This window comes from Oncorhynchus masou, chromosome 31 (genome assembly GCF_036934945.1).
Source record: "Oncorhynchus masou masou isolate Uvic2021 chromosome 31, UVic_Omas_1.1, whole genome shotgun sequence".
NCBI lineage: Eukaryota > Metazoa > Chordata > Actinopteri > Salmoniformes > Salmonidae > Oncorhynchus > Oncorhynchus masou.
The window spans coordinates 90,004,208-90,126,103 of NC_088242.1; the positions used below are offsets into that span (position 1 = coordinate 90,004,208).

At 43.5% G+C, this 121,896-nt stretch overlaps 5 protein-coding genes across 11 annotated transcripts; 3 read left to right on the forward strand and 2 right to left on the reverse strand.

Moving 5' to 3' along the window:
* Window positions 1-9,860: 9,860 nt before the first annotated feature.
* On the reverse strand, window positions 9,861-62,070 carry tnni3k (TNNI3 interacting kinase). Its single transcript, XM_064953037.1, has 25 exons — window positions 61,954-62,070; window positions 61,257-61,365; window positions 60,782-60,867; window positions 56,290-56,387; window positions 54,172-54,282; window positions 53,905-54,003; window positions 49,062-49,200; window positions 48,582-48,726; window positions 47,840-47,944; window positions 47,661-47,755; window positions 47,037-47,186; window positions 38,796-38,882; window positions 38,147-38,203; window positions 26,730-26,822; window positions 26,573-26,630; window positions 26,231-26,425; window positions 19,509-19,613; window positions 19,238-19,290; window positions 14,659-14,711; window positions 14,127-14,259; window positions 13,899-14,008; window positions 12,040-12,099; window positions 11,719-11,885; window positions 10,700-10,779; window positions 9,861-10,524 (listed from the first exon to the last, which is right to left on the reverse strand). The coding sequence occupies exons 1-25, from the start codon at window positions 61,991-61,993 to the stop codon at window positions 10,448-10,450; spliced, it is 2,505 nt and encodes an 834-aa protein (XP_064809109.1). The 5' UTR covers window positions 61,994-62,070; the 3' UTR covers window positions 9,861-10,447.
* Window positions 42,321-46,609, forward strand: LOC135524865 (integumentary mucin C.1-like). Its single transcript, XM_064952721.1, has 2 exons — window positions 42,321-43,263; window positions 46,530-46,609. Exons 1-2 carry the CDS (start codon window positions 42,321-42,323, stop codon window positions 46,607-46,609), a joined length of 1,023 nt encoding a protein of 340 aa, XP_064808793.1.
* Window positions 62,071-64,229: 2,159 nt separating the features above from the next.
* lrriq3 (leucine rich repeats and IQ motif containing 3) lies at window positions 64,230-70,397 on the forward strand. Its single transcript, XM_064952816.1, has 7 exons — window positions 64,230-64,508; window positions 64,882-65,205; window positions 65,317-65,447; window positions 65,964-66,102; window positions 66,708-66,843; window positions 67,038-67,767; window positions 69,934-70,397. Exons 1-7 carry the CDS (start codon window positions 64,230-64,232, stop codon window positions 70,103-70,105), a joined length of 1,911 nt encoding a protein of 636 aa, XP_064808888.1. The 3' UTR covers window positions 70,106-70,397.
* A 3,161-nt stretch (window positions 70,398-73,558) lies between these two features.
* On the reverse strand, window positions 73,559-86,038 carry acot11b (acyl-CoA thioesterase 11b). Of its 2 annotated transcripts, none has more exons than XM_064952512.1 (16): window positions 85,906-86,038; window positions 84,534-84,727; window positions 84,222-84,291; window positions 84,003-84,063; window positions 83,561-83,662; window positions 83,297-83,432; window positions 79,136-79,289; window positions 77,975-78,094; window positions 77,579-77,717; window positions 77,290-77,345; window positions 76,949-77,015; window positions 76,691-76,774; window positions 76,184-76,317; window positions 75,877-76,008; window positions 75,497-75,623; window positions 73,559-73,815 (listed from the first exon to the last, which is right to left on the reverse strand). In XM_064952512.1, exons 2-16 carry the CDS (start codon window positions 84,721-84,723, stop codon window positions 73,657-73,659), a joined length of 1,731 nt encoding a protein of 576 aa, XP_064808584.1. In that variant the 5' UTR covers window positions 84,724-84,727; window positions 85,906-86,038; the 3' UTR covers window positions 73,559-73,656. The 2 variants fall into 2 exon arrangements, with proteins under 2 accessions (XP_064808584.1, XP_064808582.1); XM_064952510.1 differs by having other exon boundaries at window positions 83,561-83,707.
* A 5,123-nt stretch (window positions 86,039-91,161) lies between these two features.
* On the forward strand, window positions 91,162-116,785 carry LOC135524734 (single-stranded DNA-binding protein 3-like). 6 transcript variants are annotated; one of them, XM_064952513.1, is made up of 17 exons: window positions 91,162-91,345; window positions 92,279-92,351; window positions 92,509-92,570; window positions 92,813-92,897; window positions 101,418-101,507; window positions 108,284-108,358; window positions 109,252-109,314; window positions 109,457-109,594; window positions 110,297-110,364; window positions 110,454-110,502; window positions 112,689-112,724; window positions 112,877-112,931; window positions 113,116-113,180; window positions 113,839-113,917; window positions 114,494-114,522; window positions 114,812-114,913; window positions 115,411-116,785. In XM_064952513.1, the coding sequence occupies exons 1-17, from the start codon at window positions 91,290-91,292 to the stop codon at window positions 115,441-115,443; spliced, it is 1,158 nt and encodes a 385-aa protein (XP_064808585.1). In that variant the 5' UTR covers window positions 91,162-91,289; the 3' UTR covers window positions 115,444-116,785. The 6 variants fall into 6 exon arrangements, with proteins under 6 accessions (XP_064808585.1, XP_064808586.1, XP_064808587.1 ...); XM_064952514.1 differs by having other exon boundaries at window positions 115,414-116,785; XM_064952515.1 differs by lacking the exon at window positions 108,284-108,358.
* Window positions 116,786-121,896: the final 5,111 nt, after the last annotated feature.

Sequence of the window (121,896 nt, forward strand, 5' to 3'; positions counted from 1 at the left end):
CATGATTTGTGAGTCGGGACATCATGGATAAGAGAAACAACAAGGATTGGCACCAAATTAGTCTCCTAAAATCCCATAATTTGCTACTTTCACATAGACTCAACCGTTGATTTCTTTCAACCTTTGGGGCTGCAACAACTCATTTGCTTAATTTAAATTAGGCTAAATTGGGGTGATTTCCAATTGAAACAACGACCTTGGCGTGAACTTTTCTCCTTGCTGTGAATGGGCCCTCGTTGAGGCTCAAGGGGGCCTGGTGTTAGCTGGGGGCCGATGAGAGATTCAGTTGAAATCACAGCGGTGAAAGTAGCATTGGCAAGAGGGCCCTGATTGCATCGGGACAGCATGCTAGTGGAAAAGTGTCCTTATCAGCCAGTAATGGCCCACTTGACAATCACACAGGCACAAAATTGCTATATTTAACACTGATTGCAAAGACTGGTTGCACCCCCATACCCAAACTGCATGACTCCTCTAGATCTCCCTGCAACCACTCCTCCCCAAGCTTAAACGCAAGCCGCCCCCCCTTCTAATAACCCCACATCTATTTGCAAGCTAATTGTTATTTTAAGACTTTTAAGACTTTGTTTAATTCCAGGGAAATGTTGTCCTTGATTACAGTGTTTAATATGGGCATTGGAGTTATTCATACACATACTATACAGTTGAAGTCGGAAGTTTACATAGACTTAGGTTGGAGTCATTAAAACTTGTTTTTCAACCACTCCACAAGTCATTTTTCCAACAATTGTTTACAAACAGATAATTTCACTTATAATTCACTGAATCACAATTTTAGTGGGTCAGACGTTTACATATGCTAAGTTGACTGTGCCTTTAAACAGAAAATTATGTCATGGCTTTAGTTTCTGATGGGCTAATTGACATCATTTGAGTCAATTGGAGGTGTACCTGTGGATGTATTTCAAGGCCTATCTTCAAACTCAGTGGCTCTTTGCTTGACATCAAGGGAAAATCAAAAGAAATCAGCCAAAACCCCAGAAAAAGAATTGTAGACCACAAGTCTGGTTCATCCTTGGGAGCAATTTCCGAACGCCTGAAGGTACCATGTTCATCTGTACAAACAATAGTACGCAAGTATAAACACCATGAGACCACGAAGCCATCATACTGCTAAGGAAGGAGACAGGTTCGGTCTCCTAGAGATTAATGTACTTTGGTGCGAGAAGTGCAAATCAATCCCAGAACAACAGCAAAGGATCTTGTGAAGATGCTGGAGGAAACAGGTACAAAAGTATCTATATCCACAGTAAAACGAGTCCTATATCGAAATAACCTGAAAGGCAGCTCAGCAAGGAAGAAGGCACTGCTCCAAAACCACCATAAAGTCAGACCACGGTTTGCAAATGCACATGGGAACAAAAATCATACTTTTTAAGAAATGTCCTCTGGTCTGATGAAACATATATAGAACTGTTTGGCCATAATGACCATCGTTATGTTTGGAGGAAAAGGGGGAGGCTTGCAAGCTGAAGAACACCATCCCAACTGTGAAGCACGGGGGTGGCAGCATGTTGTGAGGGTGCTTTGCGGCAAGAGGGACTGGTGCACTTCACAAAATAGATGGCATCACAAGAAAGGAAATGATGTGGATATATTGAAGAAACTGAGTGTTTACATTTCTCCCGCCCCACCCCTCAGCTTTTCACTGAAACAGGGAGTTCACTTTGTTATGATTTCAAAAGCTGATTGTCACTTTACCTGACAGCATTTGCGCACATACCACTGAAAATTGTTTACTTTTTGATCATCCTCTTGACCAACATTTCATGATATACATTAATAATTTTGGTAGGCTATAATTTTACAGTACTTTTTCTCAGCCATGATTTCGAGATTTACATTTGAGTCATTTAGCAGACATTCTTATCAAGATCAACTTACATGAGAAATTAGAATTAAGTGCTTCGCTCATGTGCACATTGATAGATTTTTCACCTATTTTTCTTTCACCTAATCAGCTCAGGGATTTGAACCAGTGACGTTTTGTTACTGGCCCAATGCTCTTAACCACTAGGCTACCTGCCACCCACAGTCATTAACTATTTAAACTTTGTTATAATTACGAGATTTGGCACTTACTAAATCACTACTCATCTGTGTTCTCAAAAAGAACGTCAGTTGAAATCATTTGATATCGAACGTGTATATTTCAATGTCCTTGAGATGTAAGTAAATGAAAATTAATCAAATTATAAGCACAATTATGAGCAAATATGGTATTAGAATACTAAGAATATAATACATGTGCCTTGTGTATCTAATACAAGATTATGGGTTGTGAGGGTGAGGAGATGCTGAACTTAGAAGCCATGCTCATGCTCTTCACCTCTGGACAGACTGGGAAAACTATTCTTCCCAGGGAATTTCTAACACAAAATGGCGCCGAAGGAGATGGCCGCCGTTTTATGATCTCCTAACCAATTGTGCTATTATGTGTTTGTTTTTTTGCGATATTTGTAAATTAATTTGTACATAATGTTTCTGCAACCGTATCTTACGGCAGAAAAGAGCTTCTAGATATCAGGACCGCTGTCACGGTTGTCATAAGAACTGGACCAAGGCGCAGCGTACGTAAAATTCCACATCTTTATTATAAAGTTAAACTTAAGCAAAACAAAACAATAAACGAAAGAAATGTGACTACGTGGTGCACATGCACAAGCACAAAATAATATCCCTCAAACACAGGTGGGAAAAATAGCTACGTAAATATGATCCCCAATTAGAGACAATGATTACCAGCTGTCTCTATTTGGGAATCATACAAAACACCAACATAGAAAAATAAACTAGAACACAACATAAAAATAATAAACTAGAAAAACCCCTAGTCACGCCCTGACCTGCTACACCATAGAGAAACAATGGCTCCCCCCCCCCCTCCCCCCAGAAGGTGCGGACTCCAACCGCAAAACCTGAAACCGAATGGGGATTTAATGCAGGGAAACTTAAATCAGTTCTACGAAATCTCTATCAACATGTTAAATGTGCCAAAAAAAAATTCAAGCAAGAAGCACCAGTGACTCGGTCAATAAGAAAATGGTCAGATGAAGCAGATGCTAAACTACAGGACTGTTTTGCCATCACAGACCGGAACATATTCCAGGAATCTTCCGATGACATTGAGGAATGCACCACATCAGTCACTGGCTTTATCAATAAGTGCATTGAGGACGTCGTCCCACAGTGACTGTACGTACATACCCCAACCAGAAGCCATGGATTACAGGCAACATTCGCACTGAGCTAAAGGGTAGAGCTGCCGCTTTCAAGGTGTGGGACTCTAACCCGGAAGCTTACAAGAAATCCCGCTATGCTCTGCGACGAACCATCAAACAGGCAAAGCGTCAATACAGGGCTAAGATTGAATCATACTACACCGGCTCCGAAGCTCGTCGGATGTGGCAGGGCTTGCAAACTATTACAGACTACAAAGGGAAGCACAGCCGCGAGCAGCCCAGTGACACGAGCCTACCAGATGAGATAAATCACTTCTATGCTAGCTTTGAGGCAAGCAACACTGAGGCATGCATGAGAGCATCAGCTGTTCCGGACGACTGTGTGATCACGCTCTCCATAGCCGACATGAGCAAGACCTTTAAACAGGCCAACATTCACAAGGCTGCGGGGCCAGATGGATTACCAGGACATGTGCTCTGGGCATGTGCTGACGAACTGGCAGGTGTCTTCACTGACATTTTCAAAATTTAGTCTGTAATACCAACATGCTTTAACCTCTTGATGCTATGGGGCGCTATTTCATTTTTGGATAAAAAGACGTGCCCATTTTAAGCGCAATATTTTGTCACAAAAAGATGCTCGACTATGCATATAATTGATAGCTTTGGAAAGACAACACTCTGACGTTTCCAGAACTGCAAAGATATTCTCTGTGGGTGCCATAGAACGGGAGCTACAGGCAAAACCAAGATGAAACGGCATCCAGGAAACCAGCAGGATTTTTGAGGCTCCGTTTTCCATTGTCTCCTTATATGGCTGTGAATGCGAGAGGAATGAGCCTGCCCTTTCTGTCGTTTCCCCAAGGTGTCTGCAGCATTGTGACGTATTTGTAGGCATATCATTGGAAGATTGACCATAAGAGACTACATTTTCCAGGTGTCCGCCCGGTGTCCTCCGTCGAAATTGGTGCGTCTTTTTCAGCTGCTGGTATTTTTCCATGCGATTCTGAGGGGAAAGCAGACTTCCACGAACTGCATATCAATGAAGAGATATGTGAAAAAACACCTTGAGGATTGATTCCAAACAACGTTTGCCATGTTTCGGTCAATATTATGGAGTTAATTCGGAAAAAGTTTGACGTTTTGGTGACTGAATTTTCGGTTCGTTTCGGTAGCCAAATGTGATGTACAAAACGGAGCGATTTCTCCTACACAAAGATTCTTTCAGGAAAAACTGAACATTTGCTATGTATCTGAGTCTCCTCATTGAAAACATCCGAAGCTCTTCAAAGGCAAATGATTTTATTTATTTGGTTATCTGGTTTTTGTGAAAATGTTGCGTGCTAAATGCTACTCAAAATGCTAAGCTAGCTTAGCATACTCTTACACAAATTAGTGATTTGCTATGGTTCAAAAGCATATTTTGAAAATCTGAGATGACAGTGTTGTTAAGAAAAGGCTAAGCTTGAGAGCAGGTGCATTATTTTCATTTTATTTGTGATTTTCAGAAATCGTTAACGTTGCGTTATGCTAATGAGCCTGAGGCTTTATTCACGATCCCGGATCCGGGGTGGGGAGTATCAAGAGTTAAGCAGACCACCATAGTCCCTGTGCCCAAGAACACAAAGGAAACGTGCCTAAATAACTACAGACCCATAGCACTCACGTCCATAGCCATGAAGTGCTTTGAAAGGCTGGTAATGGCTCACATCAACACCATTATCCCAGAAACCCTAGACCCACTCCAATTCACATACCGCCCAAACAGATCCACAGATGATGCAATCTCTATTGCCCTCCACACTGCCCTTTCCCACCTGGACAAAAGGAACACATGTGAGAATGCTATTCATTGACTACAGCTCAGCGTTCAACACCATAGTACCCTTAAAGCTCATCACTAAGCTAAGGAACCTGGGACTAAACACCTTCCTCTGCCACTGTATCCTGGACTTCCTGACGGGCCGCCCCTGATGACACAACAGTGGTAGGCCTGATCACCGACAACGAAGAGACAGCCTATAGGGAGGTCAGAGACCTGGCCGGGTGTTTCCAGAATGACAACCTATCCTTCAACGTAATCAAGACTAAGGAGATGATTGTGGACTACAGGAAAAGGAACACCGAGCACATCCCCATTCTCATTGACGGGGCTGTAGTGGAGCAGGTTGAGAGCTTGAAATTCCTTGGTCTCCACATCACCAACAAACTAGAATGGTCCAAACACACCAGTCGTGAAGAGGGCACGACAAAGCCTATTCCCCCTCAGGAAACTAAAAAGATTTGGCATGGGTCCTGAGATCCTCAAAAGGTTCTACAGCTGCAACATTGAGAGCATCCTGACCAGTTGCATCACTGCCTGGTACGGCAATTGCTCGGCCTCCGACCGCAAGGCACTTCAGAGGGTAGTGCATATGGCCCAGTACATCACATGGGTCAAAACTGCCTGCCATCCAGGACCTCTACACCAGGCGGTGTCAAAGGAAGGCCATGAAAATTATCAAAGACCCCAGCCACCCTAGTCATAGACTGTTCTTTCTACTACCGCATGGCAAGCGGTACCGGAGTCGAGGACAAACAGGCTTCTCAACAGTTTTTACCCCCAAGCCATAAGGCTCCTGAACAGGTAACCAAATGGTTACCCAGACTATTTGCATTGTGTCCCCCCCCCAACCCTTCTTTTACGCTGCTGCTACTCTCTGTTTATCTTATATGCATAGTCACTTTAACTATACATTCATGTACATAATAAATCAATTGGCCTGACAAACCAGTGCTCCCGCACATTGGCTAACCGGGCCATCTGCATTGTGTCCCACCACCCTCCAACCCCTCCTTTTACTCTACTGCTACTCTCTGTCCATCATATAGGCATAGTCACTTTACCCATACCCAAATGTCTTTTTACTGTTTTATTTCTTTACTCACACACACACACACACACACACACACACACACACACACACACACACACACACACACACACACACACACACACATACTTTTCCCCCCCGCACTATCGGTTAGATTTGACTTTACACCAACCAATTTGTTTCCATGAGGCCCCCCCACACTGGCCAATTTGTTTCCATGAGGCCCCCCCAAACTGGCCAATTGTTTTGTTGCCCACTGGGCTAAGGATGGAACAGCCCATCTGACATGCAGACTAATCTTTCAATGGCCCTTTGAGTCGGATGATGACTGAACCAAAGACAGGTGAAAAGGAAATGGAGGAGGAGAAGGAAACATTGTCTCCACTGGAAGGAAGAAGAGAGGAGGAAACAGCAGCTGAGGGAAAGGTCTTGGAACAAAGAAAAGATCCAGGAGCTAAGCCTAAAGCAACAGAAAAGGCTTCATCCTCAACCACCAGCCGCACCAGAAGAACCAGGCAAGCACCTTGTTATCTTAAGGATTATGTGGTCGAGTTTCCCACACCAAAGGGCAAGCCCACCAGAGCTCAAAGTGGGGATGGATCAACTATACGTTTCAGCCATCAACCATGGACAGTAATCTTCAATATGCAACTCGGAATTGGATAAGGATTGGTGTCTGTCTTCACTTGTAGCCTGTGGGAAAGACCTGATCATGTGATAGAGAGCAATGTGAGTGAGAGGCAGTTCGGATTGCGCAGCACTCAGGGAGAATGGCACAATGCACCACTCTGGGCCGAAAAAGGCATGCATCTTTTTACGGTGCATTACGGCCACAAAGGGGATGGTGCCGAGAACTTCTAGGCATTATCAAGTGCTTGTCAAATTGTGAATGAGAGACTATCGGAGTGTGTACAGCCAGTGCAAAAAAAAAACAAAGCAGAGCTCATGCCTTTCAAGCAACTTTTTTCAATTCATCATTAGAGTCTCATCATGCAGCCTTACACTATGTTTTGATTTTTAATACATTGTATGGTCCAACATTTGTAGAACAACTGAAGTTAAATTAATGTCTGTAAATTAAGTATATAGGAGTACCTATTTCTTTGTTAACCGCTCAACACAGAATAGCCGCATGTGCACACTCCCTCAAATCATTTGGAGAAAATATTTATATTTTATTCAGCTTTGTTCAATTGTATTCTTCATACTATTAAATAATATAAAATAATGCCACAGAATTCTAAGCAAATCTTATCTGCAAAATGAACTTGTGTAGCCCATGGCCATTTGGCAAACCACATCTGACCTAACATAAGGACAACTCAGAGTATGCTATTCTGTTCTTCTGAAATAGACATTTTCTTCATATCATGCTCTTTGAGAATGATCTAAAATAAATAATTGATTTATTGTGATGGTGTAGGCTATATTACATGGATTTATTCAACCTCTTAAATTGTAGATATTCCAAACGTCTGCATCAGTGGCTTGTAGCCTATGTGTGGAAGCCAGTAGATGAACCTTTTTGGGATAGGGGGCAACATTTTCACTTTGGAATGAATAGCGTGCCCAGAGTGAACTGCCTCATACTCTGTCCCAGATCCTAATATATGCATATTAGTAGTAGTATTGGATAGAAAATACCCTGAAGTTTCTAAAACTGTTTGAATGATGTCTGTGGGTATATCAGAACTCAAATGCCAGGCAAAAACCAGAGAAAAAAATCCAAACAGGAAGTGGGAAATCTGAGGTGTGTAATTTTTGAACTCACCCCTATCGAATACACAGTGGGATATGGGTTATTCTGCACTTCCTAAGGCTTCCACTAGATGTCAACCGTCTTTAGAACGTTGTTTCAGGCTGCTCCTGTGAAGGGGGGCCGGATGGGAGCTGTTTGACTAAGGCGTCTGCCTACAGCCTCGTTCTCAGTCACGCGCGTTCACATGAGAGGTAGCTCTCGTTCCATTGCTTTTCTACAGACAATGGAATTCTCTGGTTGGAACATTATTGAACTTTTATGATAAAAACATCCTAAAGATTGATTCTATACTTATTTTGACAAGTTTCTTCGACCTGTAATATAACTTTTTGAACGTTTCGTCCGAATGGACCAGATCGCGCTTTTGGATTTGTTTACCAAACCCCCTAACAAAAGAAGCGATTGGACAAAACAAGCATTTATTGTGGAACTGCGATTCCTGGGAGTGCATTCTGATGAAGATCATCAAAGTTAAGTGAACATTTATAATGCTACTTATGAATAATGTTGACTACCCAACATGGCGGATATTTCTCTGGCTGGTTTGGGCTCTGAGCTCCGTTCTCAGATTATGCTATTTCCGTAAAGTTTTTTGGAAATCTGACACAGCGGTTGCATTCAGGAGAAGTGTATCCAAAATTCCATGTATAATCGTTGTATTTTCATCAACATTTATTATGAGTATTTCTGTGAATTCATGTGGCACTCTGCAATATCACTGCATGTTTTGGAACTACTGAACGTAACACGCCAATGTAAAATAAGATCTTTGGATATAAATATGAACTTTACCGAACAAAACATACATGTATTGTGTAACATAAAGTCATATGAGTGTCATCTGATGAAGATCATCAAAGGTTAGTGATTCATTTTATCTCTATTTGTGCTTTTTGTGACTCCTCTCTATGGCTGGAAAAATGGCTGGGTTTTTCTGTGAGTTGGTGGTGACCTAGCATAATCGTCTGTGGAGCTTTCGCTGTAAAGCATTTTTGAAATCAGACACTGTGGCTGGATTAACGAGAATTCTCTTATCTTTAAAATGGTGCCAAATACTTGTATGTTTGAGAATTTTATTTATGAGATTTCTGTTGATTTAACCAGTGCTAGACAGGTTATTTAACTTATTTCACTGTATCACAATTCCAGTGGGTCAGAAGTTCACATACACATGGCTTCAATTAGAGGTGTAACTGTGGAGGTATATCAAGGCCTACCTTCAAACTCAGTGCCTCTTTGCTTGACATCATGGGAAAATCTAAAGAAATCAGCCAAGACCTCAAAGACCTCAGGATCTCGTCACAGTATCTGTGCATTCAAATTGCCATCTATAAAATGCAATTGTGTTTGTTGACCATAGCTTATGCCTGCCCATACCATAACCTCACAGCCACCATGGGGCACTCTGTTCACAACGTTCAGCAAACCGCTTATCCACATGACGCCATACACGTGGTCTGCAGTTTTGAGGTTGGTTTGACGTACTGTCAAATTCTCTAAAAACGCCATTGGCTTATGGTAGAGAAATGAACATTAAATTCTCTGGAAACTGCTCTGGTGTACAAACCTGCAGTCAGCCTGCCAATTGAACACTCCCTCAAAACTTGAGACATCTGTGGCATTGTGTTGTGTGACAAAACTGCACATTTTAGAGTGGCCTTTTATTGTCCCCAGCACAAGGTGCACCTGTGTAATGATCATGTTGTTTAACCTATTGAGTGTAGGGGGCAGTATTTTGATGTTTGGATGAAAAACGTACCCAAATGAAACTGCCTATTTCTCAGACCCAGGATCTAGAATATGCATATAATTGAAATGGACTTTGAAATATAATCTCCCGATGCATTTGAAAACAGTATATGCCACACATAGAACATACAGCAAATGGCTACATATCTACACATATCTACACATTAGATGAATGAGCTTTACCAATCGTTTCCCAATTAAAAAGCCATTGCTTCTAGTACTTGAATGGGCTGGCAGATTTTGTATATAATTGATGAATGCGTGGTTTTTGTACAGAAGTTTAATAAACCTTTTTTTAGTATGGTTGTAACATAAAGTCATTTTGGGCAAAATATCAATTGGGTTTCCTGTGTAAATGCAGCCTAATACCTCTACTTCTAAATATTCTTGTATAATTTATTTATTCATATGCCATTCATTATGAATCCTGTATTTAGTTTTGTTTGGTTAGGATTCATCTTGTTTATCACTGTAAAATCCTATAGAATGAAACTCAATGATTTCTCTATTTTATTGAAAATAAAAAGCACAAATTTCCTAAGCATTCTGACGCTTGAAGATGTTTTTAAGAATAGACTATACAGGTGGTATAATATGAAACATTTTCGAAACCCCCAAAATGCCTCGTATCCAAAAAATACTTACCAGATATAAAAACCACACAAATCTATTCAAACAGTTCAACACCATAAACACAGAAAGTAGTAAATAGCTTTAGGAAATACACATAACGATATATATATATAGCTTATACTCAAGACTCGATCAACCAATATGTCTATGTGATAAACTCAGAAATAAGGCTGTGGCTTCATGAACTACAGTAATAGTGCATAGTAGAGCTGGAAGACTTCCCATCTATGTTAGTTGTCTTCAAAGCTGCCGTTGCTGCTGCAGTTGGAGTGGAAGCGCATGGTGCTCATAGGGTCTGACACATACCCTGAAGGAGGTAGGACACAGAGGTCAGGGGTTAGGGATGATCCACAGCCAGGTCCTTTCCCAACACACACCAACACCAACACATTCTACCCAACTGGCTGTACTCCATTTCAAATGATGAAGTTCTATAATACCGGTATAGGATTGATGAGTATCTTCATTAATATGCTTTTTACCATTTCGGTCAATAGGTGGAAACTGCATATTCCTCCTCAGTTCATCCAGAGACGGACCTTGGGAATCTCGTCGTCCCTCGCTGAAAATAGATCATACATGAGCTGTTATAAGGCTGAATATAGTGATTATGTTTACATAATCAACCTCTACGACATAATATGACAATCTGCATCAAGTGGTTACTGACACATTTTGTACAATGATCTCTTTAAAATAATGAAAGATTGAGGAGGCAGAGTTAGACGAGGCAGGTGTAAACACATCTCTGATGAATCTAGCATGACCCCCTGTGTAACAGCACAGGACCCCATAACCACACTCTCTCACTTCTACATCTAATATAAACAAAACGGATGAAACATTTCATTAACTTCCAGTCTGCCAGGACATTTCTAACAGGCAGAGACTTCAGCAGTAGAACACACACAAATCTAACTTCAGTTACTATGTCCCTGGACACCGAATTCCTACTAGTACTGGGCTTTACACTTAACTTGGTTATGCTTAACAATCCAGTATATAGGCCATAGAGACAGAGACGGAGACAAAGGTCAGCATGCCCTAATAGAAAAGAGAAACATTTGAAACTTCTTCAGTGAAACTCTCTAACCCACTCTCTCTGTATTGTGGTCATCTGTATGTGGAGAAGAATATATGATATACTAGCCTGGTCCCAGATAGGTGTGTGCTGTGTAGCCAACTTGAAAATAAAAGAGAGCCGCACACTCTGGGGGCTCAGAAGCAAAAATGTAATATCCAACGTTTCGCCAGCCAAGCTGTCTGTCTGTCTGTCTGTCTGTCTGTCTGTCTGTCTGTCTGTGTGTTGACTCGTTGGATATTACATTTTTGCTTTTGAGCCCCCAGAGTGTGCGGCTCTCTTTTATTTTCAAGTTTTCTATTCCGCTAGCTAGCACCTCACCTATGTAGGTGTGCGTTTCTTTTTCTTCTCGATTGCTGTGTAGCCAACACCTATGGTCATTATCAACGCCAGACAACGACCAGGCTAGTGAAGCCCTACCTCTGAGTCCAGACTGCGTAGGCACGGGCGTTGAGGGCGTACTCCAGTTCAAAGCGGGAACGGAGGGCGGCCACGTGACTTCGACCAGGACTGCCCCTCGCCAGGCTGTCAGACGAGCCAGAGGGGGACAGGGACCCACTGCTGTTACTGGAGGCTGGGGACATCAACTGTGGATCACACACATACATGTATGACATTATCATCAACAAGTGTCACATGGACAGACGAGAGCTAGGAATCGGTGAACTTTCTGAAAATGTAAGCAGCATATGTTTATTCCCACTCTGGTGTAGATTCACATACTATAGAAAAACACCATACCTCCACATTGCATAGGCATTCCTCTAGTGTGGCCAGCACCTCAGAGAACTCAGGTCTATCCTGATTCGGAGGAGATAAAATAGGATTATTTAACCTGTAAACTCTCTTCACAGAAAAAATACACACACACACACACACACACACACACATACAGCTGTGCTTTCTCAGTCTGCCTGTCTGTGTAGTTATGCGGATCTACCCACACATGAATCGAAGGTGAACTCTACTTGAAAAGCAGGCTTTCCATCTCCTTCTTCACTGTAAGACAACAAACACAGAGCCAGATCCTACTTCACTGTAAGACAACAAACACAGAGCCAGATCCTACTTCACTGTAAGACAACAAACACAGAGCCAGATCCTACTTCACTGTAAGACAACAAACACAGAACCAGATCCTACTTCACTGTAAGACAACAAACACAGAGCCAGATCCTACTTCACTGTAAGACAACAAACACAGAGCCAGATCCTACTTCACTGTAAGACACCCCGGTAATGGCTGAAATGGGCTCAATGAAATACAGTAGATTGTCTTTCCATTAAATCTATAAGAACGATAAAGCTTTGTCTGGAATTTATTTTGATGCGTGATCATTTTTTGTGGAATTGGAAAATGTAATAATTTATACAGTTGCAATATATACAAATTAGTTCCGCTGAACTTAAAACAATTTACGAAAATCAACACTTGGATTACAGTGATATTATGTCTGATCTCGCAAACAATTAAATGTTTGTTCTGATGGGTGTAATATAGAGATGATTTTTAATCCAAGGGTATCCTGCTATTGACACTCTCGCTGAATTATGCAAGAGAAAGTGAAAACAACAGTAATTAATGAGGCAGTATAGACAGCACAGCTGAGGGCAGGTAGGGTAGACATAGAAAGTCTTTGGCAGGTTGCAGCCCTGTTCCATCCCTTTGTTATTTTTTAAATGTTATTGTATTATTATTATTTTACCCCCTTTTTCTCCCCAATTTCGTAATATCCAATTGATAGTTACTGTCATGTCTCATCGCTACAACTTCCGTACGTGCTCAGGAGAGACGAAGGTCGAGAGACATGCGTCCTCCCGAAACACAACCCAACCAAGCCGCACTGCTTCTTAACACAGCGCGCATCCAACCCGGAAGCCAGCCGCACCAATGTGTCGGAGGAAACACTGTACACCTCGTGACCTGGTCAGCGTGCACTGTGCCCGGCCCACCACAGGAGTCGCTAGTGTGCAATGAGACAAGGATATCCCTACTGGCCAAACCCTCCCTAACCCAGACGATGCTAGGCCAATTGTGCATCGCCCCATGGACCTCCCGGTCACGGCCGGCTGCGACAGAGCCTGGGCTCGAACCCAGAGTCTCTGGTGTCTTTATGCTAATTTATTAGTACCTAGCACTTAGCTCACATGAGCGTAGCATACTTAGCACATGAACTTAGCTCACATGAACTTAGCATATGTAGCATTTAGCTCACATGAGCGTAGCATACTTAGCACATGAATTTAGTTCACATGAACTTAACTCACATGAACTTAGTTCATATGCATTTACATTTAAGTAATTTAGCAGACGCTCTTATCCAGAGCAACTTACAAATTGGTGAATTCACCTTCTGACATCCAGTGGAACAGCCACTTTACAATAGTGCATCTAAATAATTTAAGGGGGGGGGGGGGGGTGAGAAGGATTACTTTATCCTATCCTAGGTATTCCTTGAAGAGGTGGGGTTTCAGGTGTCTCCAGAAGGTGGTGATTGACTCCGCTGTCCTGGCATCGTGATGGAATTTAGCTCACATAAATGTAGTGGTCTTTACGCTCTACGGAATCAAGGGACTATCGATTGTAGAAGGACACTGACCTCTGGACAGACATTCCAGCCCCTCATTAGCATGGCAGAGATGGGTTTGGGTATGGAGTAGCCAATAGGAGGCCGGATGTGATGGTAGGCCATGTCTGCAGCTGCTGCAGCTTGATGAGGACAGGGAGAATCCAACATATATAACATGCTTGAAACAATCCAATACTGACTCATTGATTCACATTCTCCCAAACCAGATTGGTGTGTTTTTATTCATGCAGAGGTTACCAGGTTTCAGGTGGGCAAAGGGGATCTCTCCAGTGAGCAGCTCCCACAGACACAGGGCATAGCTGAACATGTCGGCCTTGACAGTATAGCGTGTACACTGGGTGAATATCTCTGGGGCCATCCAGCGCAGGTTCTGTACACCAAAACAAGAGTCAAATTAGCAACGTAAAACACTCTGGCTACCATGGACAAATGGTTCCTCAGCGAAGGCTTCACTCCAGGGAGCACTCGCACTCACTCACTAGCACGAACACACATTTAATGAACCTTGTGGGGACACACAATTTATAACCATTCAAAATCCTATTTTCCATTATCCTAACCTTAATCCCAAACCTAACTTTAACCCTAAACTCCAAACCCTAAACCTAATGCTATTCCTACCTTAACCCTAAACCTACTAGAAATAGCATTTGACCTTGTGGGACAGATATTTGTTTGTTTACTATTCTTGTGGGGACTTCTGGTCCCCACAAGTATAGTTACACACACACACACACGCACACATTTATGGTATGGAAGTTGGACTAACCCCTGGCTGCTTGGTCATATTGTCCACAACCTCGGATAACAGAAATCTGGATTCTAAAGAGAAAAAAAGGGGTTCAAGATTCTAATAATGAGGTTAGTGAGGCAGCTATTTTTATTTCAATATCAAGTCACTTCTGTGTAACAATTTAGTACCTGACTGTAAGAGTTTCCCATAAAAAATATCTCAAGCAAGCATTTTGTTAGGACTGTCTTGGAGCGGTCTGAGTCGGGAGGGGGAGGGATATGTAATCTGATAAATAGCTGTTATTGGGCCTTCATGACAAATTCACTATAGGAAATGGCTACTTTACCAACTGTAATCTGTCTTCATTATATTGTATGTTTATACCCTACCAGTCAAAAGTTTGGACATCTACTCATTCCAGGGTTTTTCTTGATTTTTACTATTTTCTACATTGTATAATAATAGCAATGACATCAACATGATGAAATAACACATATGGAATCATGTAGTAACCAAAAAAGTGTTAAACAAATGTAACGGTTTTCTGTAGGCGAAGGAGAGTCGGACCAAAATGCAGCGTGTAGATTGCGATCCATGTTTAATGAAAAAACGTAAAACACGAATCAATACAAATACTACAAAACAAAAAGAACATAACGAAAACCGAAACAGCCTATACTAGTGTAAACTAACATAGAGACAGGAACAAGGACACTAAGGACAATCACCCACGAAACACACAAAGAATATGGCTGCCTAAATATGGTTCCCAATCAGAGACAACGATAATCACCTGACTCTGATTAAGAACCGCCTCAGGCAGCCATAGACTAACGCTAGACATCCCACAAAACCCCAAGACAAAAACACACCACAATAACCCATGTCACACCCTGGCCTGACCAAATAAATGAAGAATAAACATATAATATATTTCGACCAGGGCGTGACAACAAATCAAAATATTTTTATATTTGAGATTCTTTAAAGAGGCCAGCTTTGCACAGCTTATGACAAGTGCTATAATGTGTTATGATAGCTTTGCACACTCTTGGCGTGTGCCTTGTTAAAAGTTGATTTGAGGAATTTCTTTCCATCTTAACTCGTTTGAGCCATCAGTTGTGTTGTGACAAGGTAGGGCTGGTGTACAGAAGATAGCCCTATTTGGTAAAACCCCAAGTGACATTATGGCAAGAACAGCTGAAATAAGCAAAGATAATTATTACTTTAAGACATGAAGGTCAGTTGCAAAAACCATCAAATAAAAAAATAAAACATTTGTCACATGTGCCCGAATACAACAGGTAGACCTTACAGTGAAATGCTTACTTACAAGAAAATACCTTTAAAAATTAAGAGATAAAAGTAGCAAATAATTAAAGAGCAGCAGTAAAAAAAAACAATAGCTCGGTGATATACAGGGGGTACCGGTAAAGAGTCAATGTGCTGGGGCCCCGGTGTCGAGGTAACTGAAATAATGTTATTAAAGTGACTATGCATAGATAATAGCAGAGAGTAGCAGCAGCATAGAAGAGGGGGAGGGGCAATGCAAATGCAAATAGTCTGGGTAGCCATTTGATTAGATGTTCAGGAGTATTATGGCTTGGGGGTAGAAGCTGTTTAGAAGCCTCTTTGACCTAGACTTACCACATGGTTCTGTTTTCCGTGTGGTAGCAGAGAGAACAGTCTATGACTAGGGTGGCTGGAGTCTTTGACAATTTTTAGGGCCTTTCTCTGACACCGCCTGGTATAGAGGTCCTGGATGGCAGGAAGCTTGGCCCCGGTGATGTACTGGGCCGTATGCACTACCCTCTGTAGTGCCTTCCAGTCGGAGGCCGAGCAGTTGCCATACCAGGCAGTGATGGAACACTGGTGCAGCTGTAAAACCTTTTGAGGATCTGAGGACCCACGTGTAACACCCTGACCTTAGTATTCTTTGTTTTATTTATTGTTTTGGTTTGGTCAGGGTGTGACATGGGTGATGTATGTGTTTTTGTACTGTTTAGGTTTTTTTGTAGGTTTATGGGGTTGTTTACTATGTAGGTGTTTATGTATGTGTATGGTTGCCTAGATTGGTTCTCAATTAGAGGCAGCTGTTTATCGTTGTCTCTAATTGGGAACCATATTTAGGCAGCCATCTTTGGGTGTTTCGTGGGTTATTGTCTATGTCTAGTTGCCTGTGTCTGCACTAGTATTATTATAGCTTCACGTTCGGTTTGTTGTTTTGTATAGTTAAGTGTTCTTCGTCTTCATTAAAAGTATGTATTCATCTTACGCTGCGCCTTGGTCTCCTCCGTACAACGAACGTGACACCATGTCAAATCTTTTCAGTCTCCTGATGGGGAATATGTCTTGTTGTGCCCCCTTCACGACTGTCTTGATGTGCTTTGACCATGTTCGTTTGTTGGGGATGCGGACGCCAAGGAACTTGAAGCTCTTAATCTGCTCCACTACAGCCTTGTCGATGAGAATGGGGCATGCTCGGTACCCCTTTTCCTGTAGTCCACAATCATCTCCTTTGTCTTGATCACGTTGACGTTGAGGGAGAGGTTGTTCTCCTTGCACCACACAGTCAGGTCTCTGACCTCCCAATAGGCTGTCTCATCATTGTCGGTGATCAGGCCTACCATTCTTGTCATCAGCAAACTTAATGATGGTTTTGGAGTGGTGCCTGGCCGTGCAGTCATGAGTGAACAGGGAATACAGGAGGGGACTAAGCATGCACCACTGAGGGGCCCCTGTGTTGAAGATCAGTGTGTCGGATGTGTTGTTAACTACCCTTAAAATCTGGGGTGGCCCGTCAAGAAGTCCAGGATACAGTTGCAGAGGGAGGTGTTTAGTCCCAGGGTCCTTAGCTTAGTGATGAGCTTTGAGGGCACTATGGTGTTGAACGGTGAGCTGTAGTCAATGAACAGCATTCTCATATAGGTGTTCCTATTGTCCATGTGTGAAAGGGCAATAGAGATTGCATCATCTGTGGCTCTTTTTGGGGTGGCATGCAAATTGAAGTGGGTCTAGGATTTCTTGGATTATGATGTTGATGTGAGCCATGCCCAGCCTTTCAAAGCACTCCATGGCTACAGACGTGAGTGCTACAGGTCGGTAGTCATTTAGGCAGGTTAGGTGTTCTTTGGCATAGGGACTATGATGGTCTGTTTGAAACATGTTGGTATTACAGGGAGAGGTTGAAAATGTCAGTGAAGACACTTGCCAGTTGGACAGCGCATGCTTGGAGTACACGTCCTGGTAGTTCGTCTGGCCCTGTGGCCTTGTGAATGTTGACTTGTTTAAAGGTCTTCCTCTCATCGGCTGCACAGAACGTGATCACACAGTCTTCCAGAACAGCTGATGCTCTCATGCATGCTTCAGTGTTACTTGCCTCGAAGCAAGCATAAAAGTTACTCAGCTCGTCTGGTAGGCTCGTGTCACTGGGCAGCTCGCGACTGTGCTTCCCTTTTTAATCTGTAATAATAGCCCTGACGCATCCAACGAGGATTGGAGCCGTGTAGTACGATTCAATCTGTGTACTGTATTGAGGCTTCGCTCTTTGATGGTTCGTAGGAGGGCATAGCGGGATTTCTTATAATCTTCCGGGTTAGAGTCCCGCTACTTGAAAGTGGCAGCACTACCAATGGCTCCTGGTTGAACGTACAGTCACTGTGGGGATGACATTTTCAATGCACTTATTGATCAAGCGCTATGATGAAACTGGCTCTCATGAGGACCGCCACAGGAAAGGAAGACCCAGAGTTACGTCTGCTGCAGAGGATAAGTTCATTTGAGTAAACTGCACCTCAGATTGCAGCACAAATAAATGCTTCATAGAGTTCAAGTAACAGACATCTCAACATCAGCTGTTCAGAGGAGACTGCGTGAATGAGGCCTTCATGGTCATTGCTGCAAAGAAACCACTACTAAAGGACACCAATAATAAGACACTTGCTGGACCAAGAAACACAAGCAATGGACATTAGACTGGTGGAAATGTGTCCTTTGGTCTGATGAGTCCCCTTTGGTCTGCATGTGTGGTTCCCACCGTGAAGCATGGAGAAAGAGGTTTGATGATGTGGAGGTGCTTTGCTGGTGACACTGTCTGTGATTTATTTAGAATTCAAGGCACACTTAACCAGCATGGCTTCCACTGCATTCTGCAGCAATACACCATCCCATCTGGTTTGAGCTTATTGGTTCTTTCATGGAGTGCTGTATCAGATGACCTGGCCCCACAATCACCTGACCTCAACCCAATTGAGATGGTTTGGGATGAGTTGGACCACAGAGTGAAGGAAAATCAGCCAAGTGCTCAGCATATGTGGGAACTCCTTAAAGACTGTTGGAAAAGCATTCCTCATGAAGCTGGTTGAGAGAATGTCAAGGGTGTGCAAAGCAGTCATCAAGGCAAATGGTGTCTACTTTGAAGAATCTCAAATTACTTATTATTATTTAACACTTTTTTGGTTACAACATGTACAATACATGATTCCATATCTGTTACTTCATAGTTTTGATGTCTTCACTATTATTCTGCAATGTAGAAAAGAGTAATAATAAAGACTAACCCTTGAATGAGTAGGCGTGCCCAAACTTTTGACTGATACTGTATTTTGTTGCTTACCTCCAAAATCAGCCACCACAGCATGCCCGTCCTCATAGAGTAGAATGTTGTGACTAAAAGTAGCAAATGTCATTATTGGAAGAATAACTCAAAACACTTAATTTCACATAGTCACTACATCTTCAATTCAACATCTACTGTATACCGCTCATTGTGCTTCATTTCTACATAGATTAAGACCCAGTATAAATTCCCCACAAAACACACATGCACCCAGCATGTTTCCCAACCCCCACACACAAAACCCCACTGACCCCCACCCTCCACCGACCTGTTGAGGTCCCTGTGGATGATGGGCTGAGTGAGGTTGTGCAGGTACTCCATGCCCTTGGCCACGTCGATGGCGATGATGAGCTTGGACTGCAGATCGATGATCCTGTCCGTTGACACATCATTACACATCATTAGAAGAACAACCCCAACACTAAGTAAGAGAGATCGATGCTCCTTGGCCCTGCCAATCAACTGATACCACGGTACACAGCAGAAGATCAATAAGTCAGCTCATAGACTGTTAGACTTTATCTAAATGCAGAGTAACACTCATTATAAACTGGGTGGATTGAGCCCTGAATGCCGATTGGTTGACAGCCGTGGTATATCAGACAGTATACCACAGATATGACAAAACATGTATCAGAGAAACACTTAGTATAGATCAATGATGATAGGTTGGAGAAACGGATGTGAAGACACTACCAAGAAATAAGACATTAAACCGTTCACAACAATTGTTTTACAGCCACAATCTGCACGTTTTCAAGTAGACAAATTTCCATAAAAAATACTGGATGATGGATCGACAACAGCACTGAACATTATACTTACATACCAATTAAAACGTTTAAGTAATGCTTTAATGTAGATGTTCTTATGAATAATGCCTTTATAACAACTATATGACACATTATAACATTCATAAACTGTTGTAAGTATTTTTAAATAGTTATGAGTAACGGCATGAGATGTTATAAAACCGGTTATAATGACCTTCTATAACATCTCATGTCATTACTAATGAATATTTAAAACAACTTATTACTGCTTACAACAAGTGTTATAATGTGTTATATAAACTCAGCAAAAAAAGAAACTTACCTTTTTCAGGACCCTGTCTTTAAAAGACAATTCATAAAAATCCAAATAACTTCACAGATATTCATTGTAAAGGGGTTAAACACTGTTTCCCATGCTTGTTCAATGAACCATAAACAATTACTGAACATGCACCTGTGGAACGGTTATTAAGACACTAACAGCTTACAGACGGTAGGCAATTAAGGTCACAGTTATGAAAACTTGGAACACTCGAGGCCTTTCTACTGATTCTGATAAACACCAAAAGAAAGATGCCCAGGGTCCCTGCTCATCTGCGTGAACGTGCCTTAGGCATGCAGCAAGGAGGTGTCATGATGTGGCCCTTTCTGGGTATAGATTGTGGCTTCCCCCTCTCTCACTCTCTCCTACACCCAGCTTCTGTTATCTCAGGTCATACATTCCTGGCAAAATGCTGAGAGAGGCTGAACTGAGGGCTTGAAGGCCTGTTGGAAGACAGGTCCTCACCAGACATCCCCGGCAACAACGTCGCCTATGGGCACAAACCCATGATCGCTGGACCAGACAGGACTGGCAAAAACTGCTCTTCTCTGATGAGTCAAGGTTTTGTCTCACCAGCGGTGATGGTCGGATTCACATTTATCGTCGAAGGAATGAGCGTTACACTGAGGCCTGTACTCTGGAGCGGGATCAATTTGAAGGTGGAGTGTCCGTCATGGTCTGGGGTGGTGTGTCAACGCATCATCGGACTGAGTTTGTAGTCATTGCAGACAAACTCAATGCTGTGCGTTACAGGGAAGACATCCTCTTCCCTCATGTGGTAACCTTTCTGCAGGCTCAACCTGACACGACCCTCCAGCATGACAATGCCAACAGCCATACTGCTCGTTCTGTGCATGATTTCCTGCAAGACAGGAATGTCAGTGTTCTGCCATGGCCAGCGAAGAGCCCGGATCTCAATCCCATTGAGCACATCTGGGACCTGTTGGATTGGAGGGTGAGGGCTAGGGCCATTCCCCCTTCAGAAATGTCCGGGAACTTGCAGGTGCCTTGGTGGAATAGTGGGGTAACATCTCACAGCAAGAACTGGCAAATCTGGTACAGTGTATGTATATTCATTGCCTTTCTTTTCCTTATACAGAACCCCTACACCCCCTCACACCCCATCTCCCCACGACCTGAGCTTGAGAGTCTAGGGGGTACCATAAATCTGCCTCTCAAACTCTCTGCCTCTCAAACTCTACCTATTCCAACCTTTCATCCCCATGTGCATCCCCATGTTCATCTTCCTCAGTGTGTTTAAATAAAGTTCCTGTGTGTTAACTGTTGGACTGCTTTATTCCCCTGTAACTGTGTCAGTGAGTCACAGACCAGTAAGATATGTAGTGCCGGGACAGAGAAAGGGGAAGTGAGAAAAAAAGGGCTGTAAAAATAAACTGATCTGCCCCTACGCCTCTCAATGTGTCTAAACAACAGATCCGGAAGAGATCGCACATTATGTGCAAGATATAAAAATGAGATGCACAAGATATATAGATGCACACAGATACAACACAGCTTGCACGAAAAGCAGTGGTAGAACTGCCAGTCTTCATTCAATTGGATGACCACCAATTTCATATCTCATTATGTAGAGCAGAATTATACAACTGAACAGCTGAATTGAGGTTCCTAGACCTAGGGAGTAACAAGATCTCTCAGATTACAGAGAACAGTTTCTTTGGCCTGCAAAGCTTAGAGACTTTAACACCGTTCAATAAATCCATCATGCAAACTGCAGCATTTGCATTCATCAACCTCACTTCGCTGACAACCATAGATTCAGGGTACATTTACTATCCATCCAGCCAGTGGGAGAAACATGTGAGTGTGAGTGTGAATCTGACGCACATATTCGGTCGAGTCTTCCCGCAAGCGCTAACTAACATGATTATAAGCTCCTGGTGTTCTCTCAACCTCACCGTCGGCAGCAACAGCACCCCAAAACCAGGCTTCACCCTGCAGTTCTTCGGTCCATTGAATGTGATATTTCAGGACTGCTGGAGACCATTCTTCCAGTCTGTTGTCAACCTCAGGGCTGTAACAGGACATCTTCTGTGTGGGTCTCACTTCGTCGCAAAGTACTTCCTCTCTCTGCAGGAGTTTGAGTTGGTTTTGAGAAAACCAACTGTGGACATGAATAATCTGAACAGGCTTGTGCAGCTGAGGCATCTGAAGCTGACAGGAGTGGACCTCATCGTGCAGCCAGTGCTGAGCATCATGTTCCACAACCTAACAAGGCTGGAGAGCCTGAGCTTGATCGAATGTAGGATCCTCACTCTGGAGGAGGATCTGAGCAGAGACCTGCACCCCCTCATTTTGATTAAAGTCCAATCCCGAGAGGAGTTTAGCATGTTAGAGGGCTTTCCAGAGCCACTGACCAGCCTGAGGAATATGGAGTATTTCAGTCCTTGCCTGCACTGCAGCTGTAACGATGCCTGGCTGGACAACTGGGTCAGGAGACAGACACAAGTCCAGGTAATTTTTTTTAGCAAAATTGGGAATTGGAGTTGACATGCAAAAATGAAGGTGGCGTCCAGAACTTCCCCAGGTACTCTGCGGCCCACTGTTCCCTGGACATGGACTTTGTCCTGTTCCTCTGCACCTCACTGGGCCTGCTCCTCTTCATGCTGGTGGTGCTGCTCCATCAGCTGGCCGGGGACTACCTAATGGCCTTCCACCACATCGCCCGTGGCTGGCTGGAGGAGGCCGTGCAGAGGCCCAACCCCAGTGGTCGTCACCACTACGATGCATTTGTGTCATACAGTGGGAGAGATAAGCAGTGGGTGGTGGAGCAGCTGTTGCTGGGCCTGGATCAGAGGGGGCCTCCCTTCCTTTGTCTCGGTCTACACCGTGTAACGGTTCTCTTGTGGTGAAGGAGAGTCGGACAAAAATGCAGCGTGTAGATTGCATCCATGTTTAATGAACAAAACGTAACACGAATCTAAATACAAACACTACAAAACAAAGAATGTAACGAAAACCGAAACAGCCTATACTAGTGTAAACTAACACAGAGACAGGAACAAGGACACTAAGGACAATCACCCACGAAACACACAAAGAATATGGCTGCCTAAATATGGTTCCCAATCAGAGACAACGATAATCACCTGACTCTGATTGAGAACCGCCTCAGGCAGCCATAGACTAACGCTAGACATCCCACAAAACCCCAAGATAAAAACACACCACAATAACCCATGTCACACCCTGGCCTGACCGAATAAATGAAGAATAAACATAATATATTTCGACCAGGGCGTGACAGAACCCCCCCCCCCCTATGGTGCGGACTCCCGGACGCACATCAAAATAATAGGGAGGGTCCGGGTGGGCGTCTGTCCATGGTGGCGGCTCCGGCGCGGGAAGTGGAACCCACTCTATAAATGTCTTAGTCCCCCCTCCTCGCGTCCTAGGATAGTCCACCTTCGCCGCCGACCATGGCCTAGTAGTCCTCACCCAGAACCCCACTGGACAGAGGGTCAGCTCGGGACAGAGGGTCAGCTCGGGACAGAGGGTCAGCTCGGGACAGAGGGGCAGCTCGGGACAGAGGGGCAGCTCGGGACAGAGGGGCAGCTCGGGACTGAGAGGAAGCCCAGCACTGAGAGGAAGCCCAGCACTGAGAGGAAGCTCAGGCAGGTAGTTGGCTCCGGCAGATCCTGGCTGGCTGGCAGATCTGGAAGAGTCTAGTTGACTGGCGGATCTGGAAGAGTCTGGTTGACTTGCGGATCTGGAAGAGTCTGGTTGACTTGCGGATCTGGAAGAGTCTGGCTGACTGGCGGATCTGGAAGAGTCTGGCTGACTGGCGGATCTGGAAGAGTCTGGCTGACTGGCGGATCTGGAAGAGTCTGGCTGACTGGCGGATCTGGAAGAGTCTGGCTGACTGGCGGAACTGGAAGAGTCTGGCTGACTGGCGGATCTGGAAGAGTCTGGCTGACTGGCGGATCTGGAAGAGTCTGGCTGACTGGCGGATCCGGAAGAGTCTGGCTGACTGGCGGTTCCGGAAGAGTCTGGCTGACTGGCGGTTCCGGCAGATCCTGGCTGACTGGCGGTTCCGGCAGATCCTGGCTGACTGGCGGTTCCGGCAGATCCTGGCTGACTGGCGGTTCCGGCAGATCCTGGCTGACTGGCGGTTCCGGCAGATCCTGGCTGACTGGCGGTTCCGGCAGATCCTGGCTGACTGGCGGTTCCGGCAGATCCTGGCTGACTGGCGGTTCCGGCAGATCCGGGCAGACTGGCGGCGCTGGGCAGACTGGCGGCGCTTGGCAGACTGGCGGCGCTGGGCAGACTGGCGGCACTGGCGGCGCTGGGCAGACTGGCGGCACTGGCGGCGCTGGGCAGACTGGCGGCACTGGCGGCGCTGGGCAGACTGGCGGCACTGGCGGCTCTGGGCAGACTGGCGGCGCTGGGCAGACTGGCGGCACTGGCGGCGCTGGGCAGACTGGCTGCTCCTTGCAGACTAGCATCTCTGGCTGCTTCATGCAGACTGGCCGCTCTGGCTGCTCCATACAGACTGGCAGCTCTGGCTGCTTCATGCAGACTGACAGCTCTGCCTGCTCAATGCAGGCTGGCAGCTCTGGCTGCTCCATGCAGGCTGGCAGCTCTGGCTGCTCCATGCAGGCTGGCAGCTCTGGCTGCGCTGAACAGGCAGGAGACTCCAGCAGCGCAGGAGAGGAGGAAGGCTCTGGCTGCGCTGAACAGGCGAGGCGCACAGTAGATCTGATGCGTGGTGCTGGCACTGGTGGTACTGGTCCGAGGACACGCACAGGAAGCCTGGTGCGGGGAGCTGCCACCGGAGGGCTGGGGTGTGGAGGTGGTACTGGGTAGACCGGACCGTGCAGGCGCACTGGAGCTCTTGAGCACCGAACCTGCCCAACCTTACCTGGCTCGATGCCCACTCTAGCCCGGACGATACGAGGAGCTGGAATATACCGCACCGGGCTATGCACCCGCACTGGGGACACCGTGCGCACCACTGCATAACACGGTGCCTGCCCGGTCTCTCTAGCCCGCCAGTAAGCACAGGGAGTTTGCACAGGTCTCCTACCTGGCGTAGCCCTACTCCCTGTGAGCCTCCTCCCAAGAAATTTTTGGGGCTGACTCTCGGGCTTCCTAGCCAACCGTGTTCCCTCATATCGCCGGCTCCTCTCTCCGGCTGCCTCTGCTCTCCTCGCTGCCTCCACCTGTTCCCATGGAAGGCGATCCCTTCCCGCTAGGATCTCCTCCCATGTGTAGCAACCCTTGCCATCCAATATATCGTCCCATGTCCAATCCTCATTGCGCCGCTGTTGCTGCCTTTGCTGTTTCTCCTGTGGCTCCTGCCTGTTGACATGCTGCTTGGTCCGTTTGTGGTGGGTGATTCTGTAACGGTTCTCTTGTGGTGAAGGACCAAAATGCAGCGTGTAGATTGCGATCCATGTTTAATGAACAAAACGTAACACAAATCAAAATACAAACGCTACAAAACAAAGAACGTAACGAAAACCGAAACAGCCTATACTAGTGTAAACTAACACAGAGACAGGAACAAGGACACTAAGGACAATCACCCACGAAACACACAAAGAATATGGCTGCCTAAATATGGTTCCCAATCAGAGACAACGATAATCACCTGACTCTGATTGAGAACCGCCTCAGGCAGCCATAGACTAACGCTAGACATCCCACAAAATCCCAAGTTTGTTTTAACATAACAAAATGTGGAAAAAGTGAATGGTTCTGAATATATTCTGAAACTGCTGTACATGTTTAGACAGAGTAAGAGTGCAGTAGTCCATTGAAAGGTCTAAGATCAGTTCAGAACCACCTCTTCTGATCCTGGACATTGACAGCGCTATAAACACAGTAACAGTGAGGTCAAATGACAGGTCTGAGATCAGCTTAGGGCCTCACCTCTTCTGCTCGTGCAGCAGGGAGAACAGGGAGCCCCCGGAGACATATTGGGTGGCTATGGCGAACTGGCTGGGGTCATCCAGACATGCCCCCACAAACTGGATGACACAGGGGTGGTTGAGACGACACAGGATGGACACCTCCCTGCAGAACATGTCCACGTCTGACTTGGAGCAGTACGTGTTGGCCCGATACCTATAGAGAGGAGAATTAAAAGTTAGTTCATATTTAATTAATTTGTGTTATAGCATTTTATGTTGTATTTTAGTTGTTGGTATTTTCATTCGTTTTGCGAGCCAAGAACAGTGCTAACCAATGTAAGTGATCCTTAGGCCTACCTACCTTTTGATGGCAACGACCTTGTTCTTACACTTGCCTCTATAGACCTTTCCAAATGAGCCTGTGGGTAGAAAATATATTCTACTATTCAATATAGTCTGTATGTGCATAAACCATGTTGTTAAGGAAAACAGTATAGGGTTGAATCTGTCCGTAATACCTGAACCAATGATCTCATTGAACTCCAGGTCAGAGAGCTGCAGTTGGAAGCTTGAGTGGAGGCTGGCCCGGAGGAGGAGAACATCTGCCTTTTCTAAAGAGAGATAGTCAAATGTTCAAGGTCATTTGAATCTCATTTTGAATCAAGTGATCAATGATCAAGAAATTTGGCAAAAACAAACAGACATCAGGTAGGCTAAACTAGGAAAATATATAATTGACCATCAGTCAGTCAACAGATTATCATTAGCCTGGTGTTTACTATATTGATTACCAGATCATAATTAAAAGACACACGGAGTCTAGGGCTGTCCCCGACTAAACCTTTGTCGAACATGAGTTGTCTGTTCATTTGACCAGTCGATTGGTTGAAATTGTTTAAAACTTGTATTTTTCCACACATAGAACGGGTCTGTCACGCCTTGGTCATTGTATTTTGTGTTTTCGTTATATATTTGTTCAGGCCAGGGTGTGACATGGGTTTATTGTGTTGTCATATTGGGGTTTTTGTAGGCTTTGGGATTGTGGTTGATTAGGGGTGTGTTTAGTTTAGGTTTGGCTGCCTGAGGCGGTTCTCAATCAGAGTCAGGTGATTCTTGTTGTCTCTGATAGGGAACCGTATTTAGGAAGCCTGGGTTTCACTGTGTATTTCGTGGGTGATTGTTCCTGTCTCTGTGTTAGTGTTCACCAGACAGGCTGTATAGGTTTTTTCACGTTCCGTTTGTTGTTTTTGTATTTATAAGTTATTTCATGTATCGTCATTTGTTTCATTAAAAACATGAGTAACCAACACGCTGCATTTCGGTCCGACTCTCTTTCGACAAACGAAATCAATTATATTCACTGAGCTTGTCTGATACTTTAAGCACACTGTTTGATTAAATAACTAAAACACACAAATTACTAGAGGGAGTCCGGCCAGCAGTTGATATGATTGTGCCGGGCCTGGCTCAGACTTGCTGCGCTGTGTTAAAAAAAAAGACAGCAAGTGACAGCATGACGAGCACCCGTTGTCTCTCGCTCCTCCCTGCTGCAGCGACCACCACAGAACATCAACGTGTTTAACACATTGTCTGTGTTGCTGAAGCTGCAAGATGCACTGCATTCAGAAAGTATTCAGACCCCTTCCCTTTTTTCACATTTTTGTGACGTTACAGCCTTAATGTCACGCCTTGGTCTTAGTATTTTGTGTTTTAGTTTATTAGTTAGTCAGACCAGGGTGTGACATGGGGTTATTATGTATTGTATTTTCGTATTGGGGTTTGTAGTGTTTGGGATTGTAGCTGATTAGGGGTGTGTGTGTGTTAAATAGGTTGGCTGCCTGAGGCGGTTCTCAATCAGAGTCAGGTGATTCTCGTTGTCGCTGATTGGGAACCGTATTTAGGTAGCCTGGTTTTCGCCTTGTATTTCGTGGGTGATTGTTCCTGTCTCTGTGTAGTGTGCACCAGTCAGGCTGTATTAGGTTTCACGTTCTGTTTGTTGTTTTTGTATTTATTAGTTATTCGTGTGTAGTTCGTTCGTTTTGTCTTCCTAATAAACATGAGTAACTTACACGCTGCATTTCGGTCCGACTCTCCTTCAACAAAAGAAGAACGCCGTTACAGAATCACCCACCACACTCGGACCGAGCAGCGTGTCAACAGGCAGGAGCAGCGCAAACAGGAGCAGCGTGTTAACAGGCAGCGACAGCTGGAGCAGCAAAGGGAGGAGGAATTATTCGGAGAATGGACATGGGAAGACGTGCTGGATGGTAAAGGTTGCTACACTTGGGAGGAGATATTGGCCGGAAGAAATCGCCTCCCATGGCAACAGGTGGAGGCACTAAGGAGAGCAGAGGCAGCCGGAGATTGGAGCCGAAGATACGAGGGAACACGGTTGGCAAGGAAGCCCGAAAAGCAGCCCCCAAAACTTTTTTGGGGGGGGCTATCAGGGAGTATGGCTGCGTCAGGTAGGAGACCTGCGCAATCTCCCTGTGCTTACCGGAGGGCTAGAGAGACCGGGCAGGCACCGTGTTATGCAGTGGTGCGCACGGTGTCCCAGTGCGGGTGCATAGCCCGGCACCCGGTGCGGTATATTTCAGCTCCGTGTATCGGCCGGGCTAGATTGAGCGTCGAGCCAAATGCCATGAAGCCGGCTCTACGCATCTGGTCTCCAGTGCGTCACCTTGGGCCGGTTTACATGGCACCAGCCTTGCGCTCTGTGTCTCCGGTTCGCCTACATAGCCCAGTGCGGGCTATTTCTCCTCACAGCACTGGCAGGGCAACCGAGAGTATTCAACCAGGTAAGGTTGGGCAGGCTCGGTGCTCAAGAGCTCCAGTGCGCCTGCACGGTCCGGTTTATCCAGAACCACCTCCACACCCCAGCCCTCCAGTAGCAGCTCCCCGCACTAGGCTTCCTGTGCGTGTCCTCGGCCAAATACCACCAGTGCCAGCACCACGTATCAGGCCTTCAGTGCGCCTCGCCTGTTCAGCGCAGCCAGCGCTTTCTCCCTCTCCTGCGCTGTCGGAGTCTCCCGTCTGTTCAGCGGTTCTAGAGCCTTCCTCCTCTACAGCGCTGCCGGAGCCTCCTGCCTGTATAGAGCAGCCTGAGCTGCCAGTCTACATAGAGCAGCCAGAGCTGTCAGTTTGCATAGAGCAGCCTGAGCTGCCAGTCTGCATGGAGTTGCCAGTCTGCATGGAGTTGCCAGTCTGCATGGAGCTGCCAGTCTGCAAGGAGCTGCCAATCTGCAAGGAGCTGCCAGTCTCCATGAAGCCGCCAGAGCTGTCAATCTGCATGGAGCAGCCAGAGCCGCCAGTCAGCATGGAGCAGCCAGAGCCGCCAGTCAGTATGGAGCAGCCAGAGCCGTCAGTCAGCATGAAGCAGCCAGATCTGCCAGTCAGCCAGACTCTTCCAGATCTGCCAGTCAGCCAGACTCTTCCAGTCAGCCAGACTCTTCCAGATCTGCCAGTCAACCAGACTCTTCCAGATCTGCCAGTCAACCAGACTCTTCCAGATCTGCCAGTCAGCCAGACTCTTCCAGATCTGCCAGTCAGCCAGACTCTTCCAGATCTGCCAGTCAGCCAGACTCTTCCAGATCTGCCAGTCAGCCAGACTCTTCCAGATCTGCCAGTCAGCCAGACTCTTCCAGATCTGCCAGTCAACCAGACTCTTCCAGATCTGCCAGTCAACCAGACTTTTCCAGATCTGCCAGTCAGCCAGACTCTTCCAGATCTGCCAGTCAGCCAGACTCTTCCAGATCTTCCAGTCAATCAGACTCTTCCAGATCTGCCAGTCAGCCAGGATCCGCCAGTCAGCCAGGATCCGCCAGTCAGCCAAGATCCGCCAGTCAGCCAAGATCCGCCAGTCAGCCAGGATCCGCCAGTCAGCCAGGATCCGCCAGTCGGCCAGGATCCGCCAGTAAACCAGGATCTGCCAGATCTGCTAGTCAGCCAGGATCCGCCAGTCAGCCAGGATCCGCCAGTAAACCAGGATCTGCCAGATCTGCTAGTCAGCCAGGATCCGCCAGTCAGCCAGGATCCGCCAGTCAGCCAGGATCCGCCAGTCAGCCAGGATCTGCCGGATTCAACTGCCTGGCTGGGCTTCATCTCAGTACTGGGCTTCTTCTCAGTACTGGGCTGCCTCTCAGTGCTGGGCTGCCTCTCAGTACTGAGCTGCCCCTCAGTCCCGAGCTGCCCCTCAGTCCCGAGCTGCCCATCAGTCCCGAGCTGCCCATCAGTCCCGAGCTGCCCCTCAGTCCCGAGCTGCCTCAGTCCCGAGCTGCCCCTCAGTCACGAGCTGCTCCTCTGTTATGTAGGGTTCTGGGTGAGGACTATTCGGCCATGGTTGGCGGTTAGGATGGATTATCCATGGACGCAAAGGGGAGGAACAATGACATTTATGAAGTGGGGTCCACGTCCGGAACCGGAACCGCCACCATGGACAGACGCCCACCCGGACCCTCCCTATGGTTTTGAGGTGCGTTCGGGAGTCCGCACCTTAGGGGGGGGGGGGTTCTGTCACGCCTTGGTCTTAGTATTTTGTGTTTTAGTTTATTAGTTAGTCAGACCAGGGTGTGACATGGGGTTATTATGTATTGTATTTTCAAATTGGGGTTTGTAGTGTTTGGGATTGTAGCTGATTAGGGGTGTGTGTGTGTGTGTGTGTTAAATATGTTGGCTGCCTGAGGCGGTTCTCAATCAGAGTCAGGTGATTCTCGTTGTCGCTGATTGGGAACCGTATTTAGGTAGCCTGGTTTTCGCCTTGTATTTCGTGGGTGATTGTTCCTGTCTCTGTGTAGTGTGCACCAGTCAGGCTGTATTAGGTTTCACGTTCTGTTTGTTGTTTTTGTATTTATTAGTTATTCGTGTATAGTTCGTTCGTTTTGTCTTCCTAATAAACATGAGTAACTTACACGCTGCATTTCGGTCCGACTCTCCTTCAACAAAAGAAGAACGCCGTTACACTTATTCTAAAATTGATTAAATCTACACATAATACCCCATAACGACAAAGCGAAAACAGTTTTTATTTTTATTTTAGCAAATGTATATAAAAATAAATACCTTATTTACATAAATATTCAGACCCTTTGCTATGAGACTCGAAATTGTGTTTCCAATGATCATCCTTGAGATGTTTCTACAACTTGAGTGGAGTCCACCTGTGGTCAATTCAATTGATTGGACTTGATTTGGAAAGGCACACACTTGTCTATATAAGGTCCCACATTTGACAGTGCATGTCAGAGAAAAAACAAAGCCAGGAGGTCGAAGGAATTGTCCGTAGAGCCCTGAGACAGGATTGTGTTGAGGCACACATCTGGGGAAGGGTACCAAAACATTTCTGCAGCATTGAAGGTCCCCAAGAACACAGGGGTCTCGATCATTCTTAAAAGGAAGAAGTTTAGAACCACCAAGACTCTTTCTAGCGTTGGCCGCCCGGCCAAACTGAGCAATCAGTGGAGAAGGGCCTTGGTCAGGGAGGTGACCAATAACCAAATGGTCACGCTGACATAGCTCCAGAGTTCCTCTGTGGAGATGGGAGAACCTTCCAGAAGGACAACCATCTTTGCAGCACTCCACCAATCAGGCCTTTATGGCAGTAGCCAGACGGAAGCCACTCCTCAGTAATAGGGACATGAAAGCCAGGTTGGAGTTTGCCAAAATGCACCTAAAGACTCTCAGACCATGAGAAACAAGATTGGCCTGAATGCCAAGCGTCACATCTGGAGTAAACCTGGCACCATCCCTACGGTGAAGCATAGTGGTGACAGCATCATGTTGTGGGGATGTTTTTCCGCGGAAGGGACTGGGAGACTAGTCAGGATCGAGGGAAAGATGAATGTAGCAAAGTACAGAGAGATCCTTGATGAAAACCTGCTCCAGAGCACTCAGGACCTCAGACTGGGGGCGAAGGTTTTACCTTCCAACAGGACAACGAAACTAAGCACACAGCCAATATAACGCAGGAGTGGCTTCGGCACAAAATTCAAAATAAATGTTTTTGCTTTGTCATTATGGGATATTGTGTGTTGATTGATGAAGGGTAAATAAATTATTTAATCCATATTAGAAATTCGTTTTTTCCCCCTGTAATTTAAAAAAATATATTTTCTATAAATTGACAGTTTTGACGGAAGCCTGGAGGTTTTTATTCTAGGCATGAAGATACAGTATTTCAACATGTCCAGGTGATAGGGCCACACCTATAACTTGAGCTTGGTTCCCAAGTTTCTAAACTGTACCAAACCATCTTTGGTATAGTGTCGCCCATAATATTTGAATTGAGAAAGTGTGATCATAATCATTAGGATATTTTAGCATTCTGCAGTACTTACTAAATGCCCCCAGAAGTGAGCTAAACAACAAAAAAAATTAAGGGTTTAGATGAGAAAGTGAATTCATAATTTCAAACATTTAGGTCAGTTGTATGCTGCTTTGTGATATATTAAAAGCAAGGGTTGCATTAAATAGGCACAATATTTTGTTTTAATGATGCATTTGGCAATATTCAATTAATACGCACAAAACATATAAACAAAAACATTCACTGTGAAAGTTGATGTAGGCCATTAATATATAGTTTATATGTAGCACTTAGTTATCCAATCAGTTATTGTGATCTTTTGCCAACCACGAGCAACACCTGTCAAACTCAGATATTTTTTTCAAAACACAGGGATGTCGATTCACACGGGACTAGTATTATCAGAAGACCTTGAAGTTCACCAATAAACAGAAGGTTAATCTGGTTGGAATTGTTTCTCTCCTGCCATGTAAAAATGAATGACATGGCAGATTAGGACGGGACTAAAATTACAGATGTGGTGTTTTGTACTCATGCACATAATTATGTTTACCCGACCTCCCCTAGTAAAACTAATTCTGTCAGAATGGGACACAATAGGGCCTGACCTATAGCATATCATAATCCCAACAATAAATTGGTTATTACAAACTCTGAACACATGTGACAGCAAAATGGATGCAGAGTAAGTGAGAAATAAACTCGAAACGGGGGAATGTTTGTTTACTGGTTGCTCAGGAGGTAAAGGTGAAGTCGGATGTGGGGAATAAATGTGACTAGTTGTGGAAAATCCTAGAGATCAACAAAAAGAAGGTGAGGAGCAAGCGCTGTGTGTATATTATGTCTCTGCCAAACAGGTGCTGAATAGAATACAATATCATTTCCCTGAGCGTTTGGAACAATGTAAACACTCAATAAATTATAAGTGTGCCAGAGAGGCTGTTGTAATGTTTTCTTTGTTAAGCATTTATTACAGCAAAGACTAAAAAGAGTTGCATTCATTAGTGAATGCAATTTCCAAATTAGAACCTTTTATTTATTGTTTAAGTTAATTAATTAAGGCTGGCTTAATTTTATGTGAAAACTAAAATTCTTCATTGCATTTCAAATCATGAATGACTCGTATGCTGTGTGATGACATGAACAAATTAATGATTGATTGATACAGTAGCCTATTTAAGAATTAAAATATAGGCCTAAGTAAGTTACGGTATTTAGACTAAACAGGATGCAGTTTTAGGCTTACAGCTCAATGGTAGTTATCTTCTTATGGCTGGGGGCAGTATTGAGTAGCTTGGATGAATAAGGTGCCCAGAGTAAACGGTCTGCTACTCAGGCCCAGTTGCTAATATATGCATATTATTAGTAGATTTGGATAGAAAACACTCTGTCATTTCTAAAACTGTTTGAATGATGTCTGTGAGTATAACATAACTCATATGGCAGGCGGAAACTGAGAACAAATCCAACCAGGAAGTAGGAAATCTGAGGTTTGTAGTTTTTCAAGTCATTGCCTATCAAATATATCAAATCAAATTTTGTTTGTCACATACACATGGTTAGCAGATGTTACTGCGAGTGTAGCGAAATGCTTGTGAATATACAGTGTCTATGGGGTCATATTGCACTTCCTACGGCTTCCACTAGATGTCCACAGTCTTTAGAACCTTGTTTGAGGCTTCTACTGTGAAGGAGGGGGGAATGAGAGCTGATTGAGTCAGGAGTGCCCTGAGCTCATTCAGGTGTGCTCCCGTGAGAGGTAGCTGCGTTCCATCGCATTTTACAGACAAAGGAATTCTCCGGTTGAAACAATATTGAAGATTTATGTTTAAAAACATCCTAAAGATTGATTCTATACATTGTTTGACATGTTTCTACAAACTGTAATGGAATTTTTTTACTTTTCGTCTGCCCTGCGCGTCGTGAATTTGGATTTGTGAACTCAAGGCGCGAACAAAAAGGAGGTATTTGGACATAAATGGACTTTATCGAACAAATCAAACATTTATTGTGGAACTGGGATTCCTGGGAGTGCATTCTGATGAGTATCATCAAAGGTAAGTGAATATTTATAATGCTATTTCTGACTTCTGTTGACTCCACAACATGGCGGATATCTGTATGGCTTGTTTTTGTGTCTGAGTGCTGTACTCAGATTATTGCATGGTGTGCTTTTTCGGTAAAGCTTTTTGAAATCTGACACAGCGGTTACATTAAGGAGAAGTTTATCTAAAGTTCCATGCATAACACTTGTATTTTCATTAACATTTATGATGAGTATTTCTGTAAATTGATGTGGCTCTCTGCAAAATCACCAAATGTTTTGGAAGTAAAACATTACTGAACGTAATGCTCCAATCTAAACTGAGATTTTTGGATATAAATATGAACTTTATCGAACAAAAAATACATGTATTGTGTAACATGAAGTCCTGTGAGTGTCATCTGATGAAGATAATCAATGGTTACAATGGTTAGTGATGCATTTTATCTCTATTTCTGCTTTTTGTGACTTCTCTCTTTGGCTGGAGAAATGGCTGTGTTTTTCTGTGACGAGGTACTGACCGAACATAATCATTTGGTGTGCCTTCATCGTAAAGCCTTTTTGAAATCGGACACTGTGGTGGGATTAGCAACAAGTTTATCTTTAAAATGGTGTAAAATACTTGTATGTTTGGGGAATTTTAATTATGAGATTTCTGTTGTTTTGTATTTGGCGCCCTGCACTTTTACTGGCTATTGTCACATCGATTCCGTTAGCGGGATCTAAGCCATAAGAAGTTTTAAACAATGCTGCTATACAGTACTGTTACGTTCCCCAGTTTATGTGTTGTAGTTTGTGTATTTGCATGTGTTTATTTCAGGAAATGGCTTCCTGAAATCCCTCAAGCAGCTGATTGGTCGACTCCATGGCTAATTGGAGAGCTGAACCCACCCCCTCGTCAAGACGCAGCTGTCTCCAATTACCCATTCATTCTGAAGCTATATAAATGCCCGTGTTCTGTTCAGGAGAGAGATTTGCTGGGAAGTCATTAGAGAGATTTGCTGGGAGGTCATTAGAGAATTTTGCTAGAGATTTTGCTGTAGATTTTGCTGGGAGTTCATTGCTGAGAGTTGGTATGTTTAGTGAGTTTGTTGCTCAGATAGAGCTTATTTGACATCCTTTGTTTCTTAGTTTGTTTGCGAAAATTGTTTAATATAAGCCTACTAATGATAATGACTACTTATTATTCTAATAATGATTATAATAATAATAATAACATTAAGAAGGAGATCAAGAAAAAGGAGCATTATTATCGTTATAAATATTATTTTTCTGACAATTTGGAACAGCTTAAAAAACATTAAATAATTCTAATTAATACTAGAGAGGCTGTTCTAATGCGAAAAAGTGTAAAGCCTTTATCACAGTAAAGCAAAGATTAAAAACAAATGAATTTGCGGAATTGTTTAGTTCACATGAAGTTGCTTGAGGCTTGGTGCTCACGGAATCAGTAGGTTGTTTAACAAACAATCAAACAGGCAACAGAAGCAGGAAGAGGCAACTCTGGGATGCTGTCCAGTGTCTGTCCAGTGTCTGTGTTCTTTTGCTCATCTTAATCTTTTATTTTTATTGGACAGTTTGAGATATGGCTTTTTCTTTGCAACTCTGCATAGAAGGCCAGCATCCCGGAGTTGCCTCTTCACTGTTGACGTTAAGACTGGTGTTTTGCGGGTACTATTTAATGAACCTGACAGTTGAGGACTTGTGAGGCATCTGTTTCTCAAACTGGACACTCCAGTGTACTTGTCCTCTTGCTCAGTTGTGCACCAGGGCCTCCCACTCCTCTTTCTATTCTGGTTAGAGCCAGTTTGCTCTGTTCTGTGAAGGGAGTAGTACACAGATTGTGCGAGATCTTCAGTTTCTTGGCAATTTCTCGCATGGAATAGCCTTAATTTCTCAGAACAAGAATACACTGATGAGTTTCAGAAGAAAGTTCTTTGATTCTGGCCATTTTGAGGCTGCAATTGAACCCACAAATGCTGATGCTCCAGATACTCAAAAAGTCTAAAGAATGCCGGTTTTATTGCTTCTTTAATCATAACAACAGTTTTCAGCTGTGCTAACATAATTGCAAAAGGGTTTCTAATGAACCATTAGCATTTTAAAATTATAACACAGGAGTGATGGTTGCTGATAATGGGCCTCTGTACGCCTATGTAGATATTCCATTGTGATTTACAACATTAACAATGTCTACACTGTATCAATTTGATGTTATTTTAATGGACAAAAAATTTGCTTTTCTTTCAAAAACAAGGAAATCTCTAAGTTACCCCCAACTTATGAACGGTAGTGTAAGTGATCCCCCAAATCAATGTAGTTCACATCATATTTGCGCCTCTTTGATGGTCCAACGTCCCTGTCTGTTGTTCGGTGCTTTCCCGGGTAAGGGATCAGTAGCTCTTCGGCTCCATCAGATTCACAAGTGTCAGTGTCCATGCTAGCTGGGCTAACAACAAATGTAGAATTACTGATGCTTACATTGGATGTGCTCGTGGAAGCAGAACAGCTTGTGTCGTCGACAGGTGCAGGTGTAGTACTGCTATATTACTGCTGGTAGTAGCAGTACTACCAGTAGAGCTGGTGTGAGTCTCTATGGACGCGAGCCTTACTAAATGGACTGTTTGAAAATGTGAAGATAAAAAAAAAATGTATCACATTTTTATTTGGCGTACCCCCGACGGCATTGTGCGTACCCCAGTTTGCGCGGACCCCAGTTTGGGAATACCTGTCAATACCAGACAATAAGACAAGGCCTGTTTTCTCATCTCCTTATTCTGCTGCTGCCTCCACCACATTGTTCTCAACACCAATATGCTGGTTAACTTTGCACATAGCAAAGTAGTCTAGAAAGAGGCGGAAATTCAACAGCGCAATGATGTGTTTCTGAACCGCGGGACAGCGATCACTATCCAATGATCACTATCCAATGCGGGAGAAAGCGCATTTGTTATAAAATAATATAATTTTTCTTAGTGTTGAGTCATTATTCTTGTGTAATATAAACATATACAATTTAGTGTTGAGTCATTATTCTTATGTAATATAACCATATACAATTTAGTGTTGAGTCATTGTTCTTATGTAATATAACCATATAGAATTCCAGCAGCACTTGACAGTGTGATGGACTGTGCCATCCCCATGGCCTCCACAATGGATCAGTTCACTCAGACAGGCGCCAATCAGACAGGTGTCTTGTACACAATATTATTATTATTTATTTTTTGCTAACCCCATTTAGTCTACTAAAAAAATCTTGGTCGACCAACAGCCTATCCACCAAACAATCGACCAGTCGACTAAATTGGGTCAGCGCTACCTGAGTCACAGTAACCAGTAACCAGTAACCAACAGTAACCAGTGAGCTTTTTTCTCTCTTTTTGTTGTTGGTATTATTATTATTTTTTACATTGGCCTATTGTTTGCTATTGTCGATTACCATATAATCATATATAGGAGACAAACTCTAATAAATCCCATAGCAACAGTAACCAGTGAGCATGTCACTGTCAGCTGACAGTGATGTGAAGTGTTGCTTGGATGATGCAGGATACAGTGTGTCATGTGCTTCACTTTACTCCAAGTACCTTTGGTCATGCTTTTGATCTTGCCCAGTGGGGACGGCACAGACACGTAGGACCCATCTGAAAGAGTCGTGACAAGATAAACAGGATGATTATCACATTACATTGTACATTGTTGTATGTATTCAGCAATCTTGGTGAAGTGTTATCTTGCACTTTGAACATTACACATGTTAATTAATAGTCAACATTCTCTCCTTTGTAGACCTATTATTTATTCATTTTTTGACAATAACATTTACTTGTGTTGTACTCTATCATCTTGGTGAGGTGTTATCTTTGAACATTACTAATGTTTATAGTCAACATCCTCTCCTTTGTTGGCCTCTCCTAAAGATACATAGCATTAGATGTATATTATATTATATAGCATAGCAAAGACATACAGTATAGCATCGAAAAGAGAATATTAGTTCTCTCAATTGTCATAATTCCTTACATCCTCTCTCCTTGGCTCCTTAAAATGTATTGGAGAAGAACATCAGAGGTTCCTCCCCTCTGACCTTCTCCTCCAATGCACTTTGAGAAGGCGGTAAGTATAGAGAACATGAGGAATCAAGCAAATACAATTGAGATTCACCCCATGAGATGGCCCTAGATGTTAGGGCCTTGAAGTCCAAGTGCACCAGTGATCCCCTCCTCTCCCACTCACCTCCGCCAGGCTGAGAGTACTCGTTACACGGGGAGTCATCCAGGGGACGCTTGTAGTGTTTGAGCAGAGTGACGATGGTATCATGACCTGGGGTAGGGACACCAGGACAGGGTCACAGATACAGGGATATACAGAAAGGGTTGTTACGGTGGCTTTCACAATAAACAAACCCATTATTACCGCATTATACCCATCTACCAAAGTCACCATTAGTAGTGCTACTACTGCAGTGTCTACTACTACTACTACCACATGTATGACTACTACTACTGTATGTATGATTACTACTACTACATGTATGATTACTACTACTGTATTTATAATTACTACTACTACATGTATGATTACTACTACTACTCCTACATGTATGACGACTACTACTACATGTATGATTACTACTACTACTACTACCTACCACTACTACTACATGTATGACAACTACTACATGTATGTATGATTTATACTACTACCACATGTATGACTACTACTACTACATGTATGACTACTACTACTACTACATGTATGATTACTACTACTACTCCTACATGTATGACGACTACTACTACATGTATGATTACTACTACTACATGTATGATTACTACATGTATGATTACTACTACTACATGTATGATTACTACTACTACATGTATGATTACTACTACTACATGTATGATTACTACTACTACATGTATGATTACTACATGTATGATTACTACATGTATGATTAGTACTACTACATGTATGATTACTACTACTACATGTATGATTACTACATGTATGATTACTACTACTACATGTATGATTACTACTACTACATGTATGATTACTACTACTACATGTATGATTACTACATGTATGATTACTACATGTATGATTAGTACTACTACTACATGTATGATTACTACTACTACATGTATGATTACTACTACATGTATGATTACGACTACTACATGTATGATTACTACTACTACATGTATGACGATTACTACTACATGTATGATTACTACTACTACATGTATGATTACTACTACTACATGTATGATTACTACTACTACATGTATGATTACTACTACTACATGTATGACTACTACCACTACTACATGTATGACTACTACCACTACTACATGTATGAATAATACTACTACTACATGTATGAATACTACTACTACTACTACTACTACTACTACTACTACTACTACTACATGTATGACTACTACTACTACTACATGTATGATTACTACTACTACATGTATGATTACTTCTACTACTACATGTATGATTACTACTACTACACGTATGACTACTACTACTACATGTATGACTACTACTACTACATGTATGACTACTACTACTACATGTATGATTACTACTACTACATGTATGAATACTACTAATACAACTACATGTATGAATACTACTACTACTGCTGCATGTATGATTACTACTACTGTATGTATGAGTACTACTACTACTACATGTATGACTACTACTATACTACTACTACTACTACTACCTACCACTACTACTACTACTACTACTACCACTACATGTATGATTACCACTACTACATGTATGACTACTACATGTATGATTACTACTACATGTATGACTACTACTATACTACTACTACTACTACCTACCACTACATGTATGATTACCATTACTACATGGATGACTACTACTACTACTACATGTATGATTACTACCACAAATACATGTATGACTACTACTACTACTACTACTGTATGTATGATTACTACTACTACTACCTACCACTACCACTACATGTATGATTACTACTACTACTACATGTATGACTACAACTACTACTACTACCACTACTACTACTACTACTACTACCACTACAGGTATGATTACTACTACTACTACTACCTACCACTACTGTATTTTTTTGTGAAGAATCAACAACAAGTGGGACACAATCATGAAGTGGAACGACATTTATTGGATATTTCAAACTTTTTTAACAAATCAAAAACTGAAAAATTGGGCGTGCAAAATTATTCAGCCCCCTTAAGTTAATACTTTGTAGCGCCACCTTTTGCTGCGATTACAGCTGTAAGTTGCTTGGGGTATGTCTCTATCAGTTTTGCACATCGAGAGACTGACATTTTTTCCCATTCCTCCTTGCAAAACAGCTCGAGCTCAGTGAGGTTGGATGGAGAGCATTTGTGAACAGCAGTTTTCAGTTCTTTCCACAGATTCTCAATTGGATTCAGGTCTGGACTTTGACTTGGCCATTCTAACACCTGGATATGTTTATTTTTGAACCATTCCATTGTAGATTTTGCTTTATGTTTTGGATCATTGTCTTGTTGGAAGACAAATCTCCGTCCCAGTCTCAGGTCTTTTGCAGACTCCATCAGGTTTTCTTCCAGAATGGTCCTGTATTTGGCTCCATCCATCTTCCCATCAATTTTAACCATCTTCCCTGTCCCTGCTGAAGAAAAGCAGGCCCAAACCATGATGCTGCCATCACCATGTTTGACAGTGGGGATGTTGTGTTCAGGGTGATGAGCTGTGTTGATTTTACGCCAAACATAACATTTTCCATTGTTGCCAAAAAGTTACATTTTGGTTTCATCTGACCAGAGCACCTTCTTCCACATGTTTGGTGTGTCTCCCAGGTGGCTTGTGGCAAACTTTAAACAACACTTTTTATGGATATCTTTAAGAAATGGCTTTCTTCTTGCCACTCTTCCATAAAGGCCAGATTTGTGCAATATACGACTGATTGTTGTCCTATGGACAGAGTCTCCCACCTCAGCTGTTGATCTCTGCAGTTCATCCAGAGTGATCATGGGCCTATTGGCTGCATCTCTGATCAGTCTTCTCCTTGTATGAGCTGAAAGTTTAGAGGGACGGCCAGGTCTTGGTAGATTTGCAGTGGTCTGATACTCCTTCCATTTCAATATTATCGCCTGCACAGTGCTCCTTGGGATGTTTAAAGCTTGGGAAATCTTTTTGTATCCAAATCCGGCTTTAAACTTCTTCACAACAGTATCTCGGACCTGCCTGGTGTGTTCCTTGTTCTTCATGATGCTCTCTGCACTTTTAACGGACCTCTGAGACTATCACAGTGCAAGTGCATTTATACGGAGACTTGATTACGCACAGGTGGATTGTATTTATCATCATTAGTCATTTAGGTCAACATTGGATCATTCAGAGATCCTCACTGAACTTCTGGAGAGAGTTTGCTGCACTGAAAGTAAAGAGGCTGAATAATTTTGCACGCCAAATTTTTCAGTTTTTGATTTGTTAAAAATGTTTGAAATATCCAATAAATGTTGTTCCACTTCATGATTGTGTCCCACTTGTTGTTGATTCTTCACAAAAAATACAGTTTTATATCTTTATGTTTGAAGCCTGAAATGTGGCAAAATGTCGCAAAGTTCAAGGGGGCCGAATACTTTCGCAAGGCACTGTATGACCACTACTACTACTACTACCACATGTATGATTATTACTACTTCATGTATGATTACTACTACTACTACATGTATGATTACTACTACTACATGTATGACTACTACTACTACATGTATGACTACTACCACTGCTACTACTACATGTATGATTACTACTACTACATGTATGACTACTACTACTACATGTATGACTACCACCACATGTATGATTACTACTACTACATGTATGACTACTACCACTACTACTACATGTATGATTACTACTACTACTACATGTATGACTACTACTACTACATGTATGACTACTACCACTAGTACTACTACGTGTATGATTACTACTACTACATGTATGACTACTACTACTACATGTATGACTACTACCACTACTACATGTATGATTACTACTACTACATGTATGATTACTACTACTACATGTATGACTACTACCACTACTACTACTACATGTATGACTACTACTACTACATGTATGACTACTACTACTACATGTATGACTACTACCACTACTACTACTACTACATGCATGATTACTACTACTACATGTATGATTACTACTACTACTACATGTATGATTACTACTACTACATGTATGACTACTACCACTACTACTACTACATGTATGACTACTACTACTACTACATGTATGATTACTACTACTACATGTATGACTACTACCACTACTACTACTACATGTGTGATTACTACTACTACTACATGTATGATTATGACCACTACCTGTATGACTACTACTACTACATGTATGATTACTACTACTACATGTATGACTACTACCACTACTACTACTACATGTATGACTACTACCACTACTACTACTACTACATGTGTGATTACTACTACTACATGTATGATTACTACCACTACATGTATGATTACTACCACTACATGTATGACTACTACTACTACATGTATGATTACTACTACTACATGTATGATTACTACTACTGCATGTATGACTACTACCACTACTACTACTACATGTGTGATTACTACTACTACATGTATGACTACTACCACTACTACTACTACATGTATGACTACTACCACTACTACTACTACATGTGTGATTACTACTACTACATGTATGATTACTACCACTACATGTATGACTACTACTACTATATGTATGATTACTCCTACTACATGTATGACTACTACTACTACATGTATGACTACTACTACTACATGTATGACTACTACTACTACATGTATGATTACTCCTACTACATGTATGATTACTACTACTACATGTATGACTACTACTACTACATGTATGACTACTACCACTACTAATACTACATGTATGATTACTACTACTATATGTATGACTACTACTACTACATGTAGGATTACTCCTACTACATGTATGATTACTACTACTACATGTATGACTACTACTACTACATGTATGACTACTACCACTACTACTACTACTACATGTATGACTACTACCACTACTAATACTACATGTATGATTACTACTACTATATGTATGACTACTACTACTACATGTAGGATTACTACTACCACAACTACTCCATGTATTACTACTACTACTAGTTTTTTATCTAAAGGGTTTTAAAATTGCAATTCACCTCAATCAACCAAGTTTTTCGTGTTAATCAATCGGAAAACTAATAATGAGGCAAATAGCAGTACGTTGGCAGTTTGTTTTAATCTGTTTTTGTTTGTGAAACGCACCATACAAGCTGTCAATTTAACCTTCGATGTATACAGCAAGCCGCAACCGCGGATATCATACATTAGAGATGTCCTGCTTTAATCTCCGACCCTTTGCTGCAAGTCTACACTGCAATGGAATACCACAATTAATAAACCAACATTTTCCCAAGAAAAGACATCTAAACCAAGGAAGTGTGGCGGTAGAGGAGGAATTCAGACTCGGATTGAAAAACAACCCTTCAGAAAACCTATTCCATCTATTATGGATGGACATGTACAAAGCATAAAGAATAAGACTGAGGAGCTATGGGCTCGTACCCAACACCTCTCAGAGTACCAACAATCCTGCCTGATCTGTCTATCTAAGACCTGGCTTACGGAGCAGGATCCCGTCTCCATTGTGGAGCTGGATGGCTACACAATTGTTAGAATGGACTGAAACATCAACTCTGGTAAGAGAAAAGGTGGTGGAGTTTGTGCATTTATCAACGAGAAATATTGCAATCCTGCCAATATTACAACTCAGCAGCAGGTCTGTACTAAAGACATAACACTATGACCATACTACTTGCCATGGAAAATAAATCAGGTCTGACTATTTATTGTTTACATAGCCCCCTCCACTGACACCCAAATAGGTGCCAACATCACCTTGTATCCCAGGCTGAGACAGTAAATCAATCAAATGTATTTATAAAGCCCTTTTTACATCAGCCAATGTCACAAAGTGCTATACAGAAACCCAGCCTAAAACCCCAAACAGTAAGCAATGCAGATGTAGAAACACGGTGGCAAGGAAAAACTACCTAGAAAGGCAGGAACCTAGGAAGAAACCTAGAGAGGAAACAGGCTCTGAGGGGTGGCCAGTCCTCTTCTGGCTGGCTTTTCATAGCCGATCATTCAGAGTTAGAGACAGCAGGTGCGGTTGAGAGAGAGAGAGTCGAAAACAGCAGGTCCGGGACAAGGTAGCATGTCCGGTGAACAGGCCAGGGTTCCATAGGCGCAGGCAGAAGAGTTTAAACTGGAGCAGCAGCACGACCAGGTGGACTGGGGACAACAATGAGTCATGAGGCCAGGTAGTCCTGCGTCACCTGAAGCAGTAAAGCTAACCATGGGAGACTTTAAAATGTGCAATCTTTCTGAACACTTACCATCACCCTGGGGCGGCAGGGTAGCCTAGTGGTTAGAGAGTTGGACTAGTTACCGAAAGGTTGCAAGTTTAAATCCCCGAGCTGACAAGGTACAAATCTGTCGTTCTGCCCCTGAACAGGCAGTTAACCCACTGTTCCTAGGCCGTCATTGAAAATAAGAATTTGTTCTTAACTGACTTGCCTAGTTAAATAAAGGTTAAAAAAAAAGGTTTTATTGAAAATGCCTTTACTCTCTCTGCAGTTGCCATCGCCATCGTTACATACACTCAGCTAGCTAGGCTCAAGCGTGACAAAACAAGATAAGGCTCTGAATTAGTGACGTATGCTTAGGCATCATACAATTGTCCCACCTATTACAAGACTATTTGTGATTGGTTGATTCTACTGTCATTCCAAAATGCTGCTCTAATTGAAGTCAATGTCAATGACGTTGGCTGGTGCCTTCTATTCAAAGCCTGAGTGCCTAGTCAATGCGCGTTGAGCCCAGCTAGATTATTTCTATCAAGAGACTACCAAAGAAAAATTCAGATTGGATATTTTTTTCTCTTGGATATTAACCCTTCTTTTCCCAACACAAACTGAAGAAATTCAATAGGAAGATCATTACAATTAAGGGAAAAAAAATTAAATCAATGAAAAGAAAATGACAAATTATAATATATACAAATATATACAGATTTGTATCTATCCTGAGGGCGTAGAGGGCCCTGATGGTTCCCTACTGACTACTACTGGGTAATGGTACAGTCACTACTACTACATGTATGCCAACGACTACTAATATTAATACTAATACTACTACTAATACTACTGGGTAGTACTACAGTCACTACTTGTTGTGAAATTGTTAGGTTATATTACTTGTTAGATATTACTGCATGGTCGGAACTAGAAGCACAAGCATTTCGCTAAACTTGCATTAACACCTGCTAACCATGTGTATGTGACAAATACATTTGATTTGATTTGATTTTACTACTACGATGTAGTACACAGTCACTACTATTACTTATACTCTCTCTATTTATTCTTACTGAGACAGGAGTAGGGTGACAGTGTGGGGGAGTAAAATCAATTACAAACAGATACTCAGTGTACAGTGAGGGAAAAAAGTATTTGATCCCTTGCTGATTTTGTACGTTTGCCCACTGACAAAGAAACGATCCGTCTATAATTTTTGTGGATGGGTATTCCAACATGCAATTGACCCAAAACACACGGCCAAGGCAACAAGGGAGTGGCTCAAGAAGAAGCACATTAAGGTCCTGGAGTGGCCTAGCCAGTCTCCAGACCTTAATCCCGTAGAAAATATGTGGAAGGAGCTGAAGGTTAGAGTTGTCAAACGTCAGCCTCGAAACCTTAATGACTTGGAGAAGATCTGCAAAGAGGTGTGGGACAAAATCTCTCCTGAGATGTGTCAAACCTGGTGGCCAACTACAAGAACGGTCTGACCTCTGTGATTGCCAACAAAGGTTTTGCCACTAAGTACTAAGTCATGTTTTGCAGAGGGGTCAAATACTTATTTCCCTCATTAAAATGCAAATCAATTTATAACATTTTTGACATGCATTTTTCTGGATTTTTTTGTTGTTATTCTGTCTCTCACTGTTCAAATAAACCTACCATTAAAATTATAGACTGATAATTGTTTTGTCAGTAGGCAAACGTACAAAATCAGCAGGGGATCAAATACTTTTCCCCCTCACTGTACAGTACTGTCAAGGTTTCCTAGCAAAGTCAAATCTCTGAAAGTTACAAACCATCCTCCTCACAATTCAAGGAAAGTCAATCATCTGTGAAAAAGAGATCTAGTAAAAATGTTATCATCTCAGCACTAATTACAAAATCTAGCCTTTCTGAGATACAGCTTTGTCTTTGGCCTCCCATTGGACAGACCCATGTGCCCATCACTGACTAACCTTTCTCATAGGCCCACATGAGGCAGGTCTGCTCCTCCTTCTCCCCACTGGACCGGCTGGGGTCACAGGCCACCAGGTTCATGTCAGCCCCGCTGTCCAATAGGAACTGGACCAGACGTATGTGGCCGTGGAAACATGCACTGTGCAGACCTACAGAGATAGTGACAGGGTTCATAGGTTATTAGCCTAAGCAGTCAGATCAACTGCCCTTCTTCCATTCATATGGACCTTATTTGTGTTGAAGTCTTTGCCAATTGTCAAAGTCATTTTTTATGTATGACTATTGTTGCAAAACTTATTTCCCTCTGGGATAACAAAGATGGAGCTTGAACTTATTGAGTGCTTTCGGATGGTTTAGAAGTCCTTGCCAATCGTCAAGGTCGTGTTTTATATTTGACTATTGCTGCAAAACCAATTTTAATTGGAACTAGATCTTATTAAGTGCTCTCGGGTGGTTTAGATGTTATTTGTAGGGCCAAGAGATTTTCCTCTTCAGTTCTGGTCAACAAAAACTCCTGGCCTCAGTCATACTTTAACATTAGGGTCAAGATATTGTTCTGATCGCGTGACCTGGCCAGGGAAAACCTCCTGGCCTTAGGTTAGGTAACGAGGAGAAATAGCCACCTGTGTGTCCGTCTCTGCCCTGATGGTTGATGCTCATGGTGTTCTGACCGAGCAGGAACTTGACCATCTCCAGACTCTTCCCATAGGTGCAGGCACTGTGGAGAGAGGTAGACACTGCTGTTTTCTTGGACCAGTACAGACGGAGAAGGTAACTCATAGGGTTACACTAGGGTCATTACCTGTGAAAGGCGGTCTCGCTAAATATGTTCTCCTTGGACAGACTCTCTGTGCCTGACAGCTGCACTATCTCCTTCACCACCTCAAACTTTCCATTGTAGCAGGCCCTGTGGAACATGGGCGCAATGAGTTGCAGATAAAGCTAGACACATAAGGAGAGTCCTATCCAAGGAATACCTAGGATAGGATAAGTAATCCTTCTCACCCCCCCCCTTAAATGATTTAGATGCACTATTGTAAAGTGGCTGTTCCACTGGATGTCAGAAGGTGAATTCACCAATTTGTAAGTCGCTCTGGATAAGAGTGTCTGCTAAATGACTTAAATGTAAATGAGATCATAGTAGCTTTTATCAGTCTCAGTGAATAAGACCAGGGGCCATATGTATCAAATCAAATCACACTTTATTTATCACATGCTTTGTAAATAACAGGTGTAGACTAACGGTGAAATGCCCTTCCCAACAATGCAGAGAGAAAAATATAGAAAAAATAATAACACAAGGAAAAAATACACAATGAGTAAAGATAACTTTGCTATATAGACGGGAACCAGTACCAAGTTGATGTCCAGGGGTATGAGGTAGATATGGGCAGGGGTAAAGTGACTAAACAACAAGATATATCATTAACAGTAGCATTAGTGTATGCGATGAGTCAAGAGTTCCTGCAAAAGAGGGTCAATGTACTCTAAATGGTTTCACCCCAGATGTTCTTATCATTATGATATACTGTATCATAACTCACAGGTGGAGAGGGGTGTCTCCGTAGATGTTGACAGAGTGAGGCTGTAGCTCAAAGTTGCCCTGCAACAGGAAGTGGACCACTTCATGGTGACCGAAACGGGCACAGAAGTGGAGTGGGACGTGGTCCTCATTGTCCTGAGCATTCACTGTGGAGGAAGAAGGACTGAGTTGTTTTCTGGTTGGGCAACTTTAAATAATCTAGTAATTTCCTTACTAAAACCATTTACAACTTTGAACACTTGAATAAATCCAGAGTCGTTGTGTGACTTGTAGATAAACATGATGGTAAGTACCGGTAGACCATAACGAATATCAGGTCCACTATGCAGTTACATCTTAATGTTCCCCACTCAAGCGCACGTCCCATCAACATAAACAGTATATCACCTGAACTGTGGATTGTATTGAAAGCATGTTTACAGACACGGTGAAACTCAAGCATGTACCATGTAGCTCCCAGACCTACTGCACTAACTCTCACCTTCAGTCTTGCTCCCCTCTGCCAGCAGCAGTTTTACGACGCTGAGGAAGCCCTTGGCGGCTGCCAGGTGTAACGGTCTGTCTCCCACCTCCCCACTCACATTTACATCCGCCCCAAACTTCAACAACAGCTTAGCCACCTGAGAGATTTACATTTTAAACATTTAGCAGACACTCTTATCCAGAATGACTTACAATTAGTGCATTCACCTTAAGTTAGTTAGGTGAGACAACAACACATCACAATCGTGGCGGGCTGCGGCATTCTGGATAAGTTGCAGAGATTGGATGGCACAAGCAGGGAGCCCAGCCAACAGAGAGTTGCAGTAGTCTAGACGGGAAATGCAAAGTTCCTGGATTAGGACCTATGCCACGTCCTGTGTGAGGAAAGGTCATACTCTACGAATGTTGTAGAGCATGAACCTGTTTTGATGTTTGCTGAGAACGACAGGGTGTTGTCCAGGGTCACACCGAGGTTATTTGTGACTCACAACCTGGATGGGGTGGCAGGGTAGCCTAGTGGTTAGAGCGTTGGACTAGTAACCGAAATGGTTGCAAGTTCAAATCCCTGAGCTGACAAGGTACAAATCTGTTGTTCTGCCCCTGAACAGGCAGTTAACCCACTGTTCCTAGTCTGTCATTGAAAATAAGAACTTGTTCTTAACTGACTTGCCTAGTAAAATACAAATAAATAAAAAATTCAGTCTTATGTAGAAAAATTTGAAATTGTGTTTTTTTTTACATTGGATAAAAGTAGACAGTCAGAGCTATACTTAATTTTGAGGAACAATGGGAAAGTAATTCTGCTTTGAAAGTTGATAAACTTGTAAACTCACTTTTTAGGAAATGGCTTTTGAATGTTTTGGTATCTAGTGAAGAGCTCTTTGTCTACACCCATTCAGCATCGTTCACACCCTCTTAAGCTTTAGCCCCACCCATCTCATTTCGCTGTCAGAGCATTCAGAGCACACACTTGATGCTCTGGCCGATGATTTGTTTACCTCTGGAAAACATGAAAACATCCTAACCAGCTCTGCTTGCAACAATTTGCTTATGCTTTTTTGCCAACGTTTACTGACACCGGCCATATTCAACGGGTGTTGTACACTTTAAGACGTGTAGCTAGCTAGCTAAGTAAACAATGAACCTCGCTAGGTAAACAACGTGTAAGATCACACATGTCATGTAATGTTAGCTTATGAGTCAGCCAGCTAAAATTAGCAAACCAACCAAGTTCAATATTAGCTAGCTAAGATTAGGCTCTAACTAGCAAAGCAAATGTTTCTGGGATTCGAATAATACCGTAATACACATAACGTTAACTAGGGTTCTAACCAGCTAATATTAGCTAGCTAACAGTACACTTTAGCTTGAAATGAAACCACTTTCTGTCAAAATTAGAAACGTGTAATATCTGAAATGGTAGCTAGCTAACACTAGACTAGCTAACACTAATACATCATCATGCATGATGGACGCGTCTCCCTGCCACGGATGTCATGCCAGGATTGCCCTTAGTTTGAAGATGTAATCCGGAGACAGGTGTTTTCTCCCTCTCTTTAGCTATCATATTCTAATTCCACTGATTTCAAAACTTGATCCTCCAGAAAGTGGAGAGAGACACTTAGGAGCTCCACTACACGATACATACAAAAGACGCGTTTGACAGGATTACCAACACCGACTCACCAGTTCAAATAGACAGAAGCATGCTATATGGCAGACCAATCCGAACTCCTTTTTTGGTATATCCAGCCCACTCATTATCTCAACCAATCATGGCTAGTGGAAAGGTTGCTGTCTTTTTATGTGGCTTTTCCAACAAGGCTCATAAATTAACACTTTGTTTTTAAGGCACATGAAAGTTCACATGTTCCAGAAGGCATTTCTGCCAAAAAAAAAACGCATTTTGATAAAAACAAATTTTAAAAAGTTCAAATGGCTCTCTTCTGAAGCCGTGACCTCCGACATACACCTAGTTTCCTGAAACAGGTCACATTTGCACTCTGGAAGAGGGACAGCATGGAGTGGTCAACCATGATGGAGAGGTTTTGGAGTGGGCAGGCCTTCCCCGGTAGGAAGCGCAGCTCAGTTTTGTCGAGGTTGAGCTTGACGTGGTGGGCCAGCGTCCAAGCTGAGATATCTGCCAGGCATGCAGAGATGTTTCGCCATCAGGGGAAAGAGAAGAGTAGTTGAGTGTCATCCAAATAGCAATGATAGGAGAGACCATGTGAAGATCCAAGCCGAGTGACAGAGCAGAGTGATTTGTAAAGAGAAAGGAGGAGAGGGCCTAGAAGCGAGCCCTGGGGGACACCATTAGTGAGATGACGTGGTGCAGACACAGACCCTCTCCACACCACCTTGTAGGAGTGACCTGCCAGGAAGGATGCAATCCAGGAATGCAGAGGTTGTCCAACCCTGAGAGGGTGGTAGAAGAGTATCTGATGGTTCACGGTCTCAAAGGCAGCGGATAGGTAAGGTAAGGGAAAGCCAGTTACGCAACTGTCTGTATTCAACCCGAAATGTGTCTGCCTCTTTTAACCCAACCCTTCTGAATCAGAGAGGTGTGGCGGGCTGCCTGAATCAAAGGTCCACGTCAACGGCGCACAGGGAGCAGTTGTTGTTGGGGGTTAACTGCCTTGTTGGCTCTGGGATTGAAACCAATGACATTTCGGTTACTGGCCCAACGCTCTTAACCGTAAGGCTACCTGGAGGTTGAGAACAGAAGAGAGAGAGTCAACTATGGCAGAGTGGAAAGCCTCTGTGACACAGAGGGGAGTGGTCTTAGTTGAGTGAGCCGCATTGAAGCCTGACTGGTTAGGGTTTTGAAGATCATTCTGAGAGAGATAACGAGAGAGTTGATCAGAGACAGCACACTCAAGTGTTTTGGAAAGATAAGTAAGAAGAGATACTGGTTTGTAGTTTTTGACATCAGATGAGTTGACTGTTGGTTTCTTGAGGAAGGGAGCAACTCTGGCCATCTTTAAGTCAGAGGGGACACAGCCAGTGGAAAGGAATGAGTTGATGAGGGAAGTGAGAAGGTCTCCAGAGATAGTCTGGAGAAGGGAGGATAGGATGGGGTCAAGTGGGCAGGATTTTGGGCGGCCAGTCATCACTAGTCGCAGGATTTTATCTGGAGAGAGAGGGAAGTAGAGGGTGTAGGGTAGTTCTGATTAGGACCAGTGGACTCAATAGGCTGAGGGAATGACAAGCAGATGTCATCAAAGGAGGAGAAAGTGGAGAGGAGTTTCCCAGGGTTGTAAGTAGAATCTTGAAATTTAGAGCGATAGAAAGTATCTTTAGCCGTGGATACAGAGGAAGAGAAGGTAGAAGGGAAGGGAGTGGATGACAGGTCCTCCGAAAATGTAGTTTTCTTCCATTCCTGTTCTGTTAGCACACAGTTAGTCACTCAGCCACAGAGTGGGAGGGGAAGGTTGAGCCGGCCGGGAGGAAAGTGGACAGTGGGAGTCAAAGTAGGCGGAAAAGGAGGAGAGTAGGGTCAAAGAGGCAGAGTCAGTCATTTGACAGGAGGGAGAAGGATTTAGCAGGAGAGAAGGAAGAGAAGATAGGATAGAAGAGAAGAGAGTAGTGGGAGAGAGAGAACGAAGATTGAGGCAGTGCATGACCATCTGGATAGGGGCTGAGTGGGTAGTGTTGGAGGAGAGAGGGAGAGAATAGTAGTGACCAGAAACCTGCAGAGGGGGGGGGGGTGCAGTGAGATTAGTCTGTCTGTCTTGTGAATGGGAGATGACTGGGAAAGGCTGAGATCAAAAGAGGAAAGGAGTGGAAATAAAGAGGGGGAAAGAAATGAATTGAAGTCAGGTGTTGCGGGGTTAAAGTCGCACAGTACGATGAGTGGTGAGCCATAGTTGGGAAATTAGCTTATCAAGGTGTCAAGCTCATTGAGGAACTCTCCAACAGCACCTGGTGGGTGATATATGACAACAATGTTAAACTTGATTGGACAAGGGACAGTGACAGCATTGAATTCAAGTGAGGAGATAGACAGGTGAGATAGGGGGAAAAGAGAACATCTCCACTTAGGAGAAATTAGTAGCTCTGTGCCACTACTGCGACGACCAGATGCTTATGGACTATGAGAGAACACATAGTCAGAGGATGAGGTAGCAGCTGGAGTAGCAGTGTTCTCTGGTGTAATCCATGTTTCTATCAGAGCCCAAAATTGTAGGGAGAAACTCAGCCTTAGAGACTGCAGATCGCCAGTTCCAAACGCTGCCGGAGACTAGGAATTCATTGGTTGTGCATGAATGGTACACTAAATTAGAAGGTTTGCAGCCACGGGCTGGTGAGCATCTGTAAAACCTACAGGTAGAGGAGCGAACTGGGATAGAAAACACACACATACTTGCCAAAGCTACAAAAGAGCAAAATGATATCATCAGAGAATAACTGCGTAAGATACTCAAGTGTATTTTGGAGAGACCTCCCTCTGGGCCGGGGCATTACTGCGTGTTCCTCTACTAACCGTGCAGAGGCAACTCGTTGTATTTGTCACATGATGGGAACAGAGCTTAGAGAGACCCACTTGAGACAAACTTGACAGGGAAGTGGGAACTGAGCCTGGGGGATAACTGTAATAGACACTGTACAGATAAGTCCTAAATGTCACTCTTTTCACTATAGCCGATAGGGCTCTGGTCAAAAGTAGTGCACTATGAAAGCAAAAGGATGCCATTTTGGGACATAGCCTACATCCCCGGTATCAAGAAAAGGGAATGAACAGATTTCAACACATCCATTGCTTGGCAGAAGGTAACGAGGGATATCTTGGATGAAGCTACCGACACTGTTATATTAGGACACAATGTTGTTTAAACCATTACCTGGTCATGGCCATAGTAAGCAGCAATATGCAGAGGAGTAAAGAACACAGCATCCTGGACGTTGACATAGGCTCCATGCTGGAGAAGGATATCCACTGCCTAAGAATGACAACATGTAGGCTATATTACAGGACATATTATTATCATATTACAAAATCTCTTGTTGGAACACCCATTGTTGCTGACACCAGCAGAACTATTCCTAAATACGAATAGTACTGTACAGAATGTGAGGTCTGAGACTGTATGAACAGGGGCCGTGCCCACCTCATGGTGCCCAGCGATGGTGGCGATATGCAGGGCTGTGAGGGCACCGTACCCAACCTGCTGGATGTCTGCCCCTCCGTGGAGCATTGCCGTCACCAGCTCCGCATTGTCCTGGGAGGACACACAACTACTGTCAATCACATAGGGTTGTTTTCACTTTAACATCACACTTGAGGAGAATTTAAATTGTACTTCCTTTATTCCTTGTGTCCTCTCTCTAAAAACATTGGGGAAGCTAAGCTTCCTCCCGTTGGACCTTCTCGTCAGGCATTTTGAGGAGGTAAGGAATCAGGGAAGGTACAGATGACGTTCACCCCAAGTTATCAGCATCTTGATTAACCCGAGACCTCAAATAGACAAATGTGTAATACTGATACTGTGTGCCTCAGGACTAGATGAACTCTCTCTAGTCCTTAGTATGAGAGCAAAACAGGACATATCACACTGTTCATAGAACATTGTGTGCTTTTTGATGTGACTTGCGCTCCACCATCTGGTAAAACCATGGAATGTCTCCATCTCATTTAACATAAAAGGACAATCGATAGAAACATTCACAAAATAATCACACGTCATAAACAGTAACCTACTCACTATGGAAACACACATATCTTTATAACTGCAGTGCCTTGCGAAAGTATTCGGCCCCCTTGAACTTTGCGACCTTTTGCCACATTTCAGGCTTCAAACAAAGATATAAAACTGTATTTTTTTGTGAAGAATCAACAACAAGTGGGACACAATCATGAAGTGGAACGACATTTATTGAATATTTCAAACTTTTTTAACAAATCAAAAACTGAAAAATTGGGCGTGCAAAATTATTCAGCCCCTTTACTTTTAGTGCAGCAAACTCTCTCCAGAAGTTCAGTGAGGATCTCTGAATGATCCAATGTTGACCTAAATGACTAATGATGATATATACAATCCACCTGTGTGTAATCAAGTCTCCGTATAAATGCACCTGCACTGTGATAGTCTCAGAGGTCCATTAAAAGCGCAGAGAGCATCATGAAGAACAAGGAACACACCAGGCAGGTCCGAGATCCCAAACATCCCAAGGAGCACTGTGCAAGCGATAATATTGAAATGGAAGGAGTATCAGACCACTGCAAATCTGGTCTTTATACAACAATCAGTCGTATATTGCACAAATCTGGCCTTTATGGAAGAGTGGCAAGAAGAAAGCCATTTCTTAAAGATATCCATAAAAAGTGTTGTTTAAAGTTTGCCACAAGCCACCTGGGAGACACACCAAACATGTGGAAGAAGGTGCTCTGGTCAGATGAAACCAAAATTGAACATTTTGGCAACAATGCAAAACGTTATGTTTGGCGTAAAAGCAACACAGCTCATCACCCTGAACACACCATACCCACTGTCAAACATGGTGGTGGCAGCATCATGGTTTGGGCCTGCTTTTCTTCAGCAGGGACAGGGAAGATGGTTAAAATTGATGGGAAGATGGATGGAGCCAAATACAGGACCATTCTGGAAGAAAACCTGATGGAGTCTGCAAAAGACCTGAGACTGGGACGGAGATTTGTCTTCCAACAAGACAATGATCCAAAACATAAAGCAAAATCTACAATGGACTGGTTCAAAAATAAACATATCCAGGTGTTAGAATGGCCAAGTCAAAGTCCAGACATGAATCCAATTGAGAATCTGTGGAAAGAACTGAAAACTGCTGTTCACAAATGCTCTCCATCCAACCTCACTGAGCTCGAGCTGTTAAAAAAATTCAGTCTCTCGATGTGCAAAACTGATAGAGACATACCCCAAGCGACTTACAGCTGTAATCGCAGCAAAAGGTGGCGCTACAAAGTATTAACTTAAGGGGGCTGAATAATTTTGCACGCCCAATTTTTCAGTTTTTGATTTGTTAAAAAAGTTTGAAATATCCAATAAATGTCGTTCCACTTCATGATTGTGTCCCACTTGTTGTTGATTCTTCACAAAAAAAATACAGTTTTATATCTTTATGTTTGAAGCCTGAAATGTGGCAAAAGGTCGCAAAGTTCAAGGGGGCCGAATACTTTCGCAAGGCACTGTATATCAATAACACTGTCTTCAGATGAAGGCATGAAGGCAACAGGTTTCTAACCATTCTCTCACCTTATAGACAGCCAGGTGTAGAGCAGTGAACCCATTCCTGGTAAGCCTGGATGGACGTAGGCCTTTCAGCATCAGAGTCCTTATGTGGACTTTATTCCCTGGAGAAAACAATATACTAGCCTCGCATCAGATCTGTCTGTGGTATATTATCTATGTTTTAATTATTATTTTAATTTTATTTTTTAATATATATATATATTTCATTTTTTAGGGGGTAGATCAGCTTTAATATTTCAGATAGATTGTGGCTTCTATCAATGTAATTGTGTAACGGCTGTCCTCTGACGAGGAGGAGTAGTAAGGATCGGAGGACCAATGCGCAGCGTGGTACGTGTTCATGCTCTTTATTAAAACAAGCGAACACTGAAACAAAACAATAAATGACACGTGAAATAACCAACCGAAACAGTTCCGTGTGGAACACACAGACACAGAAAATAAACACCAACGGAAACAGTTCCGTGTGGAACAAACACTGACACAGCAAATAAACACCCACGAAACACAAGTGGGAAAAGGCTACCGAGGTATGATTCTCAATCAGAGACAACTAACGACACCTGCCTCTGATTGAGAACCATACCAGGCCAAACGCAAACACAACATAGAAAACGGAACATAGACAACCCACCCAACTCACGCCCTGACCAACCTAAAACAAAGACAAATCAAAGGAACTACGGTCAGAACATGACAAATTGTCTACATCACTTCCAATCCCTCATATATTTTTGGAAAAAAATGTGTATATACACAACCGTTCAAAAGTTTGGTGTCACTTAGAAATGTTCTCGTTTTTGAAAGAAAAGCTAATTTTTTGTCCAATAAAATAACATCAAAGTGATCAGAAATACAGTGTAGACATAGTTAATGTTGTAAATTACTATTGTATCTGGAAACAAAGGCCAATTATCAGCAAGAAGGCCTAGAAGGCCAGCATCCCGGAGTTACCTCTTTACTGTTGACATTGAGACTGGTGTTTTGTGGGTACTATTTAATGAACCTGCCAGTTGAGGACTTGTGAGGCATCTGTTTCTCAAACTAGACACTAATGTACTTGTCCTCTTGCTCAGTTGTGCACCGGGGCCTCCCACTCCTCTTTCTATTCTGGTTAGAGCCAGTTTGCGCTGTTCTGTGAAGGGAGTAGTACACTAGTGATCACAAAATAGTGAACAACAATGCTTAGGCCTGTATTTCCAGGCCTAAGCCTGGAAACAGTCTATTTTACAATTGTTTTATTTTGTTTGTTTTTACTCTTATCCTTCTTCTACCCTCATCACTCCCATATATTTATGTCCATACGGTTCTATTTGCCATTCATTCACTGTGCTCTAAAAAAAGTTGTTAACATATATATGTTTTATGGCACAGTATGTTTTACATTAGTTATCTTATTGTAATTAGTTGTTATTAGTCCCAACCTTCAGCTCCATTCAACCCCTCCCATCAATCTCTTAACACCATCCACATTGGATTAAAATTTGCCATATATTTTTCAATTGTGCTGTGAAGTTTCACAAAAGTTATGAACCTTTCTTTTCTTATTGTTTCTACAGATTGTAAATTGAAAATAAACCTTTTTGCTAAAAGTATTACTATATTATTGATGATTGAATCCAGGATCGGTTTACGTATCAGTTCATAAACCATGTGCCATGGAATCGGTACGTTAAAAATCCAACAATTTTGCATTCTATATGGTATGGCTGTCAATTTTTTTAAATCCTTAAATCAAACTGGAATAGTTTTTTATTCATCACAGTTTTCTTTAAACAATTTTGGTCTTTAATGCATGGCAGACAGACAAGTTCCTTACTTTTTCCCCCTTCCACATTCCTCTTCCATTTTTGCGGTAATGATGCAATTAGTTGGTTGTAATTTTGGGTAGAGTAGTGTGTTTTTTCTTTTCTAAAAAATAATGTTTTTTTTAACAATTGTTATATTTGAGTTTAACCACAATATTTGTTATATTATTTGTTCTATCTTTTCTGGTGGATTATTTAAAAATAGCGATATTTGGTAGATGTAAATAACTGAAAGTAAGCGGTTGTAATCTGAATAAAGTGAAAAAGTGAGCGGTTGTAATCTGAATAAAGTGAAAAAGGCCTTTCTTAAACATAGGGTGAGACGTTCTTACTAATTTGCTAGAGAACCAGTTTGTATTTAAGTATAACTTTTGTATGACTGAAGCCTTTAGTGAGAGATCTAATGCTCTAATATTTGATCATTTCTGCCCTCCGAAGTCATCTTCGTTACATAAATAGGCCCGTTAAATTTTATCTGGCTTGCCGTTCCAAGAAAATTTTATATTTTTTTCTCTAATAAATTTTAAAAAAAACTGTTCGCTAGGTTTGGGCAAGGCCAAGAACAAATAGGTAAACTGAGATATGACCAAAGAGTTTATCAGGGTGATTTTTCCACAAATATAAAGGCATTTTCCTTTCCATGGTTTCAAGATCTTATCTATTTTTGCTAACTTTCTTTAAAAATGTATTGGAGTGAAATCATTTATTTATTTTGGGATATGTATACCGAGTAAATCCACATCACCATCAGACCATTTTATTGATAAACTACATGGTAATGTAAAAGTTTAGTTTTTGTGTGATCCAATACGTAATATAGTAGTTATATAGTAAATTATAGTACACTCATAATTTGGTTGTAATTCAGAGAGGTTAGAAAAATTATCTAGATCCTCTATTGTCTGTTCCCAGATCTACAGTACCAGTCAAAAGTTTGGACACACCTACTCATTCAAGGGGTTTTCTTTATTTTTTATGTTTTATACATTGTAGAATAATAGTGAAGACATCAAAACTATTAAATACACATATGGAATCATGTGGTAACCAAAAAAGTGTTGTCCAAAGTTGCCACCCTTTGCCTTGATGACAGCTTTGCACACTCTTGGCATACTCTCAACCAGATTCATGAGGTAGTCACCAGGAATGAATTTCAATTAACAGGTGTGGCTTGTTAAAAGTTTGTTTGTGGAATTGTTTTCCTTCTTAATGTGTTTGAGCCAATCAGTTGTGTTGTGACAAGGTAGGGGTGGTATACAGAGGATAGCCCTATTTGGTAAAAGACCAAGTCCATATTATGTCAAGAACAGCTCAAATAAGCAAAGAGAAACAACAGTCCATCATTACTTTAAAACATGAAGGTCAGGCAATGCGGAACATTTCAAGAACTTTGAACGTTTCTTCCAAGTGCAGTCGCAAAGCCATCAAGCTCTATGATGAAACTGGCTATCATGAGTACCGCCATAGGGAAAGAGACTGCATGAATCAGGCCTTTGTGATCGAATTGCTGCAAAGAAACCACTACTAAAGGACACCAAAAAGAAGAAAAGACTTGCTTGTGCCAAGAAACACGAGCAATGTACATTAGACAGTGGAAATCTGTCGTTTGGTCTGATGAGTCCAAATTTGAGATTTTTGGTTCCAACCGCTGTGTCTTTTTGAGACGCATAGTAGGTGAACGGATGATCTCCGCATGTGTGGTTCCCACCGTGAAGCATTGAGGAGGTCTGATGGTGTGGGGGTGCTTTGCTGGTGAGACTGTCAGTGATTTATTTAGAATTCAAGGCACACTTAACCAGCATGGCTACCACAGCATTCTGCAGTGATATGCCATCTCATCTGGTTTGTGGCTAGGTGACTATCATTTGTTTTTCAACAGGACAATGACACAACACACCTCCAGGCTGTGTAAGGGCTATTTGACCAAGAAAGAGAGTGATGGAGTGCTGCATCAGATGACCTGGCCTCTACAATCACCCGAACGCAACCCAATTGAGATGGTTTGGGATGAGACGGACCGCAAAGTGAAGGAAAAGCAGACAACAAGTGCTCAGCATATGTGGGAACTCCTTCAAGACTATTGGAAAAGCATTCCAGGTGAAGCTGGTTGAGAGAATGCCAAGAGTGTGCAAAGCTGTCATCTACTTTGAAGAATCGCAAATGTAAAATATATTTTGATTCGTTTAATGCTTTTTCGGTTACTATATGATTGCATGTGTTATTTCAAAGTTGTGATGTCTTCACTATTATTCTACAATGTAGAAAATAGTAAAAATAAAGAAAAACCCTTGAATGAGTAGGTGTGTCCAAACCTTTGACTGGTACTGTTAATTTAAGTAATAAGGCCCGAGGGGGTGTGGTATATGGCCACATACCACAAACCCCCGAGGTGCCTTATTGCTATTATAAACTGGTTACAGAATTAGGACAGTAAAAATACATGTTTTGTCATACCCGCAGTATACAGTCTCATATACCACGGCTTTCAGCTAATCTGCATTCAGGGCTCCAACCACCCAGTTTATATTGCTGGTTAGACAGCATAAACAGATTTGGGACCAGGCTAAAAAAAACACTGGAGCACAATCAAAGCTAATGAGCCCATGGGCATCAAGCCAAGAGTGCAGCAGCATATGTAACACTGAATGTTTTGGTAAGAGGTTATTAATAGTAATAATCGTACATACCGCCACACATGCAGCAGAGATGCAACAGGGACAGTCCGCTCTCTGTCCGGTAATTCAAGTTCACTTTCTGGACAGCTTCATCAGAGCTGAGTTATCCAAATACCAATACAAATGTAAGTCGAGTGTAAAAATGTGTAATTACAATAGTTATTACTCTGTACTTTACACCATAATTAGGACACTGATGTAAAACGTATAATGCATTTAATAAAACATATACCAACAGCAATAATCAACCCAGAAGACATTCAAACTATGACATGTATATGGAGACTGGGCATGAGTCATTTCTGTGATGTCATATCCTGACATGTGAAAGACTGAATAGGGATGAATGCATCACTTTCACAGAGAGCTAATGTTACCTGAAGTCATTATCATAAAATGTTTGGCATGTTATGATGTTATAACATGACATGTGAAAGACTGAATAGAGAATAAATGTGTCGCTTTTATCACAGAGGGCCTCTGTTACCTGAAGACCTGTTTGAGGTCTGTCAGCTCGCTGTCTTTGATGCGTAGGTCATCCTCCAGCCTCTCGATGATCACAGAGTATGACTCGCTCACCTTCTTCTTCCACTCATCTTCAGAAAGGGAGTTAGCCCAGTGTTAGCATAGACATAGCATAATTTCGTGAGCTATTAGCCTAATTGTGACTGAGGTACTTTCATTTTAAAAAGCTGAAACACTTTCAATAGTTTACACCCTGAAAGGGATAAGGTACATCTATCTAATGCATTTCCCGACACTTGTATTTTCCAATTTTATTTAACCTTCATTTAAACAGGCAAGTCAGTTAAGAACAAATTCTTATTTTCATTGACGGCCTAGGAACAGTGGATTAACTGCCTGTTCAGGGGCAGAACGACATATTTGTACCTTGTCAGCTCAGGGGTTTGAACTTGCAACTTTCTGGTTACTAGTCCAACGCTCTAACCACTAGGCTACCCTGCTGCCCCAATGTTAAATAATGTAAGTTTTCTATATCCTAGTTTAGTTACCAAAGGAAGAATTGAAGGTAAAAAAAAAAATGGCAGCAAAAGTTACTACCACCCTATTGGGTATATGTTCTTCAAAGCAAAGCTTCTTAAGAGCATTCTATAGTACATATTTACACCCTGACATATACTCTCTTAGGCAGCACAAAACACTGAAAGAGAACAAGCCATTACCTGTACATGTCTGAGTTGGTCTTGATTTATAATTTCCCATTGAACCTCTTCTTTTTTTCTTTCTTCCTGTGTACGTTGTATAGTTTGGTGGAGCAGAGGAGTGAAGCAGTAACACTATCCCTATCTCAGTCACAATAGAGCAGGACCAGATAAAGAGGGATCATGGCAGAGGGCTAAAAATAAATACATCTCTGAGAGGAATGCCTGACCACTATGACAACTGATCTGTGTGTGTGTATTGCTCTTTTCAAACAGCAGGTGGCCATTACCTTATATTGTCTTGCACAAGCCATCGGTCAGTTTTCAATTATTTTTTAAGTTGTTTGAATTGCTTGATGGCCTGAAAACGAAATAATGTAGTCAGAATTGCAAGGAAACTGTATTAGGATTTAACTACTGACAGCTTGACCACAGAAGAGTACTCCTGTTCCTTGCAGTGATTAAGTCAAATTATTTGAAGAATGAGGACCTATGGAATGGCATCCATGTTGCTTAGCCTTCCACTTCATCTATACATCACAAAGTTACCACAGACCATGTCCCAGTCCAATTTGACATAATGGTCTGTGTGGTGGATATTGTCATTCCCCACATTCTCTCTGGTGAAACCTATAGGGATGCCAGTATGACATCATTGACTACTTGTATGCCGATAGGCCACTACCTATACATAACTCAAATCAAACTTTATTTGTCACATGCGCCGAATACAACAGGTGTAGACCTTACCGTGAAATGCTTACACCAGCGTTGCTTGCTGTTTGGGGTTTTAGGCTGGGTTTCTGTACAGCACTTTGATATATCAGCTGATGTAAGAAGGGCTATATAAATACATTTGATTTGACTTGGGTGACTGGAGTCTTGGACTATTTTTTGGTATTTTCTCTGACACTGCCAAGTATATAGGTCCTGGATGGCAGGAAGCTTGGCCCCAGTGATGCACTGCCCTCTGTAGCGCCAAGATGCCGAGCAGTTGCCATACCAGGCGGTGATGCAACCAGTCAGGATGCTCTCGATGATGCAGTTGTAGAACTCTGCATAGGATGTCAAGAGCCGTTCCCTTACACTTGTGTTCAAAAATAGAGCAGAGCACCAGTGGAATGCACATAGAAATATAATCAGAAATGATGGCTATGATGCCTCATACTAGCTGAGAACAATGAAGAGGCACACAACTCTGAAAGCTTTTTGTCAATTATTTTCAGTCATTATTACAAAATTGATTGTCAATACCATATAATTTCCCCATAGACACATTTTTAAATATGCCCAAAAATCCAAATCTTAAATATCAAAACAGCTGACCCAACCTATGCACCTGTTAATCATTAACATGAACCCACCACATTGTATCCCTATTTCAGTTCAATTTAACACAGAATCATTCCTATCATGATTACAAAGGAACAATGAATGGTATTACAAGCAATATTAGCATAGTTATCACTATAGTTCAGTCAGCTCCCTTTCTTCTTCTCCACGTCCTCCATGAGTCTCTTCCTATACTTGAGCATCTTCTCCAGGTGTTTAGATTGCAGGGCCTCCTGTAGAGACCTCAGCTTGGTGCCAAGGGGCAGTGGGACAGTGGATACGCCCGGCTGCAGTGCCTGCAACGCCGCCAGAGTCAAGGAGAACGAGTCAAGCATATCCGGGCACACAAGGAACATACAGGCATTCCACAGACGACAACTCGATGTGTCTCCAGCGAACCTCAGGCTCAGGCCCCAATTTGTGATGATTGTAGAAATGTGTGTGCTAAATGTTCAATGATAAATGCAATCCAATTCATAGCCTACATTCAGATGAACATTAATTTCCAACATTTAGTCATTCGTTCGTTTCTTTCAGACGTTTAAATAGCCAATAACCCCGTCTTATATACAGTTAGTTGTCGATATCGACATTGGCCAAAAGTTTATGATAACACCTATTTTATTCCTATGACAGCAAAGCGAGAAACGCACGGTCAACACACCATGCTTTCTGTCTGACGCTTCCGCACAGCGCAACTGTACATATGAACTGTATCCATGACAACATGAAAACCTTGCAGTTCACAGAGACCGCAGCACTGCAAGAGTGAGCAAAATTCACATGAAATAGCAAAATATTTTACAATCAACTCATGATCCTCTGTTCTACGTGCTAACTTTAAGTTTTTAATTTTGTTCCGTTTTTTTTAAACAAATGTGGCTAGGCTACTATTGTATTATGACCACGAGCCTGTGTAATATGCCTCTTCAAATCAGAGGGAAAATGTGAAGACCACTGAAGAAATGGATTCACTTGATGCCCAAAGGAAATACCTAGTGACATGCTCGGAGTCCCTTATATTAAGCCATGGGCGGGGACCAGGTTTGGACCTAGTGGAGAAAGAGACTGACCTTCAACAGGTTGTTATGGTCAATCTGAGCTGCTTACTGCTGAAAAACCTGGATAATGTGGGAAGCTGCAGGTCACTAAGAGTATGCATCTTGGCAGACAATTTTATATCCACGATAGATGCTCTCATCGCATGTGTGCATATAGTGAAGTTGGATCTTAAAGGAAATCAGGTACCTTTTACTTAATTAAGGCCTTACCTTTACATAACCAGGATGATATCAGAATATCTCTTTCTGAGGGAGACCTAGATATGACTCAATTCACTTGATTTGAGTCGTAAATCTTGTTCCTTTGCTATACCTGATTGATACTGTCTGTATCTGATTGTAGTAAAACCATTTATATTCTGTATCATACTAAACATAAATACTATGTCTTGCTCTCTTTGTTTGGAATTTTGCAGATGCCTTGCATTCAGAATATGAAATGTGAGCATGATGTAGTCTAGCTCTGGTCTAGGGTGTTACTGCTACTCATTAATAGAGCAAAGGACAGTAAAGCCCTGGACCAGAGCTAGATAGATGTATTCCATCTGTCTTTCAGATAACCCAACTCCCCGGCGTAGTGTTCTGGGACAGCTTGAGACGACTCCAGCTGCTCCATCTCCATGACAACAACATTGGGACTAGAAAGAACATTGAGGGGTTGTCAGGCTGTCCTAACCTCACAGCATTGACCCTCTACGACACACCGCTCAGCCTAAAGGGAAACTACAGACACTGCATCATCAACAGCATCTGGTCACTGAAGGCTCTGGATAACTTTGTGGTCTCTGACGAGGAGATCATTGAAAACTGGATCCTCCCTATGCATTTCAAAACCCTCTGTCATAATTTTTACTTGAACCTCTATCCAGCAGCTAAGATGGTTTGTAGGCCTTCTTGTGCTCCTTGATGTCATTTGAAATGTGTTTCCCATGTTATATCCATGGTGTATCCTCCATAATTTTTCCATAAACATTTAAATTGTCTCATCCAGGGGCCTTATCAGAGTGAAATGAGAGCAATCCATAAGATTATATCAGAGGTCAATAGGATCCAGTCCGTTTATTCTCCAACGTTGATCATCCAACGATGGATCAGGGGACATCTGACCAGAAAAAGGCTTGGGTAAAGCATTTAATGTTGCCATACTGTTCAATGAAAATTGACACAAGTATTCCATAAAAGGGGCAATCAGCAGTTGCTACATCAATATTTTGACTTGTAAATTAATGATATGTACCCATTGATTCTTGAAGAATAGAACTGTCGCACCCCATCAGAACCCCAAATATTAGCTTGTTTTACTCCAATGTTTTTAAACAAAGTAAATGTAAACAAACACTGTATAGCCTCAAAACATGGTTAATTCTCTTAATTTTTAGATCATTGATGGTCAGTCCTTTGAGCGTAATTACATTTCTCCAGTCCCATCCCTCAGCTTTTTACCAAAACAGTGGCGCGGAGAACACTTATTGTTTCAACTTCTGATTATCCCTTTAAAGAATTGATTTATATAGGAAACCAAAGCCTCGTGTAGGAGATAATTTCCTATAGCTCATTGACCGCACACAATCACCTCTCTTTCCTTGTGTATTCTGTGTCATGGTGTTTCACTGAAATGTTATGTTTTTATTCTGTCAGACTTGTCCCTGCTGTGCCGAGCCGGGAGAGGTTCAGCATCAGAGTCCATCTGTCCCCCATCCCCTCTGTGGAGACAGACAGTCAACAGACCCAGGGAGAGACATGGGTCAAAGAGTGCACAGCTAAACAGCACCTGCAGGTTTGGATCCCCAATAATTTCATTATACCCTGCAATGTAGCTCAGTGTCAACCGGCTCCGAGTGGGAATGCTGATCTAGGATCCGTTTAGCCTTTTAGATCATAATAAATAAGATTACATGGACAGGGGGGACCTGATCATAGATCAGTACTCCTACTTTAAGACACTTGATACTCCTAGAATGAAACACCCACTCAATCGAGTTGATATGGCCTCCATTATTCCACTTTAATTTGCAGACATGGATGAAAAGGGTCATGTATAAGTTATATGAATACTGTCGTTGTGAAACCATTTAAAAAATAAACAACTAGGCAAACATCTGATAATATTTGTAGAGTTTCTGTTTTAATAAACAACATTTGTCATGATTTGAGAATGCTTTCCAGAGGCACGAGGAACAAGATGCGAAAATCAAGAGATTGTATGTCAATCTGAAGAAATTGGTGCAGGCTGGTAGCCCAGAGGTAAAAAAGTTAACATGTTTCTGTGACAGCCATTTTCGTTTTCCCATGCGTTTTCCCATGCGTTTTCCCATGCGTTTTCCCATGCAATATATGTAATTACATGTGAACTAAAGAAGTGTTTTTTTCCCCGTTTGACAGGTTATACAAGAGGTGGTGACAAGCCAGGCGTCTTTAGAGGCCAAGAAACAGAAAGACATCAGTCCTCCGCATAACACCCTTCAGAACAGTAAGACCATGTGGTCCAACAGAGCCAAGCACAGTGAGGCGGAAAGAGGTAGGTTGGATCTCAAATGGCACACTATTCCCTATATAGTGTACTACTTTTGACCAAGGACTTATATAGGGGATAGGGTGTCATTTGGTATGCAGATGTAAGAGTAACATTAGACTCCAGTATGACCATTCTAATCATCACAATAGTGTTGTTATTAGAGTACATTTGTGATGATCTTGTCTGTCTCTGATCAGACTTCACTGCTGCAGAGGAGTTCTATGAAGAGAAGCTTGGGAAAATGTGTTTCCGCCTCATCGGCATCAAGGCTCTGGTCCACCAGGTCGAGCCTGTCAGCAACATGCTCATCTCCCGGCAACAGGGGGGACGGGACATCCGCAGCGCCATCCGCCTGTTCCACACACAGCGTCCCGAGCCACCCAAGCGGCCCCAACCTCGACCACCCCTGATCAACGCCGAGAAGCGTCTGATGGGTCGCTGCCTTGGCTCCATCAGCCTAGCCCCCTTCCAGGTGATCCAGCGGGCCTACCGGATGAGGGAGCAGGCCGAGGCCCTGCAGAGGAGGGCCAAGCAGGTGGCCCATTCCCAGGCTCGGAGGGAGGGCGCCCAGGGCCAGCGCCACGGCCTCCTGGAGGCCCGTAGGGAGGTAGTGCTCCAGGTGAGAGAGAAGGAGCAGGAGGAGGTGGAGGGGGCCCTGGCCCTGCTGAGAGCTAGCCGGGACAGGGAGGTGCAGGAGGTCAGGCAGAGACACGCTGTGTTCCTGGAGGAGAAGAGGAGGCGTGCATCGGAACGGGCCATGGTTGTCGCCTTCAGCAGGCAGCATGCCTTCCTGTCCAAGACGGTCAACAGGCATGCTGTGCGGCAGAGGCAGAGTCACACCCAGCAGGAGAGGAGTGTCATGGTTGCCAGCAGCAGGCAGCAGTCCCGGATTCAGAGGGAACTCATAATGGGATGCAAAGAGGACAGGTACTGTAGGGTCAGCAAGAGGATCACCTCTAAACTTACCTCAATCTTATCATTGTCATTCAGTAGGATTTTAAAACCCTTTATAAAGCCTAAATACTGTAGCTGCTTCATGTGAAATGTATAATAATAATAATAAATAAATGTTATAACAGACCCTTTTTTTAACACCTACTGTGCATTCGGAAAGTATTCAGACCCCTTTACTTTTTACACATTTTGTTACGTTACAGCCTTATTCTAAAATGGATTAAATCATTTTTTACCCTCAATCTACACACACTACCCCATAATGACCAAGCAAAAACAGGTTTAGAAATTTTTGCTAATTTCTGAAAAAAATAAAACTGAAATATCACATTTACATGAGTATTCAGACCCTTTACTCAGTACTTTGTTAAAGCACCTTTGGCAGTGATTACAGCCTTGAGTCTTCTTGAATATGACGCTACAAGCTTGGCACACCTGTATTTGGGGAGTTTCTCCCATTTTTCTCTGCAGATCCTCTCAAGCTCTGTCAGGTTGGATGGGAAGCATTGCTGCACAGCAATTTTCAGGTCTCTCCAGAGATGTTAGATCGGGTTCAAGTCCTGGCCACTCAAGGACATTGGGACTTGTCCCGAAGCCACTACTGCGTTGTCTTGGCTGTGTGCTTGGGGTCGTTGGAAGGTGAGCCTTCGCCCCAGTCTGAGGTCCTGAGTGCTCTGGAGCAGGTTTTCATCAAGGCTCTCTATGTACTTTGCTCTGTTCATCTTTGCCTCTATCCTGACTAGTCTCAGTCCCTGCCACTGAAAAACCTCCCCACAGCATGATGCTGCCACTAACATGTTTCACCATAGGGATGGTGCCAGGTTTCCTCCAGATGTGACGCTTGGCATTCAGGCCAAAGAGCTCAATCTTGGTTTCATCAGACCAGGTTGTCATGTGCCTTTTACTGTGGAGTGGCTTCTATTTGGCCACTCTACCATAAAGGCCTGATTGGTGGAGTGCTGCAGAGATGGTTGTCCTTCTGGAAGTTTCTCTCATCTCCACAAAGGAACTCTAGAACTCTGTCAGAGTGACCATTGGGTTCTTGATCACCTCCCTGACCAAGGCCCTCCTCCCCAGATTGCTCAGTATGGCTGGGCGGCCGGCTCTAGGAAGAGTCTTGGTGGTTCCAAACTTCTTCCATTTAAGAATGATGGAGGCCACTCGGAGCTCTACGGATAATTAATGCGACCTCATGGCTTGGTTTTTTGCTCTGACATGCACTGTCAACTGTGGGATCTTATATAGACAGGTGTGTGCCTTTCCAAATCATGTCCAATCAATTGAATTGACCACAGGTGTAACGACGTTCTTCGTTTGTCGAAAGGGAGTCGGACCGAAATGCAGCGTGTTGGTTACTCATGTTTTTTAATGGAACAAACGCGGTACATGAAATAACTGATACAAATACAAAAAAACAACAAAACGGAACGTGAAACCTAATTACAGCCTATCTGCTGAAACTACACAGAGACAGGAACAATCACCCACGAAATACAAAGTGAAACCCAGGCTACCTAAATACGGTTCCCAATCAGAGACAACGAGAATCACCTGACTCTGATTGAGAACCGCCTCAGGCAGCCAAACCTATGCAACACCCCTACTCAGCCGCAATCCCAATAACTAAAAAACCCCACTATGAAATACAACAACATAAACCCATGTCACACCCTGGCCTGACCAACTAATTAACGAAAACACAAAATACTAAGACCAAGGCGTGACAACAGGTGGACTCCAATTGAGTTGTAGAAACAACTCAAGGATGATCAGGATGTACCTGAGCTCAATTTCCAGTCTCATAGTAAAGGGTCTGAATACTTAAGTAAATAAGGTATCTTTTTTTGTTTTGTTTTTTGCCTAAAAACCTGTTTTAGCTTTGTCAATATTGGTATTGTGTGTAGATTGCTGAGGGAAAAACATATTTAATAAATTTTAGAATAGGGCTGTTAAGTAACAAAATGTGGAAAAAGTCAAGGGGTCTGAATACTTTCCCGAAGGCATTGTATTTAGCATGGCAAGATTATTGATAATTAAGGCATCTATGAATGTGTTATAAATGGTTTATGAAGGCTTCATAAAGCCTTGGAAGTTATTTTAAAGTGGGACCATTCTCGTGTTTTCTGTTACATATTACAGGCAACAGTCTCTAAAGGAGGAGGCCATTACATCCAGAGTGAACAGAGACACTTATCTGGCCACAAAGCACACCAACCGACTCCTCCGAGCCCAGGAGAGAGTGGCCAGTGTGAAGGCCAGCCATGCCAAGGTGGAGGTCCTGCATCCTGTACCGGTCAACCAGACTGCCTGATCACCACCTCTGGTCCCCTTGTATCCCTCCACCATGCTTCACAAATGTTTAATGCTATGAACTGTTTTTGGGGGGGCTATTTGTTTATCTTTAATTCTGTTTATGAAACCACAAGGAGTAAGGAATGTGAGGATTCTGGGAAGATGAACAAGAGAGGTCAAACCAAGGTCTATAGTGTTTATTGTTTGAGTAAAATCACAGAAATTCATTCACTTCATGATGTCTACTCATGTTGAAATACTTGGCCATTGTCCACATCTGTTTCTTTTTTTTCTTTTTTAAAGCTAACCATTTGTCTCTTGAGATTAGTCTCTCAAATCAAAATTACAGTTAATGTACATCTTGACTACAGATTTGAAAGGTTGATTACGAACATGATTCAATGAGGTAGGAAATATCCTACCAGTATTTTAAAACAAGCTGCATGTAAATGCTCAGGCATGAACTAGTCTTCTTTTTTACCCACAGTTCAGTAGCTAGACACAAGGCAGAACATGTACAAGCATGTCAGACTCAACTGCAGCATAACAAACCAATTTGCATGTCTCACGTTCATAGGGCTACTAACGGTTTAAATGCCCAGATAAGATCTAACATTTCTTACAGAGCGTGGTATTGCACATTTTAAAAATATTAGGTCTAAATAGCCTGGTCCCAGATACAGTGCCTTGCGAAAGTATTCGGCCTCCTTAAACTTTGCGACCTTTTGCAACATTTCAGGCTTCAAACATAAAGATATAAAACTGTATTTTTTTGTGAAGAATCAACAACAAGTGGGACACAATCATGAAGTGGAACGACATTTATTGGATATTTCAAACTTTTTTAACAAATCAAAAACTGAAAAATTGGGAGTGCAAAATTATTCAGCCCCTTTACTTTCAGTGCAGCAAACTCTCTCCAGAAGTTCAGTGAGGATCTCTGAATGATCCAATGTTGACCTAAATGACTAATGATGACAAATGCAATCCACCTGTGTGTAATCAAGACCATGGTGCTTGCCTACGGAGCTGTGAGGGGAACGGCACCGCAGTACCTCCAGGCTCTGATCAGGCCCTACACCCAAACAAGGGCACTGCGTTCATCCACCTCTGGCCTGCTCGCCTCCCTACCACTGAGGAAGTACAGTTCCCGCTCAGCCCAGTCAAAACTGTTCGCTGCTCTGGCCCCCCAATGGTGGAACAAACTCCCTCACGACGCCAGGACAGCAGAGTCAATCACCACCTTCCGGAGACACCTGAAACCCCACCTCTTCAAGGAATACCTAGGATAGGATAAGTAATCCTTCTCACCCCCCCCCTTAAATGATTTAGATGCACTATTGTAAAGTGGCTGTTCCACTGGATGTCAGAAGGTGAATTCACCAATTTGTAAGTCGCTCTGGATAAGAGCGTCTGCTAAATGACTTAAATGTAAATGTAAATGTAATCAAGTCTCCGTATAAATGCACCTGCACTGTGATAGTCTCAGAGGTCCGTTAAAAGCGCAGAGAGCATCATGAAGAACAAGGAACACACCAGGCAGGTCCGAGATACTGTTGTGAAGAAGTTTAAAGCCAGATTTGGATAAAAAAAGATTTCCCAAGCTTTAAACATCCCAAGGAGCACTGTGCAAGCGATAATATTGAAATGGAAGGAGTATCAGACCACTGCAAATCTACCAAGACCTGGCCGTCCCTCTAAACTTTCAGCTCATACAAGGAGAAGACTGATCAGAGATGCAGCCAAGAGGCCCATGATCACTCTGGATGAACTGCAGAGATCTACAGCTGAGGTGGGAGACTCTGTCCATAGGACAACAATCAGTCGTATATTGCACAAATCTGGCCTTTATGGAAGAGTGGCAAGAAGAAAGCCATTTCTTAAAGATATCCATAAAAAGTGTTGTTTAAAGTTTGCCACAAGCCACCTGGGAGACACACCAAACATGTGGAAGAAGGTGCTCTGGTCAGATGAAACCAAAATTGAAGTTTTTGGCAACAATGCAAAATGTTATGTTTGGCGTAAAAGCAACACAGCACATCACCTTGAACACACCATCCCCACTGTCAAACATGGTGGTGACAGCATCATGGTTTGGGCCTGCTTTTCTTCAGCAGGGACAGGGAAGATGGTTAAAATTGATGGGAAGATGGATAGAGCCAAATACAGGACCATTCTGGAAGAAAACCTGATGGAGTCTGCAAAAGACCTGAGACTGGGACGGAGATTTGTCTTCCAACAAGACAATGATCCAAAACATAAAGCAAAATCTACAATGGAATGGTTCAAAAATAAACATATCCAGGTGTTAGAATGGCCAAGTCAAAGTCCAGACCTGAATCCAATCGAGAATCTGTGGAAAGAACTGAAAACTGCTGTTCACAAATGCTCTCCATCCAACCTCACTGAGCTCGAGCTGTTTTGCAAGGAGGAATGGGAAAAAATTTCTGTCTCTCGATGTGCAAAACTGATAGAGACATACCCCAAGCAACTTACAGCTGTAATCGCAGCAAAAGGTGGCGCTACAAAGTATTAACTTATAATTTTGCACGCCCAATTTTTCAGTTTTTGATTTGTTAAAAAAGTTTGAAATATCCAATAAATGTCGTTCCACTTCATGATTGTGTCCCACTTGTTGTTGATTCTTCACAAAAAAATACAGTTTTATATCTTTATGTTTGAAGCCTGAAATGTGGCAAAAGGTTGCAAAGTTCAAGGGGCCGAATACTTTCGCAAGGCACTGTATGTTTGTGCTGTATAGCCAAGTCATTGCCATGGTCATTGTCATGCAAAACTGGAACCAGGCAGTCTAAAAGTTCTGGCAGTCTAAGAGTATTTAACTAGGCAAGTCAGTTAGGAACAAATTCTTATTTACAATGTTGACCTACTCTAGCCAAACCCGGACGATGCTGGGCCAATTATGCGCCGCCCTATGGGACTCCCAATCACGGCCGGATGTGAAACATCCTGGATTCTAACCAGGGACTGTAGTGATGCCTCTTGCACTGAGATGCAGTGCATTAGACTGTTACGCCACTCGGGAGCCTAACTGCAGCATAACAAACCAACTTGCATACTTCTCATGTGCATAGGGCTACTAACTGTTTTATTGCCCAGATAAGACCTAACATTTAATACAGAACCCAACTGCAATAAGTAAGTAACCTGTAGTGTAGAAAATGTACACTGGAATATCACATCAAATACAGTAACACCAGTAACAACAAAAAGTCATTTGACTAATCCCACATGAGAAATGTATAACTTCTGATTTCCTTGGCAGTTGAGGTCGAGAGGGGGTATCCCAGAACTGTACCTCCTAAAGAGGAGAGGGGCGGATTTTTTTTATTTTACCTTTAACTAAGCAAGTCAGTTAAGAACAAATTCTTATTTTCAATGATGGCCGAGGAACAGTGGGTTAACTGCTTGTTCAGGGGCAGAATGAGAGATTTGTACCTTGTCAGCTCGGAGATTTGAACTTGCAACCTTTCGGTTGCTGGTCTAACCACTGGGCTACCCTGCTGCCCCATAGGGTAGGAGGTGCTGGGCCAGCATGATGAAACCATTCGGTCACAGGTCAGAGGGGGGCAGGACGACCAGGCTGTCTCTGTTCTCCTCCAGGTACTTGTTGCAGGAGTGGAAGGTGCCGTAGAAGCTGGAGGAAAGGCCTGCAATGTCGTTGGAGATGTAAGGGAGGACTCCTGGTGTGGCTTGGTTGTAGTAGGAGATCTGAGGTAAAACACAGGGACAATGTGGTCCAAAAAGATAACAAAAAGCACATGTGCTATAATATTTATGACTGAAAACATGTATAATGTAGAAGTACTAAACTCAGCAAAAAAATAAACGGCCTGTCTGTCAATTGTGTTTATTATCAGCAAACGTAACGTGGAAATATTTTTATGAACATAACAAGATTCAACAACAGGCTTAAACTGAACAAGTTCCACAGACATGTGACAAACAGAAATTGAATAATGTGTCCGTGAACAAAGGGGGGGGGGGGGGATTAAAAGTATCACTGACAGTCCTGTCTTGCAGGAAATCATGCACAGAACGAGCAGTATGGCTGGTGGCATTGTCATGCTGGACGGTCATGTCAGGATAAGCCTGCAGGAAGGGTAACATGAGGGAGGAGGATGTCTTCCCTGTAACGCACAGCGTTGAGATTGCCTGCAATGACAACAAGCTCTGTCCGACGACGCTGTCACACATTGCCAACCAGATAATGACAGACCATCCACCTCCAAATCAATCCCGCTCCAGAGTACAGGCCTCGGTGTAATTCCTTTGACGATAAACACTAATCCGACCATCAACCCTGGTGAGACAAAATCGTGACTCGTCAGAGAAGACCACTTTTTGCCAGTCCTGTCTGGTCCAGTGACGGTGGGTTGGTGCCTATAGGCAACGTTGTTTCCGGCGATGTCTGGTGAGGACCTGCCTTACAACAGACCTACAAACCCTCAATCAAGCCTCTCTCAGCCGATTGCAGATTTTCTGAGCACTGATGGAGGGATTGTGTGTTCCTGGTGTAACTTCGGCAGTTGTTGTTACCATCCTGTACCTGTTCCGGAGGTGTGATGTCCGGGTGTACCGATACTGTGCAGGTGTTGTTACACGTGGTCTGCCACTGCGAGGACGATCAGCTGTCCGTCCTGTCTCCCTGTAGCGCTGTCTTAGGTGTCTCACAGTACGGACATGGAAATGTATTGCCCTGGCCACATCTGCAGTCCTCATGCCTCCTCGCAGCATGCCTAAGGCACGTTCACGCAGATGAGCAGGGACCCTGGGCATCTTTCTTTTGGTGTTTTTCAGAGTCAGTAGAAAGGCCTCTTGAGTGTCCTAAGTTTTCATAACAGTGACCTTAATTGCCTACCGTCTGTAAGCTGTTAGTGTCCTAACGACCATTCCACAGGCGCATGTCATGATTTGTTTATGGTTCATTGAACAAGCATGGGAAACAGTATTTAAACCCTTTACAATGAAGATATGTGAAGTTACTTGGATTTTTACTGAGTTTATCATCTATCTAGATGTAATGTATATCAAATTTCTTTATTCTTGCTATGTAACTACTGTAGAAAAATATAAAAAGTACCATGTATGTAAAATGTGTATGTAACAAAAGAAAAAGATGTAAAAACAAAGTTTATTTTTGTCCTCCGAAGAGGGTGGGTGGAAAGCTTGCACTTCTTTCTACACTCAGCTTACAGGATAAGGTGTATACACTGTGGGATGAAGAAAATCACTGAGCTAGCTGGTCCCAGATCTGTTTCTACTGTCTTACCAACTACGGTTGCTGTCATGTTTGACATGACAATGACCATAGAAGTCGGCTTTACAGCACAAACAGATTTTGGACCAGGCAAGCTTTTCGCTTAGCTAGCGAAGAGCCCCATTGCCCCACCTTGGTGACAGCATTGGACTCCTCCCAGATACTGAAGCCGGCACAGAGAACCTCCCCCCGGGTGTAGTCCTCAGTGGCAGGGTGGGTCGGCAGGGTGACAGAGCGCAGGGCAATCAGGTACGGGTCCCTGAGGTGGACAGAAGAGGTGGATCGCACCATTAGAGCGTGATAAAGATGTGGAATTGGGCAGGTTGATAGATACATTACTGTGGGACACAACCAGACCCGGGTAAGTTATGGTGAAGTGAGAACATAAAAAGAATGCAGTGCCATTGGAATGTAGGAAGGATTGTTGAGTCATTGGGGAACAATGACCAAGCAAAACATAAAGCATATTGGTGAAGTCCGGATGCTGATGGATGACAGACAGGCCGCGTTACCTGGAGTCACAGGGCTTCCTCCTGGAGGCCAGAAGGATGAAGTCCTGGCCCTTCCCCCCCTTACTGACACACGGAGTGGCCACGCGGTAGATAGTGTCATCCTCATCTGCCTGGATGATCACATCACATTTTCTACATAGGACGAAAGGGAAAAAGGCACACTGTGAAATTGAGGTTTCAATCCAAATGTAGATTGGATATCAAAAGGATTATAATAACTACTTTGTGAATGGTTGTGACCACTTTTGGCTGTGTTCCGACTAGCTGTGACTGTTGTGACTACGTCAGTTGTGAATGTGTTACCCACTGGTAATGCCTGTCCCACTCATGTCTCCTGCGCAGGTCTGAGAGCAGATGGAACGCTTGTTCAGCAGGGACAGTGACATGAGTCTCCACTTTAAAACACAGTATCTGGTTCTCCTCCAGCGTGTACAGACTGACCTTGGAACAGATCAGGAAGGAGGGGGGTTAAACCATGAATATAGGATCTTTACAGGTTAAAGCAGAGCCTATTCCTTTACTACCACAGACATGATATATTATTGACATTTAGTGGAATGTTATATGTAGCGAGCTCCTTTAAGAAAGAGGGTTGACTTGTTGCACATTCCTTCCTCCCAGTCCCAACTTAATCAAATCAACGTGTGTGCCGAATTCGGGGGGGTGCAACTATGACTGTGCATTAGAAAGTAATGATTTGATTAGACAGTGGGGAGGAGGAGAGGGAACACATGCAATCCTTGAACATCATTCTAATGAATAATATCAATGGTGTTCAATCATATTCTTACCCTTTTCTACTTACAACACTAACCTTATTTTTCTCAGAGCTTAACATCCAGTTGCTTCGAGCAGCCATCATTTTCAGTGCAGACACATTGTTGTAGCTGAGATACATCTGGGGAAAATAAGGTTTGGATTCAGAATCGGAAGAATGATTGTTGTTTCAAAACAAGCACAGGCCAGTACACAGGGAGGTAGTAGTGTTAAATCTGTTATCAAACCCCAAAACAACACATTTAATCTAGGAGTAGTAGTAGTAAGTTGTGGCCCGTTTGTGTTTGTGTGTTACCTGGTTGCTGACGTCCCAGGGCACAGACAGAGGAACCTCCGTTTGCCTGCAGGAGATTATGTACTTTCTGTAAACAGACAGTGTATAGTAATGTCAAAACAGATGAAAATGTGTTGACTCAATGGTTTGGTTTACTGTTTACACACTAATTCAGGGGTATCACTCAATCAGCCCGATTTAATGTGGCCTGGCATGATGTCTTAGCAAAAAAATGATATACTGTATATAATTTATTTTTAAGGGAGGGGGCTCATCTACTGGAGGGGCAAAATGAGTTTGACACCCCCTGCACTAACTGATAGAAATGGGGAATAGGACTGTGATGATTTTCATCTCCTCACCTATCCAGACGGATCTTCTTCCTAGCAATAGCCTCCTGATAGCGTCTCTTCCCATCCTGACAATTAAATAAACAAGTGAAATGGGCTTCACAGTTCTGCACCAACATTGGATGAGCAGACGCATGTATCTCTTAACATTACAAATTCAACAACCATATGGCATTTCTCAATATAGACCTCCATAAACACACACACACACACACACACACACTCTTGCATGCAGTCTCTCTCTCACACACACTCCACAGGTCCAACAGCCTGTTCTTCTGAGGTCATCTGCAGAACTTACCACAGGTTCGGGTCGTATCCGGGGTAATGTACGTGGCTTCCTGTCCTTGTCCAGCACCTCAAAGGTCATGAAGGCGCTGTTGATGTGCCGCAACACACCCGCACCCTGGTAGGCCTCTGCACATACACCCACCTCCATACTGGAACACACACAAGCACAAATAGGATACATAGACTAATATCATAGAAACATAAAAGGTTGCCATACCAGTTTCCCATTCATTGGTTTGTTGCCAGTAAATATCCCTCAAAGCTGAAATTGAGTTAATTCAGTTCATTGGGGCAACAACAAAAAATCTACGTTTTTCAACAGGCGGTTGTTATTGGACAGTGGTTGAGAACAAGCGGTTCTAATTTTCTTCAGTTTGGTGCCTAATGAATAAGACTTGTGTTTCACCTGTGTTTGAAGGCATTGTTAACAATGGCCTTTAGCACCAGCCGGTCACCGATGTGAGACGGGCCCCGGAAGTGGAACATGTCTATGGTCCTCAGAGTGGGGTGAGCGTTACACAGACGACTAGAGAGTAAGAGTGAGATGAGCGAGAGAGAGAATGAAGGAAAGAGAGCCTATTAGACTAATAGCATTATCACATTTCTTCTCCAGAAGAAAAAGTCAACATGGTTTAGATCTACTCTTCTACTAAATACACTGAACAAAAATATAAAATGCGTCATGGAACAATTTCAAAGATTTTTCTGAGTTACATAAGGAAATCAGTCAATTGAAACCTATGGATTTCACATGACTGGGCAGGGGTGCACCCATGGGTGGGAGCCAGGCCCAGACAATCAGAATGAGTTTCCCACAAAGAGCTTTATTACAGACAGAAATATTCCTCAGCAACGCTCCCCCAAAACTTGAGACATCAGTGGCATTGTGTTGTGCGACAAAACTGCACATTTTAAAGTGTTTTATTGTCCCAAGCACAAGGTGCACCTGTGTAATGATCGTGCTGTTTAATAATACATAACTGGGATGTAAACAAATATTTGTGCACAAAATATAAAAGAAATAAGCTTTTTGTGCTTATGGAACATTTCTGGGATATTTTATTTCAGCTCATGAAACATGGGACCAACACTTTACATGTTGTGTATATATTTTTGTTCAGTGTATATTAAGGCCAGTGCAGTCAAGATGTGATTTTTCTGTGTTCTATATATTTCCATACTATGAGGTTGGAATAATACCGTTCAAATGATGATAATGCCCTTTTAGAGTAAGAGCTTTTAGTCTGCCTAGTGACATCAGCAGGCGGTTAACTAGTTAATAGACAAATAAGAAAGAGCGGTCCAACCCTCTCTTCCCATAACAGCTAGTTTATAAGTTTTCCCCTCCCCACTCAGACAGTCCAAGCAAAATTCTTGCTTGAGAAATTGACATTTGTTTCTTTTCGACAATTTTAATTGAAAAACAATCACAGTAAGGTACTTAATTGTTGCCCAGAAATGACGTCTGCATGGGGCCTTTAATATATACTAACTATCTCCATATTCTGTCACAGTAAGAAACCTCATTATCTCTATGAGAAGGACAGGCTACAGACCAGACACTCACCATGCGGCGATGGTGGCCACGTTCTCCATCCAGGCCATGATCTGACCACCGAAGGTGCTGACCTGGTGGTTGGCATGGGGCGGCAGCACCAGCTCCACGCTCTCCACCCGGGTTCGCTCTGCTGACACCGCACCCTGGTATTCCTGACACTCTCCTGTTGACACGCACACAGACTGGACTGTAATGCTGCTCTTCACCAGGCTGGGCACGGGTGTGACTGCCACTGATATCAGTTCATATTAGAGATAAGTGGGACTTGGACATCTGTGGTATCCTGTGACATGTAAAGGTTATAAATAGGGCCTTATCAGCTATAACTAGGAACTTGTAAGCTATAACTACATTTACGTCAACTTTTCGGTTACTGGCCCAACACGCTTAACCCCCTGCCACCCTGCGGACTTACGGTGCATTCGGAAAGTATTTAGACTCCTCGACTTTTTCCATATTTTGTTACGTTACAGCCTTATTCTAATATAGATTAAATCATTTTTACCCCTCATCAATCTTCACACAATACCCCATAATGACGAAGCAAAAGCATTCAGAAAATGTTGCAAAAAATAAAATCTGAAATACCACATTAACATAAGTATTCAGACCCTTTACTCAGCACTTTGTTGAAACACATTTGGCAGCAATTACAGCTTCTAGTCTTCTTGGGTATGATGCTACAAGCTTGGCACACCTGTATTTGGAGAGTTTCTCCCATTCTTCTCTGCAGATCCTCTCAAGCGCTCAGGTTGGATGGGGAGCATCGCTGCACAGCTATTTTCAGGTCTCTCCAGAGATGTTCGATCAGGTTCAAGGCAGGGCTCTGGCTGGGCCACTCAAGGTCATTCAGAGACTTGTCCCGAAGCCACTCCTGTGTAGTCTTGGCTGTGTGCTTAGGGTCATTGTCCTGATGGAAGGTGAACCTTCGCCCCAGTCTGAGGTCCTGAGTGCTCTGGAGCAGGTTTTCACCAAGGATCTCTGTACTTTTCTCTGTTAATTTTTCCCCTCGATCCTGACTAGTCTCCCAGTCTCTGCCGCTGAAAAACATCCCCATAGCATGATGCTGCCACCACCATGCTTCACCATAGGGATGGTGCCAGGCGTGCTGCTTGGCATTCAGGCCAAAGAGTTCAATCTTTAGGTGCCTTTTGGCAAACTCCAAGCGAGCTGTCATGTGCCTTTTACTGAAGAGTGGCTTCCGTCTGGCAACTCTACCATAAAGGCCTGATTGGTGGAGTCATGCAGAGATGGTTGTCCTTCTGGAAGGTTCTCCCATCTCCACAGAGGAACTCGGGTTCTTGGTCACCTCCCTGACCAAGGCCAATTCTCCCGATTGCCCAGTTTGGCCGGGCAGCCAGCTCTAGGAAAAAAGTCTTAGTGGTTCCAAACTTCTTCCATTTAAGAACGATGGAGGCTACTGTGTTCTTGGGGACCTTCAATGCCGCAGAAATATATTGGTACCCTTCCCCAGATCTGTGCCTCGAAACAATCCTGTCTCTGCGCTCTACGGACAATTCCTTCAACCTCATGGCTTGGTTTTTACTCCGACATGCACTGTCAACTATGGGACGTTATATAGACTGGTGTGTGCTTTTCTAAATCATGTCTAAGGTGGACTCCAATCAAGTTGTAGAAACATCAATGGAAACAGGATGCACGTGAACTCAATTTTGATTGTCATAGCAAAGGGTTTGAATACTATTTTTAATAGATTTGCAAAAATGGCCCCAAAAAATTTTGCTTTGTCATTTTGGGTATTGTGTGTAGATTGATGTGGAACAAAATGAATGTCATCCATTTTAGAATAAGGCTGTAACGTAACAAAATGTGAAAAAAGGGAAGGGGTCTGAATACTTCCCGAATGCACTGTATGTGGGCCTTATAAGCTCTAACTAGGGCCTTAAAGGAAGCCTTATCATAGAAACAGAATGAATAAAAAGGGCGTCTCCATTCAAGTCAATGATGGCATAATAGGTGGACTGGCATCCACTTGAAGTGGACCCATGCCAGGAAGTAAAAGTAGGGAAGTGTACCCATGCCAGGAAGTAAAAGTAGGGAAGTGGACCCATGCCAGGAAGTAAAAGTAGGGAAGTGTACCCATGCCAGGAAGTAAAAGTAGGGAAGTGTACCCATGCCAGGAAGTAAAAGTAGGGAAGTGGACCCATGCCAGGAAGTAAAAGTAGGGAAGTGGACCCATGCCAGGAAGTAAAAGTAGGGAAGTGTACCCATGCCAGGAAGTAAAAGTAGGGAAGTGTACCCATGCCAGGAAGTAAAAGTAGGGAAGTGTACCCATGCCAGGAAGTAAAAGTAGGGAAGTGTACCCATGCCAGGAAGTAAAAGTAGGGAAGTGTACCCATGCCAGGAAGTAAAATTAGGGAAGTGTACCCATGCCAGGAAGTAAAAGTAGGGAAGTGTACCCATGCCAGGAAGTAAAAGTAGGGAAGTGTACCCATGCCAGGAAGTAAAAGTAGGGAAGTGTACCCATGCCAGGAAGTAAAAGTAGGGAAGTGTACCCATGCCAGGAAGTAAAAGTAGGGAAGTGTACCCTCCAATCTGTGCTTTGATTTGTTGAGTCAACTCAACTGACATTACAAAACAATACATTCCATTGCATGAGCCACATCAGTTAGCATCATTTTAATGAACATTTACTTACCTATGGCAATCCACCATCAGTTGATAGAATATTCCAAAATACCATGGAAAGTATTGCGTCACAATACCAGGCAACCACTGCGATGAGTTTACCAGTCAATAGTCAGGGTTAGAGCTTCAAAGGCCGTTCTATTCATTCCATTTCTATGGTCCTTATAAACTGTAACTAGGGCCTTGTAGGGTCCTTATACCACGCATTCAACTCATTCCACGGAGGGCGGAGTGTCTGCTGGTTTTCGCTTCACCCTTGTACTCGATTGATAAATTAAGGTCACTAATTAGTAAGGAACTCCCCACACCAGGTTGTCTAGGTCTTAGTTTAAAGGAAAAAACAAAAACCTGCAGACACTCGGCCCTCTATGGAAAGTTTCTGCCACCCCTGCCATATAAGCTATAATTAGGGCCTTAAAGACGCCTCAAAAGCTGTAACTAGAGGATTCCCTGGTCAGGTCACATGGTCAGGAAAGACTCCGTGCCAAGTCTTGACAGTATAATACCTAGTTGAGCTGTGTGTTGAGCTGTGTGTTGAGCTGTGTGTTGAGCTGTGTGTTGAGCTGTGTGTTGAGCTGTGTGTTGAGCTGTGTGTTGACAGTATACTACCTAGCGGAGCGGTGTGTTGACAGTATACTACCTAGCGGAGCGGTGTGTTGACAGTATACTACCTAGTTGAGCTGTGTGTTGAGCTGTGTGTTGAGCTGTGTGTTGAGCTGTGTGTTGAGCTGTGTGTTGAGCTGTGTGTTGAGCTGTGTGTTGAGCTGTGTGTTGACAGTATACTACCTAGCGGAGCGGTGTGTTGACAGTATACTACCTAGTTGAGCTGTGTGCTGAGCTGTGTGCTGAGCTGTGTGCTGAGCTGTGTGCTGAGCTGTGTGCTGAGCTGTGTGTTGACAGAATACTACCTAGTTGTGCTGTGTGTTGACAGTGTACTACCTAGCTGAGCTCTGTTGAGCTGTGTGTTGACAGTTACCTAGTTGAGATGTGTTTCAGTATGTTGACAGTATAATACCTAGTTGAGCTGTGTGTTGACAGTATACTACCTAGCTGAGCTCTGTTGAGCTGTGTGTTGACAGTATACTACCTAGTTGAGCTGTGTGCTGACAGTATAATACCTAGTTGAGCTGTGTGCTGACAGTATAATACCTAGTTGAGCTGTGTGCTGACAGTATACTACCTAGTTGAGCTGTGTGCTGACAGTATAATACCTAGTTGAGCTGTGTGCTGACAGTATACTACCTAGTTGAGCTGTGTGCTGACAGTATAATACCTAGTTGAGCTGTGTGCTGACAGTATAATACCTAGTTGAGCTGTGTGCTGACAGTATAATACCTAGTTGAGCTGTGTGCTGACAGTATAATACCTAGTTGAGCTGTGTGCTGACAGTATACTACCTAGTTGAGCTGTGTGTTGACAGTATAATACCTAGTTGAGCTGTGTGCTGACAGTATAATACCTAGTTGAGCTGTGTGCTGACAGTATACTACCTAGTTGAGCTGTGTGTTGACAGTATAATACCTAGTTGAGCTGTGTTGCTGCTCAGTAGGTCTGTGATGATCTCAGCATGAGTCAGTCTCATCCTCCTTCTCTCTGCCGCGATGCTGTACTCCATCTGCTCTGTTTGCGTCCGCGGAATCACCTGCTTCAGCTGCACCTGCACGTGCACACACACACACCCCAACACTGTGTGTGCACTCCTATTGAAGCATGACATACTGATGTGGTTGATATGTCCAACACTGTCAAACCAAGACGGGTGCCCCCTCACGCTTCAGCCCTCACCTTCCCCTCCTCAGTACGTCGAGCCACAAAGGTGGCAAAGGCATTGCACACATTCCACTGGCAGCTACTGAACAGGTCCTCACAGCTTACCGTGATGCCCACCTGCGGATAGGGCCCACGTGGCATCATATCATGACACCAGGCAGACTGCCAGACATATTGTTACATACATATATTAGTAAGGTCTCGTCCCAAATGGTGCCCTCTATTCCCTAATTGTACATTTTTATCATTGAACACAGAGCATAGGTTACCATTTGGTGAATTAAAACGGGACTAGATTCTACAGTAAAGAACACCAGTTGTAAACAGGGATCCTCTATTATGGAACAGCATTGTGTATAATTTCTCTCCCCAACATACATTATTAATGATTTCAAAACAAAAGTTCAATAGATTCAATATTTACTACACAAAGATCAAAGATGGTGTCCCCACAAACCTCCATGCTGGATGTGAAGGCTCTGTTCACTTTTGCCTTGATGTTAACAACCTGTCCGACTCTGCGTAAAAAATAAACAAACATTTCTATGATCAACATTGGACAATGGTTACAGTGTGAACAGAAGAACACCAGCCCCTCCTTTCTGTGGCTAGGCTAAAGGCTATAAGTCACTGTAAATATACTGAAAAGGTATGTTTCAGGAAGTGAAATACTTACCCTATAGTGTGCTCAAAGTGGATGTCGTCAACAGAGGCAGTAATACAGGGAGACCCAGCATGTCTTTCAGCTGTGACAACATAGAGGTCCACAAACATCATATGTACAGTACATGCGTGCCTTCTCGGCTGACAGGACTCCATAGCTGTTGATCTCAAGCTACGTCTCGGAGGGCTGCAGTCAGAGTCTGCGTCCCAAATTACACCTTATTTCCAAAAAGTGTACTATTTTGTGCCAGAGCCCCAGGTTGGGACTTGAGAGGGACCGCTTTTTCTTTAGAGGTCATACTATGAGGTTAAGGTCATAGCTCACCAGACAGGCAGGCTGTGGAGTCCATCCACTTGAGCAGCTGTCCTACGCTGAGCTCTCCACAGTGGTTGGCGTGGCAGGGCATCACGATCTGGCTCATCTTGACCTCTGTGGGGTTCCTGTACACCTCGCCACTCTCCAAGATGAAGAGGGGATCCTCCATGGGGTCTCCGTCACCCTTCTCACACGACATGACTCTGGAATGTACAGCGGGACACAGGGGAAAAGTAGAAGCTGAAGTTTATTACAGTACTTGAAAGGGATAGTCTCATTCTAGTGTGTCATGCATGGTGTTATAACAATTTATAGTGTTATAACCATTTATTGTACACTGTTTCACCTCTTTAAAAAGGTGCTGCTAGGTTAGTTTTAGAATACAAACAATAAAGAATATTGTAGTTATTCAAGCTCTTTGAATAAATTATTATATTAGTTCATTATGCCAAGGTCTTAATGGCACCCTATTTATAACATTCGAGGAAATCTTAATCTAGTTACAAGGAAAAATAATTCAGAACAAAACAGATTATTCCACAGTCTGAGCTAAGCCTACTTGGCTCGCAGAAGGACTATAGGTGAACAAGAGGCAATTCCCACCCTAACTGCTTTGTTTATACAATGGGTCTCATGGAAATACCACAATAACTTATACAACGGAGTAATCACGTCTCAATTAAACTAAACATGTTGTTCCTCTTTTTTTGCAATTTTCTCCTGTTTTTGTGCCTTCAAATAATACTTCGCTCAAGCAGCACACTCATTTTGGACCAGAGCCACTGCCCCAACAACATAGTTATTGTGCTTCACAGCAGAAGGTGCTTTACTTGGGAAAAAATCTGTAGCTCAGTTTGTCATCTGACAGATTGCTTAAAAACATGTTTTTCCCTCGAAGAACACTATGTAATGCTGTATAATAATGCCCTTAGTGAATTGGATAGGAAACTCGAAAGACTCGCTGACTGTAGACCACGCATCTGGTTGAAACGAAATCAACTTCAAAGAATAGACTACAGTGTATTCTTCTATTACGGCGAAAATGGAATGTTGTAGTTAGTCTATTTGTATTATCAACTGTCTGTTCCAGCTCTCTGTTCAAATGAAATGGTCACCTGTCTCGTGCTCACCGGACATGCGACTTAGTGGAGCAGTAGCAGTGACGTCCAATAGACAAACTGGTTTACTGTACAAACGGGATTCGTCCAGTTATTCGGTTATTATCTCACTCATGAGACTACTAGGCTATACGCGTGGTGGAATGAGTCACTCACTGATGGAATATATTGACAGAGTAAAACGTGACAGAGTAAAAACAATGACTAGGCAATCGTTCTTTAAACGTTTTACATAATTTCCCAAGACAATAAAATAGACTTACCCAAAGGGAACTTTTCTGCAGACGGTCAGGTCACATTTGCATGAATGAATAAGCAAAACAAAACTTTTCAGTCTCGTGTAAATAAATCTGCACACCCTCCACTCTCTGCCAATTCCTTCATTCTTCGGACACAACTGTGTGGCATGCATGCAATGATGTATATAAACCCTGGAATACTGATTCCACTGCGCAGCCATCTTGGTACTCCTGGGTTCTCAAAACGATTTTGGAAGCTATAGAAATGCATTTATTAACGTCTAGTTTCGTTTTTGACACGTTTATTATATTACATACACCTTAATGCATACTTTTAAATATATTATGTGAGCTAAACATACAAAAAAAAATCAGAGTACTGTTACTGTCCCCACTACAAAAATAAATAAAAATACATGTGATTTTGTCCTTGAAACATTTAATTGAAATACTGTAGAATTCCATGAATTCCGATGACCGCTCCTTATAGAGAGTGCCAATATGGCCGACTGGGTGCTTCATAGACTCAACGGCCAATACATAGCGTCAGCAATCAAGGGTTTATATACATCGCTGCTGGCATGACGCCGCCAAACAGAGCAGACACACCTCCTGTTGCTGGAGGTGGGGTACCAATTTAAATGACACTTTTTAAGGTGGAACTTTATTGTGGAAATGGTCCATTAACAGTTTTAAATATTTAAAGCTGAGATCTGCATGAAAGAGCGCCACTGGTCGGCCCAGGGGTAATTGTTATTTTTTTAATAAAACTGGGCAGAGGAGCATCATGCAGTATTGTAAAAACGTTTATAGTAGGCTAAATACTCTGCTGTTCTATTGGGCTTGCAATGATGTGCAAGCCCAATAATTGGTTCATTTCTCATTAGATTAATGTAAATATTCACTTTTGAATTATGAATCACTTTCAAAGATCCGTTTGAGAAATAACAACAAACATGTTTATGCACTCCCAAGTGGTGCAGTGGTCTAGGACTCTGCAACTCAGTACACGAGGTGTCACTGCAGTACCTGGTTCAAATCCAGGCTGCATCCCATCTGGCTGTGATTGGGAGTCACAATTGGTCCAAACCTGGTTAAATATCAGATATCTTTGTTATATCAGAAAAAAATGATTCATATTGTTAATGTGAATATTTACATTCATCTAATGAGAAATAAACCAAAAATGGATTGGGAAAGTACAGTACACGACCCAGTGCCCCTGCAGATACTACCGGTGCCATAGGTGCAGACCTCTGTCCAAGGGAGGTAACACTATTCCTCTCATAAAGTGATCCACATACACAAACAATGGGAACAGGGAAGTCTTAGCGATTATCCAATGACCATGTACTGCATGAGCTGTGCCATAAAGGTTCAGATCTATTGACTGAGATGGCATATATTACTATGCCTCCCCCCATTCTGAAATTGAATTTCTGTCCCCCCAAGTTTTATCATTGGAATATGATACAAAATGAGGCAACAGTGTGCTTTAGAACCATGCGTACGTTTCAGAGCAGTCAGGTAGGCTGTTTGGAGTGTTTATCCGACTGGATAAAAATAATAATAATGTCCCCCCCCACTTCTAAAACTAAAGTTACGTCCCTGTATAGGCCTATACTACAAGGTCCCCTGAAAGATAACTCAGTCTGCAGTGGTTCCCAAACTTTTAATAGTCCTGTACCCATTCAAACATTCAACCTCCAGCTGCGTACCCCCTCTAGCACCAAGGTCAGCTGTACCCCCTCGAGCACCAAGGTCAGCTGTACCCCCTCGAGCACCAAGGTCAGCTGTACCCCCTCGAGCACCAAGGTCAGCTGTACCCCCTCGAGCACCAAGGTCAGCTGTGTACCCCCTCTAGCACCAAGGTTAGCGCACTGTTGTTTTTTGCCATCAATGTAAGCCTGCCACACACACACACACACACTATACGATACATTTATTAAACATAAGAATGAGTGCGGGTTTGTCACTTCCCACAAGCCGTGTTGTGACAAAGAGCTCTTATAGGACCAGGGCACAAATAATAATCAATAATTTTGCTCTTTATTTAGCCATCTTACATATAATACCTTATTTGTTCATCAAAATGTGTGAATAACTCACCACAGGTTAATGAGAAGGGTGTGCTTGAAAGGATGCACATAACTCTGCAATGTGCACAAAAAAACATACAATGATGGAAAGACCTGTGTGTTGTCCTTGTTAATGCAGACAGAAAAGAGCTCCAACTTCTTAATCAGCCTCAATTTTGTCCCACACATTGAATATAGTTGTGGCGAGTCCCTGTAATCCTAGATTCAGATCATTCAGGGGAGAAAAAACACCCAGATAGGCCAGTCGTGTGAGAAATGTCATCATCATGCAAGCGGTCAGATAAGTGAAAATCATGGTCAGTAAACAAAACTTTAAGCTCGTCTCTAAATTCAAAAAAACATGTCAATACTTGATAACCAGCGCACTTCTGCATGTTGTAAAATCGTTACATGGTCACTGCCCTTATCATTACATAATGCAGATAATACTTGAGTGTTCAGGGGCCTTGCTTTAACAAAGTTAACCATTTTCACTGTAGTTTCCAAAACATCTTTCAAGCTGTCCGGCATTCTCTTGGCAGCAAGAGCCTCTCAGTGGATGCTGCAGTTTACCCAAATGTCATCGGGAGTAACTACTTGCACGCACGTTACCACTCCACTATGTCTCCCTGTCATGGCTTTTACACCATCAGTACAGATACCAACACATCTTGACCACCAAAGTCCATTTGATGTCACAAAGTTGTCCAGTACTTTAGAAATATCCTCTCATGTTGTCCTGGTTTGCAAAAGAGGATGTCTTCCTTAATTGACCCCCCATAAACATAACAGACCTATACCAGGAGCTGTGTCAGGCCCGCCACATCTGTTTATTCATCCAGCTGTAACGCATATAATTCACTAGTTTGTATGCGAAGCAGTAATTGTTTCAAAACATCTCCTGCCATGTCACTGATGCGTCGTGAAACAGTGTTGATTGAGGAATGCTTTGTCCGTATAGTTTCTCTGTCCTTTTCCCCCAGCATTGTCCCAGCCATATCCACGGCAACAGGAAGAATGAAGTCCTCCACAATAGAATGAGGCTTGCCAGTCCTAGCCACTCGGTAGCTCACCATATAAGACACTTCTAGAACCTTCTTATTAATGTTATCTCTTGCTTTTATACATGTCTTACTACTCAAAAGTCGTCTTTATTCTCGCTGAAAATGCTCCCTTGGCTTATATTCCAAATGTTCATGTTTTGTTTCTAAATGTCTGTGCAAGAGTGAAGGTTTCCCACGACAGAGAAACGGTGTATGTGATTGGATGTTAATTATTTGACTAGGCTCTAACACTAGATGGTTTATGTCTTGTTTTGCACATATGAATATTACAGTTTCATGTTATTTTGGGCGAGAAAAAAAAACACCCAAATGTATAGTCCCGTTGGAAAATATAAATGTACTGTTTGAAAATGTGAAGAATGATTTTGTTATATATATATATATATATAAAAAAAACGTGAATCACATTTTAATTTGGCGTAACCCCGTACCAAAGTTTGTCTATAGTGAATTTAAGGTTACAGGTTGAGAGCCAAGATAGTTTTTTTACATAATATTTACAGAACGAGTGCCAGCCAGCTCTCACAACTTACCCCAATAAGTTAAGATAAGTTCATAACCAAGTTGGAAGGTGGTAATCACCAGTTGTGAAGTTGTAATTACCAGTTGGATGAATTCACGTGCTTTGAACTGGTTGAGAAATGCCGATTGACTAATGACCAACAAGCTGCAACAACCATAAGATAAAAGTACAGCTATCATGCTTTTAAACAAATGATAGTGTTCAAAAAACATTAATATAGTTATTTTTATAAAGAAGGTTTGCTGTTGCAATTAACTGCTGAAAATGTTCTCAAGGTCATTTCCTTAGTAGGTGATGACAGAGTTCAGGGATGAATGACGAGTTTCACACTTGTAATTTCCAGTTGGAGGGGCATTCAAATGGATTTTTCCCATGCAGGTAGTTAATACCACATTCCCAGTTGGTTATGAACGCAGCATTATAGCCTCGTCTGCTGACGGTTTCAAGACCCCCCATCAACGAACTGTGACTGGCACCTCGGCTGTCGCGGAGTTGAAATGCATTGTCATATCTGGAGGCCTATTTGGTTTACATAAATTCACCAGTCGATCAGGAATAAGATGTGTGTTGTCAATGAGAACAAAACTAGGTTAAACAACTCCAGAAAAATACTTTCAGGCAACTAGTTTGAGTCTAATCGGATTTAAATAAAATGAGAAGACAATTTTTAAACGATGGTGTGTGTGTGAGGCTACAGTAGGCTAGCCTTTAATTTGCAAAGTACCAAAAATAGAAGGCTAATGACAATACAAATGGTAGCAATGTGATATCAGGACATTCGAATTGCACGTTTTAGGATACAATACTAATTTTCAGCCAGACGTGTGAGAGCGTGTATCTTGTTTACCTACGGGTGCTTCGTTACAGTCAACAGCTTTTAAGAACACGTGAACCTATTCCACATCAACAACCAATAAGGTGTCTCTTTTTACTCGCCGTTTTCTTAAAGAGGAAGATGCTGCTACTTCAGTTCAGATCTAATACTCGTGAATAGTAAATTATAAAATATTAGACTAGATGGAAACAGGTGGTTTAGAGTTTTTCCTAGCCACCGTGCTTCTACACCTACATTGTTTGCTGTTTGGGGTTTTAGGCTGGGTTTCTGTACAGCACTTTGAGATATCAGCTGATATAAGAAGGGCTTTATAAATACATTTGATTGATTTTTTAAAAAACTACTCAGGGGGAAAAAACCTTTGCATTTCACAATAGTCTATGACTGACATTTCAAACACAAATTATATATAACATTAGCATAACCCGTTCGCCTAAAATGAAAATACACTAAACATGTTTTGTTTTGCTCATGTTCAATGGAAAAAGTATAATTTAGGCTCCAATAATCACTTACAATTTAATAAATTGTCGTCATAGCAGGGCTGAAACTGGAGTGCTTGTGTAGATGACATCTCTCAATGTTGAATAAAGTGTGCCTTTTATTCTTACTTTGCATGATAATGAACGTTGGGATATGTAAAGTAGATATCCTACTGTAACAACCTCCAATTGGCAACAGCAAAGCGTGACATAACGTTAAGGCAGGGCTAAATGGAATTCCTGTACGCTCATTGGTGAAAATAGTTGCCAGTCAATTTAGCCCTATCCCCTTCTCCTTGACCAGGCTCGGTTGAGAAGTGCAGTAAGGAGTGCGAGAGAGGGTCGCGGCCGTGGCAGACTGATGGTCTGACAGATGAAATAGCGAAAATAGAGAAAGATAAGGCGGGCGTTCACCCTCACAAAATCATGTTCCCTAAAGGCAAAGGGTCCGCTGTGCCGTCAGATGGACAAGCACGGGAAAAGTAAGTTTTCAAACATATTTCTTACCTAATGCATATTATACCCCACCTCGGCTTTGTGGTTTGCCGGACAGCGAATTCCCTCTTTCCGAGGAGGATGGAATTGAATGAACCGCCTTGTCTGCTCGCCATTCGTTCCCGTTTCTGACTTCGGCTTTATGCTCTTCCTTGGCCTCATTATTGCACGTAAATGGGTGCTTTTATTTTCAATTAAGGGTCTGTAAACTATATCTATATATTTGTTTATGGAAAAATTAATAGCTTAAACAAATGCACCGTCCAATTTGCTTTACGTATTGTATGTTACATTAATTGATTAAAATGTAGCTTCCCCCAGTGTTTTGGTTACTACTTTGTTTGAGTTCGCCGCTACGAGGGTCGTATCCAACACTCATTTATCGCCCTATAATTACGCGTTTTCTTCTTGGTTACAATGTTTCCGATTTGAAGTGTTTGGATGCCATCGTGCGAAAAGGCCCTTTGGAGTCGGTGGTCCATGCAAACCGTCTGACTTAAAATGTAGGGGTGTATTCATCCTGCCGATTCTGTTGCAAAACGTTTCTGAAACGGAAACGAACGAAATAGGGCGGGACCTACAAAAAAATGTGTCCAATAAAAACTCTCGTATTATTTCCAAAACGGAACTGCAACTGTTTGGACAAATTATTACACAACTGAACTGTCGATCATGTGTCTCAAAGTGCAAGGCATCTTAGTTGATTAGAGACCAAACACCCAACATCAATCAGGCCCTCAAGGACTGGAGTCACCCCTACATTAAGCCTACTAAATTTACTTTCGTTTTTGTCTAGGCTAATTTGTCTGCTTTATAATAGAGTCAAATGAGGCTAATTTAGAGTAGACTCAAATGTAGTTCTAAAACATTTGCTTTTTATGCCATAATATTATTATTCAAACTGTTGTTTTTGTTCGCAGGTTAGCTTTATACGTCTATGAATATTTGTTACACATAGGAGCACAGAAGTCTGCACAGACCTTTTTATCAGAGGTGAGTATTTACTATTAACTGGATATCGGTCCTATCCATGTGACCATACTTCAATAACAAACTAATTCCCATTTTGAATCAATAAATGTCATAGTTTTGTTGTTAAAGTAGGGCCCTATTGTTCATTCAAAATGTATTTGATTCTCCCCTTTTCCAGATCCGATGGGAAAAGAACATCACACTCGGGGAACCCCCTGGGTTCCTACACTCTTGGTGGTGGTAAGTGTTCCGTATGTCAATCAGTGTGTCAGTCAATGGAGGCTGCTCATGGGAGGACAGCTCATAACAATGGCTGGAATGGAGTCAATGGAATGGCATCAAATGTGGTTTTCATGTGGTTGATGCCATTCCATTCTACGCCATTCCAGCCCTCCCATGAGCAGCCTCCACTGATGTCAATACACCATATTGTATCATGTACATTATTCCGTTGCTTCACAACCTGTGTGTCTTATCCACAGTGTATTTTGGGATCTGTATTGTGCTGCACCAGAAAGAAGAGAGACGTGTGACCACTCCAGTGAAGCCAAGGCCTTCCATGATTACGTGAGTTCTGCTCCTCATAAGACTTGCTGCTGCAACATGTTGCTGGGGTTCTGCTGAAGAGCCTGGGCCCATTTTCATAAAGCGTCTGAGTGCTGATGTTGGATCAGGTCTCCCTGTCCATATAATCGTATTCATTATGATCCTAAAGGGAAATCTGATCCTAAATCAGCCCTCCTACTGATATACTTTATGAATACAGGCCCTGGTTTCCTTTGAGCCTACATTAATGTAGAATGAGAGCGCACCCAGATGAGCGTATATAAAAAGAATCAGGAGTTGGAAAGCAAACTTATGCAACGAGTACTTTCCTCTGCTGTGAGATCTAGACCTACTATATAGACCCATCGTCCTTGTTACCCCTTGTACGGTTTCGATGCCTTGGGTAGTGGCGATAGAGAGACATTTCTCTGCCTCTTTGTTTCTTGGGCCATACCTTCTAATCATACTTTAATTGGCATCCAGTTGTACTCTCCTGCATATATAGCTGTTGTGCTGCTGCTGCACTCCTCTCTGGGTAGTGTACGGAGTATGTCATAGCAGTAGGACAGGATGTTTCAGAGCCATGTATGTGTAGCTATTTATCAGGCTTTGTGGACTTCAGGTCTGTCTGATGGATCAGGTCTGTCTGATGGATCAGGTCTGTGTAGGTTCTAGTTTGCCAGGCTGTCCCGGCAGCGTCCTATAGCTGTCCATCCAGCTGACATCTTGCCCTGTCATTGGCCCTGATGATGACCCTCCGACAGTATGGAGCTTAAAGGCTTCTGGGAAAATGGTGCTTATGTCAGCATGTCCTGAGTCAGACATGTCTGATCTGATGTGGACTCCCCCACCCCTCCCTGTTTCTCTACCGTACTGCAGCTCTCTCCCCACCTCATTTCATCCCCCAGAGGAAAAATTCAGACCTGGGTGTTGTTCATTAAGGCTCCAAACGGAAGAAAAAAAATTGAAACAGGGAGGTATTACATGTACCTGTCCAATGAGAAAGGCTCATTTTTATTTTCGGTTCCAAAGTGCTTTCTATTGCGTGCTCCAATGAACATGACCCTGCTCTGTTGTGGCCAGTCACTGTTGAGCAATGTTTGTAAGCAGAGTTTGAACAAAATGGGTTCAGAGTCTCAATTATCTCGAATGGTAGTGGTCAAGAGTTAAAATATATATATTTTTTTACTAAAGATGAAATGGTCTCCATCTTGTGCTAGAATGTATTTTTTCCTTAACTTACAGGATGGTAGTAGCCTACTCCATTGGAACTAAAATTCATAGATCTTGTAGTTTTTAGGATTTTTCCAAAACGGTTGTGGCCTGTCTCTAAACTTGGCTCTTGCATATCGACCATTTGCATATTGTGTCTTTTGCATGTTCAGAACACTATGCACTTGGGAAAAGGCTTTAGTCTCCCATCATCACTCCTATCTCATACTACTTCTGGTCAGGCTTCTCCAGGACAAGTAGTCAAACTAGGGAACATCCAAGAAGTCTTCCTCTTTCTATTTCCTTCCCTTTTCACTAGGAACCAAAACAGCCGAACAGGAAGGGGATCAACATGTTGTCCAATGAGAAATGCTTGTTTTCATTGCAAAACCTATTCTGTTGCAAAAACATTCAGCTATGATTTGCTATGGTGTGCACTAATGAGTACACCCTTCACTGATCTAAGAAGACAAGATAGGAGCCAGTATCATAGCAGAAGCTCACAAAGGGATGTGCTTCACCTGTATAGTGCTGCAGGCCACTAAGCCCAGCCCAGACAAAGGAAAAGATACAAGTAGGAGAGGAGGCCACTGTAGACTTGAGATCCACTCATTGTGGGGTTGACATCACAGGAAGGGGTTAAAGCAGGGATGTTGGGCCTTGTTCTTGCCAGAGAGGGTTGTCAAGGAAACAACAGCCCTCCTGATCTGGCAGGTGACCTGGGAGCTAGTAGGAGGAGGGGACACACAGCTGAGCCGCGTCTGCCATTTCTTTCATTAGACCTAGTCTTTGTTATGCTAGCTAGCTAACAACCATACATCTTTAGCGTTAGGCTAGTGCTAGCCAACAGAAATGGACAGCTTTTTGACACAGAGACATGCTGTGATTGTGAAGAAGAGCAGTAGGGTCCGAAAATGAATATTCTTGTTTGGCTTTTGAATACATTTGTTGACATGTCAATGAAACTAGTCAACTGTGTTATGTCTGTGGCGGTATCGAGAGATGGGATCCCTGTGTATCGATGTTGGTTCTTCCTGTGTTCACCTTAGGCTAGTACATGGACAGTGGGAACAGTGCTCTGACTTTGTTTGCGTGGGCCCAGACTTCCTTCTCTCTCTCGCTCGATCCCTCCCTTCTCCACCCCCTGTCTCTCTTCTATATCTTTCTCTCGCTCTCTCTCTCTCTCTCCCCCCTTTCAATTCAAAGGGCTTTATTGGCATGGGAAACATGTTTACATTTCCAAAGCAAGTGAAATAGACATTAAACAAAAGTGAAATAATCAAAAATTGACAGTAAACATTACTCACAAGTTTTTAAATAATATAGACATTTAAAATGTTATATTATTGGCTATGTACAGTGTTGTAACAAAGTGCAAATAGTTAAAGTACAACAGGGAAAATAAATAAACTGGTAAATAGGTTGTATTTACAATGGCGTAACTCCACTGGTTGCCCTTTTTATGTGGTAACAGGTCACACATCTGGCTGCTGTGGTGGCCAACTAGTATTTCACCTAATAGAGATGGTAGTTTATCAAGATTGGATTTGTTAAAAAAAACATTGTTTTAATCTGAGGGAAATATGTCTCTCTATGGTCATACATTTGACAGGAGGTTAGGAAGTGCAGCTCTGGTTCCACTTAATTTTGTGTGAACATAGGAAGACCTGTCTCTCAAGAGAAGACAGGCTATCGCAGCCTCTCAATATGGAAGGCCATGCTCACTGAGTCTGTATATAGTCAAAGCTTTTCTTAATTGTGGGTTAGTCACAGTGGTCAGGTATTCTGCCACTGCGTACTCTCTGTTTAGGACCAAATAACATTCCAGTTTGATCTTCTTTTTTTTAGTTAATTCTTTCCAATGTGTCAAGTAATGATCTTTTTGTTTTCTCATTTGATTGGGTCTAATTTATTTTTTTGTGTGCTTTAGGGCAACAGTGTCTAGGTGGAATTTGTATTTGTGGTCCTGGCTGGGTGGTGGCTGGTGAGCTGGGCTATAGATTAGGGGTGCTGGCTGGCTGGGCTATAGATTAGGGGTGCTGGCTGGCTGGGCTATAGATTAGGGGTGCTGGCTGGCTGGGCTATAGATTAGGGGTGCTGGCTGGCTGGGCTATAGATTAGGGGTGCTGGCTGGCTGGGCTATAGATTAGGGGTGCTGGCTGGCTGGGCTATAGATGAGGGGTGCTGGCTGGCTGGGCTATAGATGAGGGGTGCTGGCTGGCTGCCTGGGCTATACATGAGGGGTGCTGGCTGGCTGGGCTATAGATGAGGGGTGCTGGCTGGCTGGCTGGCTGACTGGGCTATAGATTAGGGGTGCTGGCTGGCTGGGCTATACATGAGGGGTGCTGGCTGGCTGGGCTATAGATGAGGGGTGCTGGCTGGCTGGCTGGCTGGGCTATACATGAGGGGTGCTGGCTGGCTGGGCTATAGATGAGGGGTGCTTGCTGGCTGGGCTATACATGAGGGGTGCTTGCTGGCTGGGCTATACATGAGGGGTGCTGGCTGGCTGGGCTATACATGAGGGGTGCTGGCTGGCTGGGCTATAGATGAGGGGTGCTGGCTGGCTGGGCTATAGATGAGGGGTGCTGGCTGGCTGGGCTATAGATGAGGGGTGCTGGCTGGCTGGGTTGGGGGGCCTCTAGATGGGGGAGGTGGCTGGCTGGGCTGCTAACAGGCAGGGAAGCAGCGCTGCATCACGGCTCGTAAAGCGCAGACCCTCCCTCCTTCCCTGGCATATTCACGGTGGGTCTGACAGATGGTCCCCTGGGAACTCCGTCACCATGGTGTCAGCCGCTGATTGATGGCTGTCAAGGAGCTACGGGACAGATTGGAAAAGGGGAGGGGGGAGGGGCCACTGTAGCATATGCCCAGCGACCAAGGGAGGAGCAGAGGGAATACAGAAAAGGGGAGAGAGGAGAGGGAGGGCAAGGGGAGAGAGGAGAGGGAGGGCAAGGGGAGAGGAGAGGGAGGGCAAGGGGGAGAGGGGAGAGGGAGGGGGGCAGAGGGGGGAGGGGAGAGAGAGAGGGGGAGGAGGCAGAGGGGGGGCAAGGGGAGAGAGGGAGAGGAGAGGGGGAGGAGGCAGAGGGGGGGCAAGGGGAGAGGGGAGGAGGCAGAGGGGGGGGGCAAGGGGAGGGGGGGGCAAGGGGAGAGAGGAGAGGTGGGGGAAAGGGGAGAGAGGAGGGGGGGGGCAAGAGGAGAGGGGGGGGCAAGGGGGGGGGGGGAGAGAGGAGAGGGAGAGAGAGAGAGAGAGAGGGGAGGAGGCAGAGGAGGGTAAGAGGAGGAGGGCAAGGGGAGCAGGCGGAGAGGCCAAGGGGAGGATGGTTGAGTAGGAGCAGAGAGCCTGAGTTCTCTTCTCTGGGTCCTACTGCAAGGCCTTTCAGTTTCAAGTTTTATTGTCATTTGCACAGGTACAGCAAAATTCCTTTCTTGCAGCAAAGCAGTAATCAATATCAGCAGTAAAAATGTAGTACTATAAAGTAAAGTAGAACAAAAATGCACGAGAAATAGAAATAAGAAGAACACGATTAAGTAAGCTATGTACAGGGTCAGTTAGTGTCAGTGCCAATGCCATATTTCCAATGTGCAGGGATACTGGAGTGGTGGATATATATATATATATATATATAGGGGTGAGGTGACGAGTAGGGCTGGGGATTGCCAGGGACCTCATGATACGTTGTTATCACAATACTTAAAAGGCTGATACGAATTTCACGATTCTATATGTATTTTGAATTTATTGTGATTCGATGTTCCAAACATATTGCTCACCATACGCGTCTGCTGCAGAGAGACGAAATAGCCATGAGAATTAATTTATCAGTCATGAAAACAAATTGGCTCCCTAATTAAAAAGATGGAGAACAAACTATGAAGGAAAAATACTGGAGTTTTGGTGCAGGTACAGCCAACTAGCGCAAAAATTATATTGCGATATTGTATCTATATTGTCAAAATGATACAATATATCGTCAAAAATAATTTCCCGATGTGTAACTATCCCCCCATCACTAGTGACTAAGTATCAGGATATACTGTATGATAAACAGAAGCAGCGTATATGATGATTTTGTGTGTGTGTGTATAGACTCAGTGTGTGTGAGTGTACCTAGAGTCAGTGTGTGTGAGTGTACCTAGAGTCAGTGTTTGTGAGTGTACCTAGAGTCAGTGTGTGTGAGTGTACCTAGAGTCAGCGTGAGTCAGTGTGAGTGTACCTAGAGTCAGTGTGTGTGGGTGTACCTAGAGTCAGTGTGAGTCAGTGTGAGTGTACCTAGAGTCAGTGTGTGTGAGTCAGTGTGAGTGTACCTAGAGTCAGTGTGTGTGAGTGTACCTAGAGTCAGTGTGAGTGTACCTAGAGTCAGTGTGTGTGAGTGTACCTAGAGTCAGTGTGAGTGTACCTAGAGTCAGTGTGTGTGAGTGTACCTAGAGTCAGTGCAAAAATAAAAGGGTGAATGAAGATAGTCTGTGTAGCCATTCTGTTAGCTATTTATCAGTTTTATCACTTGGGGATAGAAGCTGTTCAGGAGCCTGTTGGTGTCAGACTTGTTGCTCTGGTACAGCTTGCAATGTGGAAGCAGAGAGAACAGTCTATGGCTTGGGTAGCTGGAGTCTTTAACAATTTTTTGGGCCTTCCTTACACACCTGATATAGAGGTCCTGGATGGCAGGCAGCTCAACCCCAGTGATGTACTGGGCTGTCCAGACCACCCTCTGTAGCTCCATGTAATCGACGGGGTTGCAGTTGCCATACCAAGCAGTGATGCAGCCAGTCAAGATGCTCTCAATGGTGCTTTTTGAGGATTTGTGGGCCCATGGCTTCCGAGTGGCGCAGCAGTCGAAGGCACTGCATCTCAGTGCTAGAAGCGTCACTACAGACCCTGATTCGGTTCCAGGCTGTATCACAACTGGCCGTGATTGCGAGTCCCGTAGTCCGGTGCACAATTGGCCCAACTTCGTCCCGGTTTGGCCGGTGTAGGCCGTCATTGTAAATAAGAATTTGTTCTTAACTGACTTGCCTAGTTAATTAAAGGTTAAATAAAAAAAATAAAAAGCCTAATCTTTTCAACCTCCTGAGGGGGAGGAGTCACTGTCATGCCTTCTTCACTACTGCATGTGTGTGGACCATTTTAAGTACTTAGTGATTGGACACAGAGGAACTTCTCTCAACCCGTTCCACTACAGCCCCGTCGATGGGGGTGTTTGTCTGTTTTTGTACAGAGAGCACAACAACAGCGGCTGGGGCCTACCCTTTCCTAACCCCTCTTTAATGACTCTATGAAACAAGGATAGCTTGGCCTAACTCTTAAACACACACACACACACACTGACCAAGAGGCATGGATCTAGTCGGTCATAAAGAAAACCTCCCCCACTCAGCTGCTCCACTCCTCAGACCCCCAGGCAACAGAGAATGACATCTGCCCCTTCCTGTACTAAAGTATCTGGTAGTCCTGGCCCTCCTCTCCGGCAGCAGAACAGAGGTTACATCCCAAATGGCTCCCTGTTCTCTATATAGTAGTGCACTATATAGGGCAGTGGTCACCAACCCTTTCTGAATCAAAATTGAAATGGAGCTCTATCTCTTAGATGAAAAACATGACTTAAAAAACATAAGCCTAGAAGTTAACACAAGCTTACATGAAGAATAACACTGGAAAAATGAGCCAGAAATTGTAGTTTGTTTCTTAAATTGTATAATATAAGTATTAGGGTAAGGTTTGATTATAAACGTTGTTTGACTTGTTTGGAAAAGTTTGTGCCTGAGCACTTTGAAGTGAAGGAGTGAATCACACAGGTTTGATTATAAACGTTGTTTGACTTGTTTGTAACGTTTGGGATTCATTTTGTATGGAATTTTGATGGAGGGATTATTGACTGAAGCGTGCCAGCTAAATTGAGTTTTTATGGATATAAAGAAGGACATTATCGAACAAAAGGACCATTTGTGATGTAATTGGGACCTTTTGGAGTGCCAACAGAAGAAGATCATCATCAAAGGTAAGGCATTTATTTAATCTCTATTTCTGACTTTTGTGTCGCACCTGCCTGGTTGAAATATGTTTTTCATGGTTTTGTATGCTGGGCGCTGTCCTCAGATATTCGCATGGTGTGCTTTTGCCGTAAAGCCTTTTTGGAATCTGACACAGCGGCTGGATTAGCAAGAAGTTCAGCTTTATTTTGATCTATTACACTTGTGATTTTATGAAAGTCCTCAGAGGCATTGAGGAGAATTGGAATTGCAGTTTACTTCCTGATTTGACTAAATTGAAATGGAATTGACCCCATCCCCGGAATAGATATTGAGCAGAATCGTTATGGAACGTAACTATGACTGTTAATGATTTAGAAGTTATCATTCTCAGAGAGGATTGTGGGTTGATCACACTATTCTATGACATCAATACTAGTCTCCTAAAGCTGTGTATAGCTCTTTAGGCTCAGTGCAGGCAGGAGTGGTAGTATTGAAGGAGCCTCCCTGAACATAGCTAATTGTCTGTGGGTTCCAGTAACGGGCTGGCTTGGCCTCGGTGATGTCTGGTCTTGGCTGGCTCCCTCCGGCCTCACTTCTCTCCCTGCTGTGGTATTTCAGGGGCCCTGCAGGGCCCAGCCCAGATAGAATTAGGAAGGGGTGCAGTGAGTCGATATACCAGGGACCCTGAGTGTGTTGGCTATATCGACTCGTGACGTCTGAGTAGGTCTAGCCCTTTAGAGACGAGAGGGAGGTATGTGAAGGATAGCGTAAGGGGGGTGTGTGTGGCTTTTTGTTTTCAAGGTGTGTGTGAGTGGGCGTACGCATGCAGGGGTACTGTATACCCTTACTCCCCTACTTAGTACAGCTCTAGGGTCTCAACCTCCAATCTATAGCCATGGATACCAGATACTAATGTCAGTCTGTCCTGTAGGCATTAGCCTCTGGTCAAAGGCTCCTACTAAAGGAGAGAGAAAGTGTGTGACCAAAGCAAATGGTCCATTAGTGAATTATGGCCGTGGTCGAGACAGGAAATGGCCTACCAGTGAGATCTTGCTGTGCCTGAGTACTTTGAAGTGAAGGAGTGAATCCCACAGATTCTTATCAAATCTACTGGGCCCCTGCTGGATCAGCACATTTGGCTGTGCAATTAGATTCCCACTCTGTGAAACTTTTATGTGTATCTGTTGTTTAGCAATCCATCTATCTAATGGCTATGCTGTCTATGATTCCAGACATGTTGAATAACATATGTTGAAAGGTTTTTTTAACCCTACAAACTCATACAAAGCAAACCAGTTAGATCTGCAACCCGTATTTCTGATGAAACCCCTCTAACTGGCATTTGTTTTATGTTTCCAGAGTGCTGCTGCAGCCCCCAGTCCTGTGATGGGGGGGATTCCCCCTGGAGAGGGGATTGCCAGTGGACCCATGCCCCCTGGATTCTTCCAGGTCACTGATTCCTACCACTCACACACCCCTCAATCTACACTCTATGGCAGGGGTAGGCCACTAGATTCAGCTGCGGGATGATTTATTTTGGAGAGAATGGAACATAATTATAATCATTTGTACACTGCAAATTGACTACAACTATAGAAATATAGATTTTATTTGAAAATAACAATACATTTTTGAGGTGAATTTTTAGAATTTTATTTTTTCCTGGTGATTTTTGTCTTTTTTTTACCCAATAGAAACATTCTTATTACTAATTTTTTTCTAAACAATGGTGGTTTTGGCCCGCATGCCAGCTGTTGCCGACCCCTGCTCTATGGCAGTGGTTCCCTCTTTATTAGAATTTTATGGGGGGAAATGTGTGGAGCACCTGAAGTACCCTCCCTGACCACAAGTGGTCCCAGGACCACAGGTTGGAGACCACTGCTTTAGTTGCTGAATCAGAATTTGAAATCCACAAGCAAGAAAAACTGACTTCAATTTCTGCTGAACTCCACTAATGTCAATAAAGCATCGCCAAGTTACTCTGTGTGATTCTCATGTGAAGAGATCAAATCAAATTTTATTTGTCACATACACATGGTTAGCAGATGTTAATGCGAGTGTAGCGAAATGCTTGTGCTTCCAGTTCTGACAATGCAGTAATAACCAACAAGTAATCTAACTAACAATTCCAAAACTAATTTCTTATACACAGTGTAAGGGGATAAAGAATATGTACATAAGGATATATGAATGAGTGATGGTACAGAGCAGCATAGGCAAGATACAGTAGATGGTATCGAGTACAGTATATACATATGAGTATGTAAACAAAGTGGCATAGTTAAAGTGGCTAGTGATACATGTATTACATAAGGATGCAGTAGATGATAGAGTACAGTATATATGTATACATATGAGATGAATAATGTAGGGTATGTAAACATTATATTAGGTAGCATTATTTATAAAGTGGCTAGTGATATATTTTACATCCTTTCCCATCAATTCCCATTATTGAAGTGGCTGGAGTTGAGTCAGTGTGTTGGCAGCAGCCACTCAATGTTAGTGGTTGCTGTTTAACAGTCTGATGGCCTTGAGATAGAAGCTGTTTTTCAGTCTCTCGGTCCCTGCTTTGATGCACCTCTACTGACCTCGCCTTCTGGATGATAGCGGGGTGAACAGGCAGTGGGTGGGTGTTGTCCTTGATGATCTTTATGGCCTTCCTGTAACATCGGGTGGTGTAGGTGTCCTGGAGGGCAGGTAGTTTGCCCCCGGTGATACGTTGTGCAGACTTCACTACACTCTGGAGAGCCTTACGGTTGTGGGCGGCGCAGTTGCAATACCAGGCGGTGATACAGCCAGCCAGGATGCTCTCGATTGTGCATCTGTGGAAGTTTGTGAGTGTTTTTGGTGACAAGCCGAATTTCTTCAGCCTCCTGAGGTTGAAGAGGCGCTGCTGCGCCTCCTTCACGATGCTGTCTGTGTGAGTGGACCAATTTAGTTTGTCTGTGATGTGTATGCCGAGGAACTTAACTTGCTACCCTCTCCACTACTGTTCCATCGATGTGGATAGGGGGGTGTTCCCTCTGCTGTTTCCTGAAGTCCACAATCATCTCCTTAGTTTTGTTGACGTTGAGTGTGAGGTTATTGTCCTGACACCACACTCCGAGGGCCCTCACCTCCTCCCTGTAGGCCGTCTCGTCGTAGTTGGTAATCAAGCCTACCACTGTTGTGTCGTCCGCAAAATGGACTACAGACCGTCATGCATGAGCCACTCTATTGTGCAACTTTCCTCTTTCCTCTGTCTCTGTTCTACCACCCTGCTGTGGTCTGTAGTCTAGTCTCTGCTCTGTAGTCTAGTCTCTGCTCGGCTGTCTCTCTGTTCTACCACCCTGCTGTGGTCTGTAGTCTAGTCTCTGCTCTGTAGTCTAGTCTCTGCTCGGCTGTCTCTCTGTTCTACCACTCTGCTGTGGTCTGTAGTCTAGTCTCTGCTCTGCTCTGTAGTCTAGTCTCTGCTCGGCTGTCTCTGTTCTACCACCCTGCTGTGGTCTGTAGTCTAGTCTCTGCTCTGCTCTGTAGTCTAGTCTCTGCTCGGCTGTGGTCTGTAGTCTAGTCTCTGCTCGGCTGTCTCTCTGTTCTACCACCCTGCTGTGGTCTGTAGTCTAGTCTCTGCTCTGCTCTGTAGTCTAGTCTCTGCTCGGCTGTCTCTGTTCTACCACCCTGCTGTGGTCTGTAGTCTAGTCTCTGCTCTGCTCTGTAGTCTAGTCTCTGCTCGGCTGTCTCTCTGTTCTACCACCCTGCTGTGGTCTGTAGTCTAGTCTCTGCTCTGCTGTGGTCTGTAGTCTAGTCTCTGCTCGGCTGTCTCTCTGTTCTACCACCCTGCTGTGGTCTGTAGTCTAGTCTCTGCTCGGCTGTCTCTCTGTTCTACCACCCTGCTGTGGTCTGTAGCCTAGTCTCTGCTCTGCTCTGTAGTCTAGTCTCTGCTCGGCTGTCTCTCTGTTCTACCACTCTGCTGTGGTCTGTAGTCTAGTCTCTGCTCTGCTCTGTAGTCTAGTCTCTGCTCTGTAGTCTAGTCTCTGCTCGGCTGTCTCTCTGTTCTACCACCCTGCTGTGGTCTGTAGTCTAGTCTCTGCTCTGCTGTCTCTCTGTTCTACCACCCTGCTGTGGTCTGTAGTCTAGTCTCTGCTCTGCTGTCTCTCTGTTCTACCACCCTGCTGTGGTCTGTAGTCTAGTCTCTGCTCTGCTCTGTAGTCTAGTCTCTGCTCGGCTGTCTCTGTTCTACCACCCTGCTGTGGTCTGTAGTCTAGTCTCTGCTCTGTAGTCTAGTCTCTGCTCTGCTGTCTCTCTGTTCTACCACCCTGCTGTGGTCTGTAGCCTAGTCTCTGCTCTGCTCTGTAGTCTAGTCTCTGCTCTGCTCTGTAGTCTAGTCTCTGCTCGGCTGTCTCTCTGTTCTACCACCCTGCTGTGGTCTGTAGTCTAGTCTCTGCTCTGCTGTCTCTCTGTTCTACCACCCTGCTGTGGTCTGTAGTCTAGTCTCTGCTCTGCTGTCTCTCTGTTCTACCACCCTGCTGTGGTCTGTAGTCTAGTCTCTGCTCTGCTGTCTCTCTGTTCTACCACCCTGCTGTGGTCTGTAGTCTAGTCTCTGCTCTGCTGTCTCTCTGTTCTACCACCCTGCTGTGGTCTGTAGTCTAGTCTCTGCTCTGTAGTCTAGTCTCTGCTCGGCTGTCTCTCTGTTCTACCACCCTGCTGTGGTCTGTAGTCTAGTCTCTGCTCTGCTGTCTCTCTGTTCTACCACCCTGCTGTGGTCTGTAGTCTAGTCTCTGCTCTGCTGTCTCTCTGTTCTACCACCCTGCTGTGGTCTGTAGTCTAGTCTCTGCTCGGCTGTCTCTCTGTTCTACCACCCTGCTGTGGTCTGTAGTCTAGTCTCTGCTCGGCTGTCTCTCTGTTCTACCACCCTGCTGATGTGCTTTCCACATCTGGAGCTGGTGTGTGGTGTTTCAATGATGCTCTGCTGTGGTCTGTAGTCTAGTCTCTGCTCGGCTGTCTCTCTGTTCTACCACCCTGCTGTGGTCTGTAGTCTAGTCTCTGCTCTGTAGTCTAGTCTCTGCTCGGCTGTCTCTCTGTTCTACCACTCTGCTGTGGTCTGTAGTCTAGTCTCTGCTCTGCTCTGTAGTCTAGTCTCTGCTCGGCTGTGGTCTGTAGTCTAGTCTCTGCTCGGCTGTCTCTCTGTTCTACCACCCTGCTGTGGTCTGTAGTCTAGTCTCTGCTCTGTAGTCTAGTCTCTGCTCGGCTGTCTCTGTTCTACCACCCTGCTGTGGTCTGTAGTCTAGTCTCTGCTCTGCTCTGTAGTCTAGTCTCTGCTCGGCTGTGGTCTGTAGTCTAGTCTCTGCTCGGCTGTCTCTCTGTTCTACCACCCTGCTGTGGTCTGTAGTCTAGTCTCTGCTCTGCTCTGTAGTCTAGTCTCTGCTCGGCTGTCTCTGTTCTACCACCCTGCTGTGGTCTGTAGTCTAGTCTCTGCTCTGTAGTCTAGTCTCTGCTCGGCTGTCTCTCTGTTCTACCACCCTGCTGTGGTCTGTAGTCTAGTCTCTGCTCTGCTCTGTAGTCTAGTCTCTGCTCGGCTGTCTCTGTTCTACCACCCTGCTGTGGTCTGTAGTCTAGTCTCTGCTCTGTAGTCTAGTCTCTGCTCTGCTGTCTCTCTGTTCTACCACCCTGCTGTGGTCTGTAGTCTAGTCTCTGCTCTGCTCTGTAGTCTAGTCTCTGCTCGGCTGTCTCTGTTCTACCACCCTGCTGTGGTCTGTAGTCTAGTCTCTGCTCTGCTGTCTCTCTGTTCTACCACCCTGCTGTGGTCTGTAGTCTAGTCTCTGCTCGGCTGTCTCTCTGTTCTACCACCCTGCTGTGGTCTGTAGTCTAGTCTCTGCTCGGCTGTCTCTCTGTTCTACCACCCTGCTGTGGTCTGTAGTCTAGTCTCTGCTCGGCTGTCTCTCTGTTCTACCACCCTGCTGATGTGCTTTCCACATCTGGAGCTGGTGTGTGGTGTTTCAATGATGCTCTGCTGTGGTCTGTAGTCTAGTCTCTGCTCTGCTGTGGTCTGTAGTCTAGTCTCTGCTCGGCTGTCTCTCTGTTCTACCACCCTGCTGTGGTCTGTAGTCTAGTCTCTGCTCGGCTGTCTCTCTGTTCTACCACCCTGCTGATGTGCTTTCCACATCTGGAGCTGGTGTGTGGTGTTTCAATGATGCTCTGCTGTGGTCTGTAGTCTAGTCTCTGCTCTGCTGTGGTCTGTAGTCTCGTCTCTGCTCTGCTGTGGTCTGTAGTCTAGTCTCTGCTCTGCTGTGGTCTGTAGTCTAGTCTCTGCTCAGCTGTCTCTGTTCTACCACCCTGCTGATGTGCTTTCCACATCTGGAGCTGTTGTGTGGTGTTTCAATGATGCTCTGCTGTGGTCTGTAGCCTAGTCTCTGCTCTGCTGTGGTCTGTAGCCTAGTCTCTGCTCTGCTGTGGTCTGTAGCCTAGTCTCTGCTCTGCTGTGCTCTGTAGCCTAGGCTCTGCTCTGCTGTGCTCTGTAGCCTAGGCTCTGCTCTGCTGTGCTCTGTAGCCTAGGCTCTGCTCTGCTGTGGTCTGTAGCCTAATCTCTGCTCTGAGCCTGTGGTCTGTAGTCTAGTCTCTGCTCTGAGCCTGTGGTCTGTAGTCTAGTCTCTGCTCTGAGCCTGTGGTCTGTAGTCCAGTCTCTGCTCTGGTCTGTAGTAGAGGTCGACCGATTATGATTTTTCAATACTGATACCGATTTTATTTGAGGACCAAAAAAGCCGATACCGATTAATCAGACTTTTTATATATATATTTTTTACATTTATTTGTTATAATGACAATTACAACAACACTGAATGAACACTTATTTTAACTTAATATAATGCATCAATAAAATCAATTTAGCCTCAAGTAAATAATGAAACATGTTCAATTTGGTTTAAATAATGCAAAAACAAAGTGTTGGAGAAGAAAGTAAAAGTGCAATATGTGCCATGTAAGAAAGCTAAGGTTTCAGTTCCTTGCTCAGAACATGAGAACATATGAAAGCTGGTGGTTCCTTTTAACATGAGTTTTCAATATTCCCAGGTAAGAAGTTTTAGGTTGTAGTTATTATAGGACTATTTCCCTCTATACCATTTGTATTTCATTAACCTTTGACTATTGGATGTTCTTATAGGCACTTTAGTATTGACAGTGTAACAGTATAGCTTACGTCCCTCCCCTCTCTCCTCCCTGGGCTCGAACCAGCAACACAACAACAGCCACCATCGAAGCAGCGTTACCCATGCAGAGCAAGGGGAACAACTACTAGAAGGCTCAGAGCGAGTGAAGTTTGAAACGCTATTAGCGCGTGTAGTCTAGTCTCTGTTCTGCTCTGGTCTGTAGTCTAGTCTCTGCTCTGAGCCTATGTCTGCGTCCACATGGTACCCTATTCTCTACATAGCACACTGCTCTGGTCAAAAGTAGGGAATAGTGTGCCGTTTGGGAAGCAGCTTGTGTTTTTAGTAGACATCAGAAAATAATCTGTCTGTCTACCCACTCAGTGTACTGTAGTGAAACCGGGAGGTGCAGTTGGGCCTAAACCTTAATCGAGAAATCGAAAGGTGCTGTAACACCTGCCGTAAATCAATACCTCATGAGGATAAACTCTTGGCAGCTTTCCCTCTAGTGAAAGTCAAACCACACACTTCTGTTTCTTCAAGTAGACTATGTAGGCATGTTGTCTCTAGGATTAGTCCTCGATGTTTGTGTTTTGAAAACCAGAGAAGTAATTACAGTATATGTAGCCCAACTCAGTGTGTGAGCGAAAGAGACATACACACGCACAGAGATCTCCCTTTATCAGAGTCATTTGAATATGTAAATGTTGTTAATTAAGCTACCCCATTACCAGAAGCATTGGCCCACAATGACAGTGTTTGGGGGCAGCAATGTAAAGCTAATTGCATAGGGCTTAATTAATGTTGTGGTAATTGGCAGAGGGGGAAATTGGCAGTGATGATAAGCTGGAGGCTGGCTGCTATTCTGACTGGCAGGCATCACAGCACACATCCTCTCTATATTTTCCTCTCTCTCTCTTCTTGCACTCTCTTCTACTGTGGAGTGAATAATCAACAGATATACTGGGCAGCTTTTTGCATTTGCACACCAGCTTCTCACACTCTCCTCTGCTCAGCTCAGTAACCCTCCTCTCTCTACCTCCCTCCCTCTGTGTCTGTCTTCCCCTCTCTCTGTCGCTCTCTGTCTCTGTGACGCCACAGGGTGCTCCTGGTCCCCAGGGCTCTCCTCACCCCCAGCCTCCTCTCCCTAACAGTATGATGGGACCACAAAGCCAGGTACTGCTGCTCTCCCTTCCTAGATGTGTCCCAAATCGCACCCTCATCTGTATATAGTGGACTACATTTGACCTGGGGCCCTGGTGAAAAGTAGTGCACTATATTTAGAATATGGTGTGATTTTAAATTGGGACACAGCCTCTGTCTCTCTGTTGGAGCTCTGTGTTTCTCTTTGTGCTTTCCTATTGGGAAGACGACTGTCGTTTCACCGTCATGGCGCCTCCATGCTATTTCTGTCTGTACGCTCTGCTTCCGCATCTGTCATTCGGCTTGACGCTTTTGGCGGCAGCGCAGAGACATCGTTAAAACTAACTGTGATATAGGAAACCGTTATTGTAGATGTTCTATCAAATGTTATTAGTCACACGCTCCGAATACAGCAGGCGTAGACCTTACAGTGAAATGCTTACTTACAAGCCCTTAACCAACAATGTTTTAACAAGTTAAGAAGAAAAACGTGTCAAGTAAAAAAAAAAATAGATAAGTAGAAAATAAAAGTAACATAATTAAACAGCAGCAGTAAAATAACAATAGTGAGGCTTTATACAGGGGGTACCGGTACAGAGTCAATGTGGAGGTTATATACAGGGGGTACCGGTACAGAGTCAATGTGGAGGCTATATACAGGGGGTACCGGTACAGAGTCAATGTGGAGGTTATATACAGGGGGTACCGGTACAGAGTCAATGTGGAGGCTATATACCGGGGGTACCAGTACAGAGTCAATGTGGAGGCTTTATACAGGGGGTACCGGTACAGAGTCAACATACACGTTATAGATATTGCAAGTGAAGCAACTACCTCCCTTATGAATGGTTGCAATTGTTATTTCTTCAGTATAATTATGTTGTGATGGAACACAAATGTAAATTAATTGTTATTTGTGTTTGTAGTCTTTCATGAACCCACGATTCACCGCAGGCCCACGAGGCCCTCCTATCAGAATGGGCAACCAGGTAAACAAACTACAGTACCCAGCATTCTCCACCAACATCACCATACAATACTGTCATCAGTCTACCCAGTCTACTGTTGTTTAACAAAGAGATTTACCTCCGAATGAGTTATCCCTCCCTCTTTCCCCTGTCTGTCCTGTAGCCTCCTGGCGGTGGCCCTGGCCCCCATCTCATGCTCCAAACCATGGATCACACACGACCACAAGGCCATCCTAACTTGGGACCAATGCAGAGAATGAGTGGGCCTCGAGGCATGGGCCCTATGGGGCCAGGACCCCAGGTAGGCCACTACTGTTCTGCTCCCATTATATCTAGTAATGTTATACCCCCGTCTGTAGGCAGCTGTTATATCAGACTGGTAATGTTATACCCCCGTCTGTAGGCAGCTGTTATATCAGACTGGTAATGTTATACCCCCGTCTGTAGGCAGCTGTTATATCAGACTGGTAATGTTATACCCCCATCTGTAGGCAGCTGTTATATCAGACTGGTAATGTTACACCCCCATCTGTAGGCAGCTGTTATATCAGACTGGTAATGTTATACCCCCATCTGTAGGCAGCTGTTATATCAGACTGGTAATGTTATACCCCCATCTGTAGGCAGCTGTTATATCAGACTGGTAATGTTACACCCCCGTCTAGGCAGCTGTTATATCAGACTGGTAATGTTATACCCCCATCTGTAGGCAGCTGTTATATCAGACTGGTAATGTTATACCCCCATCTGTAGGCAGCTGTTATATCAGACTGGTAATGTTACACCCCCATCTGTAGGCAGCTGTTATATCAGACTGGTAATGTTATACCCCCATCTGTAGGCAGCCGTTATCTCTAAGCAGTTTGCAAAATGCCTGTAGTCTTTCACAGACTAGCCCCCTGATTATTGAAACTGCCTGTCACCATCACCCATCCAGTCTGTCTCTGTTCTTGGCCTTGGTTCGGTCTGGTTATGGTAGTCTGATTCTTAGTTGTCGTTGCAGAACTTTGGTGGTGGGATGCGGCCTCCACATAACGCCATGGGCCCTGGGATGCCAGGAGTGAACATGATGTGAGCCTTGTCTCTATTACTCTCCTTTCACATGATGCATCTCCAGGGTGTGTTGTTTTCTAACTGGGGTTTCTCTCGTCACAATGCAGGGGCCCAGGTGCTGGACGACCATGGCCCAATCCGAACAACGGCAACTCAGTGAGTCCAATTTCCCCTCTAGACACGGAGTATACAATACATTAGGAACACCTTCCTAATATTGAGTTGCATCCCCCTTTTGCCCTCAGAACATGCTCAATTTGTCGGTGCATGGACTGTACAAGTTGTGGAACGCGTTCCACGGGGATACTGGCCCGTGTTAAACATCATTCTTTAACCTGTCTCCTCCCCTTCATCTACAGTCGTGGCCAAAAGTTTTGAGAATGACACAAATATTAATTTTCACAAAGTCTTTGGCATCAGTTTGTATGATGGCAATTTGCATATACTCCAGAATGTTATGAAGAGTGATCAGATGAATTACAATTAATTGCAAAGTCCCTATTTGCCATGCAACTGAACTGAATCGCCCAAAAACATTTCCACTGCATTTCAGCCCTGCCACAAAAGGACTAGCTGACTTCATGTCAGTGATTTCTCTCGTTAACACAGGTGTGAGTGTTGACGAGGACGAGGCTGGAGATCACTCTGTCATGCTGATTGAGTTTGAATAACAGACTGGAAGCTTCAAAAGGAGGGTAGTGCTTGGAATCATTGTTCTTCCTCTGTCAACCATGGTTACCTGCAAGGAAACACGTGCCGGCATCATTGCTTTGCACAAAAAGGGCTTCACAGGCAAGGATATTGCTGCCAGTAGGATTGCACCTAAATCATCCATTTATCGGATCATCAAGAACTTCAAGGAGAGCGGTTCAATTGTTGTGAAGAAGGCATCAGGGTGCTCAAGAAAGTCTGGCAAGCGCCAGAACCGTCTCCTAAAGTTGATTCAGCTGCGGGATCGGGGAACCACCAGTACAGAGCTTGCATCTGCACACACAGTGAGGCAAAGACTTTTGGAGGATGGCCTGGTGTCAAGAAGGGCAGCAAAGAAGTCACTTCTCTCCCGGAAAAACATCAGGGACAGACTGATATTCTGCAAAAGGTAAAGGGATTGGAATCTCTGATGAATCCCCTTTCCGATTGTTTGTGGCATCTGGAAAAAAGCTTGTCCGGGGAAGACGAGGTGAGCGCTAACATCAGTCCTGTGTCATACCAACGGTAAAGCATCCTGAGACCATTCATGTGTGGGGTTGCTTCTCAGCCAAGGGAGTGGGCTCACTCACAATTTTGCCTAAGAACACAGCCATTAATAAAGAATGGTACCAACACATCCTCCGAGAGCAACTTCTCCCAACCATCTAGAGCAGAGACTGGACGACAATTTGGTGACGAACAATGCCTCTTCCAGCATGATGGAGCACCTTGCCGGAAGGCAAAAGTGATAACTAAGTGGCTCGGGGGGGGGACGGGACATAGATATTTTGGGTCCATGGCAAGTAAACTCCCCAGTCCTTAATCCTATTGAGAACTTATGGTCAATCCTCAAGAGGCGGGTGGACAAACAAAACCCCACAAATTTTGACACACTCCAAGCATTGATTATGCAAGAATGGGTTGCCATCAGTCAGGATGTGGCCCAGAAGTTAATTGACACCATGCCAGGGCGGACTGCAGAGGTCTTGAAAAAGAAGGGTCAACACTGCAAATATTGACTCTTTGCATCAACTTTATGTCATTGTCAATAAAAGCCTTTGATACTTATGAAATGCTTGTAATTATACTTCAGTATTCCATAGTAACATCTGACAAAAATATCTAAAGACACTGAAGCAGCAAACTTTGTGGAAATTAATGTTTGTGTCGTTCTCAAATTTTGGCCACAACTGTACACTGATTTGAAGTGGATATAACAAGTGACAGCAGTAAGAGATCGTGGCATATATATATATATCTATATATATCTCTATCTATATATATATATATATATATATATATATACCATGATGTTGTCTGTTCAGATTGCAGCAGTCTGTGTCTGACCTCTCTCAGTAAGAAGCTCTGGAGATCTAATGCATTACCAAGTTCCCCAGTCCTGGATGTAATTGTAGTATTATATATCCCAGGCTACATCCTAAATGGCACCCTATTCCCTTTATAGCGCCTTACACAACCCATAAGGCCCCTGTTCAAAGTGCACTATATAGGGAATAGGGTGCGGGACACCCCCAGCTTCCATGTAAGCTAGATAATGATAAGGCTGCGATGCTAAAATGACGAATGATACCGTTTTGAGATGTGAACACCGATTTCGATTCCCTGTTCCTGTAATGTTGTGGTTGTTTCAGATGCCTTACTCATCACCTTCTCCTGGAGCGTATGGGGTAAGTGCTCTCTGACGACCTCACACACACAGTCAGATACCAGTATATTATTGTTTTCGTGTTTTGTAGATTTGACCTGGTACAGATACATTGCTGGTTTTATGATTCACTGTTTAATTATAAATGGGTTGTGTTCTTCCGACACTCTAAAGGGGGGTTCTGGTGGAGGGGGACCCACTGGAACACCCATTATGCCCAGCCCTGCGGGTAGGTACTCCATAGTCCACCTTGGGGAATAGGAATTAATGTCAAAATGTTTTGACAAATAACCGTCATCTTCAATGAGTGTTTGCGCCATCTTGGCTGTTCTCATTGCCCGATGTACACTTGTCTATTGATTATCATAATAATAATAATAATTGAGATTGATTGCTTATCATCCGCTTTTCAGACTCTAACAACTCTGGGGACAACCTCTACACTATGATCAACACTGGACCTGGTAACCGATCAAATGTGAGTTTGCTTCTCATACCAGCCCTCTCAAATTTGTTGTAGTAGTCACGTTGTTTCATGTTTCTTCATCGACAGATAACTTTTAAGATACGATTATAAGAAACATTAACCTCTTGATACTACCCATCCCAGATCCATTATAAGAAACATTAACGAGTCCTACATAATGAAACTGTTCTTCATCCCAAATGGCACCCTATTCCCTATATAGTGCACTATGGGCCCTGGACAAAATAACTGTTGTTATAAAGGGTGCCTTTTGGGACCCTTTATAACTCTGTTGGGACATACCCTGTTTCTACCTGGCTTACTCTATTGGGACATGCCCTGTTTCTACCTGGCTTACTCTATTGGGACATGCCCTGTTTCTACCTGGCTTACTCTATTGGGACATGCCCTGTTTCTACCTGGCTTACTCTATTGGGACATGCCCTGTTTCTACCTGGCTTACTCTATTGGGACATGCCCTGTTTCTACCTGGCTTACTCTATTGGGACATGCCCTGTTTCTACCTGGCTTACTCTATTGGGACATGCCCTGTTTCTACCTGGCTTACTCTATTGGGACATGCCCTGTTTCTACCTGGCCTAGTCTGTTGTGATAGTGGTGCCTGTCCTGTTGACATGTGTAGTAAGGCAGTGCTTGTCTCCCGCTACAGTTCCCTATGGGCCCTGGCTCTGACGGACCCCTGGGGGCCATGGCAGGCATGGAACCACACCACATGAATGGATCGCTAGGTAAAGCACTGTGCTCTACTCTGCCAGTGGTTACCATACAACATATAGTTCTCAAGTGCCAATTGGGGTTGTGTTCAGTTTAGAACAGTATTCACTAACCAGTGCATGACTAGTTGGGAGTAGTTGTTCAGACAATCTGAACGTAGGCTCCTTCAATGGTGGTGTCTCAAATGACACCCTAATCCCTATATAGTGCTCTACTTTTGACCAGGGCCCATAGGGTTCTGGTGAAAAGTAGTGCACTATATTGGGAATGGGATGCCATTTGGGACTCAGGGTACAGTGTAGTAGACCAACCAGTAATGTGACGCAAGGAGACATATTCTCAGCAACAGTGCCAGGCTTTAGCATACATATAGCTTTAGCATACATATATCTTTAGCATACATATATCTTTAGCATACATATAGCTTTAGCATACATATAGCTTTAGCATACATATAGCTTTAGCATACATATAGCTTTAGCATACATATAGCTTTAGCATACATATGACCTGTTGCATTATTAGTTCAGTAAAGAATCATAACGTTTTAATTTCAGTGTTCATGACCTATACACTTTTATTTTTTTTAGGCTCTGGTGATATGGACGGACTCAACAAGGTGAATACTATAACATGGCTATACATATAGATTACTAGAAAAACATGACAAATCATTTGGACTAATTTGTGCAATACGTTTCTATTGAACTTCTTGTTTAGCCTGGGCCCAGATCTGTTGTCTCTTCCTATAGCCTGGGCCCAGATCTGTTGTCTCCTCCCATAGCCTGGGCCCAGACATTTTTCTGCTCTTGCCAACTCCAGCGCTGTCAATGTCAAGAGGGACAATGACGACACTTAGACTACTTGTTGTTGCCTATTTACTTAGTCTCTTTCCTGCCTCCTCGCAGAACTCTCCAAACCATCTAAGTGGCATTAGTAACCCTCCTGGAACCCCGAGGGACGGTGACGAGTTGGGTGGGAACTTCCTGCACTCCTTTCAGAGTGAGAATGTAAGTCTCCTTCTCACCATGCAATATAAAACGTTTTAATGTGTTTTAGTATAGGAGAGGATAAAATTATAAGTGTTGAAGAATATGTTTTTAAAAATTGTTTCCTGTTGAACAAGATCAGGTAGTCACTCCATGTTTCAGTCAGTTTTCTTCCAATTAGTGCCTAGTGAACACAACCCAGCTGAGGCCACTGTGTTGCCAGTAACTATAAGTAGTGCCTAAATGGCAGTATTGACTCCACAGTAAAGCTACGGTCATGGCACTTTGACACCCAAGGGAAGCCACAGTGACAGCATCATTGTGACAGCATCATGGACTCTACAGTGGCAGGGCAGTGTGGGGGCACTGGGCAGTTGCCAAGTAATGTTTTTGGGGGCTAGAGTGAGGAAGTGCATTTCCTTTCTACAGTTGCAGTATGTGTTCTATTGTTTGTTGTGTGTGTGTCATGCCATTAGCGTAAGCTCTCCTGATTTTAACTCTTTGTCTGTGCCCCTCAGCAGTACTCCCCTACCATGACGATGAGTGTGTGAACTCCCCCTCAATCTGCCATCACTCAGAGGATCTGAGCTCATAACAGGACATGGCCAAAACGTATCGGCACAGAACCAGGGACAGGCGCCATTTTGGTTCCGCGCAATTCCAGAATGCTGATATGCGAATTTTCAAAATGGCGACTTCTTGCTCCTCTTCGTTCCAAATGAAGGACAGTTCTTCATTCATCACCACCCCAAGTGTGACGAAACCAGCTACTGAAACTACTGCATACATGACAATTTAAAAAAATTATTTGCAGAAATGATTATTCCCTGCCTGCCCAGCAAAGAAAATGGTCAAAGTTGACCTCTTATGATTTTATTATTGGTTTGTGGTGCAAGATGTTCTGTCCAGGTTTCAACTTATAGCCACCTAAAACACTGATGTGCATTAAGCATTGTGAACTAGGAAAAACTCTCAATTTATTATTATTATTTTTTCATATTTCAGGTCCTGCATTCAGCCATGCAGTATGTGTCTGAAAACAGGCGTCTGAATCTGCCTTTAACTCTGTGACAACTCCTTTAAATGACCTCGTCCCGATGTGCTATTTATCCAGACTTTAAGGGGAAATGATGTGATCGAACTGGGCCTTTTGAACAGTTTTAAGTGCTCAGTGGGTTTTTAAAAAGTGAAATTGGATCCCATTCAATGTGTCGACAAAATCTCATCGATAAGGAATGTTTTGTGGGTTATGGTTTTGTCGATGAGGAGAGCAATCTAATTCTGCACTGGTTTATTCAGCTTTTTATTTAAACAGTCTCACTGCTGTTCTTGTTCTCTGTCAAGGGGGAAAGCAAACTTGGGCTCAACTGTGGGTTTGGAAACAACAGAGGTGCATGAACGCTGAGATCTGTGAACAACATACTACCTAGCGCTGCTCCAGTCCACATGTGATGTGTGTTTAACCTCTTCCCTGCCTGTGCTTAACACTCTGTCCTTTTTCTCAACATGGTTGTAGCCGTGGTTTCCTACTGTTCCATCTGGATGATGTGACGGTGAAAGAGTTAACCCCATTGTAACCTGAGATGCATATTGGTAGTTGATAGTTTCTTTTTCTCCGGGTATTTTTTGTTTTTTGTCTCCTTATTGCTGTTATTTTTTTATATTTTGATACCAATTTGACTGTATATTGACCCAGTTATTTTGAAATTAGTCCAACGCTTTCTAAACCATAAACTTAGCGGCAGTCTTGTAAATGTGATAAAAGGTTTATTTCATTTTCTGTGAATATTAAGCGTTATACACCTCTGTCCCAGGTTGCCTTTATTTACTGGTGTTTTCTTTATTTCAAACTGAGGAAAGAATGCTTGTTAATATAATTTTACAATGACTCAACTTCTTGTCTGTTCTTTTATTTCTTCCTGTTTTCCCCACTCTACAAAGCAAGCAGGGTCATGTGGATACTACCTAAGGCAGGGTCATGTGGATACTACCTAAGGCAGGGTCATGTGGATACTACCTAAGGCAGGGTCATGTGGATACCACCTAAGGCAGGGTCATGTGGATACCACCTAAGGCAGGGTCATGTGGATACCACCTAAGGCAGGGTCATGTGGATACCACCTAAGGCAGGGTCATGTGGATACCACCTAAGGCAGGGTCATGTGGATACTACCTAAGGCAGGGTCATGTGGATACTACCTAAGGCAGGGTCATGTGGATACCACCTAAGGCAGGGTCATGTGGATACCACCTAAGGCAGGGTCATGTGGATACCACCTAAGGCAGGGTCATGTGGATACCACCTAAGGCAGGGTCATGTGGATACCACCTAAGGCAGGGTCATGTGGATACCACCTAAGGCAGGGTCATGTGGATACCACCTAAAGCAGGGTCATGTGGATACCACCTAAAGCAGGGTCATGTGGATACCACCTAAAGCAGGGTCATGTGGATACTACCTAAAGCAGGGTCATTTGGATACTACCTTAAGCAGGGTCATTTGGATACTACCTAAAGCAGGGTCATGTGGATACTACCTAAGGCAGGGTCATGTGGATACTACCTAAAGCAGGGTCATTTGGATACTACCTAAAGCAGGGTCATTTGGATACTACCTAAAGCAGGGTCATTTGGATACTACCTAAGGCAGGGTCATGTGGATACTACCTAAGGCAGGGTCATGTGGATACTACCTAAGGCAGGGTCATGTGGATACTACCTAAGGCAGGGTCATGTGGATACTACCTAAGGCAGGGTCATGTGGATACTACCTAAAGCAGGGTCATGTGGATACTACCTAAGGCAGGGTCATGTGGATACTACCTAAGGCAGGGTCATGTGGATACTACCTAAGGCAGGGTCATGTGGATACTACCTAAGGCAGGGTCATGTGGATACTACCTAAGGCCGGGTCATGTGGATACTACCTAAGGCAGGGTCATTTGGATACTACCTAAGGCAGGGTCATGTGGATACTACCTAAGGCAGGGTCATTTGGATACTACCTAAAGCAGGGTCATTTGGATACTACCTAAAGCAGGGTCATTTGGATACTACCTAAGGCAGGGTCATGTGGATACTACCTAAAGCAGGGTCATTTGGATACTACCTAAGGCAGGGTCATGTGGATACTACCTAAGGCAGGGTCATGTGGATACTACCTAAGGCAGGGTCATGTGGATACTACCTTAAAGCAGGGTCATTTGGATACTACTTAAAGCAGGGTCATGTGGATACTACCTAAGGCAGGGTCATGTGGATACTACCTAAAGCAGGGTCATGTGGATACTACCTAAGGCAGGGTCATGTGGATACTACCTAAAGCAGGGTAATTTGGATACTACCTAAGGCAGGGTCATGTGGATACTACCTAAAGCAGGGTCATTTGGATACTACCTAAGGCAGGGTCATGTGGATACTACCTTAAAGCAGGGTCATGTGGATACTACCTAAGGCAGGGTCATGTGGATACTACCTAAAGCAGGGTCATGTGGATACTACCTAAAGCAGGGTAATTTGGATACTACCTAAGGCAGGGTCATGTGGATACTACCTAAAGCAGGGTAATTTGGATACTACCTAAGGCAGGGTCATGTGGATACTACCTTAAAGCAGGGTCATTTGGATACTACTTAAAGCAGGGTCATGTGGATACTACCTAAGGCAGGGTCATGTGGATACTACCTAAAGCAGGGTCATGTGGATACTACCTAAGGCAGGGTCATGTGGATACTACCTAAAGCAGGGTAATTTGGATACTACCTAAGGCAGGGTCATGTGGATACTACCTAAAGCAGGGTCATTTGGATACTACCTAAGGCAGGGTCATGTGGATACTACCTAAAGCAGGGTCATGTGGATACTACCTAAGGCAGGGTCATGTGGATACTACCTAAGACAGGGTCATGTGGATACTACCTAAAGCAGGGTCATGTGGATACTACCTAAAGCAGGGTCATTTGGATACTACCTAAGGCAGGGTCATGTGGATACTACCTAAAGCAGGGTCATGTGGATACTACCTAAAGCAGGGTCATTTGGATACTACCTAAAGCAGGGTCATTTGCATACTACCTAAAGCAGGGTCATGTGGATACTACCTAAAGCAGGGTCATGTGGATACTACCTAAGGCAGGGTTATGTGGATACTACCTAAAGCAGGGTCATGTGGATACTACCTAAAGCAGGGTCATGTGGATACTACCTAAGGCAGGGTCATGTGGATACTACCTAAGGCAGGGTCATGTGGATACTACCTAAGGCAGGGTCATGTGGATACTACCTAAAGCAGGGTCATTTGGATACTACCTAAGGCAGGGTCATGTGGATACTACCTAAGGCAGGGTCATTCTCTAGTTTTGAGGATCATCAGCCACCCCGACAATCTCTCACACTCCACACACATAGATCTCGCTCTCGCTGAACTCACAAATACTCTCATCTACTACCACCCCTGACTGTCACAAAGTGGAGAAGTGTTCAAAAGAAGAACCATTAACACAACAAATATATAAACTAACAATTTGTATGCATATAAAATATATATTTTTGAATTCATGTACACATCAAATATGACAAGGGAAGAGGAGTCTTGCATACAAACTGGACAGACAGGAAGTGACTGGTGCTAATGACCTCTGGTCCAGGGGTTGCATCCCAAATGGGAATATGTAAGGAATAGGGTGCCATCTTGAAAGCAGATGCTGTATGTCTTAGCTTTTTGTCTGACCACTTTCATCCATTAGATTAGGGCCGTTCATCTACTTTACAGCACACAACAAGCAGATTGGTGGTACAGAACATCTCTCTGCTCCGGTAAGTGTGGGGAAACGCAGGTTTATGTCTTGAGATCCAAGACTAGCCAGTACCAGCACTCCTCCATCTCCCTGCTGCCCCAGGGTCACAATACACACCAGCCTGTAGCAGGTAGGACCCACCATCCTCACCTCCTCGTTCGGCGCCTTGACCAGACCACCACGGCAGAGGGCACTATAGCCTATCACTTCCAGCTGAGACGACAGGAAGTCCTGCATCATCTGATGGAACAGGCCGCAGGGGAACCACTCCAAACCCACTGAGACCTACAGAGGAGGACATGGTGGTGTCTCAAAAGTGTGAAATAGGTTAATCTGTCTTATCTGGTTAGGAATACACAGGGATATGAAAACACTGGGTAGGTAAATGCAACAAGACAGTTGTCCACAAGGAATTTGCTTTTGCCTGTCCAGTTTCTTCTACATCAGTTTATATCGGTGAATGAGATGAGACAAAGACCATTTTTAAAAAACATTTAACGTGCCCAGGGAGAGGGGTAATGGCGTAGCCTAAGTAGCTAGACTAATGTTAAAGATATGGGCTGTTAAACCGTGACAGTTACTTTTGTTTATAAACCGGGTGGTTTGAACCCTAAATGCTGATTGGCTGAAAGCCGTGGTATATCAGATGTTATACCACAGGTATGACCCCAAAAATATTTTTACTGTTCTAATTACGTTGGTAACTAGTTTATAATAGCAGTAAGGCACCTCTGGGGTTTGTGATAAATGGCCAATATATCCATTGTATGTATCCAGGCACTTTGCATCATGCATAAGAACAGCCGTGGTATAATGGCCATACACCACACCTCCCCCCAGGCCTTATTGCTCAGGTAAAGCTATAGTGCATTCGGAATGTTTTTCCACATTTTGTTACATTACAGCCTTATTCCAAAACATTTTATTTTTAAATGTCCCTCTTCAATCTACATGTAATACCCCATAATGACAAAGCAAAAACAGGTTTTTAGAATTGTTCAGGTCTCTCCAGAGATGATCGATCGGGTTCAAGTCCGGGCTCTGGCTGGGCCACCCAAGGACATTCAGAGACTTGTCCCAAAGACACTCCTGCGTTGTCTTGGCTGTGTGCTTAGGGTCGTTGTCCTGTTGGAAGGTGATCTTTCGCCCCAGTCTGAGGTCCCGAGCACTCTGGAGCAGGTTTTCATCAAGCATCTCTCTACTTGCACCACTCATCTCTCAATCCTGACTAGTCTCCCAGTCCCTGCTGCTGACTAACATCCCCACAGCATGATACTGCCACCACCATGCTTCACCTAGTGATGGTATTGGCCAGGTGATGAGCGGTGCCAGGTTTCCTCCAGACGTGACGCTTGGCATTCAGGCCAAAGAGTTCAATCTTGGTTTCATCAGACTATAGAATCTTGTTTCTCTGAGAGTCCTTTAGGTGCCTTTTGGCAAACTCCAAGCGGGCTGTCATGTGCCTTTTACTGAGGAGTGGCTTCCGTCTGGCCACTCTACTATAAAGGTCTGATTGGTGGAGTGCTGCAGAGATGGTTGTCCTTCTGGAAGTTTCTCCCATCTTTACAACGGAACTCTGGAGCTCTGTCAGAGTGACCATTGGGTTCTGGTCACCTCCCTGACCAAGGCCCTTCTCCCCCGATTGCTCAGTTTGGCTGGGAAGCCAGTTGTAGGAAGAGTCTTGGTGGTTCCAAATTTCTTTCATTAAAGAATGGTGGAGGCCACTATATTCTTGGGGACCTTCAATTCTGAAGACATTTTTTTGGTACCCTTCACTAGATCTGTGCCTCAACACAATTCTGTCTCGGAGCTCTATGGACAATTCCATCGACCTCATGGATTGTTTTTTTCTCTGACATGCACTGTCAACTGTGGGACCTTATATAGACAGGTGTGTGCCTTTCCAAATCCTGTCCAATCAATTGAATTTACCACAGGTGGACTCCAATAAAGTTGCAGAAACATCTCAAGGATGATCAATGGAAACAGGGTGGACCTAAGCTAAATTTTAAGTCTCATTAGCAAAGGGTCTGAATATTTATGTAAATTAGGTATGTTTTTATTTTTAATAAAAATACATGTTTTCGCTTTGTCATTATGGGGTATTGTGTGTACTGTAGATTGATGAGGAAAACATTTAATTAAATCAAACAAGGCTGTAACGTAAAAACATGTGGAAAAAATGAAGGGGTCTGAATACATTCCGAA

Bases quoted from the DNA above. Each gene is read 5' to 3' on its own strand.
- acot11b (XM_064952510.1), bottom strand. From the start codon at position 84,723: ATGTCGTGTGAGAAGGGTGACGGAGACCCCATGGAGGATCCCCTCTTC. The intron at 77,718-77,974 runs GTGAAACACAAG...TGTGTGTTCCAG, and splicing joins AACAATGCCTTCAAACACAG to TATGGAGGTGGGTGTATGTG. The intron at 76,775-76,948 runs GTAACACACAAA...TATTTTCCCCAG, and splicing joins CCTGGGACGTCAGCAACCAG to ATGTATCTCAGCTACAACAA.
- LOC135524865 (XM_064952721.1), top strand. From the start codon at position 42,321: ATGATTACTACTACTACATGTATGACTACTACTACTACATGTATGACT. The intron at 43,264-46,529 runs GTGTGATTACTA...ATCTCTCCTGAG, and splicing joins TACCACTACTACTACTACAT to ATGTGTCAAACCTGGTGGCC.
- tnni3k (XM_064953037.1), bottom strand. From the start codon at position 61,993: ATGGGAAATTATAAATCAAGACCAACTCAGACATGTACAG. The intron at 54,004-54,171 runs GTGGGCACGGCC...TGTCATTCTTAG, and splicing joins CCATCGCTGGGCACCATGAG to GCAGTGGATATCCTTCTCCA. The intron at 38,883-47,036 runs GTTAGTCAGTGA...TCCCTACCCCAG, and splicing joins CATGTGGGCCTATGAGAAAG to GTCATGATACCATCGTCACT.
- LOC135524734 (XM_064952513.1), top strand. From the start codon at position 91,290: ATGTTCCCTAAAGGCAAAGGGTCCGCTGTGCCGTCAGATGGACAAGCA. The intron at 91,346-92,278 runs GTAAGTTTTCAA...TTTTGTTCGCAG, and splicing joins GATGGACAAGCACGGGAAAA to GTTAGCTTTATACGTCTATG. The intron at 114,914-115,410 runs GTAAGTCTCCTT...TGTGCCCCTCAG, and splicing joins ACTCCTTTCAGAGTGAGAAT to CAGTACTCCCCTACCATGAC.
- lrriq3 (XM_064952816.1), top strand. From the start codon at position 64,230: ATGGATTCACTTGATGCCCAAAGGAAATACCTAGTGACATGCTCGGAG. The intron at 65,448-65,963 runs GTAAAGCATTTA...TTATTCTGTCAG, and splicing joins CTGACCAGAAAAAGGCTTGG to ACTTGTCCCTGCTGTGCCGA. The intron at 67,768-69,933 runs GTACTGTAGGGT...TACATATTACAG, and splicing joins ATGGGATGCAAAGAGGACAG to GCAACAGTCTCTAAAGGAGG.